General features: G+C 39.9%; 1 protein-coding gene across 3 annotated transcripts; it reads right to left on the reverse strand.

Moving 5' to 3' along the window:
• Positions 1-1,961: 1,961 nt before the first annotated feature.
• POU2F1 (POU class 2 homeobox 1) lies at positions 1,962-110,289 on the reverse strand. 3 transcript variants are annotated; one of them, XM_074900225.1, is made up of 16 exons: positions 110,234-110,289; positions 46,683-46,748; positions 39,538-39,638; positions 36,583-36,636; positions 34,835-34,954; positions 32,914-33,093; positions 26,943-27,060; positions 17,850-17,944; positions 15,367-15,540; positions 11,523-11,664; positions 9,266-9,411; positions 8,233-8,412; positions 5,519-5,624; positions 4,743-5,088; positions 3,812-3,900; positions 1,962-2,615 (listed from the first exon to the last, which is right to left on the reverse strand). In XM_074900225.1, exons 2-16 carry the CDS (start codon positions 46,738-46,740, stop codon positions 2,305-2,307), a joined length of 2,220 nt encoding a protein of 739 aa, XP_074756326.1. In that variant the 5' UTR covers positions 46,741-46,748; positions 110,234-110,289; the 3' UTR covers positions 1,962-2,304. The 3 variants fall into 3 exon arrangements, with proteins under 3 accessions (XP_074756326.1, XP_074756317.1, XP_074756308.1); XM_074900216.1 differs by having other exon boundaries at positions 26,943-27,069; XM_074900207.1 differs by lacking the exon at positions 110,234-110,289 and adding an exon at positions 51,277-51,304 and having other exon boundaries at positions 26,943-27,069.
• Between the last annotated feature and the right edge of the window lie 23,081 nt (positions 110,290-133,370).

Raw genomic sequence — 133,370 nt, forward strand, 5'->3', positions numbered from 1 at the left:
TAACACAAATTACCAACCAAAAAAAAAAAATATTAAAAACAAGCAGCAACTTTTATATAAAATTAATAAAAACAAAAGACAAATGAAAAAGAAATTGTCAGTAGCATCTATCGCCTCTCTGCATCTGAACTGCACTTATACAAACTAGTCCATTAGTACAGCAGCTTGCTAAAAATTGACTTTGGTTCAAGCTTAGTTTTAAAAAAATAAAACATAAAAAAATCAAAAACACATTAGAAACGGTGGACGGACATTTGTTAGTTTCCCTGCTCGCAGTTCACTAGTTTTGAAGTTTTAGGGATAATCAGTTTAAATATTCAGTAAAATGGGAAGGTGGAGAGTTAGAGATGAACAGAGCAAAAACATGGCGGTGGGGGAGAGATAAGGGGTTCTGCCACTTGAGTGCAAACGCAAATCCCACGTGCTCAGGTCACAAACCAAAGCACATGTAGAGTTTAAAGTTGCTGCCTTCTGGATCTTGGATGAGAAGCTCCAGGATCCCCCTGAATCATCAACAAAATGAACATAGCTGCATCAGCTCATTATTTTAGGACACTCTGGTGACAAAAGAAAAGCGGGTGGGAGGGAAAGGGACTCTTCTAATACCCTCGCTAGCTAAAAGTAATTCAGTTTTATACACATGGCAGAAACCTTTAAATCCATCAGGAATGGAAAGTTCAAAGTGAACTGCATTGCAGTGATCCAGTCTTCTCTTTTTAAAATTTTTTTTTTTGGTTCAGATACTAGATTGTATATTTAAGAATATACAGATCTAACTTCTGTACAGTTCGTTACTCTTCCTTATCCACATAAACATCCTTTGCTACATGGATCAGAATCAACCTTGAAAAGACAGTTATAGTGGCAGGCAAGCCCCGACGCTCTGGTCAGAAATGCTTATTGCCATTTTTAGATAGCTAGCAGCATCACAGCTCAGAGACTACACGAGATCACCCAAGTATGTGCAAAGCCCCAGAGTCAGCTCTACTGTGTTGGCATAAACAACGGTAACTTCTGTTCTCATATCGTTGGCTTCTGTGTTTTGCAGCCAGAAGCACTTTTCTACTAGAAAGTTTTTCTAAATACGTTGGAAACGTCAAAATTAAAGGAGTATTGCTATGAATAGGGAGAATGTGACCTTTTGAAATCCTGTATCAATTCACGTGTCAGGAATGTAGGATTGTAAATGCTGTTTTACATGCTGCCAATCAACTTGGGTAACTTGACATTTTAAAAATATTTGTATATGCTCTCAACAGCAAAATCAAATCAACAGAACAGAAGAGTCATTGGTATGTCACACAGTCTAGACTCAGGAGGTCAAATCCCACTCTCTGAAGTAAAAAGGAACCATGCACACAAAGCTAAGAGCAGAATTTGGCCATTTTCTCTAAATAATTGAGAGAAGGAGAACTGTAGTTTGGAACTAATTGCTACATCTGCTTAAAAAGCATAGACCAGCCGGGGAATTTGCACACAATGATCTCTACTGCTACACTGAGCTTCCTGCACAAATGATGAAGAGAAATTCTTCTGACCCCTACAAGCAACCATTAGACAAATTCAAGGATGAGGAAACCGTTCAGAACATTCCCAGAAGATTAGGACAGAAAGTCTATTTGTGCTCCATTCTTCCTCTCCACCCTCCCGCCCTCCCCCCATGGTGTGGGAGCTCGCTGAAAATAATCCAGGAGCAAAAGACAAACGCGTCCAAACTATATATATAAAAATAATAATAATAATAATCATAATAATAATAATAGAGATACACCAGTAATACAGGCCTGCCTAAATTGTACCAGTTAAGAAAGGAACCCCCAACACGATTGATACGATTATAAACACCTTGTATGACATAATGGCCTGTACAACAGACCTATAAAATGATAATTAAAAAAGAAAGATATTTAGACCAGAAAGAAACAAGAAATCCCCTTCCCATGTTTGAGTTGATAACCCACCTTAACTTGTCATTGTGACTGCTGGAAATGATAAGTAGTCCTTTCAATTTTTTTGTGGTTTTTTGTTTTTCTGTTTTTTGTTTTTTTTACATTTTTGGTTAGAAAGTTCTCCGATCCATGAAGCGATCCTGAAAAGACAGTGTTTATTATAAAATTAGGCAAATGTCTGTCCCAGCTTTAAATCCTTCCTGTTTTGCTTTTGTTTTTTCTATTTTTCCTTCTCTCCCTTGTCCCCAGCAACACGGTGAGAGGATGCCCATCACACTTTCAGTTTATAAACCCCGCTGGCAGCCAATCCCACCGCACAGTGAAACAGGCTGCTGGCAGCACAGCTCAGCCCGGCTCACTGTGCCTTGGAGGCAGTAGTGGTGGTGGACGTGGCCCCGCTCGCAGAGGCCACCGTGAGGAGAGAGTTCTGGATGGACTCGGCTGAGGTGGAGGTGGCGTGAAGGCTGGCGACTGGTCCAGAGGCCCCTGCGGAGGCTGCAGCTGCAGAGACCAAGCTAACCGGGTTGCTGGTGAGCAGAGAAAGGTTCTGAGGGTTCAGGAACAGAGGGGCAGTTACGATGTTAGGAGTACCTCCAGCATTGGCAAACACCAAGTTTCCAGTTGCATCCAGTGATGTTATTGGAAGAGAGCCACCAGATGCAAGAGCTAAGGGAAAAATTGAGCAGGGAGGAGATAACATTAACAGTAAGCAATAATGCAAAATGTGCCTAAAAGCAACTGGTCGCTGTGTTTTCCTTTCTCTGATATGTGTGCTCTCTACACCACTAACAACAGTCATCTCATCGTAGGTTGTTTTTAAAAAAAAAATGAGTGGATGAGACCTTGCAGGTACTAAAATGCCTCTGTTGTCTGCTCCTAAACAAATTCCATCATACGTTTCCTCAGATCTTTACATGCAATACCGGTCTATGTTTCCTGCCTCAGGAAACCTGTACATTCAGGCAACCTGTACTGGAAAGGGTTGAGATGAGTGTTCACATGAAATGACAGCTATCACAAGATGTAACCCCGAGTGTAACACTTGAAATGTTGACATATAGCCACTGTTACAACTTACTTTCACCGGTCTGCAGGGTTTCAGTCTGCCTTAGAATATGATCTCCTAAATTTATTTATCTGTGACACTTCATGAAATGGTACTTTCTTGTACCCTGGGAACAAGATTCGTTAAGCTAGTTTACAGGATATTTGAATATGGGTTAGCTAGCTCTTTAGGCACTTGTACTATCTAGTTTTTACAGATGACAAACTATGAACTGAGAACAATTCTTGCTAAAGTTAGTAGAAATTTCTAGCTGCATGGCACTTCCAATATAAATCTTTACTCCTCTGAATAAGGATTTATGGATTTCAAGTTTTACATAAGGACTTTAGGAGGTAGGCTGTTTGTTGTGGGTTCTTTTTAAATACATATGAAGACAAGAATTCATGATGAAGTCTTGCTTGAAACTGCCCTCCTAACAGACCTCAAAACAGCACAACTCTGCTCAAGCTTATGCTAGAAGAGCTACAAAAAGCAAATCTCTAACCTGCTGGAGCTACACACCAATGGGAGGAGGATAACAAAATAAATTCCAGATTCAGATATCATTCAATATCTTAAATGCCTCCTGTATATCACTACAAGATCATACACAGTTCTAATCCCTTTTCTGAAGCTGTACCTGCCCTTATCTCTGTGATACATAAAAAGTATTTGCACATTTAAATTTTGTAAAACCTTTACTCCTATAATGTTTATGTCCAGTGCTGAGGACTCAGTGTTCTTTTTTGGTAGAGAAAAACAAAGCACGCGAACTGAAGTTGTGTTACAGTCATGCAGTAAAAGGAACACTACTGACCTTGAATAGTTGCCAGTGTACTGTTGCTCATCAGGGCCGGGCTGAGAGCACCACCTAATGTCCCTGGATTGAGGCTGAGTAAGGCACCTCTGCAAGGAAGCAAGATCGTGGAAGAAACAAAAACAAAGGGAAGGAGTGTTACTTTTAAGAAAATGTTGTCACTGTTCAGAAGTACACCATCATATTTAAAATAAAAAATAAGGGGGAGGTGGGGGGGCGGGGAGGGAGGAAAGACCAGAGATTAAGGGCTAATTTTAGCTTATTTCAGTTTCTCCTTCATGATGCCTTGAGTAGAGGTTGCCTTTCAGTTGTGTGATTAGCAACATGCCTGAAGTACAGGCACTGTAAATACATGACTTGTACTGATTGTTGCTGTAAAAAAATTCTTGTATTTTGGGGAAACTGTCACTTGTTAGAGAGCTATCATCATCTCCCAAATTCAGATAAGAAAGATGTAAATCAAGAGAAACTGCAGAAACAAAGACTCATCTCTCAGAGCAACATTTTTTAAAAATAAAGCTTCAACAATACATCATCATGCATCTGTAACAGCTTCTTGCTCGTGATGGAGAAATGAACAGAGGTGTGGGGTGGGTCTAGGTTAGCTCTCCATTTTACAATTAGTAGAACTGAGTCTATGATTTACTGGTAAATTGCAGCTCTTAAGCTCTGCAGTGGGATGGATGACATCAAATAACAACATTATTGCAAGACAGCTTTTTAATCTGTAAAATGAAAACAGTATTTGTGTATATTGATGGGAATGGCCAATTACCATCTGTAAGTAAACCTTCAGAATATGAGATAAGTGACACTAGAATCACCAAGTGAACTACCAGAAAACAGTGATACATAAAAGCAATTTATCCCAAGAATTCTCCTTCCCTTTTCTGTCATCTCACCTAAAAGGCTGTGAAAAATTCATCCTTACCCAGCTGCAAACTGCGAGGATGCCATCAAGCCTGGGTTTAGTCCTGCTGCAGCAGCCATGGCAGCAAGACTTGCATTTGCAGGCAACTGTGCAGCTCCTTGTAACGCAGCTGCTGCCGCTGTTTGCAACCCTGATGCCGTTACCATCACCTGGCTGGTCCCAAGAGGGGAGGACAAGGGAGTGGAGGTTGTCTGTGTTGTGCTGGTCTCACTGGCACTGGATGCCTCTGAAATGGAGGCTGAGGCAGAAGGAGAAGGACTCAGGGAGGGTGATGTCACTGCTGAAGAAGCTGGAGGTGCTGTTGAAATCACTGTTGCCGTGTTGTTGGAGGTGGTTTCTGTTGTGCCTAGAAGATTGATTCTGGTTAGATCAGTACAAAACACAGATACGACTGAACAGAAACCATCACCCACCTGAACTGAACTGCACATCCAACTGAGAGACAAACACTTATTTCTGGAGGACCAAGAAGCACCAAGAGTCCAAATAAGAAGCTCAGACTACAAGGAAATGATAGTTCCCAACAGGAGGCTGAGTTGCTCCAGAAGCTAACAATGGAATATAGTATATTTCATTTCAGCATCACCTGTGATTTTAACCCCAGAAAAGTCAACTGAACAGTCACAAATACTGAAGTTGCCTGGTGGAGTAACAAGGAACAGCGACAAGGAAGTCCTGGGATACCAGTGATCAATACAATACTGAATGACCTTCTGAAGAGTTTAGACGGGGAAAATGGTAAGGGTTAATGTGGGGAAAGACAAATCTGCCCTTACCTGTGACTGACAGACTAGTTACAGCAGGACTGGTCAGAGGGAGCACAGGATTGACAGTCAGGGTTGTAGCTGCACTGCTAGTCACAAGGCTTGGCGTGGTTGCCACCTGGAGGTCAAAAATGAATACAACTGCTCAACTGTTAAAAGACAAAAAGTTGGCTAGTAGACTTTGATTTCTTTCTTCTCATCCTCAGCTGAAGAAGTACCAGGGAGAATACCGCATATAAGCTAGCTTTTTTGTAACTCCATTACTTTATCATTCAGTGGACCAATCCTAGTACCTTCTCTAACTACCAGCAGTATCTTTATTCTTTATCATTCAGTATTTGAAGGGAGGTAATATCCATTACATTCACACTGTCTCAGGACTGCAAGTTAGCCCTCCCACTGTCTCCCCCAAAGACCACACCTTATTTTAATAGAGTTACTCTTCCAGAAAGAGTTACAAAATATATTTCTGCATGGGATTTTTTCTCGTTTAAACATCTTTTCTGCTCCAAATCTCCTTATCTGATAAAATTATTTAAATGCGCCAGCATCACCAAAGGTTTTTAGGGTAACGTTTCCATAGATAAACAGAGTAACATTTCGCTTTTACTCAACCAAAATATAAGCTCTACTTTGATAAGTTTCCTTGTGCCAGAGGAAGGATCTCTAAATTTTAAAACACTCAAATGGCATTGGCTAATTTTACTTGTGGACAGCTAATTACAAGAATGCTACAATACACTGAAGACATTACAGATAAAAAACACCAAAGATTTAAGTCTGAAGGAACTAGCTTATGAGAAAAAATGAAATATAAGGAGAAAAAGGACATTTATGGACAAGAAATGGTGTCCAACAGTAGTATTTGAAGGCTGTTATACATCAATGAGAGAAATGAATCCTTTAAAATTGCCCAAGAGAACATAGACACGGATACAGGCTAAAACCTTCCTCCTTTCCCCTTTCTTACCTTAAAGTTTATTATCAGAGAAATCTCTCTCATGCTGCATATCCTTTTATAGGAAGTCAAATGCTTCATGCATTTTAAACAAGACTGGGGCAACTGGGACAGATCTAAAAGCTTTCTGCCCATCTCAAATAGCATATGAAATAAAGAAGAGCTAGATACATAGTACGCTTCCCACTAATGCAGCCCAGACATCGTATCCGTCATGTGTCCACCGAACAGTTAAGGCCAAGGTCACAATCCATATTTAAGGACAGTGAACGACCTAGAATACATACAGCTAACCTTATGGTTACAATCACTGACTTGAGCCAACGCAAAACTAGGCTGCCACCAAAAAGAGCATTCCTCTCCAATTCTGTCTCAGAGCCCTAGCACTTGTGCAGACAGGCTGTAAGTCCGACTGGTTATCTGGCCCTACTGAAAATTCATCATTCTTCTTCACACAGTTAATTTGCAGTCAAACTAGTAACAAAGCCCAATCATCCTACAGACACATAATCTCCAGAGCTGACACAAGGAACCAACAAAGCACATAGCCAGTGAAGGCTGGGGGCAGCAGGCCTGGAACATCTATTTGAGTGGTAGCACAGTCTAAAGAATGGCTTACAATGAGTGAAAATGCTTAGTGAAACATCACTGAAAAAATGCAGACTGTGGTTAACACCTCAATTTCTTACATACAATGGCCGTTTATAATAAAATGGAAAATTATGTAGGAAAGATTTCTTAAGTTACAGTCTAAACTTGCATGGTTACTTAAACACACTATCACCAACCTCACTATGTTCTGCTTTGGTAGCAAGACATGCAACCTTGCTTTCCAAATTGGGGGGGGGGGGGAAGTAGAAAAACTTTTAAAAGACTAAGTACATTTAACACATCCCTTCCCCTGAAACAAAAGGCTGCATGCACACATCCTGAAACAAGAATGGGGGAAAAGAATGACATATCACCAAAATCAATGGTTTAATGAAGTACTGGAAAATATTAGCTACTACAGTGATGAGGGTGGAATAAATACTACAAAAGGACAGCTACAGGCTACATAAATTCCACCACATTCCTATTAGCATAGCTACTATGAAATCTAATAGCTACTGTTTCTATTTATGAAAACAGACCTCCATGGACATTGGTAGCAAAGGAGCTGAAGGAACCTTGATGCATGTGTTTTGTTACTCTTATTTTCATGAAGTTTGTGTTTACCTGAGGCAAATACAAGTGTGGGAAATTAATTACATGAGTATTAGCTAAATGTTCCTTTGTTCCATGTCTTTTTTTATATAAATCATTCCTAAGTGCCAACAACAGTGTCACTCGGTTTGTGAGACTTAAGTCTCCAAATGATACATTTTACTGCTGCACATCTACTTACCAGAGCAGCCAGAAGAAGAGGGGAGGAGTAGAGCTGTTAAGCATTTTTTTTATTACTATTATTTTACAAAAAAAGTCCAGATACGAACGGGAGTTACTATCTGGCATATGTTCAAAGCAATAGCCCCAACTGCAATTTTGCTTGTCGGAATATTTACTCACCAGCTGACTAAATAAAACACACAAACTGAAGGCCCAACTACTGCCTGACTTGTAAGCATTATCTCTCTTAGATAGTATGCAAGTAGGATATTTAAAATGCCAGTAAAAGATAACTTTGTGAGAACAAGTCTGCTGTACAAACAAGGTATAGCATGTGCAACTTCCACAGTTGCACTATCTCTTCCAGTCATCTTTGTCAACACAGTTGCTTGATTCTTACCAGTGAGGTTGGGCAAGGGAAAATTGCTTTGATGGGCGAGCTGCTGGTTCCACCACTGCTGGGTGGGTTGATCCTTTTCTCCTTCTGGCGCCGGTTACAGAACCAAACGCGGATCACCTCCTTCTCCATGTTTAGCTGGTCAGCTATCATGGTGATCTCATCCGAGGTAGGCTTTTGGTTCTGAGAAAAGGAAACAGTACTTGAAAAGCTGTGAAACTACCTCCTGAAGTTTTATATTATAGCTGTTTCTTCACTAGGCAGAAATCTAGATATGCCATTTATATCCAGAATCTGGCCAGCGGTACAGTAGAGACAGACCATAAGTACTTCTGCCCTCCATCTTCCTAGTTACAGGAACGTTTCTACCAATAGCAAGCTGTGTTCCTCAGAGATGGGTGATGAAGACTAAGCTCATGTGCTTCTTTCTGAGAGAAGGGATCTGACTTGTGAGTTAATCCCTCAAGGAAATCTACACTGTGATAAGGAAATCTTTCGTTCAGCATCTCTCAAAAAGGAATAGGAGAGATTAACCATAGCAACAGCCAAATGAACCCCATGTTGTCTAGACCTATAATGAAAGACAGGTAGATTGAACATAGGCTATCTGCCCATACAGCTGCACAAAGTGCCTAACAAGAGTAACATAAGGCCAGCTAAAAAACTCACATTATGTATGTTTAGACTGTCACCCCATTTATCCATCCTCAGAAAGGGTAATCTTTTTTTCTTCTTTCTGATGTGCAGAATATCAAGCTTAGATCTATGGCTCAGTATCTTGGAATGCGAAATCACAAAGTCAGCGAACTGCAAGAACCAACGAGGTTTTTTGAGGGGTTTTGTGTGTGTTTGTTGGGGTTTTTTTAACGTGAAGTAGATGTTGATACATGCTTCTTGGCACAGCCTTTGTATTCACCTTGTTTAGTACAAACATTTTCCTAAATAGCACAATAATGGGTTCACTCTAACAAATACAATTGTTAAGCAAAGCTTCTTCATTTCGTTATAGGCTGAGCAGAGCAACAGAATCACTGACCTCCAGGAAACTCTTCTCTAAGGCCACACGTATGTTGGTCTCTATGCTGGTGCGTTTCTTCCTCCTACGGTTCAAGCCTTCGACCCCCAGCCCTGGAGAATTCAGGGCACTTGGGCTGGAGAGAGCTGAATCGGGTGAGTAGTTTTCTGAAAAAAGAAAGTAACATAAATCAGGAGATTTTATTTGAATGCAGTGCAATCTAATGCAAGGTATGGTAAGACCCACTCTGCATCTACTCCAGATACATAGAGATTTCTGGAGATCGCATGCATTAATCATTGTACTTGTAAATTACAACATATACTTGAAACTTATAAGCTACAAGTAAGCCCAGAGGGCACTCTGCTCCTGTATGCTACTGCAGTATCCCTTTTATAATACCTATACAAAGTTTGTCTCCCTTATATCGTTCCACCCTGCACTCATTCACTGCACGTCACAGTTTAAAGAAAAAAAGCAGTAACTGATATCCATGAGCCACAGCTGTAAGTCACATGCAATTACGAAAAAATCTGAGCATTCTGAAATTTCTTTTACCCATTCTGCAATATACTCGAGCAAGAGGAAGTTCATAGCCAGCTTCACGGTGTCCAATCTGTTCTCCCTGAAGATCTTAGCAGATACTCAGTGCTATGCAGTTCTACCAAACAGCCTACGCAGCTAGCAGCTCCTCCTCCTTAGCTTCACTAAGTCTCTAGCTGTCAACCCCTAAGCCTGTCTTTTTGGCTCTACAGAAGAGCAAAGAGAGAACACGTGCAAAACAACCAACAGGCAGGTTCCAGCAGGAAATTTAAACAAAATGATTAATTGCGGCTGGAGATCCCTCATTGCACTGGAGTTTGTGGGTGATAAGCAGGTGCCAAAGTTCATAATGCTGAAGATCATTCTGGTGGGCTCAGATGAGCAAGTACATTCAGTCCATTATTTTACAGATATATTTTTTTTTCAGTAATGACTCCCATAAATGTGCCAAAACCCCTCTCCATCCTGAAAACCCCCTGGAATAAGCTGAGTCCTGCAACAATAAATTCTCCAACACTCCAACTTAATGTAATGGAAGGGATCATTGGTATGCTTGTCCTGCCTGGCTCTACCTAAAAGTAGCCTTTAAAGTAATCTGAATCTTTCTTCCAAAGATTTTCATGAAACTGAATGAGAGCCAAAGACAACGGTTCCCAACTTCCAGGATGTGAAGGATCCTGACGCAGTTTACAGTCCTTAACAAATCCAAGTATTTCTTCAGGCTAGCAGGGAAAGCAAACTATGACAAACTATGGACTCATCCAGTGTTGCTGGAAGGTCTATGGACCACTGGCCTATGGACTAGAGCACTCAGTGTGAAGATCTTCATGTTTTTTACCACAGATCTAGATTACCTAAAGATAACCCTTGTCAGCACAAGAATGACATTTCCTTGTTTCAATGCAGGACAAATTTTCAACACTGCATCCAATTACTTTCAAAATTTTAGAGAATGCTGTAGGCGCCAGCATAAAGCTCTCTTCATTTTGGTAAAAATAGGAAGGCACACACCGTCCCTGCCATCTGTTTAGCAGATCCATCAGTTTTATACTATATGCAATTGTATACTTGGAAGAAAAAGCTGGCCGACAGCACTCTTAAACACTTTCCATTCTAACACCTAGCACTACCATCCAAACTCCTTTTGCTTGTGGAAAAAAAGAAAGAAAACAAGAAAAGAACACCACCAACACTGGCATCATGAATAACTTATGCCCCAGGAAAAAATAATTCTGGAAGGAAAAAGCAAAACCTAACCCACAAAAAATTCTTCCTATGGGGAGAAAGAGTGTTTATACAGACCCTTGAAAAGCAAAGAAAAGAATGCACACAGGAGTGTGGGAGGAGATGAATGCAATAAGCTCTGCCTACTGAAACAACAAAACCATGCAACCCACTCACTACTACACATCTGAAAAAGAAAGCTAGAAGAGGATTAGAAGTTATATGCATTAACGTACATGAAGGAGGAAAACCATGAGACATATTACACCTCACCCCATGCAATTATTCAACTGGCTGCAGAACACAATTCTGAAAGTTCACATTAGAATGATTTCTGATGTGTATAGACACATGAAAATGCAAGTATGGACCCTTTTCATACACCCATGGACATTTACAAAGATTGTTGGCTTCATAAAACCATAAGGGCGTAAATGAAGCAGTTTTTCAGGGTTTTTCAGAATCCTACTGATTTTGGTAGGCTGGTGAAGAAATACACAGACTCATTCACCTGCATCATTGAGCCACTTTTCCAGAAGTGGCTTTAACTTGCACATGTTCTTAAAGCTGAGGTTCAAGGCTTCAAAGCGAGAGATGGTAGTTTGGCTGAAGTCATTTCCATAGAGTTTGCCCATAGCGAGCCCAACATCACCCTGGACAAAGAAAGAGAAAAAAGGGATTCACTAACATAGGCACTTCCAAAGCAAGGAATCCTGTTGCATTCTTGTGTCCTCTTAGTGACTCCACTGCTGCATGAGATTTCAGTTTCACAGAAACTGGCTCGGCCCTACCAAGTTTCATGCTAAAGCAAATAATCATGAAGAAATGTCAAACCTCAGTCAGTTTAACCATGTAACTCTTTCCAGGAAACCCCTGATGCTTTGTCTTCTTAGCATTATCACTGAGCAGAACATTCCATTTAATATTAACTCGTAATTTTTTTTCTTAGTTCTTTAAAATAAGTAAATGCCAAGCTCTCTTTAGAAGCAGATTTAAGTATCTGCGTATTTCACAATGAAGACAAGTTCAAATAAGCTGAAATGCAGTGAATTCATGTTCTCAAATCAGTAGAAAACACTCTTGAAAAGATGTCTACAAACATGTATCACATTTAAACAGATGCAAGATCAGTCTTATCTGAATTTTTAGTATCTTGTGAGGTTCAAAACAAACTTCTCCCCACAGATCCATATTTCAAAGAGGACAAGAAGTTGAACCATTTCAAACAATTATTAACTGTAGTCTTCACTACCACTACTCATCTGCCAAAAATCTATCCAGGAGATCTACAGACAGATGATCATCTCTTTATATCTGTTATTGCTTTTCAAAACTCAGTTTTAGCTAGCTATCAGACATTCTGCTTACCCTTTTATACACACACACACACACACACACATCTATGTAGTTTACACTTGAAAAGTCTTGTATGAAAAGGAAAAAAACCCTCAATCTTTATTGTGGCCATTAAAAACACCATAATGTTTTCTTGTTTTGTTTTAAAGCTGGAAGGTCCTGCCCTTTGAAAAAATCAAATTTTTTTTTTTAAGTACACTATTTGGTCTAAAGTAGTTTAACTTAGATATTTATTTTTTAACACAAAAAGTATGAAAAGTCTAGAAGAAGAGATTGAAAAGCTTGAGCACAGTTAGTGGAGTTTAATTGCAAGTGAGTTAGTTGGGTTGTGCATAAAGCTTGCTTTCTTTCGTTTTAGGTCAGATCCGCTACCACAGCTTGATACAAGTATACTAATAGCATGCAGAGTGGCCACATACAAGCGAGGAAGAAAACAACCTTTGGTAAGCTTAGTAAATTGTGCAGGTTGCATAAAGAAAATAATTTCCTTCCTAGAAGAGGACCAGAACAATTGGTCTGTATGCCCTTCCATCGAGGAAACACATGGGAACTCACATTTATACCTCTACCCATATGCCAGGATTTCATGCATTTTAAAACTCATAAATCATTCCAAGAGAAGTAACATGGATGTTCTGCTGGGTTTACAAAGAAGAAAACCTGGCTATGTAAACCATTTTAGAGATAAGTTGATTTATATCTTGGCAGGAAAGAGTTATGACATTTGCTCCAGTCTCCCAACTAAATTTAATTCTGGTATTTATGTTGTTCTTACTAACACTTGCCATCTGATTTAAAATGAATAGTTAACCATTTCCTTGTCAACAGCTTTCAATGCCAAAAGGTGGCAGCATTTCAGCTGTAGGCAAAGAAATTTACATATTGGGGTGGGCCACTGAGAGGATGGATGGAACAGAGAATAAAGGCACCATTTACACATCTGATCATTGGACCACTCTGTAGGTCCAATGAAGCTCCAGTACTGAACTGAAACGGATTATAAGGTACATCATTGTTGTGTGTACTGGTCTGTTAAGAAGCTCTGATGGACTAGCAGAGGTAATACCTTCTACAGAATAAAAATAACGTTGGCTAAAATGTTTGCTCACATAGCCTGAATCTGTACCAAACAATTAGTCACATACCTGCAATGATGCTAAATGCAGTATGTGTCTCTATGTCAAACATGGAGATATTTTTAAGGAAACAATTAAACAAAAGGATTTAAATCCATCACCAACTTTTCAGGCTGGGAGAAGAGACAGAACTGCCAAAATTCAAAACCTGTTATATTGTTCACAAGACAGAATGTACTGATTAGTTTGCAATGCAAACTAAATCTTACAATTATTTTTGAAAGGCAGAGGTGCATGCGTCTGAAAAAGCTTACAGTACCACTGGAAATAAATTTCTTTTATCCTCTGGAAGGCAGTCTATTTATCCAACTGTATCAAACCAATGTAATAGGGGTCTTAAATTATCACCCAATTACACAATTAGGTAGAAGTTACTAGAACTGCCTAATTATACACATACAAACTCAGAGTAGGGTAAGAATCATCTCATGCAATTTCATTACCTTCTCAAGATTTCCCTGTTTTAAGCTGAAAAGCAAATACTGAAACGTAAGCCTGAGCAGTTGTGTTCATTTTTGCTCACCATGAAAATTCACAACATGGTCAATAAAGAAGGGTTAACCCATAACTTTAAAAGTCCAGTTGAGCTTTTATAATCATCTCACAGCAGGGCAGATTAAACATAATAACTAAAGAGCTACATGAACCTCCTCAATCAGGCTATAGGGAAGCTATTGTATTATCCTCTATTCTGTTCTGCTCTATTCTAGCTTTTGTGTGTGGCCATCACTTGCATTTCTGTGCCTCCCTCTAGTGGAAAGAAGGAAGGGAAGGAGGCACACACGCCAGCAAAATGCACTTCATTTTACTAAGAACATTCTGTTCTTGAGTTATAATTAAGATGCTGCCAAGAACTTTCATTATGAACCCTGATTTTTCAAACATTTAGACCTTTGCCAGAAAAATAAATCTGACTTCAGCACATACTTTCAGCTAGAGTAGATTTACTTATTCCGCAGGGGGAACAAATCACATATGTTGGATTGACTGCTCTGAGCTCAGGCTTTTAAATACCTACTTTGATTTTTGCATGCTATTTCTTCCAGCAAAAACACACCTATGCTTACCACAGACTCCTGCCAAAATTAATTGTTTACCTGGATGAATATGTTAATTTTGTGAGGAAAAAAGCACATTTTGATATTAATAAGGACTCTTGGATCCAAGCAGCATTTCCCTTCAACAGAATAACCGAATATATAAATGCACTTTATACTTCTAATCGTACTCCTTGTTCAACCATTTTTACTATGTTCAACATTACTTTTCTTCTGCTCTATGGGTATTTCTGAGCTTTTAAGCAAACCAAAACAAACCACAACTCCAGTTCACCTCTGTAAGAAGAGAACTTCAAAGATGACAGTCATTTCGGGTTTTGTTTAGGAACCTTAGCAAAAGCACTAAATACAGAAATCATTGATGTTTAATAGGAAAATACACTTGAGAGATAAAAACCCTTTGACATCCAAAGCAACTCCACAGTTGTGATATACTTTTTAAACACACAGAGCAGTTAATTGTGCTGTATGATTTTTGGAACTTTGTACTTCTGAAGGCAGCTTTAAAGTGCTTTGTCCCATTCATTTTACATCGTATAGAATGAATAGTGCACATGCAATGACATCTGGAGCTGGTAAATGCATGTACCTGCTGGGAAAATGGCTATGCTTTAAAACCAACAGGGAAGTAAGATGGATGTATGGCTTTTTCTGTTATTTCTTAGAAATTCCCTACATAAAGGCCAGAGCATAACCCTATTTAAGAAGGTTCTCCTAGGAAAAGGTGGAATTGTAGTCTCCCTCTAGACTTGAAAGATGAGACCTCAGATTCCACACTGGCAGGCACTAAGGTACGCAGTCTCACCTGAGTGAATCCAAGTTTGATCCGTCTTTGTTTGAAAGTCTTGGCAAACTGCTCAAGCTCCTCAAGGTCACTGGGCTCCTCCAAGCTGGGAGTGTCGATTCGCTTTGGTGTTGACTGGCTCTGTGGAAGTGGCTGAATGGGGGTCGCTGCTATTGTGCGTGTTGGGGTTGCTGGCTATTAAGATAGAGAGCAAGGAAAAGATGACAATCAGACTTAAATAATAATCAGCAAAAACTAAATTCAAAAAAGGTACATGAGGTTTCTGTGAGAAAGATCAACGAATTTGACATTTCCAGCAACCTGAAAGTTCCTTCAATTTATTTACATTCCTCTCAAGAACAAGCAATCACAATCCAGAAAACTGTATTAGTATGACAGCCTTTTAAAGACTCTGTCAGAACCAATTAAAGTAAGAGATGTTCAATGCAGCAGATAACCAACAACTTTCACTTGCTACAGAAGCTGCTCAAAGAAAGGTTGAACACTCTTACTTGATATAGTTCTATTATTTATAGACAGCTTGGCATTCATCCCCTTTTAATAATTTTAAAATTGAATTTACAGCTTATGTGAGGTGGCAGATTGTCATCAGCCCAAAAGATTCAAGTCTCCTATTTAATCTTGGAACAGTGAGCACATAAAGGTGCAGCAAACATGGCAAGTCTCTTCTGATGCCATCTCTTGTGACTGACTCAACTCTTGCAGCAAGAAAAAACTAGATCTACCTCTTAACTGTTCTGTTGATACTTGCAACATTAAGAATGAATGTACTGGTAATAACAGAAATTAAGCAAAGGCAACCTGTAGAAAATAATTTCTTTTAGGTCACATTTTTCTTCTATATAAAAGGCTAATTTTCCAGGAAGTCCACAGAAGGTTCACTATTCCTGAATATTGGCATACTAGAGCATTTGCTACACAGCAATAATAAAAATCTGAAAAAAACCTGAGCATCATGGAAAATATTCTCAGGTGAACAAAATATATTAAAATCTGGTACTGCACAGTTTAGGTTTTATATGCAACAGGAACACCGGAAACATGTTTTCAGTGCGTAACTCTACCTTCTTACATGCCACAGATAAACTGAGATGCAGAGACAAACAGTTTACTCCAATTCAATTCTATGCAGTTCAGCTGAGGCTCTTAAGTAAAGGTTACTTCATGCTTTTATGTCCTATGGCCAGTTCTGAAACTACAGATTCCTTCAGGGCAAGTAAGAACAGCCTCAAGTCTACATAATACTACGGTACTATGCAAAGTAGTACTGTATGCAAGTAGTATTCTATGCAAAGGTCCAGAAACAGCTGTCCTAAAAGAAATGGCCTACATATAGTTGAATCTTTATGTAGCTCCTTATGGTTTTTTCTTCTGGGTTAGTGCACTATTTTGCAGTGCACAGCAGATGGTAGAGGGAGGTCAGGATCTATAATTCCATTACTTGAGAAATAATGTGATCATGTATGATCTTTCTAGGACTGCAGATATATACGTTACACTACAACAGTTTTTAATATTTTTTCATTTATAGTGCATAATTACTGCAATATGGCTTTACTGACTTCATCCTCTTTATACAATTTATTTTCTCTCTGTAGTTTTGATACATTTTTTTAATCCAAGTATAATCTTTAGTAGGGAATCATGCTGCTAACTGAGGTAAGAACTACAGAGGAGAGACGAATTCCATTTTCCACATGGTGCATGAAAAATACTATAGGAAGTATAATAGAAAATGTATTTTCTAAGGCTCTGACAGACTCAGGAATCTTATTACAACTAAAAAATTCTTATAATTAACCAAGCTGGCAGGAAGATGCTGTATGATTACATGGCATTTGAGAAACAGCACGCAGTCACGTAACTAAACTGCACAGTAAAACCCAGAGTGAAGCAAAAATAAATTTGCAAGCACGTGCAACCTTAATATTGTTTTTCTTACAGTCTAAAAGCTTAATCATAGCGCTTTAATATTTTAAGATATATCTAACAGAATATTATGCATTTCTAATAATCTCTTCGCTTTCACAGAAAGTAACTAGTAAGACTGGCAATGAGGTAGCAATAATAGCAAAACAACTAGGCTACAATAAATACAGATTACCACTGCAATCTTTTTCTAAAGACACTTGTCAGTAATCCTCTTTTTGAACTTTTTAGATAGCCCACATCTTGCTCCTCTGAATTTCACAAATTTGCAGATTGTCCAAGAAAGCCTTACAAGAAATCAAATGACCAATCATGAAAATTTTCAGCTAAAAATAAAAATTTAGAACATTAAATGCATTAAAAGAGGCACATTAGGGTGGAAACTACAAAAATGACATTACTGATACTTCAGCTCTACACTGAATCTATCTAGAAAGACAAACTCACTGTTGCAGCTACAATACCTACTCTAGTAACTAATATAAACAGTCCATTCACTTGCTATAGTTTAAGTTCTCTCAAAGCAACTCATGAACTACAGAAATAAACCTGACCTGCGAGGCAAGGGTGATGCTTGGCTGAGACTGCAGGAGGTTGGCTTGGCTTTGCTGAGGTAGTTGCGTTAAGAGATTCTGCGCTTGCAGGAGACCTGGAGAGAGAAATGGGTGGATTTGGTTTACCATTTAAAAAGCCTAAAACATTAAATGAAATTAAATAAGACTCTTGCCAAATAAGGAAAGCTACAGACAAACTGAGATGCAAGCCTTCATTTCACCCCTGTACAGGTATCTTCAGACTTTGGACTTTTCATTCCACAATGAACTTGCATTTTCCTGAAGTTTATGTGGTGACAGAAGAATGAGAGGCAAAAGGGTAAAAGGGTACTAGTTTCCTCTGCAGAAAAAGTCTGTAATGATCTAGGTCAGTGGTTTTTAATCTGTGGTCTGTGGACCCCTGGGGGGCCACGATGTCATCACAGGGGGTCTGCAAAGGCTTAAAGCAGGGGTGGGGAATGTCCAGCCCAGAAACATTTGGTCTGGCCCACGGCAAGCACTGCGCCTCCTTTTCCCACAGCCTTCTCCCCTCAATGCTCCTCTCGTACTCAAGCCCTGCACCCCCGCAACGCCTGCCCCAACAAGCTAGTATATTCAGTACTAGTATGGTTGGTGGGACCCACTTAAATATTTTCTTAAAGGTATTTTCTTAACCCAACGGTCCTCTTTAGGGCCACAAGGGGGCTTAAATCTGTTCCTCCGTGTGGTGGCCCTTGGACTGGTAAACAAAAAAATATGGCAACTGAACAGAAACAAGGGGGGGAGGTGAGAAGAATTCTAAAAACTTTTAATCAAATTTTAATATAAAAATTGGCATCAAATTCAGAACTGGCAGGTTAAAATACCAAAACCCAAGCCATTTAAGCAAGAAGAGTGTTGATGTTTATATTTTAAATTCATATGGAATCATTGCAACAAAGACATTACAAGTGCGTGCATTAACAGATTAACTTATTTCTCCTTCTCTCCAAATATGAAGACCCTTCATGAGAAAACTGAGATAAATATTTGATGCAGTCTGGTGCTTTAAATCGTGAATTAAATCTCGGTGGTCCACGGCCAAAAAAAGTATTTAAAGGGGGCTTGTGGTGAAGGAAAGGTTGAGAACCCCTGATTATCCCAGTTATCCCAGTTCTCTGTGCAGGAATCATTTATAGTACCCCTTTCAGCTTACATATTTTGAGTAAAACTCTTTCTATAACCAACAGCTGACCAAGAACTAGGGAGCCGTATAAAAATAAACAACTGAACACTAATCAGACCACTAAATCCAACAACTGAATATTAATCAAAACCACAAATTTGGCTCCTTGATCACCCTTCTTCCTCTCCATATCACTCCATGCCAGCTGCCTAACAAGAAGGCAGCTTTCTCTAGCAAACATAAGCAGACCACACCAGATGACAAAACAAGCCCAGACAACCTTCTCCTGGCTGGAATACAGAAGGAATCTTTTGGAAAAGTAATCAGAACTTAAAGCTTAAGTTATTGAACACTGGTTAAATTGCACAAATAGAATAAACATTACACTGAATATATGAAGCCCCCTGCTATTATAAAAAGGTGATGTTAAAGAACAGTTAGGACTGATGCAACCGATACACACAACATGGTGTCATTCTAAAAATAAATTCTTATAGTCCACTATTTGTATTGTTTATTAAACAACTCAGGAAATTGATACTTCCTTGCATCTATGTATTTTAGCTAAAAGCTATCTCTTTTTTTTTTTTGCATTTCTAATACTAAAATTTATGTATTTTACAGGGGTAAGATTCCTGACAAAAATATACCTAGTTAGTCAACTTCCTCAGTTCTACTGTGAAAAGTATTACTGCTGTTCTTTAGGTAACTCCTGGCTATGACTATCAATTTCCCCTATAATAATTCAAGAACCTAACTAATCAAACCTACACTGAACAGGCATCTTCAATATACCAAGTTCCTAAAAAGTACCACTTAAAATTCTGTAAGTTGAGTTTGACGTGGTCTGTTCTGGTTCACCAGCTGGCCAATCAATTGGAGGACACCACTCAAGACCAGCTATCTTGGCATAATCCAGGTAGGGTACACAGCAATTTAGGACTTGATAAATACTGAGTGAGAAACTGGATGGTTTATGCGAAGTTAAGGCGATAGGAGACATGAAAAGAGGGACTACCGTGAGTAGAAAGGAGAAAACCTCAACGAGGGATACACAACTACAGAAGAATTGTTATCTGGCAGTGATATTAGTGTGGGGTTTTTTTGGTTTTGTGGTTTTGGTTTTTTTTACAAAGTGTTGAATATGTATTTTAAATAGAATGCATTGCTATCAAAATGCTCAAGACCTGCAGAATAAAGACAGCTGCTTAAACAACATAACAGCACAACATAGACAACTACATAAATTTGCTTTGCACCACATAATCAACATATTCCAGCTGTGTTTTTTTTGAAAAGCCACAGAGGGGGAACAGATCAGTTTAAGGAACTTCCAATATACCTACTACAGTTACACAGTGCTTTTCACAGTACAAATATTTGTTCACTTGAAAGATGATTTCAGTTGCCCAAATCTAAATATTAATTAGTGAACAGTCACCTCTAAGTGAAGAGGTTTTGACCTTCATTTAGTGGCAATGAATTTTAACTTGAAGTAGAAAGGGGCAAGCCATCACACTGCCACTATAGAGCGGCTGAACAACAAATGAAACAAAAAATAGGCAGCTGACAGTGACCACATTTGTCCTCTAGTCCACTGGTAACATCACTGATCACAAGTTATTGACTCATGACTGTAATCAGAGTAATTAGGATCATCCTTTTGTGATTTTTTTGTCCTCAGAGAAATCCCAGAGGATGTTTTTCTGACAGTAACACTTCAGTTGAAGAGCACAAGATGACTACCCTCTTCCTCATTTTATTCTCACCCGTGTGTTCTGAAGTAATTATCACTGAAGGACAGTATAAAATATTCTGGACATGTTTAATCAACTCAGTTTTACATCATTTTTTATCCTATTTTAAGAAATACAGATAGAAGGCGTCTCAAGCAGAAACTGAAGAAAGAACAAGTTAGTTCAACCTGCAGCTAGCTGACTGAAGTAATGACCAGGCGGTGAGGAAAGTAGCTAAACTGTTTTGGCAGAGTATGCATATCTTCCACTGACTTAGTGTCCTTTCAGCCAGTTGCTGTGCACATGCTTTGGACTCTTGTTGGCCTCCATGGGTGAGCAGCTGCAGTTTTGCTCTTTCCAGGCATGACTTGTACTAATCTGAGCTTCACCTTCATGTTTTTTCTGAGAAGAAACTACTGGTCCCCACTTCGGTCCAAGGTAACTCCAGTGAACTAACTTACAGGGCAGATAGGACAGCCTTTTTTAATACAGCCTAAGTCCAAAATTGCACCTTTTAAACAACTGCTGAGGTATCGGTGGTTCAAACTTTACCGTTTCCTTCAGGATTCTTACTGGCATCAATACTGTTTAACATCTTTATTATCAATAGCACTGATAGAACCAAATATATTCTCAATGTGTTTGTGGACAACATGGGAAGAGTGGTCACTAGGCCAGAAGTTAGGGTCTAGACAGGCTGGATAAATGGAACCTGATGAAGATCAATGCAGGAAAGAAAACACAACATCCTACATGGGGACTGGAATAACCCTGTGCAGCAATACAGGGTGGGCACTGGCTGGCTAGAAAGCAGTTTTGTGGAAAAAAAGACGTAGGTGTCCTGGAGGACAGCAAGATGAACAAGAGCCAGCGTGCCCTTACATTAAAGGCAGCCAACCACATCCTGGGCTGTATTCACAAGACTGCAGCCAGTGTGTCAAGGGCTGTGATTCTTCTGCTCCATCTGGCACTTGTGAGACCACATCTGGAGTGGCCTTGGGCTCCCCAGTACAAGACACAATGACATCCTGGATTTTGTACATTCAAGGCCCACCAGGGTGGCTAACTGGCTGGAACACCCATACAAGAAACAGGTAAGGGAGCTGGTTTGTTCAGTCTCATGAGAAGGCTAAAGTGAGAGTCTTCAAAGACAGAAATGGACTCTTCTTGAGAATGCACAGTAATGAGATACGACATAAGTTGGAACACGGAAAACTCCAACTAGATTTAAGGAAACTTTTTTATTTTAAAACCATGAGTGGTCAACTATTGGGGGAGGTACTTGAAGAGGTTGCAGAATCTCCATCCCCAGAGATGTTCAAAGTCAACTGGCAGAGGTGCTGAACACTTTGCTGTAATTGGACCTGCTCTGAGCAAAACTGTATGACCTCCCTTCCAACCTACACAGTTTTTTGAATCTATGAAAACTAGTGTTGTATACTTAATTTTACAGAGGTATTATTTCTAACTCTCAGGTTTCAGGGTTCTAAGAGCCCAGTGGTATTATTACTTTAAATATGGCATACAAATCACATGACACTCCAAAAGAATGACTGCATGGAGGTAGATAAGGACTTATGCAAAAGTATGATGCTTTAGAGGTTGGGGTTTTTTTTAATAGTTAAAGTAAATGCATCTACCATAATCCAGGACTTTTCCTGTAATGTCTATGAGTAGCATGAGTAATCGCCCAAGCCAAAAATATCTTCTTGCCAGCCAACAGTCCTCAAGGACTGATCTTATGGTCTAAAATTAAACAAAAGATAAAACAAACATTCAAGTGCAGACTTTTTCAGCATAGTGTTTAAAAAGTTGGCCCAGAAGCATAATACATAATTCATCCCTAACTGATCTCCCAAAGAGTGAATTTTTTCATCTAGAGAAGAACTTGACTGCGTTTCCTCTCCCAAAGCTATTCATCTTCTCACAGACATGTCCTGGAAGTTAGCTTGCAAGACAAAGCCATTACAATGTCATAATTTGATTAACTGGAAACAACTGAAAGGGAAGAAGGAAGGGTGTCACACCGCATATTACATACAGTACCATCTGATCAACTCTGTGGATCACTGTTGATGCAAAAACTTCGGGACACTTTGGTGTACCTCATTTTATTAAATCCAGATCATCCAAAATGAGGACTCGTAGTCAGAATTAGATTGGGATCCAACACAGGAGAGAAAGTACTAACCTATGCATTCCTACAAGTCTGTTCCACTGAGATGCTGAGCTGCTGCACCTTTTGTAGTATCCAGGTACCCTTTAAGATCAGTTCAAGAACATAATGGAAATGTGCTGAAGTTGGTGAACTGTGGTTTGGAAGAGTACTGATTCATTGAGCCAAGCAAAGGTGCTGGCACATTACTCCAATGAAAGTCAACACTTTTACCCATTGATGCTGTTGAAATGTTAGAAGCAAAGACTTGATTTCAAAAAGGACAGCAAATATTAAGTTTTTAATTCATATCTTGTTAACAGGCATTTGCAGCATAGGGGAAAAAGTCACCATTTACATCATTTCTGCCAGGTGCTTCCTTGTTCCACTTCAAGCTCTCCCCTCTTATTTTGGGAATGAGTTAGTCAGCTACATTTTCTACAACTGCTGTGTTCACAAATACACTGTCATTAAGAGTCTCTTGACAATGAAGAGCTGGGTCACCTCATCTGCATATTGAGGGGACCAAAGCACTTTCACCTAGTTCACATAGCGTATTTTTAACAAAATGAGGAGGAGTCCTGTAAAGGTAGCTGCACAATCTCACTTATCCTTTACAAATTTGATGCATCTGAGAAGAAACAGTGGCAGCTTCAGGCATCTTCCTCCATCTTCACACTGGGTGAGGGAGCTGTACTCTAATTTATGGTGCCAAAGACCAGTAGGGTAGGTACCAATGTTTCACATTCATTATTCCATTTTTAAAATGTGTTTGTTTGGGGTTTTATTAATGATACAAGTGAAGTCTCAAAGTCTGTAGGAAAAGTACACAAGAAGAGAACAGGACTGGATCTGTCTGCTATCATCATCCCAGGTACTTTTACAATAAAAAAAATTTTAAAAGTACACAAGGTCTTTAATAATAAACAGCAATACCTTGTTAATTAGTAGCTTGTCTTCCACATTTGCCTTTCTGGGTACGTTTTTTATAAGTACTGTTTCTAAACCTCCTTGACAAGGATGCAGTCTTTTCTCAGATCTTAACAACTTCTGTTTGCAAGATTAATTTAAATGAAATGCAGCACCATTTCCCCTCTCCATTCAGATTTTTACCGATATGATTTTTATTGACAGTATCTGCCAAGTAGAAAGGCAAACTGTCATTGATGAAGGTAATATTTTTAAGAAGTGGCTATAATTGTAGTAAAGGATGTTGAATTGATTATTCTAGAAACAGATCTATTAGATACAAGAACGGATACAAGATGTATCAAGACTGTACAAGATGCAACATTCCTGACTATGACTTTAATAATAATATGGGGACAGTAATTGTTCTGAATAAGAAATCATTCCAAATTTCTGTTTCCATTCTTCTGCATTTCTGATGAGGGTTGAAACAATTCCTTCAAGTTAGGATGTTATCCATTACAAGCCATGAAAAATAGGAACTTTGCAATTTTGTTTCACACAAGCCCCTGAATAACCAGAAATCATGTGAAAAAGGAAGATGGCTACATTAGACATATGTTAGTGGATTTATGGGGAGAATTTCACATCTGCTGCTGTGATCTATTAACGTGTGTTGAAGAAAGGTAGCAGAATAACACCCTGATTATTGATTAATATGTTTGGTATTGAATTTTCTGAAGTTTTTCAGAAGTTGGATCTAAGCCATGATGTTCAACCCCTTCCGAGAATCTACATATGATTGTTTTGCTGATGATTGCATTACTGTGCACCCTACCACCTCTTCAAGTAAAAGAAGCTTTTCTCCACCAAATGTCTTCTATGATCTCTAGTATTAAAAACAATGTTCCTCATTTACATGACTATGTGACATGTACAAAATATGTAGTCTGGTATGTAAAGCAACAGATTCCTTCCAGAATAATCTGTAAGTAAACCTGAATTTTCATTCTAGTTATTAAATGCATGCATTTATCCATAAAACTGCATGCAGTACCAATGAGGCATCCAAAAAAAAATCTGAATGCTGGTGGTTCTGAAGAAAGCTCTATGCTAGATTCTTCAGAATATTTATTATTTTATGAAGCTGACTAAAGGAGCAATAGGACAAGAACAACATAGAAAAGTCTGCTACAACAGCAAACAACAAAATAAAAATACACACTTTCTCAATCTTTCTCATAAATAATAACATACTGTTTGAGATCTTCTAACAATAACCATGAAATACTGCAAAAAGGCATACCAAAAAGTGAGATAAGGGATATTATGACATACATGTTGCTTTATCATTGAGTGCTCATGAAGAAAATTAGATCCATTCAAGCATTTCAGTTTGGAAGGTTGTCACACACTAATGGCCTATGGTTAGAATACAGAATATAAATCTTCCTATATTTTTGAGCTATTCAGTTGTCCAGGCTGCACATTACCAGTAAAACATGGGTGATTCTACACACACTGCATCACTTATGACAGCAATATGCAGGTCTTAAATTGCAGTGAAGAAATAATTTTCAGAGATGGCCCCTGGAAAATATGAAAACCCCTTCTGGTAGTTATTCTACTTTGCATTTTAAACAAACAAACAAAATGCCTTCCTTCCTTTCTATAATGCCATTTTGAGAAACGAATATAGTTTGCTTCTGTTTGTTTCCTTTTCTGTGAAGCATCTCCAGAGACATTTTAGTAAACCATCAGAAGTTAGCTGACAAATGGAGGCAAGACATTAAGACCAGTGAGTTTTTCAAAACGGTGGGTTTTTTTACTTGCTGCTTCCTTAAAAGAGTTTATTTTTTAAAAAGCTTCTATTTTAAAGAATCCTTGAATGAAATTTTGGTGGTTTAATTTAATCTAAAAGAATATGTTAAGCTTATAAGTTCTTCTTCATTTTAAGAAATTAGTACATCACTATATGCCTCCATAAATAGTCTTTTAGCCTTCTTCTACCAGTGCTAGTATAAAAGCTCTCCTAAATCAAGTCTATTAAAAGAAAGTTAATTTTGACTAACCTTTTATTCAAATGTGAGAGCATTCAGACAGTGAGAGAGCTTCAGCGTAATGGAAAGTCAGTTATATCCAAGCCATAGCATATAAGAAGGAATGATGCAAGAAAAAATTGAAAAGAACAGAGGAAAATGAGTGCAAAGATCTGCTTTAAAGGACAACCAGGTTCTGGAGGACTCTTCAAGCATAACAGGATTTGCCTTCTGAGCAAGAATCTTTGGATTACCAGACCTGAACAACTAAGTAGAGTTCATGTAGAAGAGAAAGGGGGGGAAAAAAAGACCATTGGAGTATACCAGCATAAGATGCCATGGCTAAATGCATTTTTTTGTGGGCAAACGGGATGCAAGTGGTACTGTGATGTTTTGCAACTTGAACACATTAGTTCTTAGAGCAAAGTTCCTGTACAATATCTTAATTAGTCTGGCACACTACTACCACCCACCACTGCCTTGGTTTGCCTTTAGCTTGTAAGCCATACCCAGCATACCGTCAAAATATTATTTCCAAGAGATGTTATACAAAATCAAGAATTCTAGCTCTTTTCCCAAGGTGTAATTATTATTTCAGTTTATTACAGAATTCACCGTACCCTCTTTAGGCTTAAGGACTTTTCTGGTCTCCAACAGGGACTCTTGATTTGCTAACCTTTTTCCAGTCTTTGAATTTTGTAGCCCTTATAGCACTGAACTAATCCAGACAGCTCACATACCCTCCAGGCCCCCACCTCCTAGGATTCTGCCTTTGAGGTCTTCTACAAGTTCTCTTCCCAGTAGGCTTCCTTCTTGACAGCCTGACCCAGAAATTCAGATGCTGCAGTATTTCCCAAGACACTTTGTTGTTAACAAATGTTCCCATGTCATGATCTCTGGATTGATCCTCCTTGAGATGTGAGCTACACAAATTTTGACAAGGCTGAGGTCTAAAACCCAGAAAGGGACAACCTGATAGAGACTCCTAATTGCAATACTGTTATTTCTCCTGGGGAATATCAAGTTAGTGAAGGTGTGTGAACCACCTCTGTTTTACCTGCTCCTCTAAAAAGCTATATATGATCTTCTTTTTTGGCAAGGAGCACTTACCCTGCTGCCCCTGCGGTGTTTGTGAGATGATGAACTGTGCTGGCTGCAAGTTGGTTGTTGGATGCACCAACACAAACTGTTGCAGGTTGAGATTCTGTTGCTGAAGCTGCTGCAAGTGCTGCAAATCCTTAAGGAAACAGGGGAAGGGGGAAAAAAAAAAAAAAAGGAGGAAAAAAAGAAAAAAAGAACAAGGAAAAGAAAGAGCTGTGTGTTAGACATTTAAGTCAGCCATGACTCCCAATGCAACTAGATTTCCTATCAACCAGTTACATTCTAACATTCAGAGATAAAAGTGGATGTCAAGCACAGCAGTCTTTCTACAGAATATCGTTTAGACTGGCAATTTGAATGTCACTGTACTTCATAAAACCAAACAAAAACTGTTTACCAAATAACCCAGCAAAACACCTCCAGCACTGTTCTGCTTTTAACACAAAAAATCATCCATCTCCCTCCTCCCCAAATGCAGAAGTTTTCAAATACTTTACACTTATCAGCACCCAGATTTCTCAGACTTATTTTTTGAGGATGCAACTCTGCTACAAAATTCATTGTTGACAAATCAAGCATATTAGCTGGGAGCTATTTTTGTTTATAACAACAACAATCTGCAATTACCATTCTAATCAGCAACAGGAAAGCAAAAAATTACAGATTCCTAGTTTGCACTCTGGTTGTTCAGGTTGAATTTTGGGAAGTAGCTAACTCAAATAGTAAACAAATACATTTGATTAGTTCTGAAACAAATTACAATAAGCTTAATAGACATGGCTATAATTAAGGGTTAAAAGGAATAACCCAAAACACTGCACTATTGTAGAACCCTACTCTTAGGTATTTAAACCATTCAGAACTATTAATTTTCTATAATTAAATGACTAGTATCAACATAAATGCTAATCTGAGAAACTGAATCATCAAGAAAAATGCTGCACCTTGCTGTTTAGCTGGAGAATGAAAACATAGAGAACCACTTAACAATATTCACCCCAAACTAGCCTTTTTTTATCTTCTCCAAACAGGACAATAACAAGAGTAACCAAAATTTGAAAACTGCAGCACAACGTGAAGCCAGCCGATTTAACAGAGATAATTATGAAAATGATCTATACACATGCAGAATCCTTCCATCTTTCTGAAAAGAAGCTGTTTCAAAATACCTGCCAAGCAGGTGGATAGAAGTCTGAAATACTTCCCACACTTACAACCTCCCATTAACCAAACCAAACCAACCAACTAAACAAAAACTATCCCCAAAACTCTATTTCAGAGAAGTTACTCAAATACCGGGGTACCCGTCTGCAGACAGACACCCTCTTCTGCGTCCAACTGTGTCAGATCTTAACACTGCCAGTTTGCTCCTAAACAGTGCTCAATCTGGCTGCTGAAATGGAGCTGCTCGTTTTAACATACTTCCTAACTCACTTGAGTTAAAGTGAGCCAGACTAACGAAGACCTGCTTCTTAAGGCCAGTAAAGTAGCCCCCACACATTCTGACTGACGCAGGTTATTGAGCACTCACACAAGTTGCTCAGCCAGCAGATGTGATAGGCCATTAGCTGCCAGCAATAGAAATGGTGATGGAATGTCAAGACAGACTGACAAGGATAACTTTTTATTTACACAACACAACCATTTGCAGAATATAGTTATGTGTCTATGACCTCACATTATTTTAAAACTGTTAAGCTAAGACTTAAAAGCTGCAACAATCTCCTACTGGGGAAGAGGGCTGGGAAGTGTCAGTGGGTGGAAGGGAAGACTAGGAAGTTTAAAAAAAAAAAAGAGAGAGAGAAAAAGAGTCCATTGATTTATGATAATACAGACATGCATTATAAGAAAACAACTACTTAACCTGCATCACAAAGACACTGAACATCAATCACTTAGGCAACTTGGTCATGTTAAGTCAAAAGCATGCAATGTAATAATATGGTAGACAAACACCAGATGGATTGACCAAGCAATGCTCTTTTAGAAAGAAGATTTCATAAGAGAATGGTAAATTTTTTAAAAGTGCCCCCAGCATATGAGTGTTTAAAAGTTGATAGCAGTGTTTGCTTTCAGAAAATTTAAGAAGTACTGCAGCCATTCCTACGAAATCGAAGCCAATTTCCTTCCTAAAAAAGAGAGATACAGCTGCTCCAGTTTTCCCCAGGAACTCCACATTTCTTCTGACTTTGTATCATAAAGCTACATTGCTACTAAAAAGTCTTACTTCTTGAGCCCAACATAACACGGACCTTCACTCATTTTTTCATTGATTTTCAGTGCTCTACTGGTTACCTTTGCAGATTGAGCAGACCCTCCAGCACAGAGGGGCTCATACTGAATTACATGCAAGGACTAGATGCAGAGGAAGAAACAGAAAGAGTAGGGCAGGCTAAGGCTGTGAATGCTGGGTGGAAGAAAAAGAAATTAAGAAAGAGTGAAGAATGAAAATAGAAGTGGATTAAAGAAAAAGTAGAAACACAAAGGAAGAGTTGGGAAGATATTTTTGAAGGAAAAAGTGTGGACAGAAAAAAAACCCCGATAGACTGAGGACCTCCCCCACCAAAAGCAAATAAATGAACACACACACCCCGCCCCTACAGATGACCAAGTATATCTCAGCTGATTCAAAGAAGCACCACAGGAGATGGAGTTACATACAAGAAAGAATACAAAGAAACCGTGGCAGTGTATTTGTAAGATCAAAGGAGGAGAGCTTTTTGTTTAAGACTATAGTATTCATAACACAGGGTACCCAGCTAAGACATGACAGCTCTTATCATCAGGCTCTTACACTTTAATATGAGAAAACTGTTTTTAAATTGAGGCCTCAGGGATAACTGGTATAAGCAATCTTATTCTGTGCATCTGCCTTGGTAAGTGGTATGTTGGCTGAGTCTTGTTTAAATACAGAAATATAATTCTGTACAGCAGAATGGAAACAATACCTCCAAGGCTAATCACTCTTAAATAGCCCTACCATCCTCTCAAATTCATCTGAAATCCAACTTTATTTCTACCTTGGGAAAATTTTATTATTTAGTTAATTGTAGCACTACAATAAATCTCCCAATAGCCACCATGCAAACAACCCTGACACTGTTTTCTTGTGGGTTTTGGTTGTTTGGTTTTTTTTTTTTCCTCAGTGGTAAAATCTGTATACTAGCACAAGCACATAGAACGAGATAGAAAAACATGCATGTCTTCTAGTGCTGCCTAACAATTTAGAAAGATCAAAACAATTCAACTCCTACCTTGGCAGAATAATCTACCATGTGCCGCATTTTGATGTGAGGAAGTTTTTTGGTTAAAAAAAAAAGTCATCTGAAGTACTAAATTCAATGCCACTATCTCTAGTTACAACTTCAGTACAAACTTCAGCATCTCTGTCATTTTGAGGTTTACACCATATAAACACTGATCATGGATCGTGAAAACAAGTAAAGTTCACAAAGAACTCCAAAAATTGCTACAACTGTTTAGTGACAATTTAGCATCAGCCCAGCAGTAGCCCTAACATCTTACCAGACTGCTGCAGCAGATACCTTACATTAACTGCAGTGCACATTAAAGAAGTCATGCTTGCGCAATTAGTTAATTAAAATAAATATGGTAATCTCCCTGCTGCAGCGACCTGCCAGTTAATCAATTATTCAAAAATCATCAATTAAAACAAACATTCAGCTATTTGTGTAATCAGCTATATGTTTACAATAGCAATGCAAACAAAGCTTAGCACTGTTTATAAATCATTGTCAAGATGGATCAAAAACATGGTGTTATCCACCTACAAACCTAGATGGTAGAAGTTTTCCATAAAGTATCTCAAACTCTAACACCTGCACAAATTATGCCCTGCACTTTCTTCATAAGTAGCTAACAAGATTCAACCAAGCTACATTTATGCATCAAAATAACCTATCCTAAAATAAATTGTGAAGTAAAGCATTTAAGTAATTAGGAATGCCAAAAAACAATTGAAACTAATTTACTCCCCTTGTGCTACAAATACACATTATATGGTGGCAACTACATGATCACATGCTATTTTTCATAGAGCCTTTGGCTCATTCACGCACACAAACCAGACAATGCTCACTTCAGAAGCTCTTATTTGACAGCATATGTCTGATCTTTTCAACTCTTCTCAAACACTTCTCTGAAGATTTTGCAAGTTCTGGAGAAAAACCCAGTACTAAATTAATAATTGTAAATGCTTCACACATTTTCATAGCTTCCCACTGAACAGGAAGAGTGGGATTAGCAACATCTCATGCATGCAAAATAATGCCTTCAAAAGCATGCACTAATTTGGTGGCATATTTGACAAATGCAAAACCAGAAAGTTCAAGGTACAGATTTTATTAATATGAAATTTTAATGCTCTGCACTTCAGTAAAGCAGACCTTGCTATCCTAAGATGCACACCTAGGAGACAAGAGGCACAGCACACACCTCTGCATCAGTTACATTTAGGTTAAGAGACTCCCATAATATCAAATGGGAACTCTGTGACAGATGTATGGAGGATGTTAGAAGCTAACTATCATATTTCTTGACAAGGACATTTCCCATTCTGTCTGTATTATTGGCTACAGACAGACAAAGGCTTAACAAAATTAAGAGATGGTCTTGTGAGTTACGAGTTTCCTTGAATGCTACATTCTTAAGTCATCTTTAGAACATGACAGCGACATGACAGCGACGTGGGATCCTTTGCTAAAACAAGTATTAATATCTGATCACATGACTTGTCGCAGTACTCCGTGTGAGGGGTCTGCGGGCAACATCAGTACTGGCCTCTGTAAGGATAGCCAGAGCAGTCACAACTTTCAGACCAACACCACAGACATTTGACGCTTCAGGTGACAAAAAACGATGGCAGAACCAAGCTTTCAGCTAGTGGACTAGCAAAATAAAGGAATAGTAGCTTTCACCAATGGACTTCACAGATAATTGCAACATTTCAATTCTTTTACCTCATCAGCCCTCATCTTCACTTTTTAGACACCTCAACCCAGTTGAATGCAAGTGAAAATAGTCTGAATAGAAAGCATCAGACAGTCTTAAAGAAGCAACTCTCTAAGCAGCAGCAACTCTGGAGATTACATATCCAGTGTATTTTGCACAGCTAGACTAATCAAGCTGAAATATTACATACTGAGAACCTTAATCTATGGAAAGATGGACTTCAGCATCACCAACACCGTCACCTACTAGTAGTATTCAAGATGCCTACACTATACATTCAGTTATCCTCATCCAGAAGTCTAAGAAGTTTCCGCACTACATATGCTAAGTGTTGAGTCAGTGGTGCTGCACTCTCCACACTGAACTAAGCCAATCCTGGAAGACCCAGGAGGATCTTTGCTGCTCCTAGTAAGCAGAACTTCCTTGGCAAGCAGTTCTTCAGAATTAAGAATTAATAGGTCTTTAGCAGTAGACCATAAAACTGGCCAGATTCCAACACCAGACTCATTCTGGCAAGTTCTTTAGACACATGAGTGCCCCTTCTTTGACACTGAACTCTGAGCATTAAGCACCAAGCCAAAATAGCACACAAATGTGTCAAGTCAAACTGCCTTTCTTTAGCTCTATCATTTTGCTGTTTAGATCTAACAAGCATCCTTCATGACACACAGGTATCCCTTCACATCCACACAGGTCTCAACAAGCGTATTTTCTATGGGCATCTTTCTATACTCCTTTTTCTCCTTTCTCTAACTACAAGGAAGAAAATTCAGAAAATACAGCATCTGCTCAGATTCTGGAACAAACTCAGAAGCCCAGTGGAACTGATGAGCAGCTGGTATGCCTTCTTTGCTAAAACTATCGATTTCAACCTCATTCAGCTAAGGATGCATGAGGAAAGACTAACAGTACTCAAGACTCCAGAAACTCACTGAATAAGGAATAAATATTGAGTGATGCAATTAGTCAAACCTCTTCATTCTCCACCCTCTCAAGCCTCAAGGCTCACCTGTGCAATCTGTATTGGCTGAGATAGAGGGATCTGCGTCATCGGCGTTGCAGCAGAGGCCGAGATGGTGGCACCAGCAGCGCTGTGCTGCTGACTGGCTGAATGCTGCACTGCAGCCGCCAGCAACTGTGCCTGCGCCTGTTGTAGCAATAACTGTTGCTGGGCTGGCGTCAACGTGAGCTATAAATAATTAGAAAACACAGCCATTAATAATGGAAAGAGCCACTTCAGCTACAAAGTCATTAGCTAGCTCATTACTAGTTATATCAACCAGACATTCCTAGAACTATTGCTATAGTTCAGCCATATACTGGCCAATGACTCTGGCCTTAAGTAAGGACAGCTGGCTACCCAACACAGTGTACAAACCAACCTACCACAGACCTGACATAAACCAAACCGCACAAACGCAAACATTGGCACTTACTCGAACTTAACAGCACCTAACTCTACTCCTAAGTTTTCTTTACAACTCTACAGGGAGGTTCAGGAAAAAGGTAATTAAGTAGCAAGCAAAAGAAAAGAATCAGTATTGCCAGGATTTGAAAGGAAATTTACACCCAGCAGAACAGAAAGTGATTAGCCAGATGAATGAGAAGCAGGAATGCTGGCTATGGCTACTGAACAAACTGATAACACCCCAGCTGCTTCACATTAGCATGAATCCCTGCCATATTCCATCATTTCCATTATGCCCTAAGATATAAGTAAAGAACATGAGCTCCATTTGTTTCTCTCCAAGTCTCCCCATCTGCTTTTTTTTTTTAAATAGAATAGAGTTGGCAAGTTTACATCCCTTCTCCTTCCCAAACACACATTATCTCTGTGAAACAGGTGGCAGCAGTCTCTCCTTTACATGTAAATGACTCTTGATGCCCATATTTACTACAGTCCATATCTGCACAGGCCTGGAGTTTTGGATGTTTCACTACTGCAGACAATCATAAATTAAAACAAACCAGTATTTTTTGAGAATGAGAAAAATAGTAAAATATGCTCAGTTTTAATAGCGTATTAAAACAGTCTCACTTTTAAAACTTTCAAATGCAATTAACCAAAAACTAAATAGGATGTTTATTTACACACTAGCATACAAGAAGATTTAACAATTGAATATGAAATTAAGACATCGCTTCATTCAAGTGCAGAGATGATCTAACCTAGTACTTCAAATCATAAATACACTGTTGGAGCAACTGCCCTAAATTCCTTATTAACACACAAACTCTTGAAACTGCAAAGCTGATTACGTGGAAGGAAACACTTTAACCAAACCAGTCCATTCACAAAACTTGCTCTTTTTTTTAAATTACTGAAAGCATTTACAACAATTCAGAAATGCCAGTAATCCTAAAACAACAGTTATTCCATAATTACTCCCAAAGCCTTGCAATTAAAAAATCAAAATTGGTAGCTTAAAACATAAGGGTTCCATAGGCTTAAGGCAAGCACTACTATAGTTACTTTAAAAGAAATGTGTTTGAGAAGAGGAAGAATTAGTGTCAGCAGTTCCCACCATTTTTGTTCTTCACCCAGCTATCTGATAAGATTTAGTCTCATGCTCCCATGCCTCATTTTCATCTTGAAAAAAAAAAATTCCGCTTTGACATCAGTGACTTTCTTACTTCTACAGGCACCGGGTTTTACTTTCATTGCAGAGTAAGACGGATACTGAGAACAGAGGGTAATTTTTTTTTTTTTTTTTTTTTTTTTGGAAGCAGATACTTTGTAACAAAAAAACAAAGATTAAAGTCTGCTTTTTTATAGGAAGGTATTTTCTGTCCCCTCTTTCACTCAAGTTTCTTCCTATGTTAAAGGAAATTACAATAACCTCCACTGACAGTTCTATGGGGACTGCTGTAGATACTGCCATCATTTGCTGGACAGGAGGCTTACTGCAGTATACTTGGGTAAATCTTACCCCAGTGATCTGTCCTCCGGCCAGCATGAGCTGGGTCTGGGGTATGGCCGCCTGCACTGAAGGCTGCTGGGAAGGCTGGCTTGGCTGCTGAGAGTCCCCAGATTCTTCATTAGATTTAGACTAGTCAAAAAAAGATACAACTCTTTATAGTGTAAAACAGATGTTAATGTATAACACTGCTATCTCAACACTGCACAATAAAAATCTTTCATCTGCATACAAAAAGCCCTTGGGTTTATTTTAAGAGTGTGTTTAAGCAATGGCTCTATGTGCCCACCATCTCAGTCACGATTGCTCAAACATGTCTGTAGGTAATGCAGTTTAAACAAAACAAAAAGACTCTCAGGTCTTTTGTAACTCTTTGACGTTATTTTCAAGTCTCATTTCATTTTATGCAATGCAACTGAAGCTGACACTACCTTTCACCATAAAGAAAGAAAAGGTTGTTAAAATTATTCATTGCCTAAAATCCTGAACAATGGAATGAGGGAAAGGAGATTGTGTTTCCATTTTCTATATCTGCATCCTGCACCTCTAAGTCATTGTAGTGACTGGTTTGAGAACTGGTTTGAGAAATTCTCACAGGTCTATCTACCTACAGCAAAATACATAATATCTACAGTGCTTTTAAATAATGAAAGTTTAGCATTTTTTAATTGAATGTTGCTTTATTTTAAAATAATTTTTTGTGTGTTTTGTCTTTTGGGGTTTTTTAAACAGAAGAAATTGTGAAGACACGAGAGAGGAAATGCAAGTGCATGAAGAGAGGGAGAGAGTTTTATGATAATTAAAACTGGTTATGCAGAACATTAAAATTCTGCATAGATTTGCATATTTTCCACCACCTGTTTTGGGGACTGCAGAGCAGGCTAATTAACATAAAGGCTCTGATTAATTCTGCCAGTCATTGAGCGATAATTACAGCACAGGACTGTAAACATTCTGCACTGGAGATACAGCCTGTTTGCCAACATCTCTCTCAGGGATGGAAGTTTACCATGGCAACCAAGGCAATTTTCTGCCTCCTTCCTCTTAGAAAGGAAGGTCACTATACCTCCTCTTCTTTCCAAATTGTTATTATGTATAAGTGGGTCCACATTCTATTGCATTTCATGTAATGCACTACCTACATTCTTTAATAACAGGCAATACTGAAACCAGTTTTCAATAAAACTGCATCCCTTGCCCCTTAATATAGTACCAAGAGGAAGTGACACATTAACTGATACACTGAAGTGTTCAGCATCATAAAAAAGTTTGAAAGCTTTGTTGTCTCACGTACATTATTAAACAATTACTCTGACTTATTTTGAAATCACTATGTGTTATTTACGCAAGCAATCTACACTAGCCACATTACGCAGTTAATGTTACATTATACTCCTATATTCAGCTACCAGATATAAGGACAAATTGCAAAGTAGTACTCGCTATGTTTAAAGTAAGTGAATAAATGGAAGAACATGAAATATTCCTGGAGTTTTATAGTTTTCGTGATACAGCACCTGACTGAAATTCCGTATAAAATTACAATCACTGCATGTTTTAAACAACTCCAGTTTCTGAATGCTTACAATCCTGAACCTGATTTACAGTTGTAAAGCTATTATTTCCTCATACCTCACTTCCAAGACCAGTCAGAATGAAAAAACAGAATAACATATCATAGCTTAAAATCTATCTCTAATGGGACCATAATGCTGTTTGGAATGAGAGAAGGACAAGCAGCAGCAGGAGATTGTCTTTACCTGTACATTTAAGGACTGAGCAGCAGCCTGTAAACTTGTTCCAGCGAGCTGGACCTACAATACAGTTCAAAAAATTGAAATGAAATAATGTAGAATCCACAGAAAACTATAACAATGTAAAAAGAACAACCTCCCCACCCTCATCCCAACAAAAACTCCCCCAAGAACTATGCATGCCCCTTTAACACCTGAATCAGTGAAATAGGGGTTGTGCTCCAGACTTTAAAAAGTCTGTCTCTTCCACAGTGTTCTTTGTCTACCTCTTGCTGAACATATTCTTGCCTAGAGATCTAGATATTATCATGAAATTGAGTTGAAACAGAGCATTTGGGTGTGGACAGGCTAACTATTCCTATTCCTGTTAAAAAAATCCAGTCTTCAGGGGAGGGCATTAAGTTCTACTCATCACCATCCTTCTAATATTTCACAATGGATGCTACCCCAAATATGTACGCTGCATTCACCTGCTTCCTTATACAACAGAGGAGCAATCACCTGCATAGCACAAAACCCACAGCATAAACACTCTTCCACAAATCAACCCATTCAAGTATTTGCAGTCCTCAGCCACTGAAAAGAAGGTCTCAATACAGAGGACTGGAGACACTTCACAAAGGCTGTATTGATTCAGGTATACTCAAAACTTGAATTCAATATTTGTGATTAACAGGTTCAAGGAAGTTCTTGTGGGTTAGCAGTGAAGAAAAACTGATCCTTCAGAAAAAGATTTTTCAAGAGTGTTACTTTATCTGTAATAAGGATTTTCTCTGTAAAATAAATGCTAAATTTTCATTTACTGAATGTACTGAAAACCATTTTTATCAGTCTCACCTTGTTTCTACCACTACTCAAAGGAATGCTATGTAATTAATTACCAACACTTTCAAAGGTCAGAGTTACAGCCTGTAGTGAATTCCATGTTCGGAAACCACTGCTCATTTGAAAAAACAGGCAACACGTAAGGATACAATAAAGCAAAGCAAAATGTAGCACTCTTGCCTCTATAAAAAGATGTCCCCACATAATATACATCACAAATGAGAGTCCACATATCTGCAAGCACAGGAAGGAGTCTATTAATTTAAATTGCAGTACATGAAATTAATAACTGAATATTCAAGCAGGCAACCCTTAAGTGTCACCTTGGAAATATTTCCTACTGCTCTAGATGAAGGTACTAGACTTACTAAGCATGTTCTACATCTAGGCAAACACTCCCAGAAAAGCTCCTCCTCATCACAAGCCAAATGTAGTTTAACAGTTGATGTAATGTGAGCTTTTAACATGAATTAACAGCAGAGAACAACCTAAACGATAATAGGTTTCCATCAAAAAAATATACTCCGAAATACTACTTTAAAAATTACATAATAATAAAAAACCCACATAAGTGACTACAACCATATCTCATTCAGGTACAGCCAGCATATTCCTGAAAATCTCTTTGAATGAAATTTGGACACCCCTTCCACCACACAACAAACATTTTCTAATTAGAAACTCAACTGCTCCTGAACAGTTCTGAACTCCTTACCTACAACCTAACATTCTGTATTAGTCTGGAGGAAAGCACTGTGTGTTAAGGCTGAATAACACCCCACTAACAGCAGCCACACTAGAAGAGGACAGTTTGACAATAGATTCCCACACACCTGCAGATGCATGAAAGAATAGCTGAGATTTTCCTTTGAACTAGAGTTTCAAGAAATGAATCACACTTTATCAAACATGAAGTTACAAAGATCCTGACAACTGTTTAAATAAATACATTTCCAAAGCATGATAAAGCACTGTGCTAAATATAATAACTGTCCTGGATCAATCTGTATAACAAAAGGAAGACTAAAACAAACACACAAAATTCTGCAGAACAGCTGTATCTGTCTTCCTGTTAAACACATACTAACAACCCATGAAAATTAGTCAGCCTCTCTCCATATAAAGGCAGCCTGCAACAGCCTATTGGTTCAGCAAATTCAAACACGGGCACTCCCTAGGTCCTGTATAACCCAATCTGCTAGGAAAATTGTAATTATGTGACAAGACGTGTGGAATGTTCCATACAATAAAATGGTAGTTCAGAGCTCTTAAAAGAGGGCATAAAAGCTTCAGCACGTCAATTATACCACAATAACTGTGCAACCTGAGACCTGAAACACTCAAGGTCAGCCAATTAGGTACAGTATTTTAAAGTTTAAACTTGGTGCTGAGGAAGGGAAAGAAATTAGGACATTTGTTTTCATACATCAAGTGCTAACAGATAAAAAAAACTACAAAAAAAATGCCCCTTATACTTCTCTTCACCTAGGGATGCCCCATTTTGCTTCAGCCTACATCTGAAGTTCAGCTTTGATTCCCTAAACACAGCAGCAGCAGAAGAGGGATAGTAGTAGAAGCCTTAATACAACCTGACAAACAGGTCCTTGAAATAACTTTAAAAAAATAATCACAAACCAAATATGCTTAGTAAGTACGATCACTTTGTATTTCTAGTTAATGTGTAAGAGATTGAAACACTGAAGCGTAGTGCTTCTGGTTTCTTAACTAGGTAGTGACAGTTTCAGAACCTTGGCAACTGTTGGGCCAATACAATTCTTTACCAAAAAGATTAAATTTTACTCTGCCTTTCAATTTGGTATTTCCAGTAAGGTTTAAAAACAAACAAACAAAAAAAACCATGCCCAACCCCACCAGGCATTCTCAAGTGTCCAGAAAGGGGCTTTCTAGTTCCCCCCAATAGGTCTCACCCTATCTTGATGTATTCTGCAGCCTAATGCACTGCAGTGAGTGCCACAATAAGAACTTCTTCCCACCCAAGCTATTTAAGCATGTGGTCTACCCATGTTCTTTTACATGGCTATCCATCATTCACAAAGAGAGAACACAGAACATACAAGAGCAGCTGCACTCATACCTGCTCAAGTCTCCCCTACTTTGAAAAGGGTCTTCCCTTACCTGATGAAGGTGCCCAAAGAAGGCCTGGGCCTGGGCTGTAGAGATTGCTCCTCCGACAGGCACAGGCTGCTTTTGAAAGTCCAGGCCATTTGTTTGCGTGCCTGGAGAAAGAGAGGTATTAAGAACTATTAAGTTATTACTTTTATGAAATGGAATTAGAATTAATATTACTAAGTCACCTGCTATTCTCTCAATACTATGTACTAGAAAAATACTCTGACAGTAACAAGAATTAACATTTTTTACTGAAAGGCAGGGTGGGGAAGCAGTGTCACTTCCAGACTTCAGTAATATAGCATCTGTCAGCTGAACAAAATCAACATTATATTTTCTTTAGCTTCTGTCATCTTACCTACTCTACCACGGTTTGAGAACCAAATGAGTGCATCCTGCTACAGTTAAACTGTGTTTCCATTCTCCATGCACTCTCTACCCAACAGCTGATAACTATCTTCAAGTTCAGCAAGTGGCAAGAACAAGGCTCATATAAAGTCACCTTTCATTAAAGACAGGTAAAATAATACTTGGCAAAGCCAGAAGTACCATATATATATATAGCAGTAATGGGCCACAGTTTTTACTCTTTGGATAAAAGATACCTCCACATTTCCATTAATATTTGTGCAGAGCTCTCATTACATGAGATAACTGCCTGGGCTTACTTTTGCTCTCACCCACTTTTATATAACTAAAACCTGATTATTTTCCTACATTTTTGTTGTCTTAAAACAGCTCAGAAGACATGAAAACAAACTATCCCCAAATAATCTGGTTGTCAGAAGGGTGGGGGGGAAACACACCCTGAATGTTTTTTCCACAAGAAACTACCACAGAATTCTCTTCTGCCAAGAGGAACTGCACCTACAAACTTTTAAGAATCATTCTGTGGGGAGATGATAAAATCAACATTAGAGATTATCAACAACTGGTTTCGTATGTTGGGTATTACTACTTACAAGAAGGGAGACTCTGGGTGTATCGGGCTGCACGAAATTTTTGGAACACATGATGCAATCTTAAAAACTGCGTGACTGAAATGAAGTAAAACCAGCTTTAGACTTGAAAGTTTACTCTTCATGACAATCAGATTTTGCTTAGTGCCTGTGGACAGGTGTTCAACTAGTTCCTGCTGCAAAATTCCTTGCATCATCTACATTTTTCACCATAAAAATCTAGGCTATCTACTAAGCAAAAGAGACTCACAGTCGTTAAACAATAGGGGTTTGCTATTCCTTAGAAACATCTGCAAAAGCAAGCGGGCGTAAAGTTTTATTAGTAAAATACACTATCCAGTATTTTATATTTCTATTTTGACCTACAAACAGCTTACGAGGAAAAATTTCCAAAGATGAAGTCGCTGTTCAATTAAATATAGATACAACATAGACAGACAAGCTTTCTAGCAGCCATGTAAGGTATACCTAATGTGGCCCTTTGATGCATCTTTGGTGGAGGTGCTGTGGGGGAAGAGTTGGGCTAGTCTCAAATTCTAATTATATGCTTTGGGTCAGGGTTTACAAGACTTAAGGGACATACATGCAGCCAAAGGTTGACAGGCATTTTAAAAATACTAAAATTTTAAACTATGTAAAATGATTTTGCTTTAATGAGGCTAAAATTCCAATCCAAAGTGAATGGAAGGACTATCACTGGTCTGAATTGATCCTGAATGAATGCAACTTGGTTGCATTTCTCCAAATGAAGGTAGATAAGAAGAACTGCTGCAAAGAGCTAGAAGAATCTCACCTATGTTTATTCTTCCCAGTAAACTGCAGAATTCTCTCAATGTAGAAAGCCAAAGGTAGTGGGAAGATGATTTGGGTAAATATATAAAAACAATTCCTGACAAACAGCTATTGTCATTCAAAGGAAACAATCTACCACCTCCTCATTTAAGCAGATACTCTGAATCAGTGTTCAACCTGTGGTCAGGGACCACTAAGTAGGAAAAAAAAATATAGGTAAGAAAACCTACTGTAAGGCACATATTCCTCATTCCAAATGGAAAACTTGCAGGGGTAAAAAAAAAAATTATCCACTTTTGAGAGCTCGAAGCCTCACCTTAAATATATAGGTGAAGCTGTTCTAGTTAACTGCCTTCCAAAAAGAACCTCAAATCATGGTATCATATTGAAAGAGCACCACTGTGCATGTGTGCAGAAGAAATGCTCCAGTTAGCACTTCTGCTGACTCTTAATATGGAAATTTGAAACAAGCCTCCTAGGGCTGATGGTTTTGAACAAAGCAAGTTGCAAGACTGAGCTTAAAATCTCCATGGGTCTCAAAACACAGTTTAGACAGGTACTGAGAGAAAACATTTTCTTTAAACTCAACCTTGAAAGACTTCAACTCCCTCCCCTACATCTCCCAAAACCAAACTGGGAGCAAAAAACTTCAAAAGACACCTGTTCACTCTGGGTTCTACTTGCATCTTAAGCTTTCTTTGCTGTTTGGAAGAGTTCCTTCCCCTTTGCATGCAGCCTTAGTTTTGGAAAGAATGCTACCCAGGTTGGTTGCCATTTATGGCAGGATGCCTATGTCTCTTGAACAGCAGGGAAAATGAACTTTGAGTCCAGCATACGAGAGGCCTTGCTCTTAAGGTGCTCATGAGGATGTGACATCACTCCTGTGGAATCAAAAAAACTGATAAGGAGACTGGAAAATGGAGTTGTCAGAAGCAGAAGGTCAGCACATGAAGGGACCAGAAAGTCACTGCTGCTCAGTAAGAGTTTAAATGCAAAAACCCCTAGTGATTAGTAGACATGGTAGATGCAATGACAGGTATTGTGATTTTAACAGTGTCAAGTATTGATGTCTTTTCCATCTCCATCCCAGCTCCCATAACTGCTAGAGCTGATCTAACAGCTCAACAACACCAAACAAGAGGGGTCTTTTTCTCCCCTCTATCTCCCATCTTCTCTTTCTTCTTGGTTCCAGCTACATCGTCCCTGTCCTGCCCCTTCTGCTAGTTCATGGACACAGCAGTAAGCCAATCCACCTTTCTGAGTAGAAAACTGTTCATGTAAACTGTTCCCTTTTTCTTTCAGTGAAGTTAGTTTTCTACCAGTTATGTAAGATGAATTAACTGACTTTAGGGCCCAGCAAGCAGGAGATAATGCAAAGCAGGGGAGGTCAGATACATGGTAGTAGGGAAATGGCCTCCCCTGCTCCCAGAAAGTTGTTAAGACTGAATCAAGCTGGAGGATGAAATTTCAAACTTGTAGCCCAAGACCAGTGCAACTTCAGCATGTTTAAATTCTGGCATAAATTCAGTCATGTGTTTAGCTGTTTCACAGAGTTGGTTTGGATGAGGATTCAATACAAAATGCGATTAATTTTCAGCCAAATCAAATCTTTGAGCCACCTCACTCAATGCCATTCCAGGGAAAGGAACAGAATGCTAACTACCAGGACATCCTGAACATGGATTAGTTTATGCTGCCTTGAAATTGTACCTGCAGAAGGTAAAGGCATAATAAAATGGAGCAGGCAAGGTAACGCTGCAGCTGAAGTCAGCAGAAGAACATACTCTCAAAATTCTAGAGCATAATCAGCCAGCCGACTTTAGTCTAAGTTTATAAACTGCATAAGAAAGGAAGAGGAGCGAAGGACGACAGGTCTGCAGAGATGTAGTGTAAGGTGCAATAAAGGACTCAGGAAGGGAAGGCAAAGGAGGAGAAAGAAGATTTCAAAACTAACTTGAGTGGGTATCTATACTGTGCTCTGAGACATCTGCCAGCACCAGCAGTATATTTCCCCATCCCCCCTCGCCCGCCTCTCTCTTTCTGTGTGCATGCATTGAGAGAGACATCCCCAATACTCAGAAATTGTTGATTCCTTGTCCACATTACTAATAAGAAGTTTAGCACTGATATTTGCCCAGAATTTTAGCAGTTAAAATATTTCATGGTCCCGCTCTTACTCTCCTATAGACTTTCTTCTTATGGAAACTGGAAAATCAATCTCTGGAAACGAAGCAATGCAAACAAGAATCCTCAGAATCCTTCCAAATACTACACTTACAAACATTTTTTTGCTGCTATGTCAATGCATGTCATAACACTACAGTTTTGCTAGACATTATAACCTTGGCTTTCATAGTACGGCATTCATACAGCTTTTTAAAAATAATATGCATTAAACAAAAAAAAAAGTTGAGCCGTTTTGAAAAAATTTTATGCTGTAACCTATAAAAGGAAACCAAAAGGGCTATCCATTCACTGTAAGACTTATCTCTTTTTTTTTTTTTCACTTGTCTCTTTTTTCCAGTAGATACTAAGTAGACAGTCCACCACAACTGAAGGTTGGAAAAGGTTGGTATAATTCTGCAATACTGATGACCAGTTTGATCAGTTGACGCTCTTGTGAAAACAGTCATCCAACAACTCTTGTACTCATAAAAACATTTTTGTTGTTTTTAGTTCCTCCGAAATACAGCTTTTTCAGATGTTTAAAAGGACAGTTATTGCAAAAATTTTACAGTTAAAATCTGTTTCAGGCATTTTGCTGTGACCAACGTTTTCAGGGGACTTTACTGCATTCCCTAAATAGTCAGAGTTAGAAATACAAAACCCTAATTTGTTTACTTCCATAAAACTTAGGTGCTAGGTCAGAGAACTACTGATGTTAAGTCATCTTTAGCAGTGGCAAGCATATTGCTTTTTCCTGAGAACCGTAGCTCTGCCAAATGTAAATTCCATGCTCTACAGTAATTTCTCTTACAATTTTCAAGCTGTATCAGCTTACTACAGTTCAAAACAGAAATGACCCAAACATACATCCACCGAGGTTCAAAAGACTGACTAGTAGTGCTTACACAGCATACAAGTGATTTACAAATGTCACTGGAAAACAACAGTTACAAAAATAAGAACTGGGTGTTTATAAAAGTCACCTTCTTGCATTTTGCTTCAGAGCCTATGCTTCTCAGACAAGGCACTTCCAGGTCCTTTGCATCCAAGCTGAAAGTTGACTTGTCTTCCCTAAGTATGCACAGAGCCCAGAACCATAATCTAAGTACCGTGCTCAGTAGCCTAAAATTACATTCCATGAGTATTCCTGTCAGGGTTCAACATCTGCCAGTTGACTAATGCAGCTGATGCTTGAGCCAGCAAAGAATGTCACAAATGCCATTAATCACTACGTCCAATGGTTTATAAGCACTATATTTAAAAACAAAACAATGACTGCAGAAAAAAGGGTCCTCAAAAATGCTAGAATATTTTAGCTTGCATAATTTAAAAAGTCAGAAAACAGAAGTGAAAGGAATGACTAAGAACACTTAAATTACAGAAGGAACATTTTCAAAAGGTCCAAACACCCGTGAGAATCAATCTGTTGTTACTAACCTTAGTATCAGAGTATAAAAAAATATAGAAGTTGTACCCCTTTCTGTGATGAAAGCACCTATGTACAGCTTTACAATCCATCGATTTCTTTCTATCATGACCACTACCTTCACACTAATAAAGTATTTGCCTAGGAACACAGACCATAGAATCATAGAATACGAGGTTGGAAGGAACCTCAAGGATCATCTGTTTCAACCTTTCTTGGCAAAAGCACAGTCTAGACAAGATGGCCCAGCACCCTGTCCAGCTGAATCTTAGAAGTGTCCAATGTTGGGGAAGCCACAATACTCTTGTGATAATGGACTACCTTTGAATAAACCCAAATCCTCCTCTTTAACAGCCCAGTTTAGGTGAAACTGCTAGTTAAAGCTGCACTTAAGGAAATGCATTGGCAATGTGCTCGTTGGAGAAAGTATACACAGGGAAAGTGTGGTCATACAGAGTCTGAAGTCTGAATTTTCTCAGAAGTTTACACACACCCTCCAGCTACAAGGATTCCATAGGGATATTTAAAACTGTTGTTCTCTTGATGCTGTTTACGATTATGAAATATTTACAGCCCATATGTTTTTTCAAATAATGTTTTATAACATCCTAAACCACTATTAAATACATAATAAATCATTTTTGTACATAAAAAGAATTGATACCTCTCCTTGTTACAAATACAAAGGAAATTATAAAAACTGGGATGTCAGTAACAAAACACATATTAATAAGTGAGCAGAATTCCTTCTGACTGTCCCCCTGAATCGGCAGACACCACCCAACCTCTCAGATCAGTATCAGGAACATTCAGTCACTTTTAGCCATATTAAACCCTTGCACAAAGAATGAGAACACAGCAGCGTAAAATGAAATAAATTGTTTATTCCATCAGAACTCCAGAGTTTAAAGTAAAACTCATAATATTGAACAAGAGGAGGAAAAATAATTTTCCTCATAAAAGGTACCTAGATTTCTCTCAAAGCAGCAAGAACAAGTTCCTTCTCATTAAAATATTCTCTTCCCAAATGCTATTCTGAGCTCAGACAAGATTCTGAGTTAGGTTAAACTATTTACTTTCCATTCAGAACTGTCATTTCTCTTGCTTCCAAAATGAACATTAAATTACCTCCAGAAAGGAATTAAAGCATGAGATAGCATGATTGAGTTATAGTGGCTTAACAAGGGCTGCATCTGAAGGATGCAACAAAAGGCACACTGGCCCTGAGACAAGGGCTATTCCTCCCCAGACAAATTTCAAGGTTCTGTTCTAACACATGAAGAAATTACAGAAAAGCCAGCTAACTTTTTTTTTTTAAATGTTGAGAAATTATGTTTTCTCCCTTTGCCTTGTTCTTGAGAACTGGTGTGAGAGCTTGAATGAAATCTAAAAAGGAAACGAGATCCGCCAGTGGCCCACATCTGCCAGGGAAAATTTCAACTCAAAAATAAATGACGAAGTTAAAGGTGCTGAGGGTATGTTCTGCCAGGAAAAAAATGAGACTACTTATGAAGAGCTAGTGCCACCAGACCTTCTGCAATATCAGAAGCATTACAGATAGAGGAAGTGGGGAAGGGGAATCTTACATACAAAGTGTGGGTAGTGCTTTGATACAGTAGGTGTGAATAATGCCCTACATACAGTAGGGTTAATGACAAGATAAAAGTGTTTCCAAGACTCTAAAAAGAGTAGGTGTATTCTGTTTTGGTTTGGTTTTTTAATTCCTGCAAACTGGTAAAGAAATTTTACTTTTAATATCCATTCAATTCCACCAGAAAGTATCTGTGCACCAATTCATCATTTCTTACCTGTGTTCCCATCCCCACTCTCCATTGATGGTTTACTGGTTTCTGACGGATTGTTCATTCTTGAGTCTGCATTAAAACAGAAATAAAGATAAACTAATACAGAAAGAAAAAAGTCAAATCTATTCATATCTGCTTATCCAATGGAAATATATATCATCAGGAATTTGGTATGTACTTTACCCAAAGTCAGATTATAACAAAAAAACAATGATCAGAAGCAGAACATAATACTGAATCTTCCAGATAAATATTGTTTCAAAATTTTGTATGTCATTATTCCCATATGTGAAAACATGGTGTTAAGGGAATAAAAGACAGCATGCTGGAGGGCAGAGATAGGTAGGAACTTAATTTTCAGTACAATGAAAAGTCATAAAAGCAAAAAGAGGAGGTGGAGGGGGAACAATGACTACAACAAGATTTAAAAACATTAAGTCTGACCATCATGGCCTACATTATTGTGTTGGGGTTTTTTTTCCCCTCCCATAACAGAAAGAAAATTCAGACATTATAATTAAATAGATTCCATTTTTCTAATACTGCATTTTTATTTTACAGAAATGTCAGCTCTGAAGCTATTTTGTATTTCCTATATATTCCTGCAAAACCATACAAATATAAAATAATTCCTCTTCCTTCTCCCTCTGGATCTATCTACTGAAAAGTCTGCTCTTGGTTTCAAAGCTTGTCAGCTGAATATAGTGCAATGCAGAGGGCCTCTCCAGATGGCAGACAGAGAATATAGTTTCTTTATATAGGAATCTATACAGATGTTCTGTGTACAGCATCAGCTCTCCAGCTTATTACCTCCTCATTCTTTGCTACCGACCTTAGCGTGCCACATTATCACAAACCAAAATTACAAAAAGAATCTCAAGACAGACCAGTTCATAAAATGAAGTGTAAGCAAATCCTTAAGCACATTCTTCCATTCCCATAACAAGTTAAACTCAAGTTCAATGAGCTCAAAATGAACCCTTTACACCAGGATATTCTCTCGTTAGGTCCTTTAAAGGTTACCTCTGTCGTGTACTTTCAAAGCGGTGATTTCCAAAATACCAACTGGCTGAAGAAGAATACAGTAACAGCATTAACTGCTGCATCTCTCCCCCAGATATTTTCAAGTATGCCCAGACATTTCACTGCTTGGCAGCCTATGAGAGCTGGAAATGAGAAGCTGGACCACTGCTGTGTACTATCAGAGAGACCAGTGCCACCCTGAGGCTCCCAAAACCAGGGGCAACAGATGCAGAGTAACGCAAGCACAAACCAAGAGGAACACAGCACGTGCACAAGGCTCGAACAAAAACAGGAGTCTGGATGAAGCCTGGCTGGGACCGCAGGGTGGAAAGAGGAGGGAACTAGTTAGAAATGCAGTGCATGTGAGAGAAAAGATAAGAGACATCAAGCTTGGAAAAACTCCCAACAAGCAGTTAGGAAACACAATTTAAGATCCCTCAATACTTCTGAAACAAATGTAATTTTCTATGTAAACAACTGCTGCAGTTGAACCCAGTAGGGCCTAGAAAATGCAGGACTGTAACAAACAGGAATTTACCCCTAGAAAGCTAACACAACCTCTACAGAGCCTCAACTCTTCTCAGAAAGTTCCTATGCCCATGCTTGAATCTTTCAAATGTCAGCCACATGTAAAAGAGATCCGAACTACCAGTGTTACTCTTAGTATAAAGGCACATGTGTTAAACTGGTTTCTGAAAGGGGGAAGAGTAAGGAGAAACTTTCCAGCTGAGCACTGCTGGCCCACACATCAGCAAAAGACTGCAAAGTTTTGCCCCATTTTTCACAACCTCTGCTTAGCAGATTCAAGCTACAAGTTCATAGTCTTGAAAGGTAGAGCTCTGCTAAGGTTGCAGATACAGAACCTATTGCTTCCCAGCTCCTTATTTTGTCATTTTCCACATTTGGATAGTATGACCCACACTCTAGAAAGAGAACATGGGTTCCACTATCTGCACAAAAATGTTTGTTGTACATGTGCCCCTCCCTGTTGATAGATCTGTGTGTAAAACAAAGTATGTTTCTATCTAGAAGTTGCATGTACCTTAAATTGTGTTTATTGTTGTGGCAACAATGCATTCATTTAAAGTGATTATAGGCAACATTCATTTGATTAACAGCACTAGTTCATTTCTTGACACACAGCTAGCTACTGAAATTAGTTTAGGTTCAGAGAACACTGAATGGGAGACTTCACTTTGGACACAAAGATGAAGAGTCCTCATCCAACAGGAAAACAAGCAAAGAGGGTTTTAGAGGGCCAACACACTTGGTTGTGGAAACTAGGTTAATTCATGGGGCTATTGGATGTAGGACGTATTTTTTAAGCCCAGAGCACAAGGATAGCCTGAACTCCTGACAGGTTGAGAAGATCTCTTACTAACATGGGATCCATGGGATCCTTTCACTGAACCCCTTCAGAAAGCTCCTGCAAGAAAAACAAGACCACCTCCTGCGCTAGCTTGTTGCAGAAACTGAAGTATTAGAGCCACTGTGCAGGCTGCTAATGGTAGAATAAACAAAACCTGGAGGGGGGGGTGGGGGGAACAACTGTCCTGCGTACAGAACTCCAAGCAACATAGCGACTGTTTCCTCTGTATGAGAGGGCTCGATACAACAAACGATCCTGCGTGACCAGCAAGTTTGCTTAGGACAAAGTTATAACTGTACAGACCTCTTTTCATAAGGCAACTAAGACAGGTTTTCCTGTCAGGCTATGCCAAAAAATGAATCCTTTAAAAAAAGGTGTTTAGTTTTGCTAGTACTAGACATGCCCATAAAGTTTATTCAACTACTAAAAGCAAGTCTAAATGAAGAATATTTTATCGTAAAGATTCATCCGTAACAAAGACCTCAAACATTGCTATTGCAAAAAAAGTAGCAAGTTGGATGAAGAAATATCTTTCTGTACTGCTCAGGTTCAGACGGAGGATAGCACCCATTATTTCACCAGCTGACTGTTTCTTGTTCAATCTGTGGGCCTTCTGCATGTAAAGCACCAAGAACAATGCCGCTATTTCCATTGCAAATGCTATGACATACATCTGAAGCACAAAACTGCTACCAGCAAAACAGACACATACCCGCAGGATACTAAACCTATGGATTCGCTATACGTCAAATGAAAAGATTATTTGGTTTATACATGCTTATGCAATCTCTGCTTTAAAGTTAAAAGCATAAATGAAGTGGGCTAAAAAACCCCAAACCATAATGCCCTCACCTTTTCTTTTTCCTTTAGATCTTACTTGGATTTTAAATAAAGGCCCTGGGCTACAACTTCTGCCAACACTATCTAAAAACAAACTCCACAGAAGGAAGGATCGAAAGCAGCAGGTGCATGATTGAAATCAACTCTCAGGAGTGAATAACATTCAGTACTGCTACTCTGCTAGCAGGGCTGAGGGTGTCGCAAGGCAGTGCTGTGCCAGGCTTTCACACACCCTTAGTAACATTTCAAAAGGTATTCAGAAGAAAGAAGCAGCGGACACTGGACCAACCTGGAATATTAGGGACTGTACACAGCTAGTAAAACACAGAAAATCTTAACATGGAATGTATCATTAACTATTTCCTTTCACCCATGAAAATGAAACTGCTCAATACTCCATCAGCACCAGCAAAAATGATTCATTGATGAGTATGGAAAAACCAAAGTTCAATGTGAGCAAAAATATGCCAAGAATTCTTTTAGACATTCATTTTCAAAAAAAAACACTTCCTATAGAGAAAAAAATCATGTCTGCTTTAAAATTTACCACCCAAAAATATATTCTCTTTGACATAAGTTCTTACATGAACTTACATAATGGAATTGAAGGAATAATAAAAGAAAAATCTCTGCATTGAGCTTTGCAGAAAGAGCTTTAAAAATAAATAAAACCTACTGTAAAACTGGGATGATCCGTTATCATAAATAACTTTAAAAGACATGAAGAAAAAATTATGGGATGTCTGTTCTGCAGTTCTGATGGCATCTCAGCACAGGAAATACATTATCCCAGTAACCTTAGGCACAGCTTGCAATGGTATCAATGGCAACCACTGTGCACTCCACCTTATTTTCTATTACGCATGAAGAACCTTGCTATTACATTAAAAATACACAGACATAATATACATTCTGTTGGGGGATGGCTCGATACAGCTGCAAAATTCTTCAAGACTGGGATGCGCTCTCATTCATTTTAATGCTTTAAAATTCATAACATACGGATATGCAAGTCAAGTCCAGTGTTTGTTAGAAGCCAAATGCTTCTCAGATTGAAATCCTAAAAGCAAAAGGTCTGTACTAATATCATCCAAGCCTAGCAGCAAATCTGTCCAGCGCAGAGGAAACAAATTCTCCTGGAGCAAGGGAAAGAAGAAGAAAAAAACCAAACCATGTATTTCCCTGGTACAGATCTATTTATCTACCTACCAGGCAGCTACTTGCTGCCGATTCACTGGTGAGCTTCAGCCTTACAAATACCTTCTCTAGCCTCTGCATACGTGATTAAGCCTCTATGCATAGTCAACCTCACAGCCTCTATTTCCATATTAAACGTTCATAAGAAAGAGCTGAGCTGGTACCCACCTAGAACGTAGTCGCTGCAGTCCAGCATTGCTGTGGTATCCTCTACAGGTTCAGATAGTCCAAGGAAAGGGAGAATGGCAATTTCTATCAAATCTACACTACTGCTCTCGACCAAACACGAAAGGGAGTGGGGAGGTGGGGGAAGAAATACAACTTCAGTTACACCATAGCAATCTTCAACTGAACAGGGAAACTTCAGTTGCTCTGTGGAGTTTTAGTCTCTCCTACTAGCTGTGTCTGACATTGTCAAGGCGACTGAAGCGTGAAAAGTTCCCCTTTTTGTAATAAAATAGAAACAAAGATTGCAGCTGGCAGTTTCCATAATGAAGCTTAATCAGTATGCGCCTGATTAGGGCCTTATGCAAATCTCCTCTCGTTAGCACAGCAGCCAGCACTTTGAAGTCCATGAACAATTCATTTGCAGAGTACACTGAAAGCGCTCCCTGCATAATTTAAATCATGGTATAAATATTTATCAGCTCATTTGCATATTAATTGGCAGTGCATGAAGGGAAAAATTATCTCCCGAGTGCCAGCATAATAATTAGGGAACAAAATGAATTTTCTTCCAATAGCTTGGCTTCTCAGCCCTAACTCAAGCACAGTACCACAGGGGAGCAGGGAGGGGAAGAGACAAAGTTCTGTTCAAATGCCACTGAAATGACACGTACAAATTAGAAACAACTCTACAGACTTAAGCACCTTTAATCTTATTCCTGCTGGCAACAATAACTTCAGTAATAAAGGGGATTTGGAGAAAGCTTTCTACACAATCCAAATAATCCCACGAAAACAATTAGCAAGGTAGAAGCTAAACACAAAGCTGTCAAACTGGTGCTTGCACATCTGCATGGAGTTTTCCACATCTGAACACAAACTGTCACAAGAAGGTCCTGGGCAGGAAAGAGAGTACCACCAGGGCAAGGAAGCAGCGTGATTCCCTTTAAATGGCTAAAGAGCTTGGTGATTCATTATCGGGTAATCCCTTTGCCATGGCCAACTTAACAGCAGTGAATATGTCAAGTATTGTGTAACATTTGACACCCACTAATCTATCCCTAGTGAAATCAAAATAGATTTAGTCTTTTGCTTTCCAATTACTTCCAAGAAAAAAACAAAAATCTATTACTAATCCCTTCCACAAACATACACAATATAGCTAAACAAAGCTTACTGTGGAGCTATGGTTTTTGAAAGGGGCACTTTACACCCAGGTTGCATCTTTGAACCACTCAGTGATAACCAGAACACACTTGCTACTGTGACCACAAAGCATGCTGAAAGTCAGAGAAGTGGGAGGAGGCTTTTGTCTGTTTATTGATCAATCTTCTTTTCCAAAAGTGGTCCACAGAACTAAGTGTACTGACAAACTACGAGGCTAGATTAAATCATTTCATACAGTTTGTTTACCATTCAAATACCAGCGTCCTAAACAGAAAGAACATTTAAATAAAAATTCGAGTGTAATGTGAGCATCACAACATTTATTATTCCATATTCTGATCAGGAAAAGACAATGTGATGATGCAGGAGATGACTAGCAGGTTGAGCCACCCACTTCCAAATATTAATGCAAATTTAAAGAGCAAGTCGAGTTTTTTTCTTTTTTTTTTTTCTTTATAAAAAGCTAGCTGTACTTTTCTTCTCCTCATTTCTGAAGTGAATTCAAGCACCGCCTCTCCAAACAAGAGGGAGCGAGAGAAAAGGGACTTCTCAATCATCCAGTACTGACTGGAATTTATTTCCATGCTTGACCTCTTCTTCTGTTCAGGTTCATATCTCTACTTAACACAAGATGTTCCCCGCTATATATTTAACAGGAGTGATCTACACTTGAAAAAGATTGCAAGAAGGGAAGGTGCGAAGGTGCTCCCAACTGCAGGGAAACAACTGCGTGTACTGAATAGGTTTTCCTAATATCTTGTTTTCAACTTGGTTTTCTACTCATTCACGTGTCCCATTGAGAACTGAGGCACAGCTCTCTGGTTTGCAGACCTTCAGTAAACTTCACTCTTCCGTACATGCTTTTGGAGTGCACTGGGAGATAATCTGTTTGCTTCATTGGAAGAGTTGAGACTTAAATGGTATAACAAGCCAAGCACTTCACAAAGCAAGTGCCAGTTTAAGTAGTGCCTGAGCTGAGGCAGCCAGCAGCGTAGTAAGAGGACAGCAGCGTTATGTTTGGGATCCTTTTCAAACGAGACTGTGTTGAGCTGGTTGAACACAGGTGCAGCATCAAAAGCACGCGGCCGCAGGAAGTGACCGTTAAAAGCAGGCACGTGTGTAATGATGGATGACTTGTATCAAACAACAGAACAAGCAAACAGCAAATAAAGGCCAGGGAAGGATGTGCCTCAAGCAGTGTTAGCAAGCATGCTGGTGGTACCACAATTCTACACATCATCCATACTGTCAACATTGCACTGACAGCTAGCAAGAACAAGGCAGAAATTATCTTCCCATTCCCAACTGTGCCAACTAAGCTGCCTTACAAACACCAACCCCCACACAAATGTTCATTTGAACCGTAACTTCCACTGCTAATTGAAATAAAACCTTATACATTGACTTTTCAAAATAACAGTTAAAAAAAAAGATCTTCCAGTGACCACTTTGTTCTTTGGCAATTCTATTATCTTCTTTTTTACGTAAGTTCTTAATTTTTGTCTAAAAAAACCCCAACTATTGTTTCATTTAGGTCACACTACTGCAAATATTTATCCAGTAAGTAGGCTTCCAAAGGAGACCTGGAGACACAAGTAGGAAAAGGTTTGGGAAGGAATAGTGCATTACCACTCTGCTTCAAAACCAGTGGCAGAATATGCTAGTTTAACTTTCTGTTTGGGTTCTGCCATATCATTGGCTGTCCTCTTTCTGGATATTTACATTAAAAGTTATTTAACATCCTGAATCAGTCACACTTGTGGTACTCACATTTAAGCAAATTACCACTCTGGGTTTTGCACACAGTTTCATTCATCCTCCAAAGGCACCTCTAAGAAGAGAAAGTGGTACACCTTGTGATCATCAGTGCAAAATTCTCCACATCCCGCACAACTACAGATGTCTCAAAAACTGTTTCTCTCCACCAATTCTTCTATTCTTACACTGATGATTTTTCCCACATAGTTCTACTCATATTTTTCCTTAAAACCATAGGAACTAAGTCACTAACATGGAGCCAGGTATGCCAAAGGCAGATGTCCTTCAAACACTTCAAAGTCTGCGGATAAGGCTTCAGGAGATTATCTTCTTTTCACTTTTTATGTATGTCCCATACCTTCACATTTCAAATGAAAACGTTTGTTTTGCTGTTTGTCCCACCAGTACGTCACTTTATTTATTCAGTTCTAATTATTATACTTGATACTTTAATACCTTACTTTTCGAAAGTGAACCTCATTTTCCCCTGCAGATTATGTAGCTCTTGGTTAGACCTCCTTTTGCATCGTCTCTTTTATTTCTGTTTCTAGGTTTTTTCTGTTTATTATGACCAACTGACTGACTGTAAACTCTACGAAATTATTCCCCAATGTAATCTATTGTAAATAAGTGGTATAGATAACTTAAAGTTGTTACAAACTAGGGTGTTTAAACCCTTATTTTCAGAAGGTCTGTTGGTCTTTTTTTAAAAAAAAATAATAAAACAACACAAATGAGGCAGAATTAAAGGGATAAAGGGCAAAGTAATTATCAACATTATTCTATCCAACACCTTTACTGGGGGAAAGAATCTTAATTTTTATATAGATGTTTCCACGTATTAGTAAAATGTCATTTACTACATGCCCTCAACGACAGCGAGGAAATTTCTGCCACTAGCCAGCTCTGTGACAAGCATGACCTTTGTAAACTGTGCAGGCATGCTTTCTGAATCAACATGGCAAGATTACCCAATAAGCCAACAATTCATTATTTCCCTTTTGAACAGTGCATTTGGAATGATACAAGGAAAGGAAATAAGGTATTAATTGTAACTTATCAGCATATGTATCAGTGTCTAGTATATTTTATCTTGAAGAACCACTGAAGAAGACTGGTCACCAAAGCTTTGAAAATAGTGCATGACTAAGCGAAACGTCCATGAACACTGGCAACACTCAGAGTAAGGCTGCTTTCTACATGCCACACCAGCCATGACCATATATACAGCTAGCCCTAAACTTACATTACATGGAGCTACCACATTTTAACTTAAGACTTTTCCAAGTCTCCATTCTACAAGCTAAACGAATCCTAATAAAAATTTCAAACAGAACTCCAATGTGCTATAAAAAAATTTATAAAAACCCCATGTACTTCAACAAAATAAACTGTTATTAAAGCTGGCACAATCCTCTTAGAGTAATTACGGACAGACAGGCAGCAGCCTGTTCATAGTTAGGCCTACAAACTAAGCTCTAATTTTAGCCACCACCTTTGACTTTGGCTAACAAAATTGATTTTATCTGAAAATTGCTAAAAGCCAAAGAGCAGTTGTCTGGAAAAGTCAAATAAAATTGGCCTACTTTAGAATAACCGGTCATTACGCAATTGCTATGAATTGGAATTTTAGTCTACATCTAATTTCACTTCTCTCTCACAAACTCAAATCATAACCATCCTTTCAAACTTTCCATTGCACAAAATGTCTTTCAAAATTATTTCGTGTACCTTTTCTGAAGAAAATTAAGTATGCAGACAGCTAAGCAGGAATGCTAACTCTTCAGTGCAGGACAGCAGATACGCATAAGCACCTAACACATTATATAAAGGGGCTTGTTTGTGGGTTTGTTTTTTTAAGACTCACTTATTTTTGTCCACAGAAGGTAGCAACTAACATGGTTTAAGTCATTTTGTTATAGTAAGAAAACTGTGGTCATGACAAACTCACAGTACAGCACCACCATAGGAGAAGGGGAAAAAAGTGGGGGGAGTGGCAAGAGGTGGGGGAGAAGAGAAAAGACAAATACTCTTATTCAAAAGTTATAGCATGATAGCTTTCACAAGCAAACTGAGCCTTATTTGAAACTCATGTTAATTCTACCATTCTGGCACATTATCTGAACGGTTTCGCCCTCTCCATACTGCCTACAAGCCATAAAACATAGGAAAGGATCCATACAGAAAGGACCCATACAGATTTACAGAAAAGTTTTTCTCTCATTCTGTTGAGTGTTTTCTTTTCAAAAGCAAGGGATATAAATTCAGTGCAGTCACTGTTGTGCAGGCATGTTGTTCAAATTCGATCCATGAAACCATCATAACATTTACTTAGAAATCATGGAATATTTTGAAGAGTAGCAAACATTAGGTCTTGATATCTTCTGATTTAGGGACTCATTTTTCACTTATGTTTTCAAGGTTTTCATTATTATCTCATAATGGCTTGAGACTTTCTTAATTATTATTTATTTACATGCATCAAACATTACATCATAAGCACTGACTCCAGGAACTTAATTCAAAAAAACCAACCCTAAGTGTCACACATTTGAAAACAAACTGTGTTATTTAATTAGCATGTTCCACCTGCCATAGAGCTGTTGCACAGTAGCACTTTTTAGTATTTGCAGGAGGGCACTCACCTCCTTTCAATTTAATGAGAAGTTAGCATAGAAAATGAGCAAATCATGCTTTGATTCCACCACACTTGAGGTATGGTTCTATATAATTACATATTTGTTGCTGTAGTAAACTTGCACATGAAAAATAGTATCCAAAGTTGAGCAGGATTTTTTTAAAAGTACATACAAAAGAATTTAAAATGTAAATATTTTAGCGGAGACACCTGCTTAAGTTTTTATCCACATATGTGAGTCTCATCTTCCTTTAAAATTACTGGTTTGTCATATCTGAAATATATCACACTGACAAGTACTGAACACCTGGAACAGCCATATATTGTTTTATTAGTAAACACCACATTTAATTACTTTTATAATATTTGCATGCCTCATTTTTTTTTCTTATTCTGATGAATTCTGAAGTTTTACTGATTGTGTTCTTCACCCCTCCCCTGTGTTTTGTCCATGTAACTTCACATCAGTCTTTCTGTACTGTGTGTCCTGCAATATTTTTTTTGAAAAGCAATCTAAAGGGCACAGGTCTGTGCAACAGTAGTACTGAAACAAAACAAACAAGAAAACCCAACAAAAAACACCACCACCTTGAAAGCTTGCAAGTTTTTATGGGAGGCTGCAGCTTAGGGCAAATGAAGAACCTGGAACACCACCAGGTGCCAGCCACCATGAGGAGTGGGTGACCCCAAACTTCCCCCGGCAAGGAACGCCAGCCCATGCTCATGTATGCCCTGGACCTAAAGTGGTCATGTCTTACTCAGAAACATCTTACACACAGACAGCAGCTACTGAAATTGTGCACACCATCTGAATAGAAAAGGTAAACGCAGTTTATAATACCAAACACCAGGCAATGAAGATGGCATTAATATTGCTAGTTTCAAATTGTTACTGCAAAACACATTAAAAATACCAAGTACTTGAGTAAAAGAAATACTCTCTAATATGTAAATCACAACACAGCTGATCTGACAACATATGAAGGCTACTTGTGCCAAGCTCAAATGCTGAATGGCAGTATTTGTTTTAGCAGTTGTAAGACCTATACATTTTGGAAACGTCACCGTATGTGCATTCCAAAAGCATTATATTTGCCTCTGCGTGTCCACCCACATAACAGGGACAGGCCTTCAGAACTTAAAAACATTATTTTTAAACTCACCTGTAAATCAAAACATGCCTTCTGCAAACACACTGTTTTTCTGCTCTCCACTTTGACAAAGTAGTAATTGCTAACCTAGCCTGATGAATAGGAGCTCTACAAAGAACAGACTAATTCAGTATATGACTTAACCATACAATTCAGTTCAATACAAATCCCAGTGTCTCCACGCCACTTGTCATTAAATACTTTACAGGTCACTCTCAAAATATATAAATCAGAGTCACAAGTTTAAGTGTACTATGATTTCTGCGGAAGTCAACTGGATACATCAAGGTTAACAGTAGAGGCAGTATCTAGCTCTAGTTAATATTAGATTGTCAAACAAATTAATGGAAAAAAGCACATGCAAAACCTCTACAGTTCAGGGTATGAATCGAAGTTGCACTGCTGTTACCACCGTCCTTTGCAGAAACTGCTTTTGCTCTCTCTTCCTTAATAACTATCTCAAATCTGAAGGAGGATATTGCTTTAATGCCCTCAGCACACTGATCCAGACACTATTAACACCTGTAGGAACCACAAGACATGTCATGAGAATGCTTCTTTCTGAAGCTTAAATTATTTGATCTCAAAGAGGAAAAGGCCAAATTCCAGACAAGCTGCTTTGTATGTTACAAATTGAACAAAAAATTGCCAGATGCAACATCTGAAGAAAGAAATGGAGTTATTCACACTGCAGACACTCATTCCATCCATCAGCACACCTATCCAAGTATCTATCATTTTGGATGGTCAGGGCTAATATAACTGTATTTGTCATCAGTCAGGAAAAAAAAAAAAGTTCCTGGGCACCTGGGTCTTTAACTTATAATTTAGGAACAGTAGAAAGTGAAAACCATAGTGTAACTAGACATATGAAGTATTACCTACATGAGCTTTTCCAGGAAATGTTCACAAGCAGAGTTTTGCCCGTTTTAGCAGCTGTGCTAAAGCAGAAGAGGCATTGATTAGCTTTTCCAGGAAATAACCACAAGAACAGGTTTACTACCAGCAATGCTTAAGTGCATGCAGTATGAGTACCACCTGCAGCTGTGTTTGCAGAGGATTTGCTGGGAAGACATGCAGTTTATTTGCAGGCCCATGGACACAAGACCACTGAAGACAGGAATGTCTTGTTTATTTCTCCAGCAAACAGGATCAGAGGTAAACTTTTCAGCACTGCCTCACTTTCTGTAACTTATTTTGACTGGAATTGTTAAGCTGACAGATACAGAACCCTCTCAAAAGAAATTCATGATCTAGTCACAAATTACAGGGTAAAAGCAGTTAACTGAAAAAATCAGGTCAAAAAGCCTGACAAAATAATTTTTAAGAAGTGATACCCAGAGTAATTCTTAGTTGCTGATTCCTCAATAAAACACAAGTTTCATATATGCATATCTCACCATTTTCACAGTAAAACCAAAAGTTAAAAATAGGATACTTAATTAGGACCCTAAATAGATGCCTGTCAGTACTACAGCCGTTGGCCATGAAGGCCGAGTCAGCAAAAAGCCATCAGGAACACCAGTAGCAGCAGCCCCGCTCATCCCCCACTGCTATACCGCCTCCTCTCTGTGCTGCCACGTACACAACTACACGAGAGAACTGATCTGTTAAAACTACTCCAATCGCAGGGAGAAAACATTTACGCCAAATCTGTTTCTTAATCCAAGGGCAGAAATGTTTACCCTGTTGAAGCACAAAGGCAGCAGGAACAAACAACTGGGCAAGACTGTTTCAGCAGCAGTATTGCCTTTACACTTTTATTGTCTATAGCTTAAATCCAGTAGTATGTTACAGTAGAGTACAGTTCATGTTATGAACTACATCACACAATTTATGTGACAAATAGAAGAAATTAAAATCTCACAACAACTATTTATTTCTTCTTTGGGACACTTCCTTTCAGCTCTGATGTTGACAATTCGTAACAATTAGTATACTTACATATGAACATACCCCTCAAACTCCACTCTTGAGAATACTTTTTGATTTCTGATCTCCTCACACGCATCATTTCCATGCTCAAAAACGGAAATGCGATTTCTCCACTTTAAGACTTAACTATATAACCACTTATTGTCATCAGATGTGTTGAAGAAGGCATTTGAACCACAAAGTTTTTTGAAAGTAAAGAAAATGGAGAGTGTTGATGAGAAACTAACAGAAGCAGCAGCAGAATTAACAGCTATAATTATACCAGTACGTAGTTTAGCATAGACCTGGCTTAGAGTACTAAACCCCAAATTCAAGGAATTGTTCACAGAAGAACTTAAAAATAACTACTAATAACCCTATAATATCACAATAGACTAAACTATAGCAAATAAACAAAAACTGCACCTTATAAGTGTCTGACACATCTATATAAAAATTCCATGCATTGGTCTACAGCATCACGGCAGGCTGAAAACCTCTCAGTCTTCAAGGAAGACCAAGGCTCTGGTGACACTGAGGTAGATCAGAACTGAAAATGTTTACAGGTAGACAACCACACATTAACACTCAAAAATTTTTTTAATGTGTGTCTATATATATATGAACTTTATCTGGTTTAGATATAAATTTATATACTTTATATATATTTATACATACTTTGTGTTTTATATAAAAACGTACATATTATATATATTCTCTATACATAGTATATTTTCTGTGTGTATATATATACATTAAAAAAATTTAGACGTACTGAGGTGGTGATCTCAGATTTCTCAAAGCTTCTAAGCCTACTGTTCTGTAAACAGTTTACATGTTCCTGTAATGCGTTCTTGCGGAAAGGTATCAAGGCAGTTTGTCAGCCCAGTGGAAGAAATAATGTAAAGAGCAAGTTGGCATAGTGCTCTTTTAATCACTTTTGTCCAGTCTTGGTCAAAAAGCAAGTTTATGTAGTGAGAATGAACAAACAAGCAAGAACTGAAGCACTTAAGTGTCAGGACACCATCATTCCCCAAAATTCAGCCACAAACAGCCTGAGAGCTGCCAGCTGACCACTGCTGCTGACTTGAATGAAAATTTTTTCCACAGCCTTCTTAGGAAGTCACAGTCACCACTGAAATAACTATTCAGGAAAAAAAAAATTAAAAAAAAAAAATCAAGCTAAGCTCTCCAGCAACATTCAATATTGCACTGACATTTTAATATTGCACTGAGTTGAACATGCTGTTTCAAAAGAATGACCTGTATTCCATACTGCTTTCACACTCACCATCAGAGAAATTACCCATTAAAAACGCAGAGAAAGTTAACAAATTCTCTAGATTTTCACTAAGTTAGAGGCAGTAATTAAAAAAAAAAAAATCCTCTGTGACATTACATTTCCAACAAGCCTCACAACACTGGCAAAATGCACGAAAAAGGCTACAAAATTCAGAACGCTGCATGAGTCTGCAAGAACCATGAATACGAGCAGCTTTTCCATCCAATGTGACAGTCTTAAAATGACAAGCCCTTTTTTGCCTGCCTACCGGCTAGTCTACACTCCTCTTTTCTTTTGAATTTTCCCCAACTTAAATTGAATGCAAATAAGCCAGGTGTGGTCCCCAGAGCAGTAATCTGCAGATAGTCCCCACCGAGTTCCCATAGCAACTTGCACAGCTGGCCATGAGAAAGTGGTTGTATCTGCTTCATATTGGCTACAGAGTTTAAACACTCAGCGAGTGAAACACCAATTACAGCATCTTGTAAAGGAAACATCTACTAAAAAGCATAACCATTTTTCCTTGATTAATACAGGAAAATAAAACTCTGGATATGCTCCTAGTTCAGCAACTGCTCAGCATGTAAAGTGAATATCTGTTATTACAGGAGGTGATGCCTGCAAAGGAAATGGCTTCTCTCTTTTGCTGCAAGGTACTGAAGTTTAAGAAACACCATACCATTTAGAAAATGCCTGTCATTCTGTAAATTGCTATCAAGAATACACAGCTGAAAGAGGAAAGTCAGAAATCCAAATACAAATCCTTCTGGTCAAGTTGTAAGACTTCCACAACACAGTACCTCTCTGATAAGTGCTTTGTAATATTTCCAATTTTAATTGCATTCCTCTGTATCAGCTTTCTAAGCCTCATTCTAAAAATCTTAAAGATATCCTGCAACTGACAATTGTTTGTCACGTACAAATCCTACCTTTGTTCCTTACCTACAAACACATATTCCACCTTCGATTTGTTCTGCTCTTTTCTGCAGCCTCACACACAACTCACTGCTTTTGCCTACATCCAAGCCCTCGACTCTTCTCCTTTATGATTCACCCCAGCCTTTTTGATGTGCCCTCTGCTGGCTAAAGAAGAGAAGGGGCTAATTTGGAACTGCAGATGCACTCACTGGCCATAGGCATGTACCTGTTGGCCAACTGACCAGGTAAGTAGTGCAGATAAGGACTACACTTCCTCTGCTTTTCCTTTAGCATGGCCTCAAACAAGACATCTCGCCTCTACTCAGACTATGGTTTCAAGTAAGAACAGCTCTACAAGCTTAGGGAAAAGGGCGTGTGTATTCCAGCTAATATCCTATGGCTAGCCAGGAAACAGGACCTAAAAATTGATGCTTTGGCAAGAGTGCAGGAACACAGAAGGTACGTAAGACACTGCCCCCCCCAGATTACAACTCAAAGACTTTTTAGGGCAGAGGATGTTGATAAACACTACGTAACCCTCAACAGACTTTTCTCTCCCATGAATCCACATCAACATTCCACTGAACCCCTGTAAGCTTGTGGGAGCGAGCCTGCAGCAGGGAGTCCCACATCTTAAGTATATACTGAAGAACTTTTTTTATTATTATTTTGTTTTGAATCTATCTTCTTCCGTAACTCTACTTCAGTTTCCCCTACTTACAACAGAAAAAAAGAGACCATGAACTGTAAGCCTCTATTCACCCCTCCATGACACTTCACTGACTATATATCCCCTTAGCTCTATCTTGTCTAGGATGATAATCTCTAGCCTACACAGTTGTTCATAGTAAGTGTGAATGGCTTCTGTACAATGATTCCTACTGCTGCTTTTCTACATCTTTTTCACGTTGGGGGAGAAGAGCTGCACAGTACAGTACCCAGGAGAAAGATGCAGTAATGGATTATGTCACAATACTATTTCTTCTTATATTGCTTTGCACTCTGTTCTTTTCTTGGTAAGTCCTAGGATTTGATTTGCTTTATGACTACTTGTTGAGCATGAAAATACAGTAGATATTTCCATGAAAAATCATAACATGAAAGATTTCATACCCGGAGTGTTAAGAGTGACTATACTAATGCTCATAAAGTCAGGATCTTATCTCTAATTTATTCACCAGTTTCAGGAAAACTACAGGAGCTTAGTATTATTGAAATACTGTAATTTGCTCAATTTAGTTAAAATTGGCCAACTGTTTATGACAGAGAGCAGAAAGGAAAAGACAGAAACAACACACACTTCTCTTTCCTTATGAAATCTGGCTGACAAAAATAACAACATGATGCTTATCTGTTTCCAAAAGAGCAAGCGGTTGATAAGAAATAGACTCAGTATCAGTCAGTTCTGTTTGTGCTGACTTTACAAAATGCCTGTCCTTGCACTTGCTCTGCAAACGATCCCTATTTTTCAAGGAGGGCAAGGCAAGCTTACCCAGGAACATTCCACTTCTAACTACACAAGAGGCCACCATTATGCTAGCTGTCTCATATCAGAATATACATTTATGTATGAAAGGGGAAATAATAAGCAAACAGTTTTATGTGCATACTGGAAGTTAGCTATAAATTTTATTCATCCATCAACATATGTAAGACATTGTACACCTGTGAGCTTTATCCATTACCCCACCTGTGGGAATTAGCCTTAATCCATCACTAACTTGAAAGCTGCTCATTTGCTTAAGTAGTTTAGGTTTAGTTTTCTTCTCTAGTCTTTCTGCATTCCCTTCCAAATTTCTTTTCAAACTAATCAGCAGCACTTCAAAGAAACAGCTGAGCTGGTGGCATTAAAATGACCAGGGAAACACAGAAAGCTTTAACAGGGTACAACCACTGAGCAAGTGAAACATGCCATTTAGTGTTAAAAATGATGACTGTTAAGTCCACTCAACTGAAAAAAAAAATTACAATTCATTAGAAAAAAAAAAAATCAGTATTGCCCTATAGGCCCGGCATAGTTTGTACCTTAAGAACTACATGATATTAACATCAATAGTCCATCATATGTTAATAAAAGCCAGAGAATTGAATATCAAAGGCTCTTGGTCTGTATTGCAAGCAATAGGTTTACACAGTTTACAGAAGGAAATTAAATGGATATACAGGTGGCAGAGTCTAGAATCTGAGAAGCTGAAAAATGAAGAGATTTTACACTAGAATTGGACATGTCATCTTGAAAGAATTTCAAGTGTAGCACCAGTTAATACTGGTAAAACAAAAATATTTAGTGTCAAGTGTTGAGAAGATACTCCAAATGCAAACATGTTCACGCACACACACACACACTCATACATATCTTTCATACCAACAAAGAGACAGATTTTGTACATCTCAAATACAGAAGATTTAAGCACATATTGATTCTGTCCTCTACAGCTCTTATCTCTGCTGTGGTTTCTATTCATGACAGTTGACACATGCTGAGGACAAACTTGCAATGAAATTGCCCGTATGTAATTAGAATGTCATTTGGCCAGACGAGCACCAACCATACACATGGTACTTGCCTATAGCCAACTTAAATGGGGGATGGAGGAGAAGGGAGAAGGTAACAGGGAGGAGTGAAGGTTTTGACTTCTGAAGAGACTTGGAGACAAGCATAGCATTTTTGTAATAAAAGGAGGCCATTAAGTTTTCCTGTGTAATTTAAGCCTCAACTTCCAGGTGATGGATTAGACAAAAACACCATATTCTGGTTAACACACTCCAAGAGATGGAGCTACACCATCTTCTTAGATTTAGCTATTAACTTGAAGTCCCTTTTTTATATAAGGCATGCTTTAAGACTGAAATCCCCTAGGATCAGGTTCCAGCAAATGGATCTTGTTATGCACCTTTGGCTGGTTAAAAAGGCTTCCTTAAACAAGTCCCCTTATGTACTGTGAGCAAGTCACTGTACACTCGATCCAATTTGGTTTAACTAAAGATTCTGAATTTTAAATGCAGTTTGACAGGCTTTTCACATTCTGAATCCACCGTGACTCTTCTCAGAAATATCGCTGGCTTTGTTAATAACTGCAGTTGTTAACTGCAGTTACCATAAGGTTAGTCTCAACTTTATCTATAACTCAAGTATTGTAATTGTTATCATAGGTACAGTCTCATGTCAAAAGCCATTTCCAGATTGTAATTCATCACAATTCATTTTTAGAGTCCATATGTTTCAGAGCACAGGCTATTCTTCCAAAAGTGGAATCTACATCTCTTTTGTGATATGTTTAGCAAACACTGTGTATTTGGCTAAATTAAAATACCTGGTTCATTTCACAGAAAAAGCGGTGAATCTTAGATCCCTTTATAGTAACTGATCCAACTGTAGCAACTTCACCATCTGAAAATTTTTTGCATCTGAAAATTTTATCAACAAAGTTTCCATATTTCTTCCTGATCACTGGCAGATACAGAAGAGTACTTGCTGAAGAAAAAAACACAGCTAGTAGATTTTGACTTTCCATTAACAACTGTACTGAGATTTTTCAGTTATCCTGTCCTTAATCCTTTTAGTATGTGTTACTATTGATTTTGTATCACTTTAATTTGGTAATCAATGAAGTAAGCCATTCTAAATCAGATACATTATAAAAGAGTGCATTTTATCGATACAATTACAAAACAGAGCTTTAATCTTAACAAGAACTGAAAAAGCTTACAATGAATTCACCAGAAGACTTTCTCTCTTCCCCCAGAAAACTGTATAAATTGACATTAGATTATTTTTAGTGACCAAAAATTGTCTATCAGCAAATGAAGTTATGTAGTCACTCAAGTAAGTACAACTGGACTCTAGCTTTTGAAATAAACCTGTCCCATTTTTTCCACATTATTGACACAATTGTTTTTCCACCTCTACAGCTTCCTTGGCCACTTAAGATCTACTAACATCAACAAATCAGAAAGATACCTTTCCAGTCGCTGTAAATTACTAAATGCAAGCTGCCTCATCCTGCAGATTTTAGAAATCCAACTCATACAATCTCAAGCATTCCTCCCCCTTCCCATTCACTTTAAGAATGGCATTTTCTCTGTTTTTAGGAAATGCCCAAGGTAACTCAAAAGCAGGTAAGTATCCAACCAAGTTCAAAGACTGCATTCTCACTTGTGACTCTGAGGTTACAGAGTTAAGAACGTGTATGACACTTTCCTGATGAGCAAACAAGAAGCCTGGGGAGGAGAATGGAAGATCCCTTAAAACAGCTTAAGTGTGCAAACATGTCAGAATGTATGCTCTCACCCTTGCACGTTTCAAAAAGTGCCTATGGACTACAGCTCCATGAGCTGGTCAGTCAACGGCTCCCACCAAACAGGGCAGGGGGGAAATCTCATTGTTTTCTCTTTTGTGACTGTCAGTCTGTTTTTTTGGCACTGCTTTATCAGGCCACAGAGGTGTTTAACTAGCACAAGAAGTTGCTGAGAGAGCAGCAGGAGCTGGCTGCGGAGCAGGGGGATAGAGGTGCAGCTTCTTTCTACAGCAAGCTCCTATAGTGGTTCACTTTGCCTCATGAAATCCTGTCTGCAGAAATACTCATCCTTCATCATATAAACATAAACCTGTAAAAAGTGATCTATGTAAACTTTTCAATGGAGGCATTTATTGGCATTGCTTGAGCTTTACCAGCTTGCTAAATACTACCAAGAAAAATAGGTTAGGATATCGTTCCAAACAAGTCTTTGTGTACTTGTATTCCAGTAGCTTGAGCAAGGTAGATACTGTAATTCACATGACTACATCAGACAATGCTTCCCAAACCATGCTACTACCTCTCCTCATTCACTAACCAGGACATAACCATCTCTGAGAGAAAACACAGACTGCTGTTTCAGAAGGAGAGTATGGTGAGCAAACTGATGAAGCTGTAGCTGAGACTTCTCATCTCCCAAGCCAGCAGAAAGATACCGAAGACAAGACTCGATCTGGACTCCTCTGTCTCACTGGGAAGGGGAAGCCATGTAAAGTATTCACTGTGCTGATTTTTCAATAAACTTTTTTTAAAAAAAAAATCCACAGCATCTTTTTAAATAGCAGAATATGAGCAGTTAGTTATTTGTCTGTCAAGCAGCTTTTGTTGATGGAGGTAGCAGAAGTACAACTTAAATGAGTTGTCATCACTGAGTTTATCCTTTGATTTCCTTCATTTTTATATTATTTTTTAAATATCAGCCATTAGTATTTGTGCATTTCACTGAGATCTGTTCTGTCAGAGATTATTTGGCTGCAGTAGTTAACAGGTAGACTCCAAGATCAGGAAGCCCCTTCAAACAGCACTCCTCGCAATTCTTCCTTCAAATTTTACTTCACTGTGCAAGTTGGGAATCTTACAGCATTACTTTGGCTTACAGCTAATCTATCCTATCTGCACAATGAATCATCAGTTTGACTATTAAAGTAACAGTCAAATTAATAATTAATTTCTTAGGTTTTTGTTCTGCTTAAAGAAACACACATATCACATTAAGGGTACTTCTTATTGTTGCTGACCTCACCTTATTTGTTTTTAATATAAATTTTTATTAATGGGTTTTTATCATATTATCACTCTTGAAATCAGAGATATGTTCAGTTCTACATCATGCATCCACTATTTTAGCTGTTAAAATTCTCTAATTGGCAAAGTTGATACCACTGACCTCCCCAGCATAGACTGATGTTCCAAATGCTCCTCCTCACTTACAGTTTTCACCATACACCCTGACTGCAAATAATCATTCTTGCTATTTCTTTGACAGGTTTCTAGTCACACATTGTTTATGGTAGACCCTATCTTTTCTCCAGAGGTGCTCTCTCCTAGAAATAGATATTGTGCATAACTGAATTTAAACTTTACTTCCCTAAGGAGCCTTTCCAGCTACACATTTCTATTCAAATCAACAGCTATCGTCTGTTTAAGTGGTCATAAGAATTGTTACGAAGAGATGAATCACCTAACCTAAAACTTGCCTATGATTAATACTAGGTACAAGAAACCTCACAGTGGACACCCATGGAATAGCCTACTTACCAGAGAAGTTTCTTCCTAATCCCCTTTGGTTAGCACTTTATTTGTTCCCTGTTGTATAATGGTTTTTCAATTCTTTACAAAGGCTTGACAAAGCTTTCATTTAACCTAACATAATGTACTGTAAATGAATAATCCCTTTTCTTTCCTGATCCTGTTAATCTTTTGGCCTCGATTACATCTCACAGCAGTGAGATGCAAATGTTAATTATGCAAGAAGTATAAGATCTGTATTTTGATTTCCATCTGTCCAATACGAGTCCAGCACAAGACGCAGATAACTGAGTGCTTTCCTATCACCATGGGAACGTGATTGCCAGGAACATACCAAGAACAACATCTCATATTGACTCCCAGAAGCCCCAGTCAAGTACCTTCCACCCATCAGAGCCTCCTTTATCTCCTTTGTTGATTCATATTTTTCAAACTCCTGATTATTCTCCCTGTAACTTAATCTTCCTTAGGACTTAAGAAACACTGTCTTGCTCTAACTAGTGTAACATCTCCCCATTGTTAACATTATGTATGTCAACTATCTCATCTACATAATTTATATGGATGTAGTATATATGGATAACTTATATGGACGTATTAACGTGATAGTGAAAAAAAACAAAGTTGACAAAGTTGTAGGCTGACCCCCTTTCTCCCTGGCCATACCTCCCACGGGGTCAATACCAGCACTTAACTGACCTCACAGTTGGTGAGATTAGCAAAGTCAGAGAATTGGGCAGCAGAAAATTAACCCATCTGAAAAGCAGTTGCAGCACCTCAGTTCCCCACTGGCATGACTAGAGTCAAACAAGCCCAGTGGAGCAAATGCCACTGACGGTGGGACTAAACAGAAGCAATCTAGTTTGTTTTAAATTGTTTAAACCACAGCCTCACAATACATTTGGATTTTATAACCAATCCAGTCTAATGACTGTCCACCACTGAAATACAAAGGCCTCATTTCCTTTCCCCAGTCACAACAAGATGGCTCTACCTCTTCCCTCACACCGGTCCTGGTGCTCCCCTAGCCAGAGGAAAAGACAATTTAACTTGGCAATTCAGAAGAAAATTAACCTGATAAAAAGCTAGCAGAAAATTATTTTTCTTGAAGTTAAAGCAGCTATGTGTGGATGTCAGAGACTGAGCACATACAAAAGGACAGAAGCTGAATCAAGAAGGAGTGCAAGAGAAAGGAGAAATGGTCTGTCCTTCCAGTGGCATGAAACTTAAAAAGGTTTGTATTATAACTTCAGCATGAGGGTGAAGAGACAGGGTTCAGCAATGTGCTGGTTTACTACCGTTAAAAGGTGGCCACGCTCCTGACTTGGGATTTCACACGGTTACTGGCTATGTTGTACTGGCTTTGTCACTAGCAAGCCCCTTCCAGAAGGGTATATAACTTGCCAGAATGGTATAAGACTTTCCAAGGGAAGAGGAGTAAAGGCAGGATGATGATGCTGAGGGTAAGGAGTAAGGGTAGTCCAATTTCAGCTTCAGAGAGCTCTTATGTCAGCTTAGCTATGTTTGTAACCATAACTTAAGTATATACATTTCTCTTTCAGAAACAGCAGTGTGTGATTATACTATCAGAGTGCCTAAAAAATAATGCTGTAATCATATATATATATGCAGGAGTCACTAGAGTCACCATCACTGTTACTGGTAGCCAGTTGCTACCTTCTCCACTACACTAGTGATATACACTGTAACATTAGCTTTCCTCTTAAATAAAGCATTGGACTGCAACCACCCAAAAGTCTTACACTGCAAAGCACGCTTGCATTCTTATGTTTTCAGCTTCCTTCAAATACAAGACAATGCGCAAAATCCAATGCATCAAACAACATCAAGACAAAGTCACAGAAGTTACTGCCACAGTATCAAGACATTTTTTGTCAATACTGACTCAAGACAGCTGAAGCAATGCTCATCTCTTAGAATTACTAGTTAGCTTTTACAGATCAACAGCCGATAGATAATCATGTTAAAAATTAGTTTCTATACTTCTCTGACTGCAAAATTACACAAGGCTGATTTCTATCAACCCTCTTACCAGCAATGGAGAATGAAGACATCCATAAACTTCTCATTTTTTTCCAGGATGGTTCTACTACCTACCATGGTAGGAAAGAACAAGATAGAGCCCACCGTACTATAAACACATTTGTTTTGGGTTGAATTAGAATCTGATATGTGTAATATTTTAATAGAGGAATTTGATAGAAAAAAAGCTGGCAAAACACTGCTCAACTTCAGAGTTTTCCTTAAGCTCTCAATCTATTTACATACTATCCACTTTCTCAGAACAAAAGCTTCCAGGAACATATGGTGGATACATACCTTTTTCATATTTTGGTAAAAAGATGACCAAACTTTTTTCTCCTTGAAACAATGCAAGGTAGAAGTGTTATTAAAACACTGGCAGTGGCAGTGTATTTCAATGGGCAATGAAACTAGCAAAAGTTCTTTTCTGAAGTATATTTATCTTGCAGTTGTTGTATTTGGGGCTTTTTTAACCATATTATGATTAAAGCAAGAGTTTGCCCCTTTTGATATATCAGAGACTCCACCTACAAAAAAGCTGTTCTGCATGTCCTAATTTCTAGAAAAGCTTAAAACCCGCATCACGTCAGAACAAGAATCCATGTGACAGAAGCCATCATTTTGGCAAGCATTGCTTTTGGCAATCATGTCTTCCAAATTAAATTCTATGCCCCTACACTTGTTTCCACCTCTGCTCTACTCCCTCAGTTCTACCAGTATGATCATTTGTACAGTCTCCCAGAAACAGGATTAAAGAATTGATAGAGGTTAAAAGTAACTGTAGAGTTTACCATACCAAAGACTTGTCTCATTTAAGGGCATATTACATATACACACAATAGATCAAGGAGGAGTTTCTCCAAATTATTGAATGACTACAATGACTGTGTTTATAAAGGTCTCTTCTCTGCATTAATTTTCCAGTAATTGATGAGTCTCATATTCATACTGGATCCTTGCCTTTAATGAGAATGCTAGCAGGGTTTCTTCTACATGACCATCTACTGGGTAATGTATAAGAACCTAATCTCCTTGAGACTTCCCTGCTGCCGACAAATGTGACCAACTGGACAACGGATGGAAAAAGTAAGAGATGGGATTAACAGTCAGCATAATCAAATAATCTCTATGCTCTTTGGAAATGAAGCTTAAACGTTTCCCTGCCTAAAAAATCCTGCCAACCTATGAGGTTTAATAAAGCTCATAGGTTTTTAGTATAAAATCTAAATTAGATCTGAAACAGGTTAACAAACAACAAAAATACATTCTCAAAGAAAGAAAATATGACCTTTTGTCAATACATCATTTCCCTGCCACCTAGAAACAATGTAAAGGCGTATTTACCCTCCTCTTAAATATCTTTTTGTTCTCTCCCATTCTATAATACACACTGTGTTTATTTCATAGCTGCTTACCCTCAACTGGAGGGACAGGCCATTCCCTTAAATCTACCTTACTAGCTTCACAAATGCGCAGTACACCAAGGCCAAGGTATAAGGAAAAAACCTCTTATAGCTCAAAGAAGGTACCAAGAATGGAAGTGCTTGAAATAAGGGCTGAAACTGTACATGCTCTAGGAGGGCATGCCTCCACAACCAGATTAATACAAAGGGGGAAAGAAAATGTTACGCTCCAATTTAATCAGAATCTACTGGACACAACAGCTGACTCCACAGCCCTAGTGACCTAAAAAGTAATTTTAGTAGTTATACAGAAACACCCATTTTCAAGCTCCAACTTCCATTCCTTCCTACTTCCCCATCTTGCTCAAGAAGAGGAGGAAATTTACACAAGCAGCATTTTTACCAGTTTCTCCTCAAGAAATTATCTCAAAGGGAGTAAGAGAGTTCCCCTCCTTTATTTGGGGCAGCACACCAGCACACCTTTTTGCTGAAATGCAAAAAAAATTTGTTTTAATTTTAAAGCAGCACTGGCACTTGGAACTTCTGTGCACATCAGACAAGCTCAAAACGCATCTGAAGAAACAATATTGGAAACTTCAGCACACATATTTCCACAAAATCTAGATTTCAGTACAGTTTACATAGATTTAGCAGGAGTGGAGTAGGCAAAGCTGTCCAAGTAATGCTTCAAGTATCTGCCACACAGAGGTTCAGCTGGGTTCAGTTTTCACCTGAAAAAATACAGTTACCACCTGTGAAGGCAGACTACAATACATTACACTGTATATTTTATGCTCTGTCAAATGCAGTGTAAAAATAATTTCTATTACTTCAACAGCATTTTTCCCACTTGTATACATCATACTCTTAACTTGTGTCTTTAGTCATGGTTTCCCTACAAAGAAAAATAGAGCATAAAAGTGATACTAATTTTTTGTTTAATCCCTAAATATGTTCTGACTACATGCAAGTCCTATTAACTTTACTCTGGCACTGACTAGTAAACTGTTGAGCAGCAGAGGCAACTCAGTAGCTTACTGTAGGCAAAGCAATACAAACACTGTAAGATACACATTTGTTTTGTATTTGAAAAACTGTTTGCTATTACACAAGTTCATTTTTATATTATGAACTTCAGTTTTAAGAGGTATGGATGGCATAGATCACTATTCCAGCTCAAAAAAACATATTTCCTTAAAAATTAAACAACAACAAAGGTGAACATTTAAAGCTCTCCCCTTACTAATACCAGAGTATTTCAACAGAAAACAATAAGATAACTCAGCTAGCACAGAATACAACCACATGTACACATTTTCTTCATGAAACACAAGATAACTGAGCTCTACAGTCTTCACTGGATTAATTATTTCTCTACCCTTGTCCTGTGCTAACTCCAGCATGCTTTGAACCAAAGACCTTTATGGTTCAAGTCCCAGGAGATGCTGAGAAGGTGTTCTCAGTGGAGCGAACTTTTCCAGAGAAATCACATTCTGATTTGAGAGAATTCATTTCTTCTGGCCTTTGGGGGAACACTGCAAGTCCCATGTATTTGTTCAAGTCTTTACCTAGCGAGAGCAGAATCCCTTCTAGGCTCTGTCAGGTTCATGCTGATCTTGCAGCATTTGGCTGTGTACAGCCACACTGTTCACATATTTTTTTTAATTTTGTACATCAAGTAATTTTAACCCCATCTTTTAAAGAACAGTGTTTTCCAGTCCTTCAGAACAGAATAAGGGAAACCTTCAAGTAATACTGAGCCAATTATACAGAGTTAAAACATAACATGTTGAACAACAAAGAAACAGTTGATTAGTATTAAACAAGAATATACAACTAGAAAGTTGTGGTAAGGTAAAGCTTAAAAGATGGGAGTGAAATGCTGTGTAGGCATGTGAACCACTTCTAATATTGACAATAAGATCACAAAAGACATTAACAAATAGGAAAGGCATCCCAAGTGGCACAAAAGCAATTTTTATACATTTGAAATATGAAATCTTATTATTCAGGAAAAAGTAAAAAAGAATAAAGTAAAAACAAACAAAAAAAGGCTGCAGAGGAAGAGAAAGAAATTCATTTAAGAGCAACCCTTCCATTTTGAACAGTCACAAACATTTCAAGCGCCTACATTCTAACTGCTCACATAATTAATTCAGCGTAGCAGTCAGAAACAGCAATACTGAGACAGCCACAGTTCAGCAGTCTACACTTTGCTGTAAGGAAATTTTTCCTGAAGACAGATGCCACCCGGAGGAACAAAACCAGAAAAACAATCGGCTGCCTGACCAGAGGCAAGGCAAGGCGAGATTAGAGCTGCAAGCCTCTCTCTCCTCCCAAGACTCCCAGCCTGTGTTCGCCTAACAAACCCGCACAGCCAACAGCAGCAGCAATTTTCCGAAGGAAGACAAAGCCAGCCGCATTCTGGCTACAAGAAAAGTGAAAGAAAAAACAGACTGGCCTCTCAGAAAGGGTTGCAAGAAGAAAGCATACGTGTTTCTCCTAACGGCAAGCACAACCATGAATGCTACTTTTCAGTTGCCTAGGATCACGCCAGTGTTCAGTGTCTGGTGGTAAGCCAGAAGACAGGGCGTTTTGCTCACTAACTGTAATTTTTTTTAAGTGGATTGTCAGCAGTGATTCTCTGTTTAGGAAACCTGTGTTCTCTCAGCTGAGAAAATTATGCCTTCTGGGGAAAAGAACTGTTTGGGCCATGCCCATAACTCCCATGGAGAGCTGAGCATTTAGACTTAACAGCTGATAAGCAGCCACAAACATGACAGCTTCATTTCCTTTCTACTTTCTTAAACTGTATGTTAATGCACATCGGGAAATGTAGATCTATCTGTAACACTAATTAGTTCTGTTAATTAAGCTCTCAAGTATGGACATGGAAGATCTCATGGATGTATGTAAAACTGCATACTGCGGGACTTCTCTCTTCCAATGTGGGTACTAGAAACAGTACCAGAAACAGAACTGAGGACCACCGTGCTTAATCCTAGACAGTAAATTCAAGGCAGCAGCTCCAAAGTGCAGAAGTCATCCATACAACTCTTTAGACCTCACCAAGAATATCAATAGTTACTTCAACACCACATTACAACACATGCTCATATAAATATGTAAATAATTTTGAAAAAATTTGGGAGGGAGATGTTCCCTAAAAGTAAATCATAATGAACAGGTAAGTGTAGACACCTTACCTCTAGGTAACAGCGTAGGACTACATTTTAAGAACTGCTCCATGTCTAATACCTTTGTCCAAGAATGGATCTTCCTGAATTCTAGCACTATACACACATCCAAAAATCAATGCAGTAGACTCCTCACCCAAAACTGAAGTATAGGCAGGAAGATACATACAGAAGGAAGACTCCAACTAAAAGGAGTTTAGAATATGGCAGTAGTCCCACCCATCTGGAAAGGCTACTGTGTCATAGTAAGCAGAAAAAGAAAGAGATCTAATCAGAATACAGGCTTCATGGCTTTCTTTGCTACTATTGTTGCTTTTAGCAAGAAATTCTAATGGAATGGTTAATATTTCTATAGAAGATGAAAATCCTGATCTATCAAGAAAGAAAAAAAAAAATCTATACAATGATCACTGAATTAGCTTTGGGCACAGGAGACCTGGTTTCAGACTTTCCCATTTCTAACATACAGGCAAGTGATGAGAAAATCCACAAGAGATAATTAGGCACCAGTTTGACCCTGATGGTACCTTAACAAGTTAATTCCCCAACAAGAAAGAAGTACCATATCTAAATATCCGTATAGACTCGCCCTTAGTGCCTCAGTTTATTATCTATAAAAATCTTTCCTGCTTCACAGGATATTGTGAGGAAGGCTCATGAGGCTCTCAGATACTGCAGCTGCAGTGACAGGGATCTAAACCAGAGACATGTGGCTGGATTCCAGTCCCAGAACAGAGAAGATCAGCTAGAAATAGTTCTGAATGCAAGATAAGTCTTTAAAAATCTCTACATTCAGATAGGCAGCACAAAAAAAAATGGAAGGGTGGTGAAACCAAATAGCTTGTAAAGAGGAAGAATAATCTAGACTGTGTCAGTGAGAATGTATAAAGAACATCAAAGATGAAGAATTAAAGTTGATAGCATTTTTTGGCATAGCAGGGGGGTTTGTTTCTGTTGTCAGGGATGGGGAGGTGGGTGTTCTGGTTTGTGGATCAGATTGGAGTGGGTTTTTCTGGAAGATAGTCAAGTGACTAGAGACAAAAGAACCCAAACTGACAAGAATAAAGCAAGACTAATTTTATCAGTTATGTCCAAAAGCTCCAGAACTGTTGGCAGTTGGTGATGAACCTGTCTTCATATTCCAGACTACTCTAAAGACAAAAACTCATGAAAAATAAAATGATTCTTTTATTCTAACCCAGGGATTTTTTTTAACAAAAAAACCAGCCAAGTGTCCAGCACAAGTTATAGTGTGTCAATAACCTGTGTTAAATAGATGTATGCTTGCAGCCGTACAAAATCATTCACATTACTGTCAAAAAGGTGTTGACTGTTCTTATACATAGACAGTTTACTGTATGCCCTTCAGATTAAGTGTTTGCCATAAGGTAATTTGTTCTTAGGTGAAGTCCTGTCTTCTTTTTTCTATCGCCCAGTCAGGATAGACCACACTGTCATGGCAAAACAGACAAGTAGTCCTTTCCTAAACCACTATGGCCTGAAAAATTCACCCACCAAAGAGGAGACTCTACAGAATGTGGTTGAACAGATTTTGCTACCTCCATTTCTAATTAATTTAACATTTTGTTTTACATTTAGAAAGAAAACCGTCAAATGTCAGTACGCAAAACCTCCTCTTCACACGCCTGGTAAGAGATTGATTTAACACACAGAAGAATGGTAACAAACTTTGAAAGTTTTACTCAGTGTTCAAAATCCAACACAATCTTTTTGCAAGTTTCCATCTTATTCTGCCACCTGAAAAAAAAAGCTAAATAGAAGAAACGAGGAAGTTAAACATAAAAAATAATCTCCATATTACAACCTAAAGCAAGCTACTGAAAAAGAGCCCATTCCAGTGGCAGAGAACTCAGGATGCCAGCTACAGTTCAATGGAGTCTTGCTTATTCTTGTCTGCAAACCAAAGAATAAAAAATTCAGAAAGTTTTACTTGTTTTAACTCAATAAAATTTACATTTTCTGCGATGAGAATGAGAGTAGTTATACAGTTTCAAAGCTCTACTAGGAATCTAATAAGAAATATTAGCCCTTTGGGAAGGAGCAGATAATATAATGGACTGCTTATCCTAGACTGACCCCGTGAGAATTTCACTGACTAGAATAAGCAACCTAACATTTCAGAGCTCTGATAAGCAAGCCTTTCCTGAACAACTACAAGTTCAAAATGAAGACAAACCTGACAAACTTCTGGCATCATCAGTGCAAAAGAACTCAATTCCATTTTCACACTACAGGATAAAGTTTTAGATATAAAAAGCCCTTTTAATCAAAGCATCAAATACTCAATCTGTAGGTCTCAGTCACATATGGTGGCTTGGCACTCATACTAAGGAGCATTTAGGGTAGCACAAACTTATAAGAATGTGGAGATCTTGAAAACATGGTGGCAAAGGGGCAATCTTTGCAAGAGCTGTGCTCAAATTTAGAAGCTTAAAAACCAAAAGTCTCTTCCAGTCACAGGAGTTTAGGTCGAAAAACTGGCATGGAGGCTAGAGAGGCATTTGGTGACAGCATAGCCACCTGCTGACAGCAGCCTATGATCTCACCACTGGCTCAGGAACGGGGACTGCCATTTGAACAGTTGACCCTTTCCCTCCTTCACCTCCACATTTCTCAGTCAACTGGAGGGACTGTATTGTCATGAGAAGGGCAAGATCATCTTGCTGCCCGAACTGAATCGGATTCTTCTTTTCTTGTAGGATATGTTTCAGCCATACCAGCTCAGAGGTGAATAAGAGAGCTGGCAGAAGTACACATCTGAAGGCAGGGAGAACAGGATCTCTTATGCACCACAGTCTTGGAGTGTAGTGTTAAAACTCATAAAGCCATCTGCATTTTATCTGAAAACCCACAAGTCCACCAGTTCCATGCCCACAACCCTTCACAAACACAGATCTAGGTGTGTTTCAGCTGGTTTAAAGATTCATGTCTGCATGTCACATTCAGTGCTTTTTAAAGCTATGGCAGGGACCTCAAATGAAAACTGTTTTTGCAAGCACCAACATGGTGATGCAAAACCATTCTGAAGACATCACCACTTCTTAAAATTCTTCAGCTTATTTCAAGAGTAGCAAAATAACAGTTTTCCATTGTGGGGCTCTGCCTTGAGGCACTAGGTAATATTGTGGAAAATTTGCAGTTCCTATACAAGTAAGCACACAGTTTCAAGTAATTAAAACTAAGCCTCTTGCTAATATATTCTTTCATTACTTATTTCAAGAAGTCTTCAGTGGAAGCTACCAAGAATTACTTCTACTATTGCCACTGGTCTTTATAGAGCAATTACCAAACAAAACTCAAAATACAGGCCCAAGTCTATTTTGTGCAGACATACAATTGAAAATTCAGTGGTGTCTTCTAGGTGTATGTTATTTGTTCTTAAAGAAAAAAAGATTAATAATAATATAATCTGATGGAATTTAAGAAAGCAAATTATCTACAAGATGTTCCTGGGAAAGTCATTCTATTATTGTTGGAAGGAATACTCAGAAGCTGCCACTCACTGTTTATTGTGTTGGTAAAATGTATTTATATACAAGTTCCTGACCATCTTTATAGAAATTCCAAGTAGTATTAAAATCATATTACTAAATTGCATGATACAGCCCCCACCTACTTCAGAAACTCTTACTCTGTGCAACAGGGAGTCTTTTAGTCCTGTGGTTCAGATGTTGTCAGTGGTGGTATGTGCATTACACTCAATTCCCAACAAAAGCATCTCTATGCTAGTGATTGGTAGCTAACGTTAATCAACAGTTGCTGCAACTGAACTGTGGATGTGGCAGCTGTATCTCCTCACCCACTGTTTTACATCCAGCAGCTGCTGTCACCATCCTGGCACAGTTGAGACCTGCATTTGCTGCTCAGGACCAGGGTGAAGATCTGCTCGCAGTGTCAGCTGAAGATCACTCTGATCAGTGAATAGAACCGTTCCCACAGGCAGATGGGGAGGGAGGATTTGGTTCAGATTTGTGAGGCTGGGGAAGATGACTACAGATACAGTTCCATGATGGAGTAAGAGGACATAGGTTAAATGACAACAGGAAAGGTTACATGACAAATCACCAATGGTAAGGGGGAGGGGGAAGGCAGAACAAAGGTTCATCTTCCATACTCAGGCAGCTGTAGCCACTGCCATTAATCACAGCATCTACATCTACCACAAGTAGATATAATGCTGCTACCTATACAGTATTCTACCAGAACACCTGAAGTTACAGATTCCATTTCAGACAAGCTGTTCTTGCATATCAAAATAAGCTAATTATATACTGCAAGTTCATTTAATGCCAGCATCACCTCCTCCCCCCCCCAGCAGGAAGCTAAGTAGGCCAATTACAAGTGAATGGGGGAGCAAGTTTAATTCCTTTACAGGGAAGGAGGTGTGTAAAGCCTTACTCACATACAGAATGAAGAAAAATCCGACTGATTACAACCAATAAGATTTATTGAAAAAAATTTTATGCAACATGATCAACGGGGCGGAAGGGGAAAAAAAAAAAATTAAGCCTGCCATAAGAAGTCAGATTTCAAGGTGGATTTTCCTTGTAACCTACAAAATAGACTGATAAGAGTCATTGTTACTCCTCTAAGTAGCCTTGTTGACATTTTCTCTGGAATACTATGTTCATAACAGTATATGCTCATAAAAGCATATACTACAGAAGGTGAGGTGGTAGCATTAAGAAGCAGTGCCCAAAATAAAAATGGCGGGGTATGTTTGTTGATCATTACATATTTAACTGTGTTACACAAGCTAACAGAAATACTTCATGTCATTGAAAACGCAAAAGTAGAAGATGAAAGCGAGCACAAATACCAAACCAAATAGATATCCTTGAAAATAATTTATTTGGAAAGAAGTGGAAGTTGGGAGGACATAAATTCCAAATTCCAAGAAATACTTGTATGCTTTACAATTTCCAGACAATTTAGGCATGAATTATGCTAGCCCACATCAATTATTTTCACCTTTCAAGACTCTGCCATAAAAATCAACTCCCCAAAAGAGGTCTTTTAAATTATTAGGAAATTTTGTCATTTACGTACTAAGAAGTTTAGTTGCAATTTTAAGATAGTGTTTTACACTGGCTTCGGTTTTTTATCTGCATGCATACATTTCAGTGCTATTTCTAAACTTCTCTTCAATAAGAAGGGCTTGACTGATTTATTTTTAAAAGGTGCACACTACAAAGTTCACATTTTAAACCCGTCTAGGTCTGAACCTTAGCTGGTACTATTCACCAGAACTCTGGAACAGACAGCTGTCCAAAACACAAAGAAAAAAAATAATCAAGAAGGCTCAATAGAAGATTTCTATAGGTTTAAAGTATTGTGGCATGCGTTTCTCCTAACTCTTTTAGCCCTAACTGCCATGATTGCTTTTGAAACAAGCAGGAAGAAATTATGAACTTCCCTGAGATATGTAAGTGTAGCTGGGGCACAGAGGCAACACGTTGAGAAGAAAAGAAAACATCTGTATTTCCTTCCCATTCTCTTCCACCTGAAATAAATTCTTTGGCTGCAGTTTGTCTTCTTTTCTGGAAGCATTTACACAGTATCTAATGCTATCCACCACCATGACTACCCCTGGGGCTTTTATGAGGGTGGGAACAATCAGTATAAGAATTACTAGGGACATCAAAGAGACAAAACATTTATTGAAGAGGGAAGAGGAAGAGAGAGTGTGAGGTAACGAGGGTCCTACTGTATTTACCTTATGTGCCAAGCATGTGGACAGCAATAAAAACCATGTAGGGAGCAATTTTGGTCAGAGAAAGAACACGGCAGCCTAATGGGAGGCCTTTGTTCTTCAAAAGGGTCTCCTTTTCCCCTTTTGTGCTTCACTTAATTCATGGCATCTGAGCTGCTCTTGAACTTGACAGACAGAGAGAAGGAGGGGGGAGAGATGGAGAAAGGGGGAGACAGAGACACAAAGAAAGAAAAAAGAAAGAAGGACTTCAAAGAGTTTTCCTTTGAAAATTCAGTTGTGCTGTATGCATTGCTGAAGGTTTTTAGATTCAAAAAAAGGGCAGAAAACATTTCATATAATTTCATCGTGGGGATAAATTGTCCAGTGCCCTTATTAAGAAGGCTCGAAGAAAGGAGCGGCACAAAAATGTTCAGAAAATAAATGTATCTGGGCTAAGGAATATAAATAAACGAGAATTGCTCCCCTGGGCGCTTTTTATTTATTTCCACGTTAAATCTGATCCTCGGCGGGCCCCAATACATTTATCACGACCCTCCCGAGCCCCCGCGCCGCCCGCCGCAGCCACCCGCGAGGCACGCGCTGGCCCCGGCCCGCCCCGCGCCCCCTGGGGGCGGCGCGCGGACCAACGCCCGGCCGCGCGCCCGGCGCCAACCCCGCCGCCGCCGGACGGCGCCCGCCGCCCCCCCGAGCCGCGGCGGACACCGGGGCCCCCCGGGACGGCCCCCGCCCCCCCGCCGCGCCTCTCGGCTCCCCGGTGCATCAGGCTTTGCACCCGCTCGCCGCGTCCGTGCCGTGGGCACTATGTATATGAAATAATTCCCAACTGCGGACTGCACTTCTCCCAAGCATCTCTTGCTGTCCGCCAGACAACCTCCCCCCCTCCCCTCAACGCCGGGCATCAATCAGCTGCCCACACATCATGGATACGCTCCTTGGTGGGTTTTTATCTGTAATGTGTACGCTGAAAATGCCTGGCAGTGGTATTTGTAACAAAACACTACTGCAAAATGTAGAGACACGTATGTGTCAACATCACAATAAATTAAAGTTAATTCAATAAATGCAGAAGGAGCTTAAATTGTCCCTTACCGACAATTAACCCATCTCCTTCCCGATTTACATATTCTGGCCACAGAAGCGTCTACCTATAGCACACCATTGCCAGAGTGCGGAAGGTGACGGTAAATACATAATGTAACGTTCCTACTTTAGAACGCTCTTCCCATCAGTTTTATCTGAGAACAGATCTTTTCTTATTCTCAACAAAAAAGGTACCCAAACCCAACTTTAAATTAATCGTGTAACTTAAAACACTTTTCTTCCTCTTTCAAATAGGACTATAAAGTACATCCATTTTTAAAGATATGTATTTTAATGAGCCTTCACAAGGTTAATTTTATTTAAAAGTTCAAAGGCACAACTGGACTATGAAAATTACACCAAAATGCATGCTTATAAACTGACAAGCAAACAAGCCTCCGGCAGTTGCCACTGCGGCCACTGACATAGTTTAGTTGCCATTATACTTTGCAGAGAGGTTTCTGGCTCACATCAGCAGCATATTTATAACCTGTTATATTACGCTACCTGCAAGGTAGCCTGGGAAACACAATGAAATAAAATTGGTAGAAATGTTTCTTTATCACAAGCTTGTTTTCTGTGATTAAGAACTGTGGGTTTTGAAGTAATTCTGTTTGGGTTTGTTTTTTCTTTTAATTTGGGGGAATTCCACTAGAGAGAATTACAGAACCTTGTACCTATTACATCAACTTTACAAACTAGACTGAATGTATTTCAGATTATAGATACCAAGTAGAAGCAAAAAAAGGTGGAAGCAAAAAGTTTATAAAACAATTAAACAATTGAAGATAATAATAATAACATTCATAAAACTCTCTGAATACTGACAGTGTTACAGCCATATAAAGCAGAAAGCACTGGAGTATTTCTGATGTACTAATTATAGAAACGTAAAATATATGAGATGATTACTAACATAACTTTGAGTAAGATTAGAGAAGTTGAATCCAAAGATTCTGCTGCTTTCTCTTGGAAGTTGTCTGCCCCTACACTTGTTTCTTTGTGAGTGGAAGTTTACCTTTGCCACCCAAAAACCTCACACATACCTGAAGGGAACTGCAGTCACAAGTATCTGGTGATGCTGGACAACATTTAAGCTCCTACAGCTGGCAAAGCAAATATATTGACTACAAAGAATTCTGGCTGTTTCTGAGAATTCTCATATATTTAAAAAACCCCAAACCGTACACAAACAAAATAACTTTTATTATGACAAAACCCAGAGTTCCAACCATCTTAAACATGCCATTCTGTGCCCACTGACTTATCTTGCTAAGTTTTCAGACATTATATTGACCAAAGCTTTTCTTATGTTTGTGACATTTTTAAGGATTAATTTATTTATGTTAACTCTTCAATGCCTGTACTGTAATACAAGACCATCTTCTTGTTTTCTTCTCAGAACATTCCTAGGATTCCTCTCCTCCCCTGTCTCAGTTTCATGGAGTTTGCAAAAAAAATTCTAAATATACCTGCCTTTCCCTCAAATTGGTTGAAATCAATCAAAAGATGAGAAAGTTAATCACAGAACTGGAAATAAAGGCATGCCACTACTTAAGAAACAAAGTTCAAAATTCTTTCCTGCTGTAAGATACTCAATTTGTATAAAACCTTTCTTCTGGCTTAAGCCTAATAGTTCTAACAACCAGCTTCTGACAGTTCTCAGCCTAAAGAAAGATGAAAAACTAGCTTTATGCAGCAGAACATTTCAAGTATACAGACAGAAAATAACAAGTACTAGACAACCCATACCTATCATGATAGTATTGGCTGGCAGAAATCAAACCACTCCTTCAGTAGATGGGTCCTGAATCATTTTATCATATGCACACCAGAGAACAAGGTATCAAGCAGAACTTCTGAAAAGGCACTTCTAGAGTGCAGCTATCACTTGATAATTGGGGCAACAAGCAGAGTATAGTCATGTACCACACTTCAACCAGTCATCAAGAAATAGTTTATAAAGCAACCCAAATGAGATACACTGCATTAATCCAGCATACAGATCACAAAAGAGAAGTCATTCATCATACCACTGACTGGAGGCAGCAGTTGTATTATTTTAAAGTTAAAAAGAAATCTCCTCTGTTTATTTTGCTAGTACAGCTTCCAGGCATATGCTCACTTAGCTTTCAGACAGGGAATATGTATATTGTATAAATAGCTTTCATACAGTCTTCCTTCTCCTGTGATGTGCACAGCAATCACCTGTCTACTTAGAGGCTTTCTATTCTGGAAGTCACTATGTAGATTACATATTCTATCTTAAACTACTCACTTCCCTTAATTGTGCATGTCCACTGGGAACACTTCAGAGAACGTCTCCAGAAATGTTGCCACGCTACCAAAACCAGGTAATTGCTCTGATTTTTTTATTTTACTTTAAGATATATCGTATTTCAGGGCTATACCAGACCCAGGGTAAGAAACAAAAAACCCAATAATAATCATCATCATAATTCCTCTATATTCTCATCCTCTTTTTACTGTTCTGATACTCTTTCCTACTCAAAACCACAGCACCAAAAGGACAAATGAATATGAACTTCCTACTGGTGGCTGTAGGAAAAGCAAACCTACAAAAAAAAAAATCAAACCAGAACTGGAAGCAATCAGGCAAAACATTTCTTCATTCCAAAGATACTTTACTAATATCACATCGCTTCTTTAGAGAGAACCTCAAGCAGACCAGAAACAGCACCATTCTAAACTGAAGTAAATACAGGTTATTACACAAAGTTCTTGACTTTCCATCCTCTCCTGTCTGTACACTTGACCTTACCACTGCACTTGCTTAGCAAGTGCAGCAAGAATCAACCTAGCAGAAGCTCGGTGGTGGGCAGGCGACAGTGCAAATTAAAGGAATACTGGATGGGGATGGAAACACGAGATCCTCCCTGTTCAGCAGCAACCCACACTTGTGCCAGTTTGGGGGTTCACCACAGAACTAAGGGCATCAGACTGATGCCACAGTTTGCCAAAACAGATAAGCCAGGCTGTGAGTTCGCTGCACAAAGATGATGTGAAGGGACAAGATCTCCCCAAAGAGCAAATGCTCCCACTGCTTCCCTCTGTCAGATAGTTACCATGCAGCATCAGAGGAATTGGTTCCCCTAGCTGATGCAGAAGAAAACCAACCCTGAAGAGAGGGACAGATTTCCACTCAATCAGTAAATTAAACCAGCTGTATTTTAACTGTTCAATTACAAAACAAAACACTTGGGGAGGAAAGGTATAACAACCAACAGCCAAAGGCAAGAGGATCTCCTTCAGCAGGGGCCAGGTATCAGATAAACTCTAACATGAAACTGCACCAGAGGTAACATTTCTGCAGGATTTAAGAGACAGTGTGCTTACAGGAGCCATCGTACAGATAAACCCCCCAAAACCAAAAAAAGACCATCAAGAGGAAAAACCTCACATCTTAATTCCAAAATACAAAAGCCTCGACTTGGTTGGTACAGGACACTGTAGTATGACAAATTCTATCACTGCTTACCTTTAGTACTCCTAGATATTTATATACATGCCTATGTCAAACTGAGTTTACCTAATAGATGGCATATATGCATGTTGTCTTTTCCACCCACTCTCACTATACTTTTATAAAGCAGTACATACCATGCAGGTAGATTTGGGGGATATGATCTGCTTTTTGTTTTTTCGTCCAGTTAAACAGAAGCATACACACAGCTTTCTCTACCTGCTTTTACTTTCTGACACTTTGTTATTTAAGAAGTTCTGAATGATCATGAGACTCTGCAGCAATATTAAGCCAGTTTAGTTAGTTCTTCCAAGATTTGTCAATATAAAAACAGTGCAGTCGAACAAGTAGTCGATGGCTATTCCCACCTTTGCAACTTTTTCCACAAGGTAAGAATGTCCCTTAAAGAAAGAAATGCTACCTAGGCAGCTCAGTTTTTCATATGTGCGTATTCTTATCCAAAGATAGACCTGCTACTGACACTAAGGAAGCAGTACACAGGGCAGTTGCTGTATCAGTGCTCCCTAAGTCAACAGTGCCACCCACCTCTAGCTTTGTGAGCTGTAAGCCCTCCTTTTTTTTTGGCCTCCCCATCCTTCTCGCAGCAGCTGCTGCTGCTGGAAAAAAAAAGCTATTGTCTGAATGATAGATACACACTACTGCTCACACAAATACAGGATTACATAGCACTTCTGTACCCCAAATAAGGTAAGGTTTGGTCCATATAGAGTACAACTTGTAGTTTCAAACTCTGCCGAGGAGTTTAGGTAAGCTTCCCAAATCTGATAAGGCAGAAAAACAAACAAGGACCCATGTCCTTATCCCAAACAGTCAAATGAAGCTTATGAAAACAGTAGCCTTGAGACCTATGGCTTCGGTGTAATCCAAAAGCTTCAGTTAAACGGTGTTATAAAAACCATATATTGTTTTACCACATCTGGATAACACCATGTTCTATTCTTTGTACCGGAAAAACACTATCTCCCTGATACTGCCTTTAAAATTACTCTGCCAGAAGACTCTACCTCTTGTCTTGGCAGGACACAACTTCCATGGCAACTAAAAACACCATTCATGCTTATTTTAGAGAAGAAGGGAGACTTATAAAGGAAACTACAGCAGAGGGAACAACTTCCCTCATGACAAGGCTTTGTGCACCGTGCACTAATGGGTATTTAAACAAAGACTGACTCATTTCCTCTCTATTTATTCTATCTTATTTTACTATACTGAAACAGCAATCGCGAACGTTTGACATCATCTTCATTTTAACAGCAACTGATACCACAGATACATGATTACTGCTTCACAACAGCAGCAGGTCATACCAGGCAGTTTACAATGCCACCTAGGAAGAACGTTCCTTAAGTCCTTCTGACAATTGCTTACCTTTTGCAGTGCACTGTCGGTGACTCCTCACTTAGCTGTCCCCATGTATTAGTAACTGATTTAGGTTAATAACAAAAGATGCTTTTAAGAGCATTCACTATTAATTCAGTCAGAAAAGCACGCTGCTACAATAGCTTTTCCATCTGAACAGCATTTCTTTTTCATGAATCTGACGTAAAAGAGACAAAGCTGTCTTGGTAGACAAACTTTTCTGTTCTTATTAATTCTTATTTTTGAGAATTCAAAACAAAAAAATTCGTGTCACCAGTGCTGAATTACTACACCTGTGGTCTTAAGTGTTAGTGAGCTCCAAACTATCCAAGAGAACTATCCAAAGCTAACCAACTAGCACAATGCAGATATTTGACAGCAATCAGAAGACCAAAGCTTGAACAGACAGTGCAATAAGAGTGCTGCAAAAGGTTACTGTAGCTTGATTAACACTCTATAAAAACTACAAATTGAATATTGAATGATATAAAACAGACTGGGGATTCAGAGAAAAAAAAAATCCAAATCTAAAAATTAAATTCAAGACACTTGCTATTTCTTGGGCAGGAAAAGTAGAACACACCTTTGTGTATTGAGCCGTATCTGGTCAGAAGTATCTTTTACTAGTGGGACAATATTAGCGATTACTTGCTCAAGCTTAATTGAAATATTAGGGGAAGACGAGGAAAATTAATTATCTATTACTGTACATCTATTCAGTATATTTTATCTAATGATCACCAGATACATCCCAAACATTAAAACCTCAAGCACCCAACAAGGCAGAGAAGTTTCTGATTAATTGGGGGTTTGTTTTGGGAGTGTTTCTGTTTGGGTGTTGTTTGCCTTTTAGTTTGTTGGGTTTTTTTACCTGAAAGTGAAAGTAAATCAAAACCCTACAACTTGAGAAACTGAGGAAGATTTAAGCTAGGAAACTTGCTTAAAATACCATTTGGAGGCAGTATAAACCAGTGAAAATCTCTGAAATCCTAACCTCACTTCTCTGAATTTACCCACATCCACATATTTAAAAGCAGCATACTATTATTTTACTTGTTAACCAGCCCTTATTTGTAAGCACTTTATTTATGTTTTACTTTGCTAGGGAACCTAGTATCTCAAAATTTTCCTTGCTCTGTAAACACCCAGGTTTGTTGCCAAAACAATATTGCAAACCATTTATTTTAATATACATTCTGTATCTTATTTCCTTCTCCTCAGTTAAGAGTGTAGTATTTATCCCGTTGAACTGGTTTTCTTATTTCCTATCTCACAATACCCAAACCCTTAAAAAGCAAGTACATTATGTATTCGAAATACCTTTAACTGAATATGCGCAAAGTAAATGCATGCAACCTTAATGCAGGGAAGAAACAGCAACACCTCAGGGCAGAATTTTGTTCAAGGGAAAAGGGGAAAAATCTGCTAATACTTATGAAACAAACGCCCTCAAGGAATTTCAGCTGAGACAAAAGAATCCCTAAATAGCAATAAAATTAAAATTTGGTAATGATGGCTAGATGCCAGAGTTGCAATGCTCCTGCAATAGGCAGCGCCTCTCCCTTGCTGTCTCCAAGATCAAAGCTCAGAGACCTGTAAGCCTCTGAATTGGAAAGCAGAAAGACAATACTAAGACCTTTGGTTTATTATGCCCCTTTGAAATACTTAATTTTTTTCAACTTTCAGCAAATTTCTACAAGCACACCAATTCTGATTTGGAAAAGGTAACATCCAGACTCTTTTCATGGTTAGTACTGTTGTACAGTGCTACAAAGAAATCTTTAACTACCCCTATTCATCCCCATACGAGCTTTTATTCTTTTGTTCATATAGATCTTCAAGTTTCACCAGATGTGTTCATCGTAATGAACAGATACGCTGTTCCCCAAGATCTACATGCAAAAATAAGTTTTTAACTATGAATTAACTATAATAGCATTCCTAGACCCTCTGTTACTGTTGCAGTGTCATTAAATTGAGATGATCCTTTCAGGTGAAGACCAACTGTGCACTTAATACTGTTGCTGGATTAGACCTATTCATTTCATAGTGTTGAAGGAAGCCAAAGATGGCTTAAGTTTTATAATGAGAAGTTTCCCATTCTGAAATGAAACAAAGTAACTGGAACTAAGGTTACTTCATAAAAGGACAGTTCTCTACCTTGTGATATAATTTCCCCTCATTTGCTGTTAAACAGCAGATTAAATATTTGTTGTATAAGGGCAAGCAGTCTTTCCACAGGACAGCTGACACTCCATCAAATGAAGAGTTCAGAAAGAGTACTCATTTCTTCTCCTTTGCACGAGGATTATTGATTACAGCAGCCTTGAGACAGAAGAGCAAGCACCAAGAGCTGAGTTCTCAGGAATAAAATTAGGAAACGCCGTATCATTTCTCAATATTTGTCCGTTCAGTTTTGTCTTGAATTAAAGTATGTCATACTGGTAAGACTCCTCTAACAAGCAGAGTGCATTCTTGCAGCGTTAGCTTCACATTGGAGACTTGAGGAAGGTAGAGGGTACCTCTGAATTGCTACTCAATTCAAAGGTGATCTAATGGCCGTCAGCTGAAAACCCATGGAAGAGCATTTCAAAATTACTGTTTTAAATACCAGAATGCCCCATTTTGCAGCAAAGACATATGAAAATCTGTTTCTACTACAAATTAAGTTCTGGCACTCACCTTGCAACTTTGCACTGAGCAGCCACTTTACAATCCCAACTTGTCATGCATTTACAGACTCCATTCCTACAGACACTTTCTAAGGGCAAAAGCCTTCCTTACTAGCACACTATAAATACAAAATAAGCTTTTATTACTGTAAACTTGGACTACCTTTCCAAGTCAAACAGCCGTTAAAACTTTGTATGCCAAACATTTGTTTCTGCTCACTGGAAGCATCAATGCCACAAGCACTCTGGAGAGCGGTTTTTTGCCTGTGCTTGAGTCTCTGTAACAGTACCATCTATCCTTATCTGACCAACCTGTGGCTGGAGAACATCTAGAAGTGAGACATGGAATTATGAAGCTTCCTGTCTCAATGTCCATTTCAAAACACTTCTTATTCAGTTGTAAGTAGAACACACATCAATGCTGCTGCTCGAAGTCATCAAAAATACTGGTTTTAGGAAAAGAAACTATATACATGAAGGCCATCATCTGCCTTAACCACTCAATGACTCACTACATAAAAATCAGAGTTGCCTTGCAGAAGCAATATATCCCAGTGTTGTCCAAGTGGACCCATTAAAGCCTACAAAGCCAAGTTGCTCCAAATGGGATAGAAGTATCCTGTAGCCAGAAACAAGCTCTCCTGGTACTTTTTAAAGGAAACAAGGTATTTCAAGCAAAGAATTTATCCAGGTAATTTGATCTAGGACTGTTCCACTATCTTCAAAGTTCATAGGTGAAGGAGTCTGTGACTCTTACTACCAATGAACAAGGTCAGGAGCCTGTCACTTCAGACACAAATTGTTAATCTATGATCCCACATGCCTGGATGGTTAAGGACTTTCTCATTTCTGTCCTGTGGGTTTTGGTAAGGAGAAAGAGAGGAAATAAAAAAAAATTACTGACTGCTGATAGAAGCATTTTCACAGAGAAGAAAAAAAAAAGCCCACACCAAAATATTCAAATTATTATCGACCCCACCCCCCAGCTGCCAAAATAATAATTGAAGCCTAGCAAAACATATCTGACTTAAGCATTTTATTCACAAGGTGAGCTGGAATGCCCCTGTACAGGCACTACTCTGTCCTAAGCAGCCTGCGACCACTTGGCATGGCTTTATTTTTACATTCAATATACTTAGGCATCAGAAAAAGAAAAAAAAAGGAAAGGAAGCATCTCTCTAAAAAGATCATTAAAATTAATTAGCCAAAAATAAGGTGATATGAGGGGGCAAGGGGAAACAAAACTGAACAGAATCAGAGATTGTCAACCAAACTAAGTTTACATCACAGAGGACAAACCTCAGAGGAAAGTCATCAAAGGAGGAATTACATTACTATGATAAAGATGAAGAGTGAACATGAGAGAAAAATGGGAGGAAAGCTGTGTAAGGTTTCACTCATACAAGCCAAAAAAAAAAAAAAAAATCCATTTCCATTCTTTCCCTTCTGAAAGGCCATAAAGAATAAAATACTCCAGCTGTTAATTTTAAGATGGCTTTGCTTGCTTTCTTCTTTTTGGAACTTGAAAAGTGATTTCAAACCAGTTCTTACAGTTTTCTCCCCTCATTAGAAAATTCTGATCACACAACTAAAAGCACTGACACCTGGATGAACTGAACTGCTTGCCAGTGTTACAGCAGGAAGAAAGGAGGAGGAGAATTCATCAATTGCACTACTGAATAAGAGTTCATTTATACAGAAAAAATGCGCATCTTATTGAATGAAAGCAATATGAAAGGAAAACGCCTCTGCAGTGGCACATCATACAGTATTTAAACAGTCAAGTGTTCAGGATATCTTCTTTAAATATAAAAAGGAAGTACAGATTCTCAAGCAAAGGTTCTGGAACAGAAAATATCAGACATCCATGTTCTTCCTACAAAGTCTGTATGTCTTCTTACGTTGTAAACAGTGCACAAATTACAATACAAACCCACCATCTGAGCTCAACCAGTTGAGTTGTCCAGTCTCTAGATTTTAAATTCATTCTGGATCAAAGAATAGAACTATTATAATGCACGTCCATTTAGTAAAACATGATGGTAAAGGGAATTCCTTTATCTTGAAAAAAGATGCATCACACACATGCTGTAAATGCTTTCAGAACTGAAATCATCCCTGGAAATCACATATGGAACCTTGTGATCCTCTCAAAGCCCAATAAATGCTGTTTATCAGTGCCATAAGGGCTGTGGACAACCGCTTTAAAGAGAACATTTCAAGGGCACTTTTCTCCAGTCTGACTAGATACCAGCCTTCTATGTTTATTACCCCCACCCTATAATTAATTGCTGCTGTCTACATAATGAAAGAATGTTTATTGTAAACATATTTTTTTCTACTCAATCAATGATATTTGAGAGCAAAAGCCAATGCAAACACCACAAATTTGGGGAGCCAGATGAAATTACAATCTCTGCCTAAAATCTTGAGGTTGCATTACTTGAACACTGCACTTACTCCAACTATTCTTTTTAAATTACATGCACTAATAGATAACTGAATGACAAAAAAAGTCCACTGATCCTAAGATTTCTTCTTCACAGTTTGTGACTTTTAGCATTTACTCCACCCAGTGCTTTGCAATTACAACAGATAAGCATCTCTCTATCTGCTACACCATAGACATAAAGTTCACCTACGTGATGCACTATTTATAAAGAATAAAGAATATGCAGAGTATTCTTTTCCTATAATGCTGTTCTTTTCCTGCTCTATCTTTCTCCAAACACTTTTTCATGGCTTATTCCCCTGCCTTCGTGCTTCTTCCCCTGTCTCCCAAATCTTTTCTCCACCACAGCACTGCAACAGAAGTAAACATGTGTGTCTTTGGTAAGCAAGGAGAGAATCTTAAGTCATCAGAAAGAAGAGAGCATAAAAATACATCCTTTCCCAAGACCCCCAAACCCAAAATTATCTAGAGAAAGCAAAACCAGAAACCAGCAAGTTTAATCATAACAGCTGCTGTTAGGTTACTGAAATTAACCCTTCCTTCTCTCCATTTACTACGGAGGCAGCTCACACTTTACTGCAAATGCAATGTTTTCGAAAATTGGATCACCTAACATCATTAGATGGGGCTATCTTATGCATGGCTATCACCAGTAGTTTTCATTTACAATAATACAGAATACAGACTTATCTTTGAAAGTTCGTTAAAATGCGCTTATTATGCATGATAATCTGGATACACAAGGAGTGCTGCTTTGCACCTACTATTTGGAAGGAAAGCCAGACATGATCACCTGAGTCATCACCTACACTGTGTAGCAGGAGTGTCAGTAGGTAAATCTCAGCAGGTTCAAATTAGTTAGGGATACAGTCATAAAGCTCTTAGGAAAAAAAAAAAAAAAAGACACGGTTAACTTGTTTTTATTTACACAGACAACTTTATCAAACTTTTTCTTGTTAACCATGTATATATTTTACTTTAAAAATACCATTCATCCATGTTAATGGGAAAGTTATTTCCCAAAATTTACATTTGTTTTTAAAAAGAAATTTGAGACTCAGAAAAGTGTTTATCCTAACACCATTTACATAACAACCTTGAAAATTCCAAAAGGGCTATAAGCAAACTTTCATGTTTTCTTTCTATTCAAGTGGGATACTAGAACAGTTTGTTTCTTCAAGTTTGTGCCTTAAGTACAGTACCTTCTACTGTGCTTTGGGACAAAATAATATGCATGATAACACAGTACTTCAACTGCTAATGTTTCTGATTCAATAAAATCAAAATTTAGTGCCAAAAAAAAAAAGGACAGGGAAGTTTTTTTATCGAGGAACTGCTGAAAAAGAATGCCCATTTAAAAAAAAACCAAAACTGTACATCTAGATTTCTGCGTGCAAGGTAACGTTTCGCTATTAAAGCGGTCACAGTAATTTCCCAAACTGATTATTCAATGTCTGTAATTTAATGATTACTGTTGAAACATGATTCATTTTATTATCGATTCATTTTATTATCAATTCATTTAACAGCGATATGGCAAGCAAGAAGAACCAATAGTTGAGGTCACCGTGAAAAAACCCTCATGTAGCATGGATACTGGCAGTTAATAGTGAGTTGAAAAGTTATGTGCTTAAGTACAACCAGGGTATCACATTTGATGATTACGCTCAAAGAATGTCAGAGAATGCTCTGGCAGTAATACATGAAACGAGGAAGTGTCAAATTTTTTTGCTTTCCCAACAAGAGGAAAAAAAAAAAGACATTTTTATTGTCATAGCACTTCCAGCAAGTTGATATTAAAAAGGAGATTTCATGCCAAAGTCGGCTGTTTAATCAGATAAAGAAGGCTTTCCTATTTCCCATTGTATAGATCAAGTTGGCTACAGGAGCCACACAGAGCTTTGAGTAGCACATTTTTCCATGAGGGCTGTATCGTTTGATCATAGCAAAGCACAAGGACTGCTGGGTAATCTGAATCAGAGCTGCAGAAAAAGGGAGCCAGGCAGCCTGCTGAGGCCAAGATAACCATGTCACCCTGGCATCCCACAGCACTCCCAGTTGTGGACATGGACCTAGGTGTGGGGGGAATCACCCATCTCCATTTATAAATTTATCATGCGGGTTTTCACATGGCTCCCAAATAATGCAGTATGTTTTATCCAAAGCTTATCTATAATGATTTTAATATATGCTTAAGGTCAGCCCCCCTGTACTGATGAAGATTCTCCGATGGCTTTCAAAACATTAAATTTCAAACCCTTACTACTTTGAAAGGTGATACATAGAATTTCTTTTTTTAATAGTTCTTTGCAAGAGACACAGCAATTTACGAAGCTAATAAAACCCTGTCCTCTAAAGACAGAGTTTTTATTAGAGGACAGGACGCATCTAAAAAGGTGTCTCTCTACCTGTGATGCTGTTCATAGCCTTCCCCAGCAGACTGGAAGCAGCAAAGGACTGGTGGGTTAGGTCACCTTACATTCAGAATGATAACAGATGAACCCGTTGATAGGTTAATAGGTCAGAAGGGACCCCCGAGCAGGACCAAGTTTAGAAGGTCAGTTCTTTACCAGGTACTGTCCCTGAAACACCTCCCTGGTATTTCCAGCCTCCTAACCTTTCTACAGTGGCAAGCAGCCCTTCAAGCCTCCGCTTTCTTCTGTTAACTCCTTTCACACACTCCTATTCTGAACCAAATTTGGTTTTGTGCTGTGAAGTAGGCACTGCAAAATGGCCCATCCGAGCATTTTAACTCTCTTCAGTGAAATCCTGTTGAAGCTGCTGACCTGGACAAAAAGTCTTCAAAGCTGCAGCCAAAAAAAAGTACCAAAACACCACCGTTAGTCCTAGCCCCTGAACAAACACAAGTCACTGTCTGCCACTGTATCCTGAAATGCAAACTAATTACTTTGCCATACTTCACCAATATTTCCATTCTTTCATGTACCACCAGTATTAGTAGTAACTCGTAAGATAGGTTCTAGCCTCTCTGCAAAACAAAGCGTGTAGAAGCTTATAATGTGAACTAGGCACTAACATACTACCCTGGGTTTATGCTGTATTTTTAAGTAGAAGCAACAGCACTGAGCCAATTCCAATTAGCTTCTTTATTTTCCAAGTCCCAGTGGGCAAGAAAATAACTGGTTCTCATAGAGGAATTTAGAACAGAATAAAAGCCAGCACTGGAAATTTAGTGTTTCATTTAATAATTCTAAAAGAAAAGGGGGGTGTGTGTTAGTGTTTTGTTGTTGTTGCTTCTCCCCTGTTGCCACACTGTCATCCCATTCTCTTAAGTGTTAAGTTTGAAGAAAGTTCAACACATTCCTTTCTGATCTATATACTGCAGAAAGACCATATGCCCATCCATTCATAAAAGAGAATAAAGGACTCACATGGTAGAACTTATTCTTGCTTTTTCCACTACAAGTTTCCTTTCATTTTCACACACTGAAGTTCTGTAGAGGTGATCATTTTTTCTAAGCATTCCAAAAAACTTCTACACTCCCCTTTCACTTCTTCAGAAGAATTTGCATTGCCAAGACACCTGCAGTCCAGAGCTTTAAATTCCCCATGTATTCAGTCTAGTATTAACTGCCATAATACTATTTTTAAATGCAATACTCCTTCATACAAACACTGCTGGGAACTGAATGATCTAATCTCCATGAGACTAAAAAGTCAAGAGTTTTGAGTTAGCAATTTTTCATGCACAGTTATGTCAGTTTGCCATTAAGCAAGCTGCTATTCCTTCCAACAGCTTAATCCTAGATCCTGGACTAGCCCAGGCTGGAAGAGACCTCAAAAGATCACCTGGTCTAACCTTTAGTGGGCAAGGGAGTTTAAATGAGATTCTCTGGCACCCTCTGCATCTTGAAAACCTGCAAGTTTCAAAAAATCCTAATGTTTAGAAATGAACAGAAACAAAAACCCTACCTAAATTTAAAAAAAAAAAAAAAGCGCTACTCTGAGGGTCACATAAACCTAGTCTAAAGACCAAAAAGCTTTAGCAGTCAAATCGTATCAGTACTCTTAAATTACTAAAACCCTCCACTTACACAGGCATTATAGTAATATACAAATGTTTACAGTTTTGAAAAAGCATTCAGAGAATTTAACACAAAATACCCCATCAATAGCACTTTCATGTTGATTAAAGCAAAAAGCTACTAATTCTAAGCACAGATGCTATCAACAGAAACCAGCAAATCTTCAAGTACAGGACCTCTGCATTTAAGTAACGGGAACAGCACCTGCAACAGTATTTTGCAGTTTGCTCCCTGGTAGTAGCTCATTAACAAAAACATCTATCACATATTCTTAACTCCAGTTGCAGCATGTCAGAATTCAACTATTATGATATGCTTATCATAAATGACAGGCTGCACAGGATACTTTTTCTTTTCTTTAGAAAGACAACTACAACTTTGATTTTCCTGTTATGTTTTTCATCTTCCTTACATGATGTCCGTGACATCCTCCCACTTGCTAGTAGATGCTTTTCAAGCCTCCATCTTTCTTCAGAGGAAGAAAAATGTGAAGAGGTCATTTAATTCAAACCTCACCTAAATTGTACTGAACATATATCCATTTAACACAAATGATCACTGCAGCAGTAAGCCACAGGAAGAAATCAGCACATCCTAACATTTTCTTCTGTTTTTAGAAAGGCTTTAAGCACACTTAAAACATACTTCGGCCCTACCTATACACAGAAACTGTATTTGTCAAAAACTAAGCCAAAGGTGAAGAACCTTCTACTTGGTGAGGCCAAAAAAAGCCTTACAAAAATACGTGGCATACCACTTTAACACACTTTACCTTATCAGTGAATAGCACAAAGTCAGATGGCCCAGAAGTCTCAGGCAACCTTCGAGTTAAACCAATGAGCCAGTTCTAAACAGACACACAGTTATGTCAACAAAAGAAATGCAGGCTAGTTAAACTCAATGTTTTCATTGGCATTTTTACTGAGGCTAAATTTAGAAGTCGTATCACTTTAAAAATATAGGAAAAATGCTAAATACTTCTCTTCGACTATCAGAAGGTAATGGAGGAGAGGGTAAAAAGTATGCACTGAACAGTCAGCTCTGCTACCTGTGAAATGGAGGTGCACAACCCGGTGACAAATGGAAGTGCTCCGAATGCAGAAAACAGCTGACCATTTCCAAAGGCTGATGAGCATGAAGTTTCCTGGTACAATCTGCAGGTCAACAAACCCTTGAAAAGAGACTAAGAAAACGTTTCAGCTGCTTCAGAAAAGAACCAGACTAAGAAAGGCAAGCCAGAACTGAACAAATTACTATAGGAGAAGGGACATTAACAGGAGACTGCTACTCTCGCATTTTCAAAGTACTTATATTTCTCTCAGCTGAAAAGAATCACATCTGAATGATAAAAAAAAAGTATTTTCCTCTTCATTCCTATCAGCGAACTTTCTGGGCTAGTATAGCTGAAGCAGGCCCAGATAAATAAAAATGTAAGGTCACAGTTTCCCAGATTCTGGGGTGAATTTAAAGGTAAGCAGCAGTTCAGTTTACTTTGAGAGAGAGATCTGGATCATATTAGTCATCATTATCACATAATAAACAAGTCACAGTATCATGCATAGATGCTTTTTGGTTTGGTAGCAAGATCTGAAGAAAACAGAATAAAGATAAAATACACTGCAGTGAAGTCACTGTACTGAATTCATGACATCATAATTGTTGCCATGGCAACTAGCTAGTATCAAGCACAGAATACTGCCTTCACTGCAGAATCAAGAAGCACCTGTGCTGCCACAAAAGAAACATTCTTATTCAAACACAAATCTAGTCAACAACACAGGAAATAAGATATTACTCTAAGTGGATTGCCTTTTCAATACCTCTTATTTTGTTCACCTGGTGTGAGACTGTTTTTAAACACTTGGGCACACATAAAGAGGTCTGATCAAGTATACACATGATAAAAAGAGTCTAATTGAAAAAATGATGGTTTTCGTCCACAGTGTTCCTCAATTTTTCCAGTACAGAGTAATTCTTCTTTGCACTTTACTATGCATATGACTGCAGTCACATACAACAAACCTCTGTTCAGACACGAAGCAGAGGGCAAAAACTCCAAAGAGAAAACACTTCCAGTTCATATTTCAACAAGCCAGGCAGATAGTCAAACTGGAACTGTCATACAGCAGCAGAACTGATAAAGAAAACATATTCCACATTTAGAGCCCACAACCCCTTTTGTTTAAGGGCTGCCCCGGCAGGGCCTTCAAACACCAGCCGCGCATTTTTCATGCACTTGCTAAATGCAATGCTTCGAATCTGCAGGGCTCTGAGTAGCTTTCTTGTGAATAAAAACATCATCCCTTTTCCTCTAAACAGTCCTCTTTTACATGAGGATTATCTGCTATTCCCAGGCCCTCATCATTCACAAATATAAAAGCTTCAGAAATGAAATCTCTTCCAAAAAAAGCTACGCAGTTGGCAATTTATCAGGTCACAATTAGGTTTGTGACTAACGGTTAAGTATTAAATGCACAAATGCCACATTTGATGTTGCAATCTCAACTATTTGTTGAAATAAATCACTTGGTATTACGAAGGCACATACAGGCAAGCACACCTGAAAATTATCTACTTCATATTAACTTGCTGAATAAAAAAGTCAGAGCTGTAGGTCAGCAATACCAGACTGCGTTTCACAGTTCAACCTTACAGTTGATTAGCACCAAAGAAATTGTTTCAAACCAAATTTTAACAAACGGACCATACTATAAAGTATACTTATTTGCTACCTCAGTGGTTCTTAAAGAGCAATCCATAACTTATTGCTGGACCAGAGAACACTTCTACACAACCACATGTAATTAGTCAACATGTCTGAACAGTTTCAGGATGCACTGATGGCTTTTTTCAGATTCTAAGAAAACAAAACTGTCCTAGTTACCAATTAAACAACAGCACCACATTTCTATATCGGCTTCATGCCTTTGTTAGAGACTCTATTACTATGAAGTACATTGGTTACACCAAAACCGAATGACAGAAGTACTCAAGTAAGCTGCCTCTGCAGTCCTTGCTCTCTTTATAAAGGCTGTCTCAACAAATGAGTATTAGGATACAAACAAACAATAAAATGACTTTCAGATACAGATGGTTAGTGAACAGCTGTGTCCCATATGTTTCTGTCTTCAGTGTTCTCCTAAGAATATTTCACACAACAAAGAATAATGATCACTACTTGAATGATGACGTCACGAAAATCCCCAGTTTAACTAACCTTCCACAATGTGAAGCGTACTTGGGAAATGACTGGAGTTGACAACACATTCTAAGTAAATTGTTGAGTGTGTCAACCTACTCTCTGCCACTGAAAAGTAAAGAAATTAACAGTCTTCCATATATTTTTAAAAACCTTAGGAACAGATGCTGCCTTTGGTAGTAACTTGCGTGTACAAGCTTATACCCTAATACAGTTGATACAACTGCCACAAACTCAGAAAACTAAAACAAGCAAGTTGTTAAAACCTCAAATATGTTACAGCAGAAATGCAGAGTTCTCAGCTTCTCTGCAATTCTGAGTACAAATTTCTTGAACTGTCTGTATTACAGAACTTAAACACTTATTAGTGATGCAAATATAGGACAAATAGCAATGACGTTCCCTTCCTCATTAGTAAACAGCATTCCTAACTCTAACCCACACAATATGAAATCACTACTTAATAAGTAATAAAAAAAAATACACTGTGCCTGAAGTTAATTTTGCTTTTTGAAAGACTGACAGATTAACTGATCCCTTAAGCAACTAATGTGCCTTCTCCAAGCACACACATATGATTACAGATTGTCTCAAAACTTTAGACAGCTTTTGATATAACCTTAAAATTAACTGGTTGAATTAGGTTTTCCCCAACAGTCCTTCTGTTAAGTCTAAGCTCTGCTTACGTTAACACTAGATAGAGGAATGAGAAGACGTAAGTGCTGGCCCACCTTTGTACATGGTATTTTTTATTGTATTATTCATTTATCAATATTATAACAGAAGCAACAACTGAAGATTTTCTGCTATGATCTTAGAGATGCCTACAACACTTGCAAACCTGAGTAGACACACCACAATACAAAGAAACACTACCTGTCCCCTCTCCCTCCTCCAGCAAATCAAGTTGAGGGGGGATCTAAGATGACAACTATTCTAACTCTTTATGTCTTTATTGAAACTTACATATAGCAAATCCTTCCCACTGTTGCAGAGTTCATCACACAATTACAGTGTATAAGCACTTGCATACAATGCTATATCCTTTAAATTTAACCGTTAGTTTATAAATAGTTACGTTTATATAGATATTATTAAAATATAAGACATGCATGGATCCATTTTTGTTGGAGAACGGCTTGCAGAGAGCAAGGCCATGGGTCTCTGCAGAAGCTGATTGCAGCCATCTGAGGTAAACAAAGGAATAAACCCAGGGTACAGTTATGCCAAACAACAGACTGTTATGTTAACAAAGAGAGAAACTGAGGTACACAATGGCCTTGATGGTAAAAACTACCTTGGGAAAGGAGGCAGGCCAGAAGAGGGAAGATGTTGTGACATGTCTGAGATGCCACAGGGGGCTGGGATATTATAATGTAGCTTTTTACATGTATCCAATAGATTTGTGAGTAGTATGCATGATTATTGTAGAGTGCTTATATAAGGTGTGATTTCTGTCAATAAAGTTGAAGCTTGCTCTATCATTCACATTGAATTGGCTGCTTGCTTCCTCCGCCCGTCGCACATTTTCAATTTTAACTATGTTGAGAACACTATTAATGAAGTAGTTTTTCCCAACAGGGGCATGGCTGAAGAGTGTTCTCAGGAAGTTTTAGGGCACTGGGCTTTCATCAGTCCGTACTAACAAGTCCCCTCTGCACCACTGAACCATGTCGCAACTAGGTTCCACATCAAATAAAGCCGTATCACAATAAAACAGCATTTTCATCTGAGAATTGACAGGAGATACTCTTTTCAATGTCAGCCTCCCACTGTAATGAGAAAAGGAATACTCTTGAAATAAAATTAGCTCAAAAAATTATAAAGATATCTGCAGTCCCTGTCTGCAGGATAATTCTCAAACACTCTCAAGACCCTCAGTGGGTCCTTAAGGAGTTAAGAATCCACTCAGTTGTGGATCTGATCCATGAAGTAGTAACAGAGGCTGTATTTTTAACACCCAGCCTCTTATCTTTCCCCTATCTTCCCAAAGTAAGAGAGCAAAAGAAGCTTCCAGTTCTCTAGCTCCCTGGTAGGGAACTAGAAATTAGTAGGACAGCCTTTGGAGCAACCCTCCAGTGGTTTCCCTTAGCTGGAAATGTGTAGAGCAGACAAGTAACACCACCTTTCACTGAACTCTTATGGTGCTCCGGAGCACTTTAGGATAGGAAAAGAACCACAAAAAAATCTTCAGATGGCCTGAGAAATAAGTGAGAAGGTGTTTTCTTTCTGTTCAAGAGAGAATACTAAAATCACCATACTGGCTCTGACCAAAGATCTATCTGACCCTCCTCCAACAGCAGACACCTAGGAAAGAGTGTAAAAGCAGGGCAAGCACAGGGATAGTTCCTTTGATTACATTCCCAAATGTCAAGAATTTGCAGCTCAGCACTTGCCTCAGACAGAGGTGAAGAACATACAACAGACTGCTTAGCCCTTCTTTGTACAAGGTAACACTGAAAAAAAGAAAAAGGATAAGCAGCAAAGGCTAGTTTAAAATCAGATACATGAAAAACTTCTGCAACTTTAGAAGATCCTTTTTTTGCAAAACTTGAGTAAAATCAACGCTGGAAAATGATCAGGTTTCTAGTTTACACTTTTCTACCTGATGTGTCCTCATTTGGGAACTCTGACTAAAAGCCTGTCCTACAACTGCTGCTACTTCAACACGTTTTTCTAGGGTAGTGGTTGGCAAAACTGAATAGGCAGCTCATGGCAACTTCCTTACTTTGGCACACCCATCCTAACCAAAGAGAAGCTTTGCTGGCAGTAGGATAATAGTTGGGTAAAGGTTAGCAATGATGCGATTCAAACAACTTGCTGTGTGAGACTGACTGATCTGAAGTCAGAAGCTCATAGACCTTAGACTAAAATATGCCTAAGTGTCAAGTTCTCAACTGTTTTGAAAGACACTCCTAAGTTCCCAAGTTTAGCTAGATTTGTAGCCATAAACTGTCTAAAGTAACTATATTCTGACTGAAATGGAACAGCAAGTAAAGGTAATCTTATGATAAAGTCTATTTAAGGGAAATTACTTGTAAATGGCAAGCTTCACTTGAGATTCTGGAAATATTCGTAACAATTTACACTGTGTAGTTCAGATCGACATAAATTCAATAACACAAAAGTACTACTGGAAAGTTCAATAAAACCTGAAAAGGACCACGTCTTTCTAACACTGAGAACAGACACCCTCATTCAGAAACAAATGTTACAAGTGGAAAGTTACTGGTCCCTTTGCCCTCCGCTACCTCCAGTTTCTCCACACAATCCCAACTCATTTCTGCCTAAAGCTAGGACAGTTTTACACAGGCTCTGTCAAAACAGACAATAGTCCAGAAAGTGACAGCCCAATACTCTTCCTGCTTACGTTCCCACTTCTTTTTGGCAGCAGCCCACCCTTAAATTGGATTAAGTGTAACATGAACCATACCCTCAGGTATGATGACAAAGCAACTCAGATGATCCCTCACTCACAGATTTCAATCAGAATTATTCTGGCTACTTTAGGCAACTTAGATCACAGTCTTTACTAACCCCATTAATCTTAACTGAAATGGATTAGACAGTACCTGGATGGGCAGACCCACCAACAGATGCAAGGGAACAAGAAACTCCAACAGTCAGAAGCAGTAATGTCTTCTACTACTACAATCAGAGCTAGAAGAAACTGTCCCCAGTCCAAGCTTTCTGGTACTTTTTCCAAAGCATGTGTGCACGCAGGTGTGTGTACACACATTGGAGGACTGGGTGGGAAACACTTCCAGAGAAGCTGGTAGGAAGGGGAGCTAGCATTTTGTGGCATATCCATATGTCTGCAGCCCTAGAAATAAGCAAATTCAAATATCTATTTAAACCTACATGTAAAAATGCAAATGAAAGCGATAACCTACTAAAGATCAGCGGGTAAGAAACAAAACTATGAATAATTAGAAAGGCATCTTTGCAACAGGATTCCCAGAGAAATTTGAATCTCATTTCTCCTTCAGCAGACTGTATTAGCTAATAATACAGAAGTAAGTGATTCATCAAATGTCTGAGTCATTTCTACCTGTATTCACTGTATACTCCTCCCCCTCAGCTATACCCAAGTAGTATAAAGCTACAACTTCACACTGGTATGGTCAGGCACAAATTACTAAGTCACATGGTATTTTTCAAATAAAACTGAATCATCGAAAGGACAAAGAGAACAAATAGCAAAGGAGCTCACTGCAAAAAGGATGGTGATTCCTACCAGCCCTTAAAGGGGGAAAAAAAGAAGCGCTATCTCCAGCCTGATTCAACAGGGGTTTCTACATTTATTTTTAAGTCCTCAACCGTATTTACTATTTTAGTAACTTAGCTCTTCATATTGTCCTTTTCCAAAACTTCATGCCCTGTCATACAGTGTCAAACATGTTATATATGCTACTTCATCCCTATAGAGCCAAATCTTATTTCTGAGAAGAAAAAAATAGAAGTAATGATGAGCAAAAGGTTCCTTGTCACAATATCATGATTTATAGAAAAGATAAGTCTATCTCAGAGTGATCCTGTTAAATGGCTGAAGCAGTTATGCTTGGGGTTTTTGTGGTTTGGGTTTGTTGTTTTGTGTGGGTTTTTTTTCTTTTTTAAAAAAAGGTTACTTTACAGGGATATCAGTCCAAAATTTAGGAGAAGTAACAGTGTCTGTAATTTCCCAAGTACTTTTGCCAATATGTCCTTTTAAGCCACAGCCCCTTTTAGAGAAGCGTCTCACTGTAAGCAACACTAAAATAATGGGATCCACTTAAAGGTCTTATCCACAATTTTTATTTAAGAGTTTCTGTCGTGGCTATCATTACTGCAGTCATACCTAGGACAGCACAAACCACGCCAAATTTTGAGCATCTATTGGTTTCTAAGCTACTCTTTTACTCAGGTGCTGTTTCATCACTGGCTTCAGTGATTTAGGTACAGCCTGCTGCTAGAATAGGAGGTCCAGCATAGTGCCATTGGCTATACATTCCTACCACCTCCCTTGGGCCAGTACCATTTAGATCAACTTGGGTTCATCAGCTCAATCAGCTGTGGTTTCACAGTGGTTTATATCAATCTAAACACAAGGCCATAAAATACAACTAAGCTAAGCAGAATGCTTGCTGCTGCTTTTGAAAACAGTAAACTTAATTTCTCTTCTTTCCTGCCCCTTCCTCCACTTTCACTCATATGGTTCTACCCTCTCTCTTGCACTTGAAGGCCTTTGTTGAGCCAACTTCAACTCACAAACCAGAGAGCTAAAATGATCTGGGGCTAGTTTTCCACCAGGTTATCAAGTTAAACTAGAGCATCCTGGAAACCAGTTAAGTGCTAGGACAGGTGCCAATTAAGTAGTAGAATCACATGGCTGAGAGCCTGACTCCCCATTTAGACCAGTAGGAAAGCCATCAGAGAGAATGAAATTATGAGAAGACTTGGGTCAGCACATGTGCTTCTTGTTCCCCTCCTTGATTGGTACTGCTACTTGCCTAATCTCATTGTAATCCAGTTCAGAGAGCTAAACCAACAAAAAAACTATTCATTATTTTTGGCAAAGCTTGTTTTCTCCCAATTTAATTCCCTGAGCTAGCTCAGCAAAGGAATCAGGCAAGCACATGCACCAGTGCAGAGAAAGGGGCAGGAACACACAGGGAGATGAGGACAGGCTCCAGCTGATTTAAACTGTCATTGAACTGCATACCCTACAGCAGATCTGCATCACACTGTAGTTAGAATTGACAGTAATCTGTGCCTTTACAACAGGAGGCCTTCATCACCGATGAGAGTACACGAACAGGACCAGCACTGAAACATCCTAAGCAAAGTTTACCCTGGCACAGGCTTGGATGATCACATGTAAGAGCAGAATCAGCACAGTACTCTTACCTTCAGAAATACTACAAAACACTAGCTAACTATTCCCCCAGCAACACCCCCTGTGAAAATGTGCTCTAAAATTACCACTACACAGATTCAGCCCAGAACAGCAAAGCAAGCAAAACAGGGGACAAACTCGGGGTTGGAACCCAGTAAATCCTCTATAGCAAACCAACACTTCACCACTCAACTGTCTTGTTTATTAACCCTAAACTACTTCAATTAGCCAGTAGCAGTATATTTAAAAATTCCTTTTGCAAAATACTTTGTAATACACTATAGAGCTCATAATTTACAATACAGTTATGTTCACAAATGTGGGTATTTCCTAGCTAGTAGTGAAATAAGAAACTAGGAAAAGGAATAATACTGAGATTTTAAGTAATTATTTCCTTTTCGACAGATGAAAATAAGTGCACGAGCAGCAGCATGAGGGCCTATTCACACAATTCAATAAATTTAATGCAAAGAACTATAGGAAGGAAAATACACCTATGTATATGTTTTTACTCAGATTAGCAATTGTCAAACAGTTTCAAGTGAATACAAGCAATTACTTAATACACACTAACCAAGACCAGGATCTTTCCTTAAATTTATCTCCCACGCTCAGTCCAACAAATCCCACGCTTAACTTGCCCTGTATAACAATGTAGCACATTACGAAAAGTGATGGGAAAATTTGTTAACACAGAAGCAAATCTCTGCAGTAGTAAACAGCCAGCACTGTAAGTCTATCCAGCAACATGAGATAGTCTTTCATTCACATACTAGCTTAAGCACGGAAACCAAGCATATCACATTTGGGACACAAGTCATACTTAATTTTGTTCAACACCTTCTTTTGACAACAGCTTTGTCACACAGACTGAAAACACATATGTCATAGAAGACAATCATTTGCCACGACTGTCACTGATTCTCTCAAGATAGAAATAATAAAGCTGTAAGTGCAAGTAGCAGAGGCTGCTTAATTCTCAGCTGTATAAAATATCAGTATCAAGATTATTGTCCTAAGGGCAACAACAGTTCACTGAGAATAGAAAATAATGCTGGAAAAAAGGTGAGAAAATTAACTGGCTAGATTTGCACATTAAAAATGCTGTAATCTGTTCTGAAGTCTTGAACTCCACAGGAGCCAAAATTTGCAGAAAGCAAATGAAAACTTACTGCATTCTATGAAAAACTACTGCAAATTTGCCAGAGAACCGGGAGAGAAAACCAGCATGTCTACAGAGGAGATAAACACTATTTAACAGAAAGAAGCTGGATGGACAGGTCAGTCAAAAACATTCTGGACAGGACAGAAAAAACATTTACCCCAAAATTCTCTGCATCCTCACACATCTGAACATAAACAGCAAAAATGTGCAACTCAGTGTGGGATTTACCACTTGAAATTTGACAGCTATTATCTGACAACGGTGTTCAAAATCTCATTCTTATAACGAGCGAGCAGACGCAGGAACAACGCTCCTTCACACCACATAAGATACTCCTAACACAGATTATGTTGGTGCTTCCTAGGTTTAACGGACAGACTGAGTTGAAGGCTACCTCACTGATTCTGTCAAGTGAGGCAACTCCAGCCATCATCACCATTACTTGCTAGGACAAGCATTCTGAAGCTATCCATGTTCAGCATCAGGAAGTCAGTATTAACATATACTTGCTTGAGTTATTACTGCAGGCTAATCTTTGAGAAACTGTTAGTGACAGCAAACCTGAGATTTTTTTCCTCTTAAAATGACAGAGTGAGAAGCTCAGACTTCCCTCTTCCTTCTAGGAAGCAAGGAGTAAGCTCTAGCTCCTCTATCTGCGAGATCACCATACTGACACACACCTTCCCAATTCTGTTCCACATGCAGCAGCATGGCTACTGCCATAACTTAGCCTATTTTCCAACCAGCTGTTAGACTAGTCAGTTTTGAAAAAAGAAAACAGAAAATAAAATAATAAGGAGGCAGAGCCACCTTGATAACTGAGTAGAGGTAATCAGGCAGTGGAACTATTTCATGAGGAGGAGAAGCCTTCTTCCTTCTGTCCCCAAAAGCTGAAAGGACAGCCAAAATAGGAGAACGTGTTCCCCTGGTAAGAATTAGAAAGCACTGCAACAGTAGCACAACCCCCCACTCTCACCACAGCCAGGTAGTCCATATGGAAGAAAAAACATTTCTTTTACTCTCCCACCCACCACTGATAGAGAAGGTCCAAGAAGTGGCTTACAATCTGACACCTACCAGTGTTAAACTAACATAAAAGTCCTTACTCAAGACTGAGGAGTAATACCCACGCATTAGTCTCAGCACCTTCTGACAAGTGAAGATGACACCAGGATTTGGGGAAAGGGGCTTCCCACTAACATGTTGCCTATGGCCTTCACCGGTGAAGACACATCTCTATCCGCATCACGTTCCAGTAAAAGTTTAAGCTACAACACAGGCACACAAATATATGTTTGAGAGAAATACATCTGTATTTTGGCATGTAAATACCTGAATTCAAGAGTTATAAACCCCAGCTCGGTCATAAGACTGCACAAGGCCACTGTCCAGTATTCCATTCTATAAAAATTACTAAAACGTCAGTGACAAAGAAATTTTGTTTGCAAGATGCAATGTACATTTTTATCATGCTGGATAAAATATCTACAGTCTCAGCAGTGGTTAAATTGCTGCTATAAAGGAAATTGTCCTCAGATAAATGGTTTCCCTATGAGAAGGTTTCAGTGCTACACCTCACCCCAGGTCAATAAATCAAATTAACTGCACCTTGTCCTCTGGCCAATGACATCATCGGCTTGACCACATCTTGTGAAGCGAGTGCAAAAACATATGCTATTTAAGGCATGAAATCATATTACTGCTTTTTGTCCAGCCAGCCTTGTGCTGCTGGTCTGTGAAACAGTCAGTCACCTGAACAGTCTCATTACTGCTTCTACAGATTTTTTTTCTTCTAGTATTCAAGGCCTGTCTTCACCAAGGGTGAAGAAAAAGGATAAATAATCTGAGTCGTTATTTTTTAAATCAAAATGCTTTTCATTAGCTGCAGCGTAGTATTTTGTGACAAATCAAATTTAGAACCAAACTACAAAATATGTTGTCTGCATATGTATGTGAACTCTCTTCCCAGTCGTGTTTCAAAGATGTTTACATGCTAATCTGGCACTGCTACTTTGAAGTACCCTGCTGTTAGGTCCTTTTTCTTCACAGGGTGAAAACAATGGTCACTAATGAAAATGTACAGTTTTATCTGAAACCCATCCCTCCATAAATATTTTTTTTTAAATTACTGCCTCTTTCTAATAAAGTAGTCCATTTGTTTTCTTTTTAAGACAACTAATATCTGGTTTAAAACTGAATTACTCCAGACAATTTAAGGATTAATTTCAATTTTAACTTGGTGTTCTTATGACAGAATCACAGAGAACTTATCTTCCTTTCTAGACCCTGTACTCCCTAGTAGTATCTTCCGTCTTGAGAGCCAAATCTAAATGAAAGAAAAAAAAAAAACAACCCAGAACAGTCAGATACAAGCAGCGACAAAAGCATCTGACACACTGCACTGTTAAACTGCATCCACATTAAGCAAAAGGAAGGTGAATAAGATTATCTTCAATGTATTCAATTCTGTTTGTGTTCAGAGGGAGGAGGAAAGCTGTTCAGATTTTGAGTGTGTCTTCTATAGCTCTCTCAGTGCCAGAAAACATAAATTAGAAGCAACTCTCCTTTAAGGAAAAGAATCAAGGACAAAGGGACCAAAAATGCCCAAGCTCTGAAAAGCAGATATGAAAGAAACAGCTTTACAGTCTTGAGTTGCTATAAATTAAAAATAAGCTCCTTATTTAAAAGACATGAGTGTTTGAGAATCTATGAGCAGATCTGATGCTGCTCAAGCCCCAGGAGGGTTTTGTTTTTGCTGGCAGGGGTGGAGTGGAGATGGGGGGGTCATTTTGGTTATTAGTAAATAAATCAAGCAGCAGAGTGAGGCCTAGGCGCCTGCCAGAGGAGCCAGGGCCTAGCTCTCCCCCCTCCTCTCCTCACACAGCCTGGGTTTGATCTCGGGGCCCTGTGGGTTGCCAAGAAAATTTAAAAAAAAAGCGAGAGAGCGAGAAAGAAGAATCATATTGAACCACAAAAGCACATGGGGCGAATGTAAAATATAAACACGGCGTTGGGCTCTGAGTGGCTGTTATTAAAGGTCTGAATTACTAAACATGAGAGGCGGGGAAAGCCAGGCGGCCATTTCAATAATATAAACCTCCCCGAATTAGACATTATTCAAATGAGAAGGAGAGGGAGAGAGAGAGAGCGAGGGAGAGGGACGGGACCCGCACCCCCAGTGCCAGCCCACCGGGGCTGCCGGCACCATCACCCGCCCCTACCCCGGAACCTAGGGCCAGGGGACGCGGGCCCGGGGCTCGCCACCCAGGGGGGCTGCAGCACCCGGCTCCCCCCAAGCCCTCGGGGCTGCGGAGGCAGGAGGGCAATGGAGGAGGAGGGCAAACACCACCGGGGCAAATCCAGCCTTCGAGGGCGCAAACACGCGGCCTCCCCCATCGGAGAGGGGCACGGAGAAACTCTGCCCGCACACCCCCGGAGTCACCCCACATTGAACGTGCCCTTTGGGGCGGAGGAGGAGGGGAGCTTTAAATAAAAAGCCAAACCACGCTCTCCTCCTACCCCTCCCCGAGGCCATCCGCACCCATCCACCCTTATGCCTGCAGGCCCCAGGCTCTGGGGAAATAACCCTGGCTGGGGGGGAATGCGGGGGAGGGCTGGGGGGAACGAGAGATGAGGAAACCAAGCCTTTCACCCTCACCCAGCCCCACCGCGGGGCCAGCACCCCCGTCGCCCTCCGTCCTGCCGCCACCGTGTCGGCGGGGGGATCCTGCCCCCCTCGGGGGGCCGCCCGCGTCCCCCCAGCCCCGGCGGGCCGTGCCCCCTCCCGCGGCCCCCACCGGGACCGCTCCAGCAGCATCCCCCCGCCACCCCCCACCCCCCATCCATGAATATGTAAAGCGGCTTTTATTGTGGGCGTGCGGGCCGGGGGGGAGCCCGGCGGGGTGGCGGCGAGCCACCTCCGACCGCTTTTGGGTGCGGGGATGCCTTCCCCCCCCCCCCGCCCCGGCTTCCCCCCACCCCCCCGCCGCCGCCGCCGACTCCCCACCCCGACCCCGCCGCCTCGCCGTTGCGCCGCCGCCGCTGCCCGCGCCGCCGCCCCCCATCGCCCCGCTGCCTGCCCCGGCGCCGGTGCCCCGGCGTGCGGGCGGGTGCGAGTGCGGCTCCGTGTGAGGGAGCGGGCGGGCGAGGGAGGGAGGGAGGGAGCGTGTGTGTGTGTGTGTGTCTCCCCGCACGGGGAGGCTGCTTTCCTTCTCCCCCCCCTCCCCGCTCCCTCCTGTGCCGTTAATTATAATAATCCTGAGTACTAATAAATTATGCTAAGCGGGGCGGGCGGGCGGCGGGGGGGCCGCGTGTGCGAGTATGAATATGAATATGTAAAATGCAGTAATGATTACCTGCCGCTGCCGCCACCGCCGCCGCCGAACTCTCATCTTGACTCGCTGCTCCTCCGTCCGCCATTTTGAATATTTTAACCAAAATCGGCCGCCCGATAAACCCTCCCTCGCTCCCGGCCCCCCCCCTCCCTCCTCCCCTCCTCCTCCTCCTCCTCCTCCTCCTCCTCCTCCCCCCTCCCCTCCCCCCGCCGCGCGCCCCCTCCCCCCGCCGCCCCACTGCGCCTGCGCTAATCCACCGCGCCGCGGCCCCGCTCTGCGCCTGCGCAGCCTCCCCTCGCCTCTCTCCTCCCCCCCCCGCCCTCTCGCCCGGCCGGCGCGAGGCCACGCATGCGCTGAGCGACGGGACTCGCTCTCCCCCCCCCCCCCCCCCCGCCCCTCGGGCGGGATTCGCGCGGCCCCGCGCAGGCGCCTTCCCGTCACCTCTGGCCGAGGGCTCGTTAACGTGTAAAACCGTCGGGCCGCGCGCAACAGCCTTTCAGCTGACACCTCCCCCCCCGCGGGCCCGCTGTGCTTTGGGGGGGGGGGCGCGGGCGCGGGCGCTTGCGCACTGGGGCTCCCCTGGCGGCAGCGGGGCGGGCGGCGCCCCCCGGGCTGTGGCGCAGGGTGGGGGGGGACAGGGCGGCCTGACCCACACCCCCCATCCACACACACACAGAGTCCCGCCTAACGGCTGCCGCTGGCTGAGCGGGGTGGGGCGGGGGGTGCCCTCTGTGGCGGCGGGGGCTGCTCGGCGGAGCCAAGGCCGCTACGGGTTAACGGCGGCGGGGAGGAGCCGCTGCCAGCCAAAGTGGGCATTTCCAGCCCTGGCTCGTACAGCCTGAGTTAACCGCTCAGCCGCTGGAGCGGCGGGGAGGAGCGCAAATAGTTAATGGTGGTAGTGAGAGAGAGGCAACTAGATGAGAACACCTTGGCGTGTGGCCGTTAGGCTGAAAGGGCATTTCGAGAAGAACTGTATCGGCGAGCGGTGGTGTGAAAATACCTGTCGTAACTGCACCGGCACGACAGGTACTTCACAAGCTCCCAGCAAAATTAATCCCCTATGAATAAAAAGGAATTGAATACGGAGAAAATGAAATAACAGAACCTGCAGTTGTCCGTGGAGGAGGGTGCGTGAGTGGTGGTCAGGTTTTCCTTCAGAAAAGAGCAATTGCAAGGAAGTGATTTCTCTGTTAAGAAACCCACTCTAACGTGCTCCCTCGTTCTGGGCACTGCAAGGCTCCTGGGGTGTCTTTCCCAAACAAATACTTTATCCTCTCCCACTTTCCACATTAAATTTGACTAACCTGAGAGGAAGGGAGAGTCGGGCTTCATGCCTTCCTTGTTAAAAGGGAGTGAACAGAGACTGGAGGGACCAACAAAATTAGCTTTAGATTGAGAACTTCCAAATCAGGACAAGCGATCAGCTAAACAGGCAGAGTGGCAAAACTTTGCTGATTCTCAACAGATTTGGCAGAGTAAAAATATAACTTGCTTACATTCTTAATATTGCATAGTTACATGTTATCCCTGAGCTTTGTAATGTACATCCATAAAAAGAAGAAACAGAAAGTGGTATAGAATGGCATTAATTAAGGACTCAGTCTCAACGTTTTCCAAGAGTCATTAATTTCAATGGGTCAGAGTCCAAGACAGATTTTCTTCTGGGGCTCAAAACCTTGTGGGATAAGAGAAGCTGGCAAGGATCCGTTCTTGCATGCTGTTGCTGAAGAAATTACAAGTCGTATCAGAGGCAGTCACTAGATTTTTTTATTGGTAGGGAAGAGCTGAAAAGGAAGGCTGAAGGAGGGAGACAGCAAGGTTTCTCTCCAAGGGCTGAATCAGAAAGGTAATTTTGATATTTTTATTTAAAAAGAAATTCCTCTAGTAATGGTATTTTTTTCCATAATAAAAAATAACCTCTTGATACTGCAGAAAACATGAGTAGAAATGGACTGAACTATGAAAGAGCAAAAGTCTTCTTCTAACACTAATTCTATTTTTGCACATTCGTTTGGTGATATTCCATAGTAGTAATTAAGCACTTTGTCTCACAAAGATTTGTGCTTCACTCACAGAAGTGAACGTGTAAACAAAGGCATATTGTCGTGCTCCTCTTCTGTTCAGCCATGATCCTCGCGGGCCAGTTAATCCAGTTTTATGGCCAGGTTATACCAGCACTGCAGCACACAGTGGCTGCACCATGACAGATAAAGGTGTAGAGAAAGGACTGCTGAGATTAAGACTCTGCATAGCTCTAATCCTGCCTACGCAGAATATTCTCTCCTGTATCTTCCCATCTCATCCATAGACTCCTCTCAGTCCTGCATGCTATTTCCTAGTAACCTCCTCCCTGATAGCAGCAGCTTCTCACTGGGGAGAATTTGCTCCCATTAACCACACCTGATTTAGCCTTTGCTCTTGCTCAGCTTCTGCACAGTGAGCTGGAACCCACAGCTACCGAAGAAAAGCTGCCTGAAAACAAATCGTTACTACTTTGTGGGTTTTTTTCTGGTAGTTCCTAACCTGTTCTGTGTTTTTGTAATTAACCAACTATAAAGAGAACTTCATTCTGTTTGGCCACATAGCTGTTCTCCTCTGTCTTTAAAGATTGCTCTGGACCTATGTCTGCATCCTCTTCTCTAGTTTACTTTGAATGCATCTCTATCTGATGCCTTCCCCAAGGTGTCATACATCCCTGTGGCTATATATCCAGGAAAGCTGGCCAAATCATTAGTGATGAATAATTTATCAGGTAAATTTTAGCTCTATTTCAGTTGTGAGTAGTCTGCAAACAGCTTGCAATTTCTGCAAACTTATTATTTGATGTTACTTGCCACATAGTGCCTGACTGGTGCCTTACTCATGAGCAACTTGCTGGCAACACTTGAAGTTTGAGATTATTGGAACCAAAGATGATACGAAGCTTAGTCCTACGAGAAGCTGAGCGCTCTGAATTCATTTCACAAAAAGACTTAAGTGGGAAACTGAATTGTTTGGCTGCAATCAGCAAGGCTGGGCTCACACCGGTGGTTAAGAATGGGCTTACATGCTCTGCTGAAACAGAGCCCAAAACAGCGAGCGCCTTGAGGGACTCCCATGTTTCTGTTCTCTGACTGGACTTGTCAGCCTTGAGAATCACCTCTTGCAGCGATTTTGCTTTAAAAATATTTTCTGGCAGTGAAAAGCAATACCGTGTTCAAAATCAACACACTCATAAAGGGAAGAAGTAGTATTTCAGGATCTTTTAAAGCTCTGCAGTGTATCTGTGTCCATTGCTTTGATTTTGATCCAGATACCTCCTAATTCCTAGCCCTCCTTGGCCTGCTCTACTTGTACCTGTAACCCCAAATTTTCTACGATTGCTATATTACCTTCTGAAATTTCTATCTCCTGCTAGAATTAATTCAGTAGTGTTTCAGAGACAAATTTTTTTTTGAGGTGGGGAGGTAGGAGACAGAAGAAGCACAAGGTGGGAAGGCAGGGGGCAAAAGAAACAGAAATTGCAGTATTTAAGCAAAAAGAACATTGGGAAGGAAATTGCCCTTTTCTACACACAGCTCTAGTGTATAGAAAAATTAAAATTAAGAGCAAACTTATCTGCTCTGCTCCAGTTCCACTGTGCCCCTCAGATGTGAGTCCCAGGTGCTGCTTTTCTCACACTGCCCCTTCTATCGTGTTTTCTTCACATCAGATTTCTCTCCTCAAGGAGACCCTGTTTCTAGAGTCCTGTTTGGTTCAGCTTTCTCTTTGGCCCTCCAGATACTGCAGTGGAGGCTTCTGCCTCAAAACAGTTGTTCTTTGTCCCTTATCCTTTTGTGCATACCTCCCCAAAACCTCTCTATTCCTTTCACTTTCAGACTGCTCAGATTGTCTCACCTTGTCTCACCTTTAATTAAACTTACCTTTATGTCTCTGTTTACCATTTTTCATGTGCAATCCACACCCTGCCAGAGAGACTGGCAGTCTCTGTGTTACAGTCTCTGTAATAGTTACAGAGGTTACAGTCTCATTTTCTGAACATGCTATCGATATGAACAGCAAAAGACAGTCCATGTCTCAAAAAGCTTGCAATTTAGAGAGATGGCAGGCAAAGAACAAGGGAAAAACAGGGTTAGTAGCTCCTTGATTGAGAAGTGAAGAAAAGCAATATAAAGACCATGCATAGTTCCTCCAGCATCACAGCAGACATTAGTGGGTCTCAGACCTGGGCCTAGGTGCTCTGAGGCTGTGCAGTTCAGTACTTTAAACCACAAAGCTGTTTTTCCTTTCTCTCCTGTGTTTCTCCCCACCCTCGTGTTCCCCAGCGTGGAGGAGACAGCCCACCCTCACCCCTGAAGGCTTGGGATCCACCAGAACAGTCTCTTTCCAGTATTATGCTCTGCTCCCTTCCCCTACACACTCCTCTGGCTGCCTTTGACCAGCTTGCTCTCTAGCTCTGTTTCTGTCCCTCTTCTGTTATCTCTGGATCAGAGAAAGGATGACCCCAAATCTCTTCTTTCTGAGACTTGTTGCTGATCCTCTGAATCTCCCAGCTAATGAAATTGTAGCAGGAAAGTTGTACCATCTCGTAATACCCTGCCCCTCCCAGGTGCAGCTAACTGCTTTTTTTGATATAAAATGTGGAGCACAGATGAAAAGAAACATACTTTTCATTTTCATATTTAAAAAACCTCTTATAATTCAGAACCTTGACACATCTTCAGGAAAGGGAGAGGTGATCACTAAGAGGGCACTTATCTTTTCAGGTGGGTTTTTCAATCTATTTCTCACTCCCTGATGCTTTGGCTGCACTTACTTTTTCTAGCTCATTTTTTTGTATGCATTTCAATGGTTGTCATCAATGCAGCATCTGAGCATCTTCCAATTTTAATCAATTACCTCTTACAATTCACCAATTTAGGAGATTCAGGAAATTATCACTGTGCTTTTTCAGCAATGGTAAGCTGAGGCAGAGAAATTAAGTAACTTGTTTCAATTGCATGTGTGGCTGGGCAGCCTGTGAAGAGGAACCCCCAAATCTCTCCATTGTCCTTGATTGAAAGACCCTGTTCATCTTGTCGTTGTTTCTCTCCCAGAGATCCGCAAGGCTGGCCCCATCTTTACCTGTCTCTCTACCCTGAGAGGGACAACAATGGGGTCCTACAACTTGATTCAGATCTCTTGAGGAGTGGGATTTGCAAGTGTCTGATTCAAGTTGCCACTCAAAGCTGCCACAGATCTGTTTTTAGTGGTTTTCTCTGCCTCCCCTTATTACAAGAGAACCCTTAAAAATATATAATATTTTATGAGGGTTATTAACTAAGTCTTGGGAAAGCTCAGATACTACAGCAAGAGTGCCTGCATTCTGACAGGCCCCATATAGAAGGACAAACTCTGTTCTCTATGAAAAAGAAGGCTGAACTCCTTTTTTTGCCCAGTCGTACAGCACGCTTTCTGCTGTAGACCTGGGGAATGCTCTGGTGCTGCTTACATGAGGAACCAAATTGGTTTTGACCTCAGCGGAGAGGGGGCCAAGAGGGACACATCTGACGCCTTTTAGCAACTGCAAGGTTTTCTGTAGAATAGTCATAGCCTATGAAACAAACACACAGCTGGAGTTAGGGTGCTTTTGAAAACATTGTCTTTATTCTCTACCTCCCTTTCTTCCAGGACAGGCTCTTTGCTTATTCCCTCTTCAGAAAGGGACTTTTCTGGCACACAGCCTAGCCTGGCTGGAGATTAGGGATTCTCTCTGCCCCTTCATCCTTGAATATTTCCTTTTAATTTCACAGTTTAAATTCCAATTGTGTAATTACATTCTGCCTACCCCAAATTCCTCTGTAATTTCAATTGGACACGGTGTCCTTCACTCTCTAGGCAGAACTCTTGCAGTGCTGTGGGGCACTGTTAAAAGGCTGCCACGCTCCACTCTAGTCCCATTTCATGTAAATGGGGAAAGAGAATGGACCTAGATCCCTTTGAACTAAGGCTGCCGCTCCATATAGGCAAGACAGAGGTTGCTATAGAGTGACAAGGCAGTCTTACCCCATGGCAATACACTGGGCATTTTTTACAATGCTTCGGTCTGAACAGATTTTTGGAGTAAAAGTCTAAATCTGTCTGGAGGTATTTTTCCCCCACAACACCATACCGTTTGATCTCAAATAAAGCTGTACAGGGACCCCCAAACCACTACTTCACTGAATTTATGTGGCCTGAGAGTACCTGCTTGCACCGTTTAACATGGCAGAAATGCCACAGTCATTTCATTTAGGTTCAGGGAGTTGTGTAGCACCGGGAGGGTATGCAACACAGATGCCTCATTCAGTAAAACGTTTTACAAAAACAGGCAAATCCCATGCATTTTATGACCCAACCCCAGTATTTCTGGAAAACTTTGCCAATGTTTTCCCTCAGTCCTACCCTGGTAGCCATCACCTGAGTCCCACATCCCAATTTCTTTTTTCACAACATTCCTTTTTTAAGCATCAGTATCTGCTTTACATCATTGTGAAAATATTACTGCTTCTCCTGCTAGCTCTTGCTTTTGTATCCCTTCTTGCTGTGGCACAGCTGCTTACTTGGTCAGTGTGCCTGCATGCTGCCCTTCAGGTATCACAGACATTCATCTTCCACATTTGCACCACCTTCTGCTGTGGTCTTTTGTGGAAACTCAGGGTGGAGAAGGGGAGGGAGCGTGTTTCGATGGGAGAATGCTTCTCCTTTGTCTTGTCTTTTAGAACAAACTTCCTCTCTTCATACACGTTCTGTGGCAGGCTCATGGAAAGGAGTCGCTCACCTGGTTTATAGTGATGTTCTGTGCAGCTCAGCAAAAAAGAATTGGTTTGCCGTAGGAACTGGATTTTTGATGTTTGATCATCTTCAACCACAAACCACATTCTTTTCACCATGTGTACACTGTTGTCAGAGAAACATGGGGCCGATTCCATAATTAGCTATTAGTCCTTTACTAAAGCACAGTTCCCTTTACTCCGAAAGTACCCTGGGTAGTCCCCCTGCCACACAATGTTAAATGTTTACCTGAAATAAACATCCAGTTCCTTGCTGACAGTGCTGTATCTACATGGAGCCTCAGTCACTTTGAATTTTGATGGGACTTCTGCTTTATATATTCTGCAGATTTGGTCCTGCTCCCCAGGGATGTCTTTACACTTACTCCCGTAGTAGCAGACCTGAGGCTGCTGTTTGCGTCTCTGGCAAACAGCAGATAGATCAGGTGAGATCAAGCAGACCACATTTCCATGTTTCCTTGGTTAGCTTATACTGTTAAAAGTGAGTTGTTGTTAGGAGGAAACAGAGCATGTAATAACTCGAGTTGGATTTTGTTTGGCTTTGAGTCATAAATCTTAAAGGAAAGGAAAGAGCCATCATGTTCATCCCCAAGTTTGTCATACAATCAGCAAGGGGCAAGGCAGTAGTATGGGCAAGAAAATGAAACATGTGAAGGTACAAGTGCCAGCGGGGGGAAGTCACTGTTGCTTATTGTCAGTTTTGGTGTGACACAGAAAGTTCAGCTAATCCTCTTAGTTACAGAGACACACGGGTGGGGGGAGATTGTTATCTCAAGCAATTTGCTGGCTCTACTCCTTTTTTCCTTCGAGTTTCTTTTCGCCTAATTGAGCAGCATTTCTTCCTGGGACTGGTTTGCAATAATCCTGGGGCCTCATCTGGGAAAACACTGAAAAATATAGAAAGGAGAAGCAGGCCGACTGAGGCAGCTATCACCATGAGTTTCTCTCTTCAGAAAGGTATCAGGTTTGGCTCCAAGTGCTGAGGATTAAAGGTAAGATAAAAATTGGAAGTGATACAGAACAATCTGTTGATCAGAGCCAGTCATCACTCAGAAAGGTGTATCTCAGACATGAGCTAGAAGGATGGGTAATTAACAGGCATTCAGAAAACAAGGAGCATCTGAGGTGGAGAAGGGGGTGAGAATTCCACCGGAGTGCATCAGAAATGTGTTGATTCCACTTTCATTGCCAGAGGGATGTATCCGCGGTAAATCTAATCAAGAGTCAAAAGGTGAACAAGAACAATAATAACTGGTGAGGTTTGTTTTTATTTATCCAGGAGATAAGGATTCAACTACAGGAATAGAATGAGAAAAAGGCACTTCTTTCTGAGCAGACAATTATTCCACCCACGCTCACTCATCATCAGGGTTTTAACATTCTATTACTAAGGCTATTTAACAGTTTCTCAGCCTCAAGGCTGGTAATATTTGTGCAGATACTCTACCAGTTGCCACAGGTGTCTTTTTACAACAGACCTGAATAATTAACATGGGATAGTCCTGAAGATGTCAGTAGCCATGAGCCATTCTTCAGTAGACTCACAGCGTTATTCCTGGTGCTAGAGCAGGGTTGGTGTTACCGGTTGGAGGACACATTTGAAAACCCTGTCTCCGTATGCAGACAGAGCCTTAGTGTCTGTGAAGGCACGAGACTGTTTCCAGCACCATGATCTTACCTCTCAGGGAAGTAGGGGCTCTAGTTCCCAAGCCCCAGTGATTCACTCTGGAGAAGTTTGAGATATTACTGTTTTCAGCTGCCTGTGTTACTAAGGTGCTGGAAGTAGTTAACCCAAAGAAGAGGAGGCCAAATGAATGGTGTGTCCATGGCTAACTGTTTCAGCTGATAGACATGCACTAATGTAAATTTGATTTCCACTGATACCAGTTTGCTCTGTTATCCTGAACTGAGGACTGCAGAAATGAGTGATTAAATTCGAGATCATATCAATGTATTTTTCTGTCATGGCTAAAGAATTTATTACCTCTGACTGTGGAGGTGGGTTACCTTTTCAGTTAGAGCAGCTAAATCCAAGAGAGACTGTGAGTCAGAGCCATCAGATCAGAGAGAAAGGGCCAGAGCGAACATCAGTCACAAAGCAGTTGTAAAATAATTAGTATAATGCTTTCAACAGAAAAGATGTTCTGCTGATGTCCTACTGGCACAGGACAAGGAAGTGACAAGTCTGATAATGTATGTCACACCTAGACATCCTTTTTGATTTGGCATGAGCAAGTATCTCTCTGGTGCTGGCTAATCTGGGGTCTTGGAACACCTCAGCAGGTCCAGAGGGATGCCTTGGGTTTGGCTCTGCCTGGGTTTGGCTTGTGACACACACATGGTGCCTGTCACTGGTTTCCAAAGGAAACCCCAAGAGTGGATGAAACAAGAGTCATGGTGTGTTCCACCTGGTTTTTGACTCAGATACTTGGAGAATGAAGATTGCACCATGTGCTGTGTCTTGTACCTTCAGGTCACTTTGGTGTGTCTCTAATGCACACCTGCACCATAGATAACAACTGCATTTCCTTATTTTGCATCCATGTTGTGAGAATAAATGCATTACAAAGTGTAATTACCAGACGCTACAGAGGTGAGGACATCGTCAGTTGATTTCTTTCAGTTCTCTTACTTCTTTAAAGATATTGGTAAAATTTGATCAAAGCCAGAGTTTGCTTTTCCAAACTACTAATTTATGGTTGGGGGGGGAGGGGGGGGGAGCAGGGGCACAAAGAAGGGAACTTGTACCTGTGCTACGTGTGACCACCACAAAGCAGCCCTTTCACCACAAGATACACAGGGAATGCTCCATAATGACTTCCTGGGAGTCCGCAGTGCTTCAGACAGCGCAAGGAGGAGTAAGGACAGGGCAGAAATTGGTGGATTCATGGGTCTGTCTTTTCCTCATGCAGGTCTGCACGGCTAGCTAGTTGCATGCAGGACTATAGCATGCTCTTTAATCCTCTCAGTGAGTATTTCCGTTTGTAACACTGAAAATATATAGAAAAGTCGTATTTTTTTTTAGCCACAGATATGCTTCCTGAATCCTACTCTGCAGTATCAGACTGCAGCTCTGACAGTGAGATAGCATGCACAGTTGCAGACTGTGAAGAAATTAGAAATGTATAAAATGCATACATAATGACTTTTAAAAATGTGTTTACTTTAATAAATATTCTTGCAGTTCTATTTCAGATATATGTGTTAGATTTTTGTTAATCAGAAAATGAATGTCTAAAACCACTAGAAGAAAAAGGCAGAATTGCAGCTGAATGTCATGAATGAAGAAACATTCACCGCTGTGAATAGGACCATCATATTTCCCAATGGCAGCTCCCTGTCTTCCCCTAATTCCCCCCTCCCTTTTCCCTCCTCAAACACATACGCATACACTATGGGAGGAATGACAGCTGTTCTTCATGGAATGACAGCCCAGGGATATTGCATCCTCCCTTAAAAAAAACCAGGCAAGGTACAGAATAAGGTCAGTGAAGGGAGACAAAGGGGTCTCCCAGAGATGGCAAAGGGTAATTTATTGACAGATGAGATAGACGTTACTACAGAAAAATATTAAATGGATTCTTTTCCCCTGTCTTTGGAAGGGAAAAAAAGTAGGAAGGGTTAGGAAGGACAGATGCCAGAAATAGAGACAAATTTCCCAGGAGAGGAAGAAGAAATCCTGAAGGAAATTAGGATCAACATAGGAAAAAAAAAAAAAATCAGAGCATCTGAAAAGCTACAAAATTCTGTCCTAAAATCCTGTATGGAAACAACAGAAAAAGGGCAGCGGAGAAGGAACCCCACCACTATCAGCGGCCTCACTTCAAAGACACTCTGTGCAAGAAGGAAGTGCTGGTGTTTTACTGATTAAAAGCCACTGTTTGAAAAAGGGCTGCCGGGAAATTACAGAGCTGTGCATGCACTCGACGTCAGCAGCGAGGAAGACTCTGGGAGTGCTAATCAAATGGAGGCTGAGGGAACATATGGAGCACGGAGATTTTATTAAGGACAGGAGTGAGCCAGGGTTCATATAATGGGAGCAGCGGAGTTCAGGAGATGGGAGGAAAGAAAAGGCCAGGTCTTCTGGTGCAATAACTGGCATAGTGCTGCCAACTTTGACAGTATGTCAGTTCCTGTGGCAAGGAAGGAACCTGAGAGGCTTAAATAGTGGATGTTATGAATATAGATTCTCTGGCCTAGATTCATAACTTTCCCCAAAATAACTGCTCAGAAGAGGGCAGGAAAAGCCAATGTACCCGTGCGCTCTGGTTGGCGTTCTGTAACTCCACATTGCCCCCAGCCATGACAGGAAGATACCAAGGACGTGTTCCTAGAGCTTGTGATGTTAGAAGGTTTATGATTTTCACCTGTCCGGGCCAGAGTGACAACAGAGGTGTCACCAAGGAAAATTTCCACAAAGAGAAAAGCAGTAGAACAAAAGAAATTTGAACGGGAACAGATTTAATTTACATTCACAAGCAGGAATAGATTTAAGCCAAACAATATTTTATTCTGCTCTTTCATGCAAGGAACATGGTTTTTACAATGTGTAACTCAGTCCATGTGATAGAATAAGGGAATAGGAAGACTCTTCGTATGTCCTCTGTAATGTACCACATGTAATATCTTTCTAATCCTATCACTACCTGCATAAATCTTGGCAAGACATTTCCCTCAGAGCAGGTTCTTCTGCCAGTTGACTAATCTCTCCTAAAATCATGATGGCACTCCCATTCCAGCAAGCACCCTGATCTTACAAGATGATCTCTTATCTTGTGCAAGTCCAGCAGAAGCATAGGGCATCGCAATGCCTTGCGTTGTTAGCCAAGTTTAGTTCCCAAACTAAAAGTCAGGTTAAAAAGTGACAGAATTAATACTAAACACAGGTTTTTAATTATCTAGGTGGGGAGCATTCATCCCATCTCCGTGACTGCCATGCTCACAGCTGAAGGGAATAATACCCAGTCTACATTGGATTTGAAGCTTTGATACTGCAGAGGCGTTTGCAATCTTTTGAGCCTTGGGAGAGCGAGTATAGGACAAAGCAAAAATAAAAGCTGATGCTTTGCTGAGTTTTGCTGTTAAATGCTAAGGAAGTGTTAAATGCTAAAGAAGGCTTGTACTTTCAGTGGGTGATTTAGCCTAGCTTTCAGCTAGAAGGCTGCCGCATGCTCGAGTGCAATCTGCCACAGAGAGCCAGAACCAATCTGATTGTTTATGAATCATTTTTCAAACAGAAAAACATAGGTAAAGCTGCCAGTTTTGCCATAAATGTGTGCTGCATCCATGTGATGGCCTGCATTTATATTTGAAACCACCTTCACCATCACAGTGTGACCCAGATCCAAAAAATTATCCAGGCACTGTAGAATTCAGTGCACCGTATCTAGCTTTTAGGGACTCGCCTGCCTACTGATCCTGCAGTCATCTTAGGTATCTGGCTTCTATATACAGTCAGTGCCGTAACACCACCACAATGAATGGGAAACCTCTTCAGAAAGTAAGAAATGCCAGAGACTGGGTCTGGTCCAGTCTTAAGGTAGCGTTTTACCCTGGTATATTTGAGGATTCCCACTGAGGTAGAGCCTTACTGACTGTCATCTTAGAGACAGTGATTTGAGTGGCCACAGGTAGCCATTAACACCACGCCCTCACCTCTAAAAAAAGATACATTTTCTGTCAAATCACTAAGTTGATCTGACAAGCCCCATGCCCACATCATTGCTAGATCTCACGTAAGAACTGTGATGTCAGTGTGCTTCCTGGAGGCTGGGGAAGGCAAGCTAAGGGAGATGGGACCCGTCACTTCTGGCAGCAGTCTGCAATTATACTGAATTATAATGGATAAACATGAAACTGCAACAAAACTCTTCTTTCCAGCCTGTGCTCACAGCGCTGAAGTTACTTTCAGTTCTTACACCAGCCTTATCCACAGATGTTTTGCTGATTAAGGATACCAATTAAACTCAGACACCAGAGTGAAAAGAGTAGGTGTATTTTACTGGTGATAACCAAATAATGTAACAGTGTAATACAGGGGACATGCAGTAAGGCAGAATGGTGCACATAAAGCAACAAACAGGAAAATACAGGGTAACGCATCAAATCATTACTACATGAGAGAGAGAATAGTGATTAAGAAAGATCCATCACCACTTGCATGTGTTACCATCATCCAGCTCCGCAGTTGCTGTGGAGCCCCGGTTACAGCGAGGATGGGAGAGCCTGTCCCGGCAAGGGGGAAATCCTACGCGGTGCGTCCACCAGTAGGTGAGGCTTCCAAAGTCACTGCAAACAGGCTCAGCCTTATATGCCAGAGATTGGCAAACCAGAATAGCTGGCACCTTTGTTTTGAGCAGAAAATGTCTCGTTTCATTCTCCTGTTGGATTCCACCCAAAGCCTGGCCAGGGCTCGGGGGAGGAGACCAAGGGAGTTTACAACAAGGCCAAATGCTTGGGTTCTCAGCCTTGAACAAGGCTAAACAAGGGAAGTTGGATACATTCTCTCAGCATTTCATCCTCACTACTGATTACATTCTGTCTAAACTGCATCTTTCACTAGTGAGCTTACATATTTTGCTGATGACTCCACGCTAAGTTAGCAGCTTCGGCTCAGGGCCTGTTGTTCAGGCTTCAGTATCTCAATGCTTTAGCACTTTTTACATTAGCATAAGTGGGTTGTTTTAACTTGGTACAATACCTGCTAGCACAATGGTTATCAGTTATAAAACATACAGGATTCATCTATAGGTCAACTCTGGCTTGGGCTGGTTGTCCAAGCCTTAGCACTTCAACAGACAACACATAGTCCATAAGCAGCAGGTGACAAAAAGCACAGAGTGGCTTTTTTCAACTCAGTAGCTCAGTGTTCAGGCCATCTCAGAAGACAGTGTTTTAACTCACTGAGAGAACCTGAATCCATGTCCGAGGAAGCGTCAGCCTCTTTCCTTGTGCTGTTGGTTATTCTGGAGTGAAAGAGTCCCACATCAACTCTTTCCCTTTGAATTGATTTTTAAAGTATTCTTTGTGCCAGAAAGACAGGGCACAACTTGTCAGGTTAGCAGCCAGGAGCCATGACTTGGGAGGGGAAGAGCCTGCACTGATGAATGCTTAACTCTTTCACATCACACATTCTCTGGAAAAAGGCCTGAAACATATGTCTGCCCTTCTCAGGCAAACGCCTTAATCACCAGTTTAGAGAGTCATGCTTGTGCTCTCTGGAGGCCAGTGAGTATTTAATTGTGCCACACAGAGCTGAGTGATTGCTCAGGGAGAATGACTTTGTTAGCAAGATGAATTTAGCCTGATCTTTTGAAAAATTTTCCACAGACTTCTTCTCCTGCAGTATTCCTGTACAACACAGGGCTCAGTTTCTGGGTCTCAAATACACTGCCAGATGCAATCTCTTTCTCCCAGCCAGGGTCTGTTTTGTTCGCTTCATTTGTAAGTCTTTTAGGGTGAGAACATCTTGAATTGTGCTGCATGCAGTACATATTGCAAGGGGTCCTGGTGCTAGTTAAGACCTCAGGATACTAATGGAATAACAGTAAATAACTATATCATTAGCTATCACTAAGCCCAAAAGGATGCTGAGAAATAAAAGGTCATAAAGGGAAAATATTTGGAAGTGTTGAGCATGGATATCAGATGAAAAAGACTCTCTCCACAAATGGCAAGAAAAGCACAGCATCTCCCTGCATCAAGGTTGGAAACGGTTCTCCGGCAGAGCTCTTCATAACATTACAACAGGCAGAGGTGGCCATGCTGTTTGTGAAGGTTTGTGGTCTTAAAGGTAAGCTAAAACGCTGGTTTAAAATGCTGGTTCTCTGTGTGGCACGGAAAGTGTAACAATTCTTGGGGAAAAGGGAAAACATGAACTGAAGGCAGACAAGTTTTTCTGTTCCTGTTTCCCCATGTATAAAGCAGAGGTTATGTTTCCTATTAACTTCAGCAACCAACACTGAAAAAATTCTTTGGTGTCTTCAGATAGAAAATGCCTGGTTTTGAAATTCAACATTTGTACTTTTTCCTTAATTGGACTAAATTTTTTAAAACATGGGATTGACTTGTCAGAAATATTTTTAATGGCCTCTGCCTTTTACTAGTGCTTTTGCAGTGAATAGCTATGATTTTTTTTTCAAAATAGAGACCATTTCACTGAAAATTTCTAGGAGAAAAATAATTTCTACTTAGCAGTAGCATTAAAGCCCTTGAATTCGGCCACATTCTGCTGCCAATGCAGTTTCGGGGACACTTGGAAAATATTTTGAACAGCAGGGAAGAACAGTGATTACCACTGCACAGTCTCTCAATGATGTGAATATTGTGGGTTATTTTCCCTTTGACTGTTTATGGCCTATTTACAGTATAATCACACCAAATCAGGTTATGACATGGCTCTTTTTTTTTTTTCTGTATTGAAAACATAATCTAACATAATTTTTTTATGTACTGTAGCTCCCCCTAAGAGCTAAGGAGTTTTCAGGCACTGAGCAAGGATGATCTCCTCTCCAAGGCATTCATAACTGAAGGAAAGACAGGGAGAAAGGTGACTAGGAAAAATAATAGGCAAGTTATTTACAATTTCTATACAGTTGCAATAGCTATGTTGTTGTAGACACGGCAAAAAATGGAATTACAAAGGGGACTTCATTGCGGACAGAAGAGAGATTTGCCAGTGAGGTGAGGGATTATTTTACAGTGTGTAACTGTCATCAGACCAAGCTGTGGACACACGTATGAGGTCACTTTAGTGAAATAGTATTCTTATCACCCCATCCATACCAGGCAGTGGCACTGTGTTACGGGATTAGAAGAAAACACTTAGTTGTCTGAATTTGTAAATGGCAGCTTAAAAGGGTAACAGCTCTGCCATGTTACAGATCCCCGGTTAGACTGTTCGAGCAAAAATCTCACCCAAGTATCTGCTCACCAAAGAAAAGCTGGCATTGGAATGAGCCAGAACTAAACCCCTGGCTTTCTAGCATCTCTTGTAGCCAGTGGGGGGCAAATCTGCTAGCCAGCACTGAGAAGGCCCAGGCATCAATCACCTGAGATAGCAGAAGACAAAGTTCTGCCAGAGAAGCAATGTCCCAGCTGCCTCTCCAGTGAGCCTGTGGGAAAAACAGTATTGTACTGAAACAAAGAGCTTCACTCAACAGTCAGAATTGACTATAACTGTTAAGCAGGTATTCTTTATTCGCAGCGCTAGGGATTGCTCCACTGCAAGTGCCACACTTACTAGCAAAACACTCTAATACACACAAAAAACATACATATGCATTAGATTTCTTAGAAAAGGCAGTCTTATGCTAAAGCGTTCTTAGAATTCATTTACATAGTCTGAGCATGCGTAGTAAAAACAGTGAGGGTCTTCTCACTTCCTTAGGGGTCCACACAGCCTTTCTCACACTGTCTGTTAGTGAACTTTAGGTTTCTAGTGTTCGTACATGGTCATAGAGTTACTTTATCCATCCTTCAGCTCCTGTTTGTTACAGCTTTCAGTCACTTATCTTGACACTGGCGTCTTCTTAGGCACTTGTTTTCTTTAGGTTCCTGCTATTAGGGATGTACTCAGGGAGGTTTTTAGACTGTCCAAGGTCTGTCTTATCTTTATTTGGCAAGGAGTTAAAGGTTTCAAAACATCTTATAAGTGGGCAATAACTACAGAGGGTAGTTAGGAAAAAGTGTAAGTGAAATTATATATATTACAGAAAAATACAGGAAAAATACAGGAAAAAAATAAAAGCTAGTAAAACATAAGTGATGTCTAACATTAAAACTAAATGTCTCATTTTACAGATCCCTGTACATTAGCAATTTCAAGTATACTTGTAGCAGCTTCCCTTCAGTTCCCCAGCGTAAGGAAGGATACAGACAGATCAAAAGGACAGTTTACTAAGCCGATCCACAGGAGTTAGTAAAGGAGATGCTTTCAAAGAGACAGGTGTGGTTTCCATTCTTTACAGCATGATAATATCTCACAACTGTGATTCCTTTTTGTTGTGAATGAGAAATGAGCTTAAATGAGAAGTTATGTATTGGTTTCTTTTATCTTCATAGAATCACAGAATGGTTTGGGTTGGAAGGGACCTTAAAGACCACCTAGTTCCACCCCCCTGCCATGGGCAGGGACACCTTCCACTAGCCCAGGTTGCTCAAAGCCCCGTCCAACCTGGCCTGGAACACTGCCAGGGAGGGGGCAGCCACAGCTGCTCTGGGAAACCTCTGCCACTGTCTCACCACCCTCACAGGAAAGAATTTCTTACTTTAGTCGAATCTAAATCTACCTTCTTTCAGTTTAAAACCATTACCCCTTGATCTATAACTACACTCGTGCTAAATAATAGTAACTCCTTGATTTCTTCCTTTTTTTTTTTTTTTTTTTTTTTTGTTTGAAACCCTGGCCTTTCTGTGACTGTTCACTCAACTCCTGTGTAGATTTTGTCTAACCCAGCTCATGCTAAAGCCTGATGTAGGCTGGGAGCAGCACCATTAGGTCAAAGCCAGAGCACCAGGTCATCAGGACAGGTGGCCGGAGAGACCTAAAGGGTCATTATGCAGCTATGCTCACCTGCAAAGTGCTATCTCCAGCAGCCATCCTCTTTTGTCTGTCACCTTCCTCTAAACTTGAGAGATCCAAACAGACTATGACTTTTAATTGGTGTCAGAATTGGGATCTCTCTTGAACATGCTCTGTTGGCAAGCACAAGGTGCCTTGTCATGCCTGTTGAGGCAATCGTTTTGGTGTGAGTGTAAAGATATTGGCTGTGTCACTGTGTGTCTGTGCCATGAAAAACCAGACACTGAGTGGCAACAACTGGGAGAAGAATTTGAGAAGGAGGGATGGTGAAATCCCAAGTAGGATTTGTCCTGGGTCAAGAGCCACTGCACAGATTCTGACAATATTTGGCAGGAGTTTGACAGATGGAGGGCTTCTTCTAAGTTAAAAAAGGGAAAAGGGAAAGATGCCCTGTGCTGACTACTAGGCAGTTGTAGGGCAGCAATGGATATAATTGATGAGTTAAAATGGGAAAATGTATGGTTGAAAAAGGAAAACTAGAAAATTGGAAGAATAATTGGGAAGTGTAAGCAATTAGAAATGCAAAATAGACTGCTTGAGTCAAAACTTCACCCCCAGATAACTGCAGAAGCTGAAGAGTGCAGGAGGAGATTGTTGGAAGCTACTATGGTAGACCAGTTAAAGTCTATTCTGCCATGTATGATGCTGATCCGGATGGAGATACCTAGAAACAAGCAGACCCACATCCCCTCCCCTCAGGGCCAGGTGATAATGATTCCCTGCCCACTGCTCTCTTGGCACCAGTAATCAAGACTGAACAACAGAGCACAGCATGTCTGCAGTGGCACAAAACCTGCCTCCCTCCACAACAGCCACTCAGGGGTTTACTGCCTTAAAGTTAAGAGGTCTAGGGGAGAGATACCGACCTAACCCAGGAGAAACATCCACGGGTCAGCTAGCATGGATCTGCACAGTTGGAGCCAACCAGCTCCACCTTGCCCCAGCAGAAGCTCAATTGCTGGCCTTAGGAATATTATTGGATACCACGGGGACAAACATTACTGGTCCCTTATGGACTTGCACTTTGTGCTGGGGAGGCACGATGCATCCTGCTGAGCATGGGGGGAAAAGTGCATGGCCCTGGGCCTCGGCAGCCAGCCTGCAGACTGCCCTGCTGAAACCTGTGATTTTAGCTGAATTAGAAGGACCAGTACCCGTTGACTCAGGGGCTGAACAACCCCTTCCCACAGAGCCACATCCCTGGGAGATGATTTGGGAGTCTGCATGCTTCTGACCTGTAATAAAGGGAGCTGAGGGGGTGTGGAAATCTTTAGCTTTAGCCATTAAGACAGGCTTAAAGGGTATTCCTTTCCAAGAGATCCTTCAACGTATGCTAGCATATTTACCACTATATGCCCCACAGGATAAAAACCAGGGGAGAACCTCAGCTAAATGTAAATGTAAAAGAGCCAGCCTGTCTCCATGCAAAAGATAAAATAAAAAATGGGAAAAACCCTCAGTTACTACTGAGTGTAAGTGATGACAGAAAATGTGTTTAGAGAAGGGGCTCTCTGAGCCAGTTCAATGGGTTGCCAACTCCACTTGTGTGGCAGCTGGATGGGCTTCCCTCATTCACTTCTCCTGATAGCCCTCTGGGACCTGTGTCAGGAGATGGAGCGACATTACGATTTAAAAGGGTAATGACTAGTGGGCCTAGTGACTAGAGAACTCAAGGGATATGAACTCAGGGATATACTCAAATCTATCAGCACTAAACCTACATTGCGAATATGCAGGAAACAAGGGTGGGAGCTTGGTTCAGTGGCAGCACTGGCAGCTGCTACTCTCACTGCTGAGGATCCCAGCCCAGAAGCGATGGTCATGGTTAATGATTGCTACTTTACAACATTCCTCATTGACACAGGAGCCCAAATATGGTGGGTAAGGACACTCACAAACGACAGCCTCTGCTTAGCAAGCAGTTAGTTTCTATTGTAGTCATTAATGGGAAAAGCACTAACCACTCATTGGTCAGGACTAAATTAATTCTGTCTAATGGACAGACCTTACTTTTAGGTTTCCATAATATATTGGGTGTAGACGTATTGAAGAGTCAGTCATGGGTGGACATGGGAAAAATGGGAAATGGGGACACCACCCTCTTTGCCCCACAGTTTACCTTGTACAAATGTATCCCTGACTGTTAATCTGCTGCAAACAGCTGCTCATTTACCCCACAGCAAGCTAGTTAATATTCCACAATACAAAATAACATTCTGATGCTGTTCATCCTGTTACCGAATTGATAAAGGAGCTTGAAGAACAGGGAATCATTGTCACGTCGCATTTCCCCTACAATTCTCCTCTACAGCCAGTAAGGAAACATAATGGCAAGTGGTGACTAACAAGACATTACAGAGCCTTAAACACTGCCACTGAACTGCTCACTGCAGCTGTTCCCAGTATAAACGATATACCCAATTTTCTTAATGAACAACCCCCCTGTGCTGAACTAACACCAGCAGGATGCTTTGAACACCCCAGTGTGGCATCCAGATCAGGTGGAGATTTCAACACACATCACTTGGAAAATGCTGGATCGCTTTGCAGCACTTCTGAGGGAAAGGAATATGGGAAACTGTGGATACTGTGGGAGTGAAATTAATCATTACTGAGGCTTGGCTACGATCCGAGACCTAGGTCTTCTTTCCATCTCCGTAGGAACTGTTGAACTCCTGGACAAGTAAGTGAAAGCTGTCATTCAATCCACATACTACAGAAAGTATTCATCTAGAAAGTACACTACGTGTTCCCTGTAACTTTGTTAATGCTTTCTGTGGTAAAGTACTATCACTGGAGACGATGTTGACAACATCTAAAAAGTCAAGAGCTTTCATGTGTTGGACAATTCTAACTGTCACATTGGGGCATCTGGCATTGTGTCACATAAATGTTGATGCACTATGCAATGATCAAACAAGCCCACAGAAGCTGGTAAACCTCTGCAACACTTTCAGATACGCTCTTTGCTTGACTTAGGAGTATGAGCAGCCATCTCTGTTTATAAGATAGGGACAAGGACCTAGACAGGAATATCTGACTTGGGGTCACTAAATCCTTTTCAGGCAGTAGAAAAATAGCCTGATTTTCACTGATGTTCAATGTCTAGTAGTCCCAGATTACTGTAATACCTTTTCAGAAACAAGTAGAGAACTTCAGTGGAAGAAAAAGCTCCCTCAGAATATAATAGAATAGTTTTCTCAGGACTACTCTCATACTTCTACAGCTTTAAAAAAAAAGTATATATATATATATATATATATATATATATATGTAAAAGGGGAAGTATTGATGAACAGGAGTTCCAACCAAGAGCTGACTTTCCTAGGATGCTCCAGGCTGAAATCTCTGAAAGCAAAAATGCTCACTTTCAAGCTATCTCCACAGCCCAGATCAGCAGGCAGCAATTAGTTTCTCAGGCACTCACTCTTCTTTCCATCTTCCTGATGGATATTTCATCTGAGTTTATGCTCTCCTCCCTTGCCTTCTCTTCACCTCTCTGCCTCTCTTTCCAATAAGGCTATGATCTGTCACAGACTCTCAATGGACAAGACCTCTACATCCCATCACAACACTGTCATAGGCAGTTACATTAGACAGGCCAGGATGAAAAGCAGTTTGGAAGGGAGAGAAGCTGTCATGCTTCAGGGCATAGACTTGAACTCTAACCAAGGAAGAGAGATGAAGGAGGGCTTTGGGCCAGGTGGGGAGAAAATTTTACTCAGGGCAGGTTATTCCATAATTACCCACTTAAACTTTCTTTATACCTTCTGAGATGCATCTGGTTCTGGACAACATCAGAGGCGGAAGGGGTGGATCACTGGTCTGATCCAGGGGGGAATGAGTTTCTTCATTCTTTTTGCCAGTGCACTGAGTTTATAACATTTTGTGAAACCACAATGGAATCCCTTTCCAAGCATGACCCTTGCTCTGCCAGTGATAGCCAAAACTCCTTCCCCTAGCCCCGTCCTTCAAACTTCCACAAGCAATACAGAGAGAAGCCGGTACAAAGCCAGGTCAAGATGATAAGAACAAAGCCTTGAAGACTGCTCTTAGATACCCGCTTTACTTCAACAGAGGAGGAAATTTTCAAAGAGGTGAACTCTTTCTGTCTCTCTCTCAGGCAGGAGTCTCCTGGGAGGAGAAGAAAACAGCTTTCATTTTAGCGAGTCATGATATTTATGGCCCTTTTATGGGTTTTGTTTGAAAATACAAAAGTAGGTGGACTTAAATCTGTTTCAAAAGAGAGGAGATGGGAAGGGGAGAGACAGAGCATATGAAGGGCATGTGGGTCTGTATCATCTGCCTATGTTCAAAAGAAAATCAAACACCTTCCTTGTTTTAATATGGACCCCTTCTGCCAGCCATGAGGATAATGTCTGACCTTTTCTTGCATAGACCCTTTTATCCCTAATGACTTACAAATTTTATATGTACACTACCACTAAGAACACTCACCTCGGGATGAAACATGACAACTATTAAATTATGCAACTGCAGCACCATGCAACAGTTCAGGTGTGATTGCTTCCAGGAAGCAGACTTTCAGATCACGTCTCCTCCAGAACTGAAAGCTTTATACTGTATTCCTGAGGGGCAACTGTCAGCTTCTGCTTGCTCACATACCAGAGTCTCATGTGGGCTTTTATCCATCCTATTTGTGGTATCTGTTCAGCAACTGAGGTTGCACCCTTTTGAGTGCCTCCTGCTTTTCATATGTGGAATATCCTCTGACCCTTTGCCTCTAGGCGATACTTTTGATCCAATTCACAGACTAAGGAGCACATTCCTTGCAAAATTATTGAGGGAAGGAAGTTTAAGTTGAAGAACTGGGGTTTGCATTTAGTTTTGAATGTAGTTAGGCCTGTGGTCATTTTATCTGCTCTGGGAATGAACCTTCATCGGTTATGACAGCTACTGGGAAATTTCTATGAGCAAAATGTACAAAGCTACCCATTAATTGGTAGTTTCATACAGGTTGTTGTGGTTTCATGCTGCTCTCCTCTGAAGCAAGGAGGGAGAGATGTTCTGCCAACTAATGGATGGATTTAATCTGGATCCGAGTTCAGTATGGAGTCATTGCAAAGATCAAATTGCTGGGATGGCCCATGAAAATAGACCAGTCACACAATGTTTAATACCAGCTCGTGTGTGCCGCATCATTCTTTGATATGGTGCCTTGCAATAATCAAATGGAGAGATCACAAATAGGTAAATTTCTAAAATCAGACATGTTCCTGGTAGGACGTGACTTGAAGCGTATAGCTGCCTGGCCAGTTCTGAACAGTTCATGCCACCATGGTTATTTTCTAGTATCACTCTGAAGTCTGAAAAGACTTTAAGACATTATGCTCCAGGTATATGCTGTTGGTAGTTGGGCGATGCTATAAAAATGATCAGTTCCTTTAAATGTTTCTGTTTCTAACTAGTATTACCTATGTCTTGGTTCAGTTTTATGCCCGCACACATGCCCTTCTGACTGGAGTCATCCTTCCTTTCATGGTTACTTGTGCAGAGTCCTTGGTAAGTTTGAATCAGGTTTTAAGATTTATTGATCTGGCCTTGTCCATTCTGTGGTGTGTTCTTTGATTTAATTTAATGACCGTAAAGCACTCAGGCATGTTGGCATGAAGGGTGCACAGGAAAAAAAGTGATTGATTGATTGATTGATTATGTAGAAACATTGTTCTCTCCATAGTTAACAATGATGCTAGTTTACCATTATATCCATTTGTGTCTTCCAGGGCATACATATCTTAAATGAAAGTAAACAAGTCTGCCTGCA

This window comes from Athene noctua, chromosome 1, assembly GCF_965140245.1.
Source record: "Athene noctua chromosome 1, bAthNoc1.hap1.1, whole genome shotgun sequence".
Lineage (NCBI taxonomy): Eukaryota > Metazoa > Chordata > Aves > Strigiformes > Strigidae > Athene > Athene noctua.

Excerpts from the sequence above, each read along its gene's own strand:
- POU2F1 (XM_074900207.1), bottom strand. The coding sequence starts at position 51,304 with ATGCTGGACTGCAGCGACTACGTTCTAG. Across the intron at positions 46,749-51,276 it reads CTGCAGCGACTACGTTCTAG|ACTCAAGAATGAACAATCCG; the intron begins GTGGGTACCAGC and ends GTTTTAATGCAG. Across the intron at positions 8,413-9,265 it reads TAGAGAAGAGTTTCCTGGAG|AACCAAAAGCCTACCTCGGA; the intron begins GTCAGTGATTCT and ends TCCTTTTCTCAG.